At 33.8% G+C, this 103,022-nt stretch overlaps 6 protein-coding genes, 1 long non-coding RNA gene, 1 other non-coding gene and 2 pseudogenes across 19 annotated transcripts; 4 read left to right on the plus strand and 6 right to left on the minus strand.

Annotated features, from left to right (window-relative positions):
• Positions 1 to 1,380: 1,380 nt before the first annotated feature.
• LOC112999382 (ammonium transporter 2 member 5) lies at positions 1,381 to 4,114 on the minus strand. 2 transcript variants are annotated; one of them, XM_026125524.2, is made up of 3 exons: positions 3,184 to 4,114; positions 2,533 to 2,833; positions 1,381 to 2,168 (listed from the first exon to the last, which is right to left on the minus strand). In XM_026125524.2, exons 1-3 carry the CDS (start codon positions 3,772 to 3,774, stop codon positions 1,630 to 1,632), a joined length of 1,431 nt encoding a protein of 476 aa, XP_025981309.1. In that variant the 5' UTR covers positions 3,775 to 4,114; the 3' UTR covers positions 1,381 to 1,629. The 2 variants fall into 2 exon arrangements, with proteins under 2 accessions (XP_025981309.1, XP_025981311.1); XM_026125526.2 differs by having other exon boundaries at positions 1,383 to 2,168; positions 2,548 to 2,833; positions 3,184 to 4,110.
• Positions 4,115 to 6,032: 1,918 nt separating this feature from the next.
• Positions 6,033 to 8,830, plus strand: LOC100783986 (37 kDa inner envelope membrane protein, chloroplastic-like). Its single transcript, NM_001253319.2, has 4 exons — positions 6,033 to 6,052; positions 6,196 to 6,775; positions 7,097 to 7,403; positions 8,401 to 8,830. Exons 2-4 carry the CDS (start codon positions 6,210 to 6,212, stop codon positions 8,554 to 8,556), a joined length of 1,029 nt encoding a protein of 342 aa, NP_001240248.1. The 5' UTR covers positions 6,033 to 6,052; positions 6,196 to 6,209; the 3' UTR covers positions 8,557 to 8,830.
• Positions 8,831 to 12,323: 3,493 nt separating this feature from the next.
• On the plus strand, positions 12,324 to 13,649 carry LOC100778454 (calmodulin). 2 transcript variants are annotated; one of them, XM_041006863.1, is made up of 4 exons: positions 12,324 to 12,484; positions 12,620 to 12,780; positions 13,012 to 13,089; positions 13,384 to 13,649. In XM_041006863.1, the coding sequence occupies exons 1-4, from the start codon at positions 12,409 to 12,411 to the stop codon at positions 13,516 to 13,518; spliced, it is 450 nt and encodes a 149-aa protein (XP_040862797.1). In that variant the 5' UTR covers positions 12,324 to 12,408; the 3' UTR covers positions 13,519 to 13,649. The 2 variants fall into 2 exon arrangements, with proteins under 2 accessions (XP_040862797.1, XP_040862798.1); XM_041006864.1 differs by having other exon boundaries at positions 13,021 to 13,089.
• A 3,088-nt stretch (positions 13,650 to 16,737) lies between these two features.
• On the minus strand, positions 16,738 to 18,513 carry LOC121173073 (uncharacterized). Of its 2 annotated transcripts, none has more exons than XR_005887213.1 (2): positions 17,681 to 18,513; positions 16,738 to 17,084 (listed from the first exon to the last, which is right to left on the minus strand). It is a non-coding gene; the product is annotated as an uncharacterized lncRNA (long non-coding RNA). The 2 variants fall into 2 exon arrangements; XR_005887212.1 differs by having other exon boundaries at positions 16,738 to 17,568.
• MIR167B (microRNA MIR167b) lies at positions 17,739 to 17,859 on the minus strand. The gene has a single exon (NR_048588.1). It is a non-coding gene; the product is annotated as a microRNA MIR167b (primary transcript).
• Positions 18,514 to 21,559: 3,046 nt separating the features above from the next.
• LOC100778992 (uncharacterized) lies at positions 21,560 to 30,874 on the minus strand (annotated as a pseudogene). The gene is made up of 5 exons (XR_005889941.1): positions 27,558 to 30,874; positions 22,738 to 25,732; positions 22,281 to 22,537; positions 21,933 to 21,982; positions 21,560 to 21,842 (listed from the first exon to the last, which is right to left on the minus strand). The product of XR_005889941.1 is annotated as an uncharacterized protein (transcript).
• Positions 30,875 to 31,749: 875 nt separating this feature from the next.
• On the minus strand, positions 31,750 to 50,592 carry LOC100784514 (protein SPIRRIG). The gene is made up of 19 exons (XM_003518854.5): positions 49,646 to 50,592; positions 48,394 to 48,463; positions 48,205 to 48,290; positions 47,109 to 47,244; positions 46,964 to 47,020; positions 46,467 to 46,643; positions 45,931 to 46,122; positions 45,732 to 45,797; positions 44,453 to 44,567; positions 43,114 to 44,282; positions 42,211 to 42,910; positions 42,025 to 42,127; positions 40,818 to 41,929; positions 39,065 to 40,715; positions 35,850 to 38,903; positions 35,168 to 35,476; positions 34,471 to 34,777; positions 34,221 to 34,367; positions 31,750 to 33,526 (listed from the first exon to the last, which is right to left on the minus strand). The coding sequence occupies exons 1-19, from the start codon at positions 49,831 to 49,833 to the stop codon at positions 32,348 to 32,350; spliced, it is 10,818 nt and encodes a 3,605-aa protein (XP_003518902.2). The 5' UTR covers positions 49,834 to 50,592; the 3' UTR covers positions 31,750 to 32,347.
• Positions 49,834 to 69,875, plus strand: LOC100779516 (uncharacterized; annotated as a pseudogene).
• A 5,050-nt stretch (positions 69,876 to 74,925) lies between these two features.
• Positions 74,926 to 79,674, minus strand: LOC100780056 (protein indeterminate-domain 12). Its single transcript, XM_003520151.5, has 3 exons — positions 78,727 to 79,674; positions 78,057 to 78,453; positions 74,926 to 76,308 (listed from the first exon to the last, which is right to left on the minus strand). Exons 1-3 carry the CDS (start codon positions 78,884 to 78,886, stop codon positions 75,489 to 75,491), a joined length of 1,377 nt encoding a protein of 458 aa, XP_003520199.1. The 5' UTR covers positions 78,887 to 79,674; the 3' UTR covers positions 74,926 to 75,488.
• An 8,594-nt stretch (positions 79,675 to 88,268) lies between these two features.
• LOC100781476 (uncharacterized) lies at positions 88,269 to 101,880 on the plus strand. 8 transcript variants are annotated; one of them, XR_413125.4, is made up of 21 exons: positions 88,270 to 88,750; positions 88,839 to 89,103; positions 89,563 to 89,668; positions 89,761 to 89,902; positions 90,107 to 90,368; positions 90,826 to 91,193; positions 91,992 to 92,065; positions 93,801 to 93,954; positions 94,098 to 94,290; positions 94,559 to 94,751; positions 94,856 to 95,302; positions 95,892 to 95,949; positions 96,418 to 96,505; positions 97,584 to 97,658; positions 97,734 to 97,817; positions 97,929 to 98,072; positions 99,503 to 99,581; positions 99,710 to 99,792; positions 99,901 to 99,955; positions 100,902 to 101,017; positions 101,517 to 101,880. XR_413125.4 is itself a non-coding variant. In XM_006574992.4 (20 exons), the coding sequence occupies exons 1-20, from the start codon at positions 88,465 to 88,467 to the stop codon at positions 100,965 to 100,967; spliced, it is 3,222 nt and encodes a 1,073-aa protein (XP_006575055.1). In that variant the 5' UTR covers positions 88,271 to 88,464; the 3' UTR covers positions 100,968 to 101,880. The 8 variants fall into 8 exon arrangements, 1 of the variants encoding a protein (XP_006575055.1); XR_413124.4 differs by having other exon boundaries at positions 88,271 to 88,750; positions 101,510 to 101,880; XR_005887214.1 differs by lacking the exon at positions 97,584 to 97,658 and having other exon boundaries at positions 101,510 to 101,880.
• The last annotated feature ends 1,142 nt before the right edge of the window (positions 101,881 to 103,022 follow it).

Consider the following 103,022-nt stretch of genomic DNA (forward strand, 5'->3'; position numbering starts at 1 on the left):
TAAGATTCATCCCTTATTAAAATAGTGTGATTTTTCTAAACTACTCAATGTTCATCGGTAGCTCCTTTTTAGGTTTCAATTTCTTATACTTTTTTTTTTGCATATTATTTTATTTTCTCTCTAATTTTTATATTTTCTATCCTTATACAAATTTTCATCCTTATCGATACCTTTTTTTTTTGTATTCTTTCGGTTTGAAGAAGAGTCCAAAGAAAATTGGAGGCTTGGTGCGGGGTTCTGAGAATGGGTCATAGGTTTCTCAAGAAACTTGGTCCACTTGGAATCCACCACAACTTTTATTGCTAAGTTGTGGGGTGCATTGGATTGCTTGTATTGTATCATCTTGCTTGATCTTAAAGTAGAGTTACTTCTTGACTCTGCTATTTGATTTAAAGCATTTTTGGTGCCAGTGTGGAGGATTGCAAATGCAAGCCTTTATTGGAGAAAATCAGGAGAATGCTTGGGTTGGACTGGGAACTGAAGATTATGCACAATTTCAGAGAAGCGTAATAGCGCATGTTTGACACTCTTGCGGCAATGACTCTACAGCATATTGTTTTGGTACAGTAGGAATTTAAAGACATACTACAACATAATTAACCCTTTTTTTTTTCATTTTATCCATTTTCGTGTTACTTGAAATGCTAAGATAATGTGCTATGAAAATAGCATTATTTTATTTTAAAATGTACTATTTATCTCATTTATAGAGTAAGTAAGTTAGGTTTGTGATTGTCCTAACTAAATTTAGTAAGTTAGGTTTGTGATTGCTGATTAAATGTAATCTCTGCTAACCTTTCAATCTTAAGTAAGTAGGTAGAGAGCATTAAATCCCCACTAAAATATTTCTACACTTGATTTTCATTTTTCTTCAACATAGAGAAAATACTTATGTAAATTGTATGTTGCTCTCCTTTTCATTTTTATTTGTGTCCTAATGTACAAATTAATTAGTTACACAACACAAAAAAAATCATGAACTAAAGAAGGAAGATGGAAAGTGCAGTGATACACACGGAGTCAAGACGTAACAAAATTTATTGTTCTTTACAGGAACTGCGTGAGCGTGGTCTTCTTCTAAAGGCTATTCTTACAATTTAAAAAGTAAATATGAAAAAATTTTAAAAAAATGAATTTTTTTATTATTAATACTTAAAGTTATTTTTAAGTATATAAAAATAATAATTTTTCAATAAAGAATAAAATATTTATTATACTTTTGCATTTTAAATACAATAAATAATTTTTACCATTTGTAGACATTTACAATCAATTCTAAAAACTAACGTTAACAAGAATTGTAAAAATTGATATAGCTACTCTAGTCTAAATAAAGCGTGCAACTTTCTTGTCATTGTTTGTTCAAGGCATACTATAAGTTAACAAAAACAAGCTTACTTAAATAAACATCATTATTTCATTAAGCAAATCTACAACGGGTCATCTTGCAATTGACATCCTGGCATTGCAACAACAATCACAGAGGAACCAAATTCTCTTCTTACTAGTAATACTAGATTACTGATCCTTATTTTAATATCTCCCTCTCAAACAATCACAAAACCAACAAAAGAGCTAGAATATTTTATCCTTCATTGAGTTCATTCCATTAATTGAGCATCACTCGAATTAAGTTCTTAGTTCCACAGTTGGCCATTCAAGATTCTTTTCAGATGTCAAAGGCTCAGTAGCAGTCTCAAGCTTCTCTCCATCACCCCACAATGCATATGCAACTTCGCCATGGACTGCTTCATCCCCAACTTGCAAGTCATCTTCACTCAGCCTAAGTGGAACTATGATCCTAACCAACAAGCACACAATGCTAGTTGTGGTGACATTGAGAAGTATCACAAACACAATGCCAAGAAGCTGAACCATCATTTGCCTGAACCCTGCATTTGGCCTCCCATTGAATATGCCATAAACAAGACCCGTATAATGTAGGGAATCTTCTACTCCATAGAAGAGATAACAAAGCTTAGGGTCAGCAAAAAAACCAGCCAAAATGCCACCTAGGCTACCAGCCACGGCATGGGTGTGGAAAACTGCTAGAGTATCATCAACTTGTTTGAGGAGCTTACTTTCTTTGTGCAGGACCATCATTGTGTACCATGGGATGCTTCCGGACATCATTCCCATTATGATTGCTGCCCAACCTTGCACCACACCTAATCTCAAGTAAATAAATAAACCAAGTTTCAGATTTCCTAAGAAATTCATTTTAGTCACAACACTAGAAGCATATATAATATGATGCTTGGTTAATTGTAGTTTTTATTAGTACTTGGAAAATGGATCATTTTTGTTTGTTTAACTCACCAATTTTCTGAACCTTAAATTTTAGTTCTTGGCACTACTGAAATTCATTTATTTAAAGAGTTGATCTCTCTCAATAAATATTTATCTATATATATATATTAACTTTTAAATCAAATCTCTCACCCATATGTTTAAGAGGGAAAGTTATATGTTAACCATATAAGATACTATTAACGCTGTTAATGCTTGGTAAAATATGTGACATAACGTTACGTGGGCATATGGTACCGGCAGCAGGGGTGATGCAAACAAGGCCAGTGATCATGCCTTGAGTGGCACCAATGACGGAAGGTTTTCCAAAGAAGAGGATGTCAAGGAAAAGCCAAGTCAACAAGCTCATTGCTGTGCACACGTGGGTGTTAAGCACGGCCAGAGATGCATCTATGCTGGCTGCGTATGGATCTCCACCGTTGAATCCAGACCAACCCATCCATAGTAAGCCAGCCCCAGCCAGCATCAGAAGTATGTTGTTTGGAGGGAACCTCTCTCTGTCCTTCACTGCCCTTGGTCCTACCTGCATACAAAATCATATCCCTCACTTCATTCACCATCTGTTATCATCAATAAACTTATTTGTCACAAAATTACTAAAGTAACCTAAAATCAATATTTTGAAGACAAACATCATATAAATTTGGTAGCTACAACTCAGGATATTGATTAACCTCAAATAATTCCGCATCACTTAATAATTTTCAAACAACCCTTCATTAATTATACTCGTATTCCTAAAAATCAAAAGTAAATTATACTATTCCTTTTTATTTACACTATAACTTATTTTTTATAATAAGAAAGGGAAGTAGTAGTTATTTAGGGAGATCATGCATGAAAGATGATGCAAAACAATTAGAAATTATATACCCAACATGCTGCGACGAAACCAGCAACCCCAGAAGAAAGGTGAATAACAAAGCCACCAGAATAATCAATGAGGCCCATCTTGAACAACCATCCATCGGTGCTCCATATACTGAAGGCACAAATGGTGTAAGAGAACGTAACCCATAATGGAACAAACAACATCCATGCATAAAAGTTCATTCTCCCAAGCAACGCCCCCGCTATGAGAATCAACGTGATGGCAGCAAAAACCAGCTGAAAGTACACCATGGTGGCGTTGGGAAATTCCCCAGCAAAAGTTTTGCGAAAAACGAATTCCCGGTCCAAGGCCGTGTTTGGCTGTCCCAGAAATGGAAGGATCCTCTCGCCGAATGACATTTTGTAGCACCACCCAACCCAACAAACAAGAACCGCCGCAAAAGCGTAGAGGGCCATGAAGGCAGAGTTCAAAGCCCATTTCTTCTTCACTATGCTGCCGTAGAGGATGACCAGGCCCGGAACGCTTTGCAGGCCCACCAGAGTAGCTGACGTCAGCTGCCACGTGTTGTCACCCCTGTTCATCCACTCTGGGCTTCCGTCAACGGGCAACAAGTTTGATGGTAGGTGACTCATTTCTGATATATATACTGTTCTATATATGCATGTATTCCCAGAATATATAACCACGTAGCTTCAAGTGGAGGTTTAAGGATCCAGAATAAACAACAGAGAGCGATTATATAGTATTTGGCAAACAATAGTGTATTAATATGTATTTGTGTCGCTAGCTCTATATTCTATATTATATGATTGGAATTTGAGATTGACAAGGTTGGCGTATTTGAGAACGGAGAATCCAAGGCCTAACAAAGCCCGTCGATTCTTGTAATGTGAATTAATCTTTTAACCAAGCCATTGGTTGTAACATTTAAACTATAATAATCTGATCATGAGTTGTACTTGCTTCTTGTATTGTGAATATTTAAATTTAAACAAGGAGTTTCGCCATTGATGCTAACATTATTGTGCTCACTTATATTTATAATCTGATCATGACTTGGGCTTGTCTAATCTAACCAAAAGGCAAGTCTGAGGGGACCATAAAGTAGTGTACATTAACATCAATCACGTATATTTTAAATGCTAAACAAGGAACAAGAGAGTGACACTCCTCACAATATCCAAAAAATGGTCTGTAGTATCCCATATTTTTTTAAAACTTACCTAACGTCGTTAAAAAATGGGATATAACAGATATATTTATTTAATTAGTCTTAAGATATAATTTTGAAATGTGAATATAAAAATAGAGGAAAATCAAAATAGACTTAATTAATTATATATGACGATGCCACCTTTTATGTCAGGTTTTTAACGTTAGATAATGAATTGTAACAATATACGCAAAAGGAAAAGGTATAACCGTATAAGCATTTTTTTAATTGAATATATTTCATAAACTTGTTATATCTGATGTGTTATTAACTTTGTCCCATATGAACACTATCCAACCAACCCAACAAATACACTAATATTTTTTTCTATTGTACGTATGTCACTTTTAAAATTGGTTGATACGATAATTAAATCTGAAATTGGTAGATACCATACAATTCAATTGGGCCTCGACTTTGAAAGAGAAAATCAACTTTAACTGGAACAGAGGAGTTTGGGGTAAAACTTCCTCCACCTCCATTGCATTTGAAAAGCTCAATTCAAAATGTAATTTTACATTTTGTATTAAACTTTTTGAAATACAATGGAGTGCAAGAAGCAATATTGAAGGTGCAGGGAAGCAACAGTCCACTCAAGAATCTGGTTTGCATTTTGTTCTCCATTGGTAAAAGCGGAGGCAGGGGAAGAGATGTAACCCACCCCACATTATCTCTCTCTCTTACTCTATATAGATTTTTTTTTTTGTATTTTCACTTCTTATAATTGTTAAAATACAAATTAACTATTTTAATAATTAAATAATTTAAATTATAACAATAATTAAATAAATAATGAAATTAAATATTTAACTAAAAATATGAGACGAGTTTTACAAGGATTTTTCCAAACCTTTAAAAACTCATAAACATGATTGGGCTTAAGTTATCATTGTCCCACCTACACCAAAACCAACCATGTGTAGAGGATGGGTCATGTGTCCTGTTTTGGCAGCTGGTATTTGTGGGTAGATACAGGAACATTATAATGTTGTTAGGGTAGATTTGGTAGCTAAGGATGGATATGTTTTTGTATTTGGGGTTATTAACTATTTTTATTGTAAGGATGGTAAAAATAACAAATAGCCTCTTGTATATGGGTTTAGGTATCTCTTGTGCCTATATCAATATATTTTCTTTGGCCGACAAAAAAAAAAGTGTTTTGTGGAAATAAGAACGCAGAGAGCCAAAGCTGTCCATGTGTCATGTTGCCATGCCAAGGCTGAATTGTCTATGCTCTCTCTCTCCCTTGCACACACAGAGGAAAACACTTAGAGTTGGTTTTGCTATTTTATGGGACAAGGTGTAATAATATCTTATATGGTAAAAGTATTTAAGATATAAATATATATTGTATAAAAATACACCTAATTTCATTTAAAAAATTTAAAATAAGAAATAATATTTTAAATTATGTTTTGTGAGGAATTTAAATCCAAAAATCCAGTAAAGCATATATTTAAGCCAGTATTTTATTTATTTATTCATAGCTTTTGATAATCCTTCCTGATTTGTGTGTGGTGTAATTTTTGGAGAATTCTGGTTGATTAGAGCAGGAAAAAATGTAAAGACAAACTAATAGTAATAGCAAGTCTCCAACACACTTTCCTAATGATGGAAAATAGGCGTATTGTAGCGAGTGGTGAGAAATAAATTGCAATTTAATATATTTTTGTGAACGACACCAAATTCAATCAAAGGTTGTGGTTCCTTCATCTCTTTCGTTTCGTCCTTGCCTTCACCCCAAAGCCTATTTTCCCATTTTCCCCTTTTCATGATAACAACTCTCCATGTAGGGCAAACTTCACTTCAATTGAACTAACTTGTCTGTGGCTTTTTGTAGATTGATTCAATTCAATGGGTTCAGTAATGCTCAGTGGAACTGAAAAGCTCACTCTCAGAACCCTAACCGGGAACGGCTTAGGTTTCACTGGTTCGGATTTGCACGGTAAGAACTTCCCAAGAGTGAGTTTCGCTGCTACCACTAGTGCTAAAGTTCCCAACTTTAGAAGCATAGTAGTACCCAAGTGTAGTGTCTCGGCTTCCAGGCCAAGCTCGCAGCCAAGGTTCATTCAGCACAAAAAAGAGGCCTTTTGGTTCTATAGGTTTCTCTCAATTGTGTATGACCATGTCATTAACCCTGGCCATTGGACCGAGGACATGAGGGATGATGCCCTTGAACCCGCTGATCTCAATGACAGGAACATGATTGTGGTGGATGTTGGTGGCGGCACGGGTTTCACCACTCTTGGTATTGTCAAGCACGTGGATGCCAAGAATGTCACCATTCTTGACCAGTCACCCCACCAGCTCGCCAAGGCCAAGCAGAAGGAGCCACTCAAGGAATGCAAAATAATCGAAGGGGATGCCGAGGATCTCCCCTTTCGAACTGATTATGCCGATAGATATGTATCCGCAGGAAGGTACAGCTCTATGCTGTTTCATCTGTCCTTACATGATGATGATATTGTGTGATTGTGATGACAAGTTTTCATTGCCGTGCTTTAGTTGCATTGTTGTTATTCAAGTGTTCAATTTATTCAGTGGCATAGATTTGAAGTTACTTTACAATTTTGGCTATTACTTGTATATATATGTATAGCGTGTTTAGTTGCACACCTCAGATGTGATTTCCATGTTTCGGATGTGATTTTAAGAAGCTAATAATTATAGTTTGGACATCACAAATATTTAGTAGTGGTTTGCTTTATAGGAGGTGATTATGATGAGCTTTTGTTTCTCAGTATTGAGTACTGGCCGGATCCACAGCGTGGCATCAAGGAGGCATACAGGGTTTTGAAACTTGGAGGCAAAGCGTGTCTAATTGGTCCGGTCTACCCAACATTTTGGTTGTCACGTTTCTTTGCAGATGTTTGGATGCTTTTCCCCAAGGAGGAAGAGTATATTGAGTGGTTTCAGAAGGCAGGGTTTAAGGACGTCCAACTAAAAAGGATTGGCCCAAAATGGTATCGTGGGGTTCGCCGTCATGGCTTGATTATGGGTTGTTCAGTGACCGGTGTTAAACCTGCATCTGGAGATTCTCCTTTGCAGGTATTTGTCATCTTAGCTTCTCCATCTATATGTTTCTTGTAGCTTTGTCCTTGTTTTATTTGGGCGATTTGTTATTGTTTTATATTAACTTGAATCATAGGCAGGTTGTATGTGGCCGTATCTCTCTCTGTGATGGTGTGTGTCTGTTTTGTAATGATACATCCTACCATTTTATGATTTACAGAACATAAACAAAGTAGACACTTAACTTGGATAGTTAATAGCAGTGTGGACACCTCATACTGACAACTATTACACATTTAACACTAGAATTTGCTTCTTGGGAGATGTGGCAAGTGGAAACTGGTGATATTTAGGAACTTGAGATATTTTGTGATCCCATCTTTTCCTGAATCCTGATTAACATTTGATATTTGCTTAGGCTGTTGTGCACTTGTGCTTGAAGATGACTGGTCATATACTGGTAATAAGGAAAGAATGTTTAACATGAAAACAATTGACTGTTTAGAAGTGTCAATAAACCAAAATGAAAAGTAAAAAGAAAATAACTGTACACTGAGTATGATAAGCAAACTAATGAGGTTGATTTTATTGGTTATCTTCAGTTTTAATTTACTTGCTAGGTCAAGTTTCACTTTTTAATTTCAACTCGTAAAGTTTCTCATTCTTTGAATAAATTGAAGTTCAATAATTCAATACATATTTTGTTTACAAAATTATTATAAATAGGCAGGTAAATGTACTGGGTTTCTTCAACTGAATGTTATCTTTTAGGTTCTGAGTGAATGCTGTGAATACTTTGGTTGAGTCTGGATTTCCAATAAAGCACCAACATTTTTACCATTGCCTATGCCAAACACTTTTCTTGCTTCACTGCAACATGTCTCTATTCATCATAATAATGTCATAAGATTTAAGGTTTTATTGAATGTTTGAATTGTTTTCGAAAAGTAATATATTTCCTTATCATAACTTCACAAGAGGGAGTAACACATAAAATATGCTGATTGACTTCGGTTTCTACAATTTGCTGCAGCTTGGTCCAAAGGAAGAAGATGTTGAAAAGCCCGTTAATCCTTTTGTCTTTGCACTGCGCTTCGTTTTGGGTGCCTTGGCAGCGACATGGTTTGTGTTGGTTCCTATTTACATGTGGCTGAAAGATCAAGTTGTTCCCAAAGGTCAGCCAATCTAAGAGATATTGATAATTAGTAATCCTTTTGATACTTATCAGTGTCTTCTCCAAAGTTTCATCAAATGTACGCGCAATTAAGAGAAATTTGATCAAATGTCAAATAGTTTATTACGTAATTGAGTTTAAATTTTCTGGGTGCTTTAGCAAGCTATGATAATTTGGGCGGGAGGGGCTAATGCAACGTCATTTTGTTCTGTCCATCAGCAGTCTTAGAGGTCAATTATTCCAACATTGTTTTATGCAATGATTATATAAGGACGTTAATGTTTGTTTAGGGTCTAACATTCCTTTCTTTTTATCAACTGATACTAATCCAATATGTCTGTTAATGTTAACCTTTTGAAGGATAATATATTAAGGAATATAATGCTCTAATAAAATCTGAGAGCCTGATAATTTGACATTAGTTATGCTTTTCCAGCTGAGAGATAGAGACCAGCTTTGCAACATGAACAAACCTAACCAAGTAGGTATGGGCCTGGCCTACCCAAGTATTTTATTGGCCCATTTTTTTGCACTCTCTTTTTTAAGGGCGCTCTTTTGTTTTTTGGTCAAATTTTATCTTTACCAATAATAAAGGGAATACTTATATTTTTTGACTGTTTTACCCTTTAACTAATTCTGAAAACTGGCCTCTTATCATATGGTTATTGTAAAAGATAATTCCTTAAATACACTATTTATTTACATCTCTTAATCATTTTTTTACGTTTATTTAAAAATTATAGAAAAATAGTTAAGGGACTGTTTTCAACTAGTTCTAATACCCCCTTTTATACAAAACTTCGATTTTATTGTTTTGGAAGTATATAAAATTTAAACAAATTTAGAATTTAGGTTCTGGAAATTCCTTAGAATAGTGTTGGAAATTACATTTTAGAAGTAATAAAATGTGCACAGTTTCGAAGATTAGATTTCAAAAATTATTGTAACGACAATATAATAAGAGGATATGTAAGAACTAAGAACATCACCTGAGGTAATATTGCAATCCACGTGGATATAAACTTGACAGCACGAAAAGGCAATACATAGATGCCAATTCAAATCCCTCTGCAAGAACAAATCAATGGGCACGTACATTTTCATGTTCATATATGAAAACAACGACGAAAAGGCAATACATAAATGCCAATAAATCCTTCTGCAAGTACAAATCCATGGGCACGTACATTTTGATGTCCATATGAAAATAAGTTTCAGCGTTCACAAGTTTAGAAATTAATTTCCAGAATTATGTAAAAATAAATCATTCTGGAATTCAATTTTAGCACAATGAATCCAGCTATGTATATAAAAATGTTAATAAAATTTGACAAAAAAAAAGGCGTGCAAAAAGTAATGTCCTATTTTATTTAAGGAAAAAACTTCAGTCAAATTATCTCTGTCATCAAGTTTGAAATTTAGATCGTGTCATATGTATACTTTTTACAAATGCCAAAACCCATTCTTAATAAAGATGAACAAAAAAGCAAGCAACCATGTTGTATACAAACTCATTGTAAACCTAGCATGCAGGGCAGATAATGTGAAAGGTTTGAATAAGATATTAGGGTATTTGTACCACCTATATTTAAGAAAAAGACTGTTCCAAAACTTCTGTGGTTGATAATTTTAGTATCCTTACTTGTATTATGGGTATGCGTATATACTAAAGTTTTTAAAATCGAATAAGTTATTGAGTCAATAAAAGCATTGATCTTAAATTAAATAGTTTAATTGTATTGAATTGTAATAATTAAATAATGTTAATTGTAATTTTAATATAATTTATTAACCTACAATTTATTAATATATTCATATTATATAAAGTATAAACAAAGCTAAGAAAAAGCAACCAATTAAGTTTGGACTAGGATAAACAAATTCATTATAAAGCTAGAATGCAGAGAAGATAATGTGGAAGGTGTGAATAGGATATTGGGGGGTTTGTTCATCTATAATTTAAATAAAAGACTCGTATTTATTTTTTGTGCTAAAAAATTTAGGAAGAGGGTCCAAGACAGGGAAAGACTGATATTTGAAGTTACATAATTAACAACTTTAGTATCTGTAGTAAGGTCTTAAAAATCAATTTGATTATTAAATTGGTGAAAGTCATTTTCATTCAACGTTCAACATTAAGCTCCATTAAATAAAAAATATCATAATATTCATAACTTTATAAATTTATAAATTAAATTTCATTTATAAATGTCTATTTAAGGTGAGGATTTTAGTCTTCTAGATAAAATTTATTAACCTAATGTTTGGAAATATCCCAATAATGATAAAAAAAATTAAATAATAGAAAATATTGAACGTATTTGACTAGATTGTCGTCAGCTATGTCTAGTTTACCCAATTTAAATTTAACATGTTTGATTTTATACTGATTTTACGCAAATTTTATAAGGACTAACTAAATTATTTGAGTAGCATATATTTCCTTTTGATTCATATATAAGTAAAAAAAATGATTTTGTATATTATATTTAAATATAAATAAATCTAACTAATTTTATCTTATTTAATGTTATCATTCTCAAAATGCCATTAATTTAATTATAATTTTATTTTTAATAACTCTTTTTTATTTATTATAACAAATCTAATCAAAGACATTTTAGAAATAATTTTATTTTTAATTTAAAATTAAAAAATTAAATAATATCAACTAACTTTTTTAAATAATATAAATTTAATTATTTTTTCTTATATATGAATCAAGAGGAGTACTAACACTCATTTTGTAAGATTGTATAAAACTTCTTATTTATTTCAACCCTACACTAACCACCTTATAATTATTTGAAAAATACTATGATGACACTCCCATTATATATTTCATTAATATCCTTAATTGTTTAAAAAATACTGGCATTGAAACCCGTGAACTATATGGATTTTGAGGGGAAAAAAACTTAAAAAATTATCTAGCCGACACACGTGACATTGATCAGGCAATTTTTATAATATTATTGATTAATATCTTACAAAACTTCAAAAAATATAAGTGTAATTTACTCAAATTACTTTAATGTCCAATTTAAACTAATGATTCAATCATTTTTTTTTGTCTTAATCCTCCTTTTCATTAGGGGAGAGAACTTTGACTAATTTAAAATTCGATCAAAAGATAAATAAAACTTGACTCATAATTATTTCGGTAAAAAATTAAACTCATAATGTCCGAAATAATTAAGTTGTATAACACATATATGCCCTAACTCTTGCATTTAAAATTCCTACCTCTCAATATATAATAAAACAAGAATGTTATTTTAATATTAATTTTAAATATATTGATTCATTTGGAAAGATAGAGAAACTTTTTTTTATTTGTAAAAATTAAAAACAAATATAAAAAATTTATAACACTTATATATCATGTTGAATAAATTAAAATAGACCCTGATGGACAAACGAAATTTTACTTATTGCAGATAAATTTTGTTGATATTCATTAGAAGTTGTTCCAATTGTCACGGACACCAATACTTGCATGCGTGCAACCACATATGATTACTTTTGTAGTTGGGAGTTGGGACAAGAAAGAATTGAAGTTAAGAAAAACTCCATTGACAAATTCATACATTTAATAGTCGAATCCTGTGCACCCTTCTGGAAAAATTCCAGTTTGAATATACTTGGGAATTCTAGCGAACGTGCTTTTGACTATTTCAACTAAAAAGAAAAGTTGTCCCCACAACACATCTATAAAAGCAAAGAGAAACTCAAGGAACATAGCATTATAAGACAAAATTAAAATTGCTCTCCATATTTGCAATAACCAAATTTACACTATTAGAGTTTCGTGTTTAATTTCCACTTCAGTTGAGGCTATAGCTAGCTGCTGCAGCAAAATATATAATGGCAAATGCATGGACAGAAGATCAAATAGCTATATTCCATGAAGCGTTTGACGTTGTTGACAAGGACTCCGACGGTGTGGTCTTTTTCACATTAACCTATATATATAAAAATGTTGATATATTGTTTAATGTCCATCATTTGATGGTTAATTTATTAAGGGCATTTTTAGTTAACTTTGATTGAGAATGTTTGTGATCATATGGTCTAGGTTTCATTTCGGTGGACGAACTCTTATCCATTGTGCGATCATTAGAAGGAAACTCAACAAAAGAAGAAATTCGAGAAATGATTAGTGAAGTTGACATTGATGGAAATGGCCGGAGTGTAAATTTTGAAAACTTCTTGAAAATTATGGGAAGGACAATGAAGGTAACAAATAGAAATCATGTCAAAAAACTTGAAAGAAAGGAAGGGTGGGGAGGGGAGGAGGATAATCTGTCACTATTAATTGTTAATATTTGATAGAAAAGTCGTGATATTAAGTGTCAATTTAATTGTCATTATTAAAAATATGACTGAGGAAAATCTGTCATTATTTATATTAATAATATGACTGCTTAAGTAAAGGTCATGATATATATTAATTGTCAATTTTGTTAGGAAAATCAGACTGAGGAGCTAAAAGACTCGTTCAAAGTATTCGACAGGGATAATGATGGATATATATCAGCAACTGAGGTAAACAAACTTGGCATGCAGCTCAATCTGCATTTCTGCACCTTCATGCATGCATACTAAAATACCGTTGCCTTATATAATGGGTCTTGTTAATAGTGTTCATTAAGACACTGATTAAGAATTATTCATTGTAAAAATCATAAAAAAAATCATGAATAATACAATTTTATTTATCCTAATAATTTTTTTTACCTTTAATTCTTTAATTAACCAGTATCCTTATGGTTAGCATTTGCCTTACAGTATAATATGACTAAAATGATACTTTTTTTTATAATATATATATATATATAGCTGAGACAAGTAATGGTGAAATTGGGAGAGAGGCTAACAGACGAAGAAGTTGAACAAATGATTAGAGAAGCTGATTTGGATGGAGATGGTCGAGTTAGCTATGAAGAATTTGTGAGGTTTATGACGTTAAATTGATCCATCTCATTTTTATTTGGAAGTGTCCGAAGACAAAGTGACTTTTTAATTTCTTTAAACTATTGTCTTCTTTTGTATTATTATGACAATACTGTGGAAATGTTTATTGCCTCCCTCTTTCAGCCTAATTGACTCCGTCATCTAAGCACGTGCCCTTTGTATTTTATTTGTCAAATGTTATAAAATGTGATGCACGTGTAATTTCTTTTTCGTATACAAAACTCACAAGTACTTTAAAGTAAGGTAACTTCTTAACGTAGGTAAAATACGATTATATTGGATATGTGAATTAGGGATTGATTAGTAAAATCACTTATTTCCATACCAAAATGTTTTTCAATTTCCATATGTATTTATCATTTTTCACCAAAAAAATAATGAGAATAAAAGTAAAGTTAATTTATGCCATTGCAATTTCTTTGCTCTTTTGTTAGGGTGTCTTTGTAGGAATTATTATGATCCCAGTTCATTGGGTATCGTCACAACTAAGCGTTCCAACTATTACATTTTGAATCGTATGACGTTTGTTTCTTCAAAGTAGCCTCTCGCTTAAAGAATTAAGTGCATGAAAAGATGGTATAGAACATTCTAAAATCTCATGGAATTTAATCTTTAATCTTGAGATTTTCAATTCAACTTAGAAAATGAAATTAGAAGCTTCCAAAATGTAAACATTAAGCCATGTAAATATTGACGTGCTGATGAGAGATGGAGGTAGAATTTTAATTTAAGCTTAATTATATTTTAAGGCATGTAAATATTGACGTGCTGATTAGAGATGGAGGTAGAATTTTAATTTAGTCTTAATTATATTTTAAATATTTTCAGTTATAGTAATTATGCATTTTTAGTCTCTTAAGTTTCAATTGTACAAATTAAGTTATTTAAACATAATAGTTATGCAAGTTTGGTTCCACAAGCTACGTTAATAATTTTTAATAGATTTTATTGATCTGATATTAGATAATAATGTGCAACTATTGTTGTGTTACCTACATGCTGTAACACATATATTGATATGATCTAATTATATTTCTTTAATTTGGTGATGAAAATGGGTGAATTGCACATTTAAGTATATTTTAGTATCTTATGATTGACATATCATAGGGATCAAAAGTATAAATCACGTCAGCTCGTGTTAGACAATATATTAAGAGTCATAAAAATTGAACTTGAGATTAATCGTTAATGCTAAAATATTCTTGTCCTAATTGGCTCATGCATTTAGTCGTAATATGTTTGTAATTCTTCATAATATGTTAAACTTTTTATTTTATATAATTCCTTAAATTTAAAAGAGTAAATTATAACAATATTTCTTAAGATTTCATGTAATTACATAAATATGTCTTCCTTTTTTAATTATTACATTCACCTCCATTATAAGGATCTCCATTATAAGGATGTTAAGTGTAAGATTTGAATGAAATATCCCTGTAATATTTTTACTCTTCAAACATATGAAGCGGTGTTAATGTAATGTTTTCAAAATTTTCCGCCTAAAACACTAACATATAAACCAGTATTAGGTATGAAACAATTCTAACTCTCATCTCTCACAAACACCAATTTATACGTTGGAGTCCTTACAGGTACTTCACTGTCATTGTGCCATCATCAACACCATGCTTTGCCGTCTGTTTTAGCCTCCAAATTTAGATCTAGACCTTGGAATCGCCTTTGTACCGGATCTAATCAGAATCCACCAAACAACTAATAAATTATTATAAATAGATTCATTACTTTCTTTTGTTGTTAAAAGGATTCATTACCTTCTTTTTTGTCATATGTTTTGATTCAATAACAATATTGAAATGTGTTGTTTCACCTAGATTCTCAATAATAATAATAAAAACATTATTTAACCCAAAGTTTAAAAAAGGATTCATTACTTATAGCAACACTTCTTTGAGATTTTTAAAATTACACATAAACTCTATTTCTTTTATTACAGCAAGTCCTTGTAAAACAATTAAAAAAGATTAATATATACATAGGGTTAATGTAAAAAAATGAGAAATATTCTGCATGACTTCAAGAAACCTGAAGATGAGTTACAGATTCCATAGTAGGTCAAGGCTAGGGTGGAGCACCTCAAATGGTTCATTATGGACAAGAAACAATTGTAGCCATTAGATTAATATATCTTAAAAGGATATACCAAGTATCTTATACACCTGATTATCTCCCCTTAACTCTCTTTCCAGTTCCCAGGCCTAGACAATTGTTTCACCGTTGAGGACCACCGTGCGCCGCTGTCCTGAACCCATCTTGTCCCTCTCCTCAACGCTGCATCACATATCAAAATAGAAGAAAAATCCCAAACCCAAACCATTAAAACCACCGCGACCATTTCATCAAAACGACACCACGACAATGCACAAACTAAAAAGAAAAACAAAACATTGGTCGATTCACCGCTGTCGTTCGCCGTGGTCGCAATTGACGATGATTATAGTGAAGGAAATAAGAGAAAGAAGGAAAACCAAAAACTAAAAAAATTAGCACCCTCCAACGATGGCTTGCGGTAATTTACAGGGTCAGGAGATTAGAAAATAACCTGTTTTTTTTTATAACTCACAAATTCACGTTAATATCAAAAAATTTATTCTTCAGTTGAATTAGTAAATAAATACACATTTAAATTAGTTTATTTTAACAAAATAATTTTTTTTACCAGTTGATTAGGTGTAAATAATTAATATATTAATATTAAGTTTAAATAAAAATTCAGACAAGTAATTAAAGGGTTAAGTAAAAAAAAAAAAAAACACTGCTTTATTTTGGGTCAACGTAATTTTACGGTTTTAAATTTCACTTATGACCGCTAAAGTTGAAAGTTGAATGTATTTCGTCACTGCTAACCTCACGTGAAGGGCGTGTTCTATCACGCGTTCCGAAGAGTTTACTTTTGTTATCATTATGTAACACTGTATTGACTTAAATTTAAATCAAAATACAAATTTGACACCATCAAAATATAATATAATAGTTCAGTATAAATAGAAATATAAAAGAAATATAATTTATATAACAATTTATACAATATTTTTGTTTGTCTATCTCTCCAAGTAGGTCATTTCACATGTCCTAATTAATGATAAAAGAATAATAGAACCGAGTGAATATAGGAGCAAACTGTTTAATTTAAATTCAATGCTTCATATCACGATTTTAATTCAACATTGTGTGAAAATTGTTATAAAATTCTTGATATTTGACTTTAATTCCCATGGATATTAACAAAATATTGTAGTACAAGATGAATAAAATATAAAAGACATTAAGGCCAGACTCATTCTAGTACATTCCGAGAGGAAAATAAAAACTAAGCGTAATTAATGAATACAATCTAGTACTAATATTAATCATAAGATCCTTTTTCGCCCTTGTTGTGTACACTGTTAGAATCACTCAAATACAGAGAAAAAAAATAACGCGAATTCTCCAGTGGAAATTGTACTTCCAAACATGCACCGACAATCACAAACCCCCACCATACAGAAAGAACAAAAAATTAATTGTGCCATGCACGGCTCAAATTCTTGCGCTATACAGAAAATCTGCACAGTTCACATCACATAGTTGCAGCATTAGGATTTCAATGTTATTTATGTACAACAATTCATGTTAATAACATTTCAAAAAAAGAGCTTAAGAAATTAAATAATAACAATGCATTAAAATAAGACTTCAAATAAAAACTATTGACGTAAATCTAAATTGCAAGTTCTATTCTCTATGATATACAAATGAATACTATCTATGCAGTTATATATTACGATGTTCAAAGATGTCATGCAACTGCTAAACGCACTTGACATTGTTTAAAAGCACAACAAAACCGTTACAAAAAGAACATCCCCTAGCGTCAAGTCCCAAGCTAATTAATATATAAAACTTGTGCAGATCTCCAGCTCCATGTTTTGGGGTACTTCAAATGAGCAACACACATTTCGTTTAATTTGTTGGTTGGAACGCTAAATGCAAAGACTTCCCGACACCAATCATGATTGAAACGCAGAAAGAAGAATAGACTATGCGTGCCTGACATAATAGAAACGCAGAAAGAAGAATAGACTATACTTTTTTTTATCATTCAGAAAAATAAAGAATAGACTATACTGAATTACTAAGTGCCTTACACAGATATACTCACCTTTTACTTTTAGGTAGATAGCAAGGTTCGTATCTTTGAGATTGTTAGGAATATATTGGTCTCCAAATAGGAAGGAGTGAGGCTAGCACAGCATGACCTAGTGAGGGTTAGCACTCTCTCGCTCCCACTAACCAAAGCTAGATCATGCTGGCAGCTTCACTTTTTCCTTTGTGACCCTTTATTTCACCTCAACATTGTAATCTCCGAGTTCACCACTTACATCTGGTTGTACAGAAAAGAAACACATGGAACCACAAAAGACAAACGGAGGAATGTAGATCATACACTTTGAATGCTGGAGGTGAATAATGTACTGTAGTACACTGTAAAAGCCATGCAGTTAAAATAAGCTATATGAAGGAGAATTAAGAGGACGGGAAGGAAAACTCTAGGTGGTGAAAGGACAAGATTGGTTTGGTTTCATTCCAAACTTGTGAGGCAGAAGAAAACAACGAGATGAATAGGTGGAAGATTAGATACACAAAGGGATATAAACTAAGGGCCAGAGACGATAAAACTAAAGTCTGTAATGTCAAAACACACAGTGGTGTAGTAGAGTATATATAGAAGAAGTGAAAAATGTAAAAGGAGAGAAGGGGGAAGGTGTTGAGAGACATAACCCATCTTGTGTAACAGTGAATTAAAGAAAGGGTACGAGAGATGCACAGTGAAATGAATTAGAAGAGAGCACAGCACAGCTAAGAAAGTTTTGAAAGGGAACATGCATGATGAGTTGTCTTGGTTAGCTATTGGGGTCAGAAAAAATGATCATAGAGCCATGACTACTTAGCACTAGGGCGGCATGGCAGTGGAGGGATCCTGGCTCTCTCAGCCTTTTCTTCCTCTATTCTATTCTATGTGTGCCACATATTATATAATGCTAGCATATAAGTATTTTTTTTAAAAAAATATTTAATTTAATGTGCAAATAAATAAACAATTTTAAAAATTGCATATTTTCATATATAATTAAAACAACAAAAATGTAATTAGTCATCTCACTATATATCATCATGTTGCAACATGTCACGTGTGCTAACTGCTAAGGTAAGCACCTTGTATTATGAGAAGGAGGTATGCAATGCATGGCATGACGAACAATGCATATATAGATATAGATATTAAATAGGGTCGCATTCATTGAGACTAAATTAATTGACTGTTGATAGTTGTGGCTGGAGACAAAAAGGCAGAGCCCCTACACACTAGACTACTACAATTATTGGGTTGCGGAACAAAAGAAAGAGGGTGGATTTAGAATTTCTATGCAAAAAATTTGGCTGGGTTTGGATGTGGTTGTTCCTTTCTTTCTCTCTCCGGCTGTTTATTGCACAAGTGTAGTGTGATCAACCTCAGTTGTCAATTCATGTTTCGGGTTACTTCAATTCAATCCTTGTTTTTCAGTTTCCACTTCCCAGTAATCGAGAAAAGCAACAAATTAATACACATCCCTTTCCCTTTAGTACGATCATCACACAGCTCACTCCTCACTCCACCCTTTGATTTCAATCCATTGCTCCTGGTCAACCACACATCAACGATCCATATTCACACCACAACACATCTATTGATTTTGTTTAATTATTGTAGTAACTTTGTTCATATTTTGTTATGTTAAAAATATATTAGTAAATCTGATTTTAAATATATATATTAGATTTTTTAATTGTTTATTCACTTTTCACTTTTAACCACTATGTTTATCCCCTTTATTTTATTCAAGCATCAAAGTGATTTTGTCATGCAAAGAGCGCCAAAGCGATTAGAGATTTTTTCTACTTCTCAAATTACACTTTTCAATATACACCTAACTAAATGTTAAACTCACAAAAGATTAGCCTTCAACTGAACCTAATGCTAATTCAAACACGCCTCTACTACTTCAAGATACGGTGAATCACGGTTCAGATATCTGCTAAGAAAGATAAAGATACCCGTGGAAAATTAAAAGGAAAAAAAAAAGTTAACATGATAATGGTAATTCTTGTATTTATTTAATGCTTTTCTATTAGAAGAAAGAGTCTATAACCTTATAGAAATTAAGGTATGAATCCTTGCGCGAATTGGTGAGGGCATACTGAACCATTGCATGCGTGATAAAGGAGTGTGGTTTTTGTGACAGCTAAGTTCTGTGAACTCTGATCAAGCTCTGGGTATAGCTTCATAGACCTGTAACATATGGACAATCCAATTAATTTTCCAGTTGGTTGCGTTCGAGATCCCAATTTTATTTGAGATGTTCACACAAATATGAAAGCTACAGCTAAATAATCCGAATGCCCAATGTTGTCACACCAAAAACAACAAAATAACACAACCAGAGGAAATTCTAATGTATTTTTATAAGTGCAACAAACATTAAATTTGATTTGTTACACAATATATATATATATATATATATATATATATATATATATATATATATATATATATATATATATATATATATATCCATTGCATTGTTTCATATTATCAACGTTAAGCCTTTATAAGGACTACAATTCTTATTTTTAAAAAAAGTAAATTATATTTGCACAGATTTTTTTCAAATTACATATAAAATCAATTTTTTTCTATTTCTACACTAAATTTTTTATATTTTAAAAAATTACATTTACATTCTCTTATGTTATACAAACACTTAAATATTAGACCGAAACTTCCTTATATGTTACACCAATACTCCCTTTGAAAAAATTAGACTGAAATCTCCTTACATATTACACTGACGCTCCATATTAAAAAGGTTACTGTGATGGTTAAAAAATACATAATGTTTGTATAATTTCGTGAAATATTAAGAATTTTTAATGTAATTTACTTTTAAAAAATCACAAACTGGAATGGGATTGTTGTTTCTTGCACTTTCAGTATTATTTTTCGTACTTCCCATTACATTTCAAAAAGTTCATTCAAAAATAGTGAGAGTGCAGTAGTCTTCCTAGTCCGTGATAGTAATGGACCTTCCCCCCAAGATTGCTCTCCACATATTTTGTTTTTTCTTTCTTGGATCTCACCGCATACTTAGATAAAAAAAAAAGAGAGCATAAATACAAGTTTATTATTCTTTTTTGTACTACTTTTTTTGCTATCCGCATTCCATCCCAAGTTTCTTTTTTGTTTGGTAGATAATAAATTGAATGGAGGAGAGAGAAATTATTTGCTTTGTTTGATACAGAAGATTAGAGTGAAAATATTTAAAAATGAAACTCGTATTATTTCTCATTTTCACTAGTTCTCTATCTCTTCATCTTTTCTCTATTTCTTTTTAACCAAATAACTTTCATTTATAATTTACTTCTCACATATTTGAAAGAACTGAATTCTTATCACATTTAGTCAAATTTAATTAAAAAATTGGATATTCTTCAAACACTTTCCAAAGTGTTTCGATCCTCTCCATTTCTTCCATTACTAAACTTCTAAGAAAATAAATGTTACTTCCATAAAGTGTGCGTCATCTCCATTTGATCTGTATTTCTAAAAGCTTATACAAATGAAAGAAATGGAGGAAAAAGGATATGGAGCGGGATCCATTTCCCTTTCCAAAATAGCTTATCGTGACATCAGATTGTGATTTCTTAGTAATTGTTATAAACTTAAAATTATCCAATACAAGTACAAATCAAGACTCTTTTCGAAAAGGAAAAAAAAAAGACAGACCCTTTGTTTTGGCATCCTTTTTATAAACAACATAGAAAAGTCCAAACACTCTCTCGGGTATAAGATTTGATCTCTCCCATCATGCCAAAGTCGGAATACATCCTTTTCATTTTGCTCTAACAAATAATCTTATACCCACCAAGCATTTTAAACGTTAGCTTAGAAAACAAATAATCTAATACCAATCAAGGACATCGGGAACTAGCACTCCAAAGCGATCAAGAAACTCTAAAATTTTTTTTTTTTTTTGTTGGATATCCAGCACAACTAAGCCTTAGTGCCTCAAGTACTCCCTGAAAGGATTGTGATGTGACTGTTGTAGGGAGACTTTCTCAAATTCACTGGATACATTTCAGAATTCAGACACAATATGAAAAATTAAACTTACATCTTAGTTGGTTTAGGACATTGAAGTTCTTAAAGATTCCTGGCTGTAAAACTGTATTTGGTTTCACAGATCTTATGTTCAGTGTCTCTCCATGACAGATAGCAGGTGTTGCTGCATAACAAGATTTAATTCAGAAGCAATTCATGGGTGGAGTGTTTCTAGAAATAGGCAGAGTTAGTCTGTTTGAATTGAACAGTTTACCTAAAACTGTGAACCAATGGAAGAGAATTTTGACTGCTTTCATGTCTCCCCTGGTAAAGGATGGAAAAGATTAGCAACAAAGGGGCACTTGGAAGCACATAAAAGTTAAAGTAGCTCTTGCTCAGAAACACAATTTACAACAGTCACGGCATACTAGAGAATTTTTCAAGATTATCTCTAGCAAATGTGAAGAAAAACCAGCCATATATAGGATTAAAAGTGGAACAATTCGTAATTGCTGACACAACTTAAAGTTTTCTATGTCAGATATATTGCATGCAACTTCATTGTATTAATAGCATTGTCAGATACTCCAGCAGTTACAACATGCATCAGGTACGTAAACACCTTAATGTAAACATTGAATGAAGATTGGTCCAAGTCCCCACCATCACTTTGGAACCCATGAAGTGTTGTAAGCAAAAGAGAAAAACTGGTGGCTTCACATAAAACCTTCTGAGCAGAATTATTAACTCCCAGGATCCACCAATATTCCCATAATCACATTTTGCATCAAGGGAAAGTCGATATTGGGATCCTGAAGCACTGGTAACCATTCCACTTTTCAAAACTTCAACCAACATGCCTAATTCTTCAGGATGAGCCTGGAAAAAGTTACAATTAGATAATCATCATTATGATTTTAACTGAAACAACAGCATTTGTAGGTAGGACGTATCCCAAGAAATTCAGGCCATTAATGAATTATCATTTTCTGATTAATAACACATATTATGAACCAATTAATGTGAAAACTCAGTCAAAAATTAAAAATCAGAAAAATGCTGAGAGAACGTCAACAAACCTGTGAGGTATCTTCAATTATAAGACATGACAAGATCCTGAGGAACACTTAATGATGTACATCAGACACCAGAAAAGGGAATATCATAGTCACCCAACTAGCTGAGCAGAATGAAGCTTGATTAGCCTCAACTTTCTTCAATAAAGATGCCATGCAGTCCAAGGCAATATCAATTGTAGCTTCAACTTCAAAAATAGGGAGCTTCCCAAAACCAGATTCCATAACTAATTTCTTCAATAAAGGAGAGATCAGCAGTTAACTACTTTTTTCAAATCTAGATTGAATACAGAATTCCTTATACGAATCAAAACTATTTTGCCATTTAGACATCTGTCTCTTCAATAGATTGCATGCCTTTAAACCTTGAGGTTCAAGCTTCTTCACAGAAGCATCAAACCTCAACTCAACAGGGCAAAGATCATCAAATATCTCTTGTCCAACAGACTCAGTCTTCTCATTGGACTTCTTCTCTGGAACATGAGAAATGAATGTATCATAAATTGTATTGCTATAAACAAACTTTTCCTGTGCAAGGTCGGTGGCAGATGAGTTGAATGCAACTGGATGGTATAACAAAAAAGATTTTGGTTTCGAAGAACCAACCCAGGTTTCCTCTCCATCCTCGGCAAGGGAGACTACATGATCATCAAGGTGTGCAGGGCCATAAGCTGAATCAGCGATCTCACCAGCCACCTGCATGACTTCTTTGTATTTGAGGCCAAGCTCTGCTTCTACTGAAAATTCATCTCCTTCCAAATTTGAGTACCCATTGCGAAATTCATTAAGCACAAGTAGAACAGGAAAAGGAATAACTGGACCCACAATGTCATCATTGCTGTGGGGTGATGATTTCCTTAAAAAGAATGGAGGCAATTGAGGAAGGTCTGGAACAGCTAAGAATTCCAAAGCTACCTTATTTTGGTGCAGGTCTCCAACAACTTTATGACATTCAACATAACTCAAAAATGCCAACTGTAATAGTTCCATAGGTAAGTCAGCCCACAATCTTCTCAAAGCAACCTCATGTAAGCTTGCTGGTAGCTTGACATCATTAAAAACAGAAGTAACTGCTGGACATGATTTTGATTGGCTAAACCCACAAGCATTTAATTTCTCACACAATAACTCATGCACTTCATCACAAAAGGGCTCCTGGTCCTGAGCATTCATACAGTTCTTCTCTAGTTTTTTAACCAGAAATCGGGAAAGATCACCCCTTGCATATGCATAAAGGTAATTCAATTTTAAGTAGTGAAAATATTTCGGAAATTTGTATTTCTCATCACTCTCAGGGTACAGTAAGTGTCTGTCCAAACAAAACACTTGATCATGGCAATCTTTCATGTTTCTAGCCTTCGTCCAACAGGCATGATATCTCTGCAATTCAAACCTTCCTGATGACATTAGCCTTATAAGTGTAAAACCCCCATTTTCATCTGGTTCACACAGTAACGCAGCAAGGTCATTGCTTAAAACCCCAAATCCCAAAACTATCTCTTTCTTTAGCTGCCAATCAACCCACTCAGGAAGAGCATCCTTTGAGAATTCTTTCCTTAAGAGACAACTCCCACAATGACACTCATGACCAGATAAATTGATTTCAAATGGAAGCTCCCAAGCACAGACGTTTGGGTTAACCTTCGAAGTAATGGATCCTTTACGAAACGGCAATATAGACCCATAGCAGAAGATATTGAACTCACAATTCCAAAATGATCCCAACATAATACAAAACCCAGATTCAGAAGCCAACTTAAAAGCATCATCCCTCGAGTGGGACCTCAAATCAGACAAGCTCAATACAGACACAAAACAAGGTCCTTCAATACCATGCATCCACTGTAACACCGGCACCAAAGGCTTCCTCACATCACAGAGAAGCAACAAACTGGTAGAAGCCACAGCGAAGTAAAGGTCGTCAGGACCAGCCCTTGACAGTGCAAGAAATCGCTCATTTGCACCCGGAGCATACATCCGCAGCATTTCAATCTTCATCAAGCAACTCACACTACACTCCTTCAGCCTCAAATCAACCAAGAAAACAGCGTTGGAATGCGCAACGACGAAAACCCTGGGGTGCCAACTAAACTCACAACTCAACCACACCATGTTGTTTCCCGAAAAACCCAAACCATTCCAAGGTACTTTCAACCTAGTTCCCTTGAAAGCAGTACCTGTGGTGTCATGAGACTCCAAATCAAACAAGAATAACTGTCCATTTTCCAACAAAACGAGACTCTCTTCCATTACATGAGGACTCCAACAAGCATGAGCCACAGGGCAAGTCTTAAACGTTTTACCACCCAAATAAAACACGCTAGGTCGATCCAAAATGGAATTGTGCTTCACTGCAAACCAATGAACGGAATAGAGAGTGGAAGCCAACAAATACCCGATAACATTAGAATCATCTAAGCGATCGAATTCGGCGACGGGATTCACCGAAATGTTCAAGATACGATGCGCGGAGCCGGTGTAAACACAAAAAACGTCGCCGTTGGCTTCGAGCTGAATGTCGAGGCGCGAATCCTTGACGCGGAGAATGAAGAAGCCGAGTTTGTCGTCGTTGGCGCCGGTGGGGAAGAAAACGATGGCGTTTGGACTGTTAGGGTAATGCAGGAGGTGGAGGCGGTTGCAGAGGAGGAGGGAAGCGGCGTCGTTTTGATTGGGGGAAGAGAAGAGGGAGGCGACAGAGGAAGCGGTGGAGGGGGGAATGGAATGAGGGTGGGAAGTGAGGAGGAAGCGGGAGGGTAAGAGATGGGGAGGGAGATGGAGAGAGGGCAAGAGGGAGGGGGAAGAGAAGAGAAGGGAGAGGGAATTAGGGTTGGGGTTAGGGTTAGGGTTGAAGACGAGGGGACCGAGAGGGAGAGAATTACGGGAATGGGATTGAAGAATAGGAGATACGGTGGATGCGCCAGTTGGGAAGAATGGCTTCCATTCTTCTGAGAGTTCCATTTGCCAATCTCTGAATGTTTCACCGCCACGACCACCATGGCTTTATGATCAAGTGAGTGCCGTGTTCCATGCTTGCCACTTTTCTCCTTTTCTCAACCCATTCCTCACTTGTGTTCTCATTATATGAACATAAATCTTGTAACCCCTCAGAGGGTCGGTGATGACAGGTTTATTTTTTGTTCTTGCAAAAACTGTAATAAGGTTCACTTTTTTAAATAATCACATTACTTTTTAGAAAATTTAACTTTTTAACTAATTATATAATATTAAATCTTAATCTTTTATATTTAGTTATACGATTCATACCTAATCATGAGATATCTCACTCTCATATAAAATATATTAATCTTATATGATTTGTTATCTTTCTCTCTTTATATAATATTTTTGTTTATATAAAAAAAACTCTTATTTCTCTTTAAGATGGTTAGATAAAAAATTAGGAAACCAAAAACAACAGCATAGCAGTGCTATAATATCCCATGGAAATATAAAATCATAAAAAGCTTTTACAATTAATTAATTTAAAGTATAAAAATAATTCAAAGATAAGTTTACAAAAATTTAGGTAGAAGTTATTATGTGTGTTTTTCTCTCATGATACGTCAATATGTCTGATCCGATCGTGTGCAATAAAGAATTTCTGAATCAAAGAATATCCACCAAAACATATTTTAAATAGTAGAATTATAAGAAAGAAACTATTTTCTTCTTTTTAAGAAGAGGAAAAAAACTGGATGAGTTTTAATACTTTTTGTGCTCTGTTTCGTGTATATTGTGAGCAAGAAGCTAAATATTTATAGACAACCAAAGACAACGTGGAGCAAGTAAACCACAACTTGCGGCGATTAGTAACGTTAACAAAATAATAAAACTGAACCATAAAATCTTCTTTAAGGTGCAAAAAGCTATAACGTTGAGTAAAATAATTTGACACAGGAAAAAATAGCTTCCTATAAAAGATAGGAATTGAAAGACATAGTGGGATGCTTTTAGTTTTTCATGCAAACCGAATTTAAAAACATATTTTATCCTTAAAAGCATAAATGAAAAAGAAAATATATTTTTAACTTAAATTTTAAATTACAATAAAAATATTTTATTTTTAAAAGCATAACTGATAAAGAAAATGCGGTATCAACAAGTTTTTCAGGAGTAAAAACAAAAGGCATTCTAAAAACAAATTGATTGAAATTGGAGCACGGATATACTTTATATTTCTGGAGACCTACGCAAGAATGTTTTGATCTGCAGAGTCACTTTACTATAACCCAGTTTGGCTTTTTATAATTGCAACTTAGGGAAACTTTTGTTTACAGCCCAATCCTGGATCTTGACAGTTAATTTGAACTTTTTCCTCTTGTACTTCCAACTGAATTTAAGTAGATTGATCATCACTCGTACATGCATTTATTATTAAGAAATACCACCACACATACATAATACATATGTACAATTTAACATAATGAAGACAGAAGTACTTCAGTGCAAACAAAACTTAATTAGAAATTCGTAGAGATAGATTTACATCTTTGTACATTTTTTCTGCGCTCCTATGGCTTATTAGTTATTAGAAGCATGAACAGCCAATTTCTTAGAAATAAAGTGTTATTATTTAACATCTCTGATGATTCTTGCAGACTAGCCTGTAAAACAGGCAGAAGATTAACCATCTTGCATGAGATTTCAAGCCATCTCAAACCTTAAAAGTCGATTATTAACTGCCGACTAATCCCAAGTTCTGTTGATTGAGACATCATAAAGAGACGGTAAAACTTTGAAGGAGAAATTTCAGTGACTGCCAGTAACAGGAAGGAACCAGAGAAGTGTGCTATAATCTATTTTCACATAATCAAGGTATTCACCAGAAATCTCCACATGAACAGAGTCCTCTTTCAAAATGATGGAACCTATTGGCATCCCTTACAACAAGGGGCCGTTGGGAGACTTCTGATGCTATCTTAAAGAATGTATGACAATCGTCACAAATACGAAGGTTCTTTGTGATTCGAATACAAGTACCTTTTGGTGTAACAAGCAGACCATAACCAAGTGCCAACCTTTCACTATGTCCATATAACATCTGTGTTTTCTCTTCTTCGCTAACATTGTGGAATACAAACTTAGTTTGAGCTATATAGCCCCCTTTTTTTTCCAAAAGTTTTGTAAATTGAGCTAATTTTAGATAAATGTCATCAGTCTGTGGATGAGACTTGTCCCTTGCCATGAAGGTGTGAATCTTGTTGTCAACCTCAATCCAACTGCATCCTGGGTTTTTCTTCAACCCATTTCCCTTCATTCTCAACCTCACTTCTTCAACATCATTCCATCTTCCATCTGCTGCAAAGATGTTTGATATCAGTGCATACTTTCCTGAATTCTCTGTATCCGATTGTAAGAGCTCCTTTGCTGCAAGCTCTCCCAATTCTTTATTAGAATGAATGTGGCATGCCCCAAGAAGAGCACACCAGATTTCAGAAGAAGGTTTGATAGGCATGTTTCTCACAAAATGGTAAGCCTCTTCCAGGGAATTAGAACGGCTGAGGAGATCGACCATACAGGCATAGTGCTCTGGCCAGGGTTCCAATTGATATCCATATTTCATAATTTCAAAAAACCTCTTACCTTCAACCATCAACCCTGAATGGCTGCATGCATATAATAAAGCCAAAAAGGTAATGTGATCAGGAATAACATTTTGATCAGTCATTTTCTTGAATAACGCAATGGCCTTATTTCCACATCCATGCATTCCGTTAGCATTAATCATAGAAGTCCATAAAATTAGATCTCTCTGTTTTACAGAATGAAACATCTTTCTTGAGTTCTCCACAGTTCCACAGCAAGCATACATGTCCACCAGAGAGCTAGCAATTGGTCCCTCCAAGAAGAAACCCTTCCTAATCAGAAATCCATGAATCTCCTTCCCTTTCTTCAATGAAGATAAATTAGCAGTGGCAGAGAGTGCACTAATGATCGCTATAGAATCAGGTTGAATATTAGTTTGTTTTAAAGAGTAGAAAAGTTCAAGAGCTTCAACTGGAAGTCCATTATGAACACAACAGGTAATCATACTTGTCCAAGACACAATATCTTTCGATCTAATTGATTCAAATGCACGCCTTGCGTAATCTATGTGCCCAACCTCTCCATATACATTGACAATGGCATTTTGTAGCATTATATCAGCTAAATCTCTTTTAAAAACATAACCATGGATTTCTCTGATGAAGTTTCTAGATTTTAACCCACTGCAAGCCCGCAAAACGCTTCCAATCATCATGGGATCAACATCCATCCCTTTCACCTGAACCTTCCGGAACAAATTTATTGCTTCCAGATGGAATTCATTCTGAGCATAGCCAGCAATGATAGTAGTCCAAGAAATCAAGTCTTTTTCATGCATACATTCAAAAGCATGGCCCATATATTTCACACAACAACACTTGGCATACATATCTACCAACGTGTTCCCAATCTGCATATTAGAATCCAATCCATTTCTTATTGCATAGGCATGAACTTCCTTCCCTTTCAATAAATTTCCCGATCGGCCAGATGCCGCAATCAAGTTTAACACTGACACCTGGTCAGGCTTTTGACCAGAATTCTGCATATCCCGGAAGTAATTTAGAGCATCACTATACAGCTCATTTTGAACCAAACCAGAAAGCAATGTATTCCACGACACATAATCCCTGCAAAGCATACTTTCAAAAACTCTTCCAGCGTCCTCCATTCGACCACATTTTGCATACATAGCAATCAAAGCATTGGCAACATAGACATCAGCAAAATGGTTAGATTTCAATACTGCACCATGTATCCCCATACCCAGTTTAACAAACGAGGGATCCTCAACACCCTGAAGAGCTGCAACAAAAGTATACGTATTACTAGCAACACCAACCTCCTGCATCCTTCTAAAAAGCGACAATGCCTCCAAACAATTCCCTTCCGCTACATGTGCCGAAATAATAGAATTCCAAGACACAGTGTCCTCTTTCTCCATCATAATCCCATCAAACAACACCCTAGCCCCACCAAGATCACCACACTTCCCATACATAGCAATAAGTGCATTGCACACAAACACAAACTCACCATATCCACACTTAACCGCCACACCATGGATTTCAGCCCCCAAGCGGCTTTCACCAAGAGCACCACACGCTTTAAGCACAGAGGGAAAAGTACAAGCATCTATCGCCACCCCAAGAACTCTCATATCTTTATACAGCTCAATAGCTTCGAGGTATTTGCCACTTGACACAAACGCACCCATCAGGGCATTCCAGCTGAAAATAGTTCTTTCACTCATTTCATCGAACACCTTCACTGCATCGCGCAAAGAGCCACACTTTCCGTACATGAGCACGAGCTTGGTGGCCAGAAACGCCGAAAGGTGAGATTTTAGCAAAAGGGCATGCAACTGTTGGCCTTGTGGGAGGGCTTTGGCGGCGACGCAGAGGTCGAGGAGGAGAGAATGCGCGTGTTCGAGACGTGAGGGGGTTGCGAGTGGGTGAGTAGAAAGGAGGGTCAAGGATTGAAAAGCGGGTTTGAGTGTTCCTTTATTGAGGGTGTTGACAGAGATGGGCTTGAGAGGAAGAGGAGTGAGGATTGAAGTGGACATGGTGATGGTGCATGCGTGAAGGTGCACTGTGCCGCACCTAAACAAAGATCTCATGCAAGCCAACAACCTAAGACGAGAAACAGGGAACACCAGAACACCAAATTGAATAGATAAATAAATTAGAGTTTTTTTTCTTTCTTTTTTTGTCTACTCAGTGTAAGCAATGGCATGTTGAAGCGAACAGAGACTCACCAAAAAAATTATTGTACAAGTTAGAACTACAAGCAATTTGATTTACTTGTAACCATTCAACTAGTCCCTATGAAGCAGGAGACCTCTCTCGAACCACCAAGTGGGGAAAATGGTGTCAGGGGGATGCAACCTACACCCATGGTAGAACGAGGAGACACTCCAATATTACCAAGCAAAGCGTCAATGACATGTTGAGATTGTCAACCCTAAAAAATTCACTTGTAGCTATTCAATTAACCAATAAGCACTAGGGAATCTCCTTCGGAAGGATTGCCCACCTAAAAGGAAGTGGCGTTAGGGAGATGCGACCCACACCCAAAAAGCAGATGAAATTTTGTTTTGAATCCTTAAATCACTTGTGTCATTCTCTTAGGTTGTGAGTATATATATTTATTTGGATGATAGCGTTGAAAAGTACATAATTCACATTAAAGAATTATAAGTGTGATTAAAACTAAATTTTATTGAGTTACACTTTGTTCCTATGTATTTTAAACTACTTTATTGTGTAGATAAAGTCTACACAGAAAATCCTCATATTTAATTAAGTGGGTTCATGTCTAAACTTTTATAAATATAGTTAATCCACGCGATGCTAATATAATATATGTTTGAAAAAACAAAATAATTTCGTTAGACTGCTTAAAAAATAAAAGTTTAATATTCTTTGCTCAATAGAAGATCTTCAACATTTCTGTGATTCAATTCCTCTAAAGTGAAAATTTTACTTTATTAGTAAAGTGAGTAATGTTAAGCATTGATAAGAAAATAATAGTTAATATTGTGTGTGTTGAAATATTAACCATTAATTTTTCCACTAATAACTAAGATTATTGACTTTAATCTTACACGATTTAGAGGAGTCAAAACAATATTTTCGAATACCTTTGTAACCTAAGTGTTGTTTGTTAACTTTATTTTCAAAATTAAAAAAGACATGATAATGATTAGATAAGTGATATTGTTATATCTACCATGAATATTGCTGAATGATGAAATATGTTTAACTTGTATATTTTTATGCTTATATTAAATTTATACTATAATTGTATTAGGTCCGTGTATCAGTATAATGTGCGTCCAATGCTTAGAGCAGCAACTGAGAAAGTGTGCAACTCTTGAAATTACGATCACAAACGCATTAGACTACAAACTACGCAGCTGCAAACAGGAAAGGCGAGCCAACAAGTAAATAACTAAATGGGAGGAGTATTCAGAAAAAAATGTACAAATCACAGGCAATGACCTTCTGAATTTCCTTGTTTTCTTTCAGGGGCTCAATAAAAGAAATGCCCCAATGTCAACATGGAAAAAGAATTCCCGATAAAGGATTGCACTCATCCCACGATCATGCCTCGTATTGGGCCTATCATTGCAATCACAATCCATTTCATGACTACCCTTTTACTATACAAATTAATTACACACTAAAATCACATATTTACATCAAAGTAAAACAGTAGACTTCTCTGGCAAAATCAAAATATTCTCCGCCAGTCACCCAAAATACAAGACCGCGGGCAACATTTGCTTTCTCCTCTCCCACCTAAAATCCGTCTTTCTTCACGGATGCTTCACCCACCTAGTGAATACATTGTACTCTTACACGCATATAGTTTCATAGCCCTCTAAACGCCGTTATATCATCTTTTCTTTTACAATCTTGCTTGCTCTGTTTCAATCTGGCCAGCATTCTTTTGCAATTCTCTCGAATTATGAACATGAATCCATCTTTCAACAATTGAGATCCACTCAAGCCAATGTTAGGATTCAACAATTAAAGGCTGGCCAAATGCTTAAGTCAGCATAACGAACCATCATTTACCAATCTCACCCCTGATTTAATGAACCTCGCAGACTCTCTTCAGGCAGTGTCCAGGAAAGCAAATGCCCGCCTGAATCCCCACTCAATAACTGTTTCAGGTCGGTCGTGAGGTGAAGTGCAGTAACTGGATGCTTATGAAACTTTAGCACTTTGCGTAGGACCAGCTTGTATTCTGGTTCTATTCCATCAAGATTTAACCCTCCTGACCCACCAAAACCTGACTTGCTAAGGGAGCTATCTGGGTTGGAGCAGTGAACCATCTGCCACACCTTGACAGCTCCACTCTGATGACCTGTTGCATACCACTTTGTGTCCAACCAATCAGAAAATGTACTGCTTGTCACTGAGAGAATGGAATCAGATGGCAGTTGTGATGCTTTGATCAATGCCAGGCAATCCCCATTTATACTCCAAACAGCCAGAAGAATACCAGCTGCTGTAACAATCTCTCCGGTCAAGTCATTAACATAAATTGCTGAAACTGATGCTGGAAATTCTGGGAGCTGCCGTACAAATGCCATGGAGCTGAGATCCCATATAATAACTGTGCAATCATCTGATCCACTCACAATAAGCATGTAAGGCTGGCTAACTTGAAGGCATGTAATTTTGGCTGTGTGACCACAAAGTGGCTTCTCCAACTTCAAGCGTCGTAAGGCGCGGGGCCCAAACTTGCTAACTCTCCATACATTAACTAGCCCATCATCAGCCCCTGTAACCAGAATGTGACCATCATGGCTAACACTAGCACACTGAATTTGATTACCTCCATGTAAATTTTCATGTGTTGAAAGAAGTTTATCTTGTTCATAGCTAATAAATCTCAAGCTACGATCAGGAAAACCCCAAGCAACATATTTGGTATACGTTCTTGGTTTCAGCAAATTGTTAGTTCCAGCTATGAGAATTTTATCATTAAGAGTGACAATTTGAGTGATAGGTGAAGAGCTTTTGCGAATCTCATGTGCTGCAAGATGACTGGAATGTTTAAGGGGATGGGGAGGAAGTTTCCTGTCAGTTCGTCTTTTCACATGGGGCTTGAGGAACAGTTGTTTAGGTGTCTGCCCAAAATGATTAATTTGTGCTAAAATGGATGCTTTCATTGCTGGATCTGTAACCGAGTCTATGTCTACACTCCCTTCATATGTATAATGATAGAACACATTAACTGATTCCTCAGCAGCCTGTCCATTATACAGGGAAAAAAAATGATATCAGGAACAAAAGAGAGTAAATATTCCTTAATAGAAAATGAAGGTGTATTTTAGAACATTTGTTGAGAACATATTTATTGACATAATCATCAAAAGACATCACAGTTTAATTGTCGTCAACCTATGTCAAAAGGCACATGATGAAATTTCCCCAAGTTTTGGCTAAGGATTTTAATTTATCAACAAGTAATACAATATTGGTGATCACTACAAAATCATGGTTGTTAAATCAAGTGTCAAATGCATAAAATTGCACAAAATTAAATGCCAGAAATTAATGCAACTCACTATTCTAATATTGCATATTTAGACAATCAACAGAAATGGAATGCAAATAGGACTTGGAATTATACAGAAGGTTGTGCAGCGCTAGACCTAAAAGCATTATTTTCCCCTGCATTTCATAATAAAATGAAGCATAAAGACATCTTTCATCGTGGGAGTCCATAATGGCCATGTCCTACAACTAACCAGATCAGACTTTTCCACATAAATAAATGCATGTAAACAATTAAAGAAAGTGACATTAGATTGTAGAGCAAAACCTTCAACAATAGAAATAAAAGAAAAAAAATAAAGATGTAATAACATGATTAAAAAATTACAAGAACAGCCAAATAATCATGGAGAGACAAGTATCTATACAGCAAAACAAGACACCCACCTTCCCTCTTTGCTTATATCCAAAAATGAGGTCTATCCAATGATGCAAATTTTCTGAGACATAATTTGATTCAAGAGCTTCCCTATGCTTACTGATGAACTCTCGAGCACTACCTTTGGCCCATAGAGGTAGGACAACATCCCCAACCTGAAGAAACACCATAATAATTAAACTTACTAGTCACTTGACCTGCATATTTGGCTCTTGGAGAATTTAAAAATAGCAAAGTATATATTTGCAATAGGATAACCTTCTCGCCAGACTGTTTCTCTCCCAAGTCAAGATTGAATCGATTCTCCAAGAACTCGGGCATGTAGAAAAATTCCGGAATCAATTCCTTCACATCAGATGTATTTCCCTTCCCAGCAGCACTTAGCCAAGTATCCCTAATGCTATTGAAAAGGCGATCAGCATGGTCAAACTGGCCACCCTGAAGTTTCTGATTCTCTGTACTGAATGGGGGTAGGCGGAGAAGATAGAATAGGACAATTCCAGCACTAGAATAATGAGATCCATAGTGAAATTTTGGGACCTCCGGATCATCCCAGCTCTCATATCTAAAAAAGAATGATAAAGGTAATGTGTATCAGTCTATCAGAAGGAGAAGAAACTAACTTCTATGATCAGGTTCCATGATCGCAATTCTCTGTTTTTCAATGATTTAATTATTATACTATCTTAGTATAGAGATAAGTGTATACATTATACATAAATTTTTTGCAAATGTAAAGATTGTTCTTATGTTTCCTTCCTGGTTATTACACAATTCTAGCATAGGCCCCATATTTGTAGTTCTTTTTTAATGGATATAAATTTGTCTGTGTGCTTCTTGAAACCCAGCAAAACATTTAGCAAATAATCTCCAGGTAATGCAAACAACACGTAATATATAATCAAAGAAAAATTGCAACATAAGACAAAATCATACAGCACTAAAAGAGACCAACCTTTTTCTAAACTCATCTTCACCTTCGGGTGTTTGGCAACCCATTGGTTTATCAAGCCTGCGAAATGTTTTTGGGTTGGACAAATCAAGATTTTCACTCTCATAATCTGCAAGGACCCATGGAAAGACTGGATATTGGGTGAGATCACTATATCCACGTCCTGCCAAAGTGTTTAGATGCATGAGGTACTGGAAATTGCTTATTTCTCCATTCTGCCATCTTTTTGAAAAGGATTTTGCCATTATCTTGAAAAGACGGCTACCCTCGTTGCTTTCTTGTTTTGATGATCCTGAAATAGTTGTGTCCAACCTGATACAAAGCAGACAGATTACATTCAAAAACATATGAAACAGGGGAAGACATACGCCCACACACCAAAAAAAAGTGGTATGAGAACCAAATTTAGGAAACATAAAAGCAAAGCTCAAATCTATGGTGCAACACTAAACAACTTAAAAGAACAGCACCGGAGTTATTGTACGTATTTCAAGTCCTTTGGTTTTTTATGCTACAACTCATCACCAATATTGCAGCATAAATGCTAAGGTAAAAAACTAGCAACAATATCAAAAGATATGCTACTTGCAATTGCTAGATACGTTAAAAATATGAAAAACACAAAGAAAAGTGACAAAAAATCCAGTACCAAACAAATTAATGAAGCCAAGGAGATAATTCTTACATGCTATTCCGAGGAAGATTTATGGCAACTAGATTTTTAAAAACTTCTTCTCTCTCTTTTTTGTGGAAAACCAATAGATCATTACATCCATCCATGCTAAATATTTCAATAGCAACAGGACGAAGCTGATAATCACGCTTCAAAATCTCATGAACACTATCAAGCTTCCACATGCGCCAAGGATGAGGTAAGTTTCCACTGCTATGTACTTTCTCCTTACCCCATGCACCACCACTATAGGCCCACGCCCTTCCCCCAACCAATGATTTAGCTGGTGTGCTCCATGACAAAGTTGATTTAGACTGAAAATCCACACTGCCAGAAACATCTTTCTTGACACCCAAGGCCTGATCAATAACTGAAAGCTCATCTTCACATTCCTTCTCACAAAAGCAACCAGAATCATCAATATAGAAGTTTTCAATCACATACAAAGAGAATTCACCAATCAGGAATATGCCATCATGTTTGTCAAGACTTATAACCCTTTCACAGTTATATTTAAATCGTATTTTCTCAAATGGTTCCAGAAAAGGTCTGATCAAGTATTCACCATTGTCATGCAGTTCTTTATCAGATTTATCATCGGCAATCTTAACATCATCAATTTTCATTGAAGATTGCCTTGGAGATCCCATATCAGATCTTCCTTGTGTGCTTTCTTCTATTGGGACAGATACTGCACTAGACTTGGCACCAAGCTCAAGTGCAGAATGGAGGCTTGCTTCATTTATGCTACTTGCCTTGTCATCATTCCACTCATTCTTAGCAGAAACAGCATCTTTGACGCTATCCAACTTATCAAAGAAAGGTTCATCAAACGGCTCACCATCAGAACCATTCTGCTTGCCACCATCAGTCAAAAGTTGAAAATAAGGTTTTGACTCTGATGAATCAGGACCATTTTCAAATTTTCCTTTAGACAACTCGGGTTTCTCTAATTCAAACTGTCCATCAAGAATATTCTGTATGGTATCAATTTTAAGTTTGCAGCATTCAAGTTTTTTCCGCATTCGATACGGACCTTCAATGGGACAAAGCTGCCATTCTGGCTCTTCTGAGAAAGAGGATTTACTTAGTGGGAATATCCCTCGTTCATGCACAAGTTGTTGTAGATGGCATTGCCACTCACTCTCTGCATGTAGAATCCATCCATACTTATCTTGCCTAACAACTCTCAACTCAGTGGACATTGTATCACGAACTAAATCCAGTGCATATCTTCGCTCATTTACCTGCTCCCAGTGTCTTAAATCCAATTTTGCAGCTTCTCGAGATTTCCGTCCCATTTCTTTCTTCCGACGACCTTCCATGCCTTTGATTCTTACTCCTGGAAACTTTGCCGATCCTGCAATATACTGCACCCACATAATGCCAGCACACTGCTCCAATACCTTATTCACAACCTGTTCAATATTTTGATACCATTCAAAAAACTCAGATAAACTTCTAGTCAATAATTTATCAAAACCACCATGGAGCACATCAAGTTGCTGCCCTTGATTAGGTCTAGAAACAAGCAAGTCTTCCAATGCGGCTCTCCTATGTACCAGAAGATACTTGAACACATCAATGGTAATATTTTGTACATTTTGTCTTTTATCACAGAGAAGAGATATCAAATTCACACATAGACAGCAATTAAGATCTGTATCGATGTTGCTGGGACAGAATATAATTCTTCTATGAGCAACCAATAATTGCAAGACTGTACTTATATCAATTCCTGAATCATCTTGAGAGGAAATAGAGGACAATTTCTTTTTAGATTCATTAAGCAAACCCAACCGCAAAAGAAGATCATCTTCCCCTATACTGACTAAGAATGATGGGAGGAAGCAATATAATATCATTCGATTAGTGTTTTTAAGAATCGAATGGATATAAGCCTCTAGCTGCTTATTTCCTCTTGAAATTGATAAGAGCCTCTTTCCACCAGGAGCAGCTTCTTCAATTCTACCATCTTTGTTTGCCAATTGCAACATTGATAACAAGAACTCAAGAGTTTTTAGTACCCCTGAAGGCTGAGGAAAAGAACCCATGTATACCCGATCCACTATCATCCAACACAAAGCATCCAAATTTGTGGACCAGCGAATCTTATCCAATTTTTTCTCATCTTCTTCATCATCACGTAGCAGTCGTCTTTCAAGGAAGTTTATAAATCTACTGAGGCATAGACCTTGGAAAACTAACACAGACTCACCATCAACATATAGATGAACACTTTCCAAGATGTTCTCTATGAGCTGTGATGCCTTAACCTGCTCCGTCACAAAATCAGAAAGGACTTCAGCAATGAAATCTAACACGGCAGTAGCTCCAGCAGAACATGGACCACCACCATATCCAGAATCATCTACGTCCAAAAGCAGCTTTGAGGTTACAGCGAAGTAAGCATTTGTAGAAGATGGCCCTTGAGAACTAGACTTTAGATTTGAAGATGTATCAAACTCTGCAGCAGACATGGAAGAATCAAAAGAAGGAGTGGCAGTTAAGGAAGACTTTGCTTCATTATGGTTTGCACTTCCCAGCCAAGAAGTTAATGCAACAACAGGTGACAAAGAAGGCGTAAGGGGAACTCTAGAACTGGACTTTTCTGAAAATACAGGAGAATCCAGCGCAGCAAAAGATGCTGAACTCTGGGAATCCGTTGGTGGGAGAAGGTCCAAATTGCCTTTGATACTTTGAAAGCTGAATTCGTGTGCACAGGAAGCAACAGAACCTTGATCAGCATTATCACCATCCAAGCTCTGAACAGTTTGCATATCTTCACGGACAGATTTATTTGACTCCAGCTCAGATACAGTAAGATTATTCTGTGGTCTCTCACCAGCCATAGAGTTCGGTGCTGCAGCCATATCATCAGAACTTGTACTTACCTGCCCTTGAGGAAAGCTTCCAACACTGATGGAGGTTTTGACAGACTGATCCTGATCCAGAGGCAAGCTAGAAAATGTATTTTGTGAACTGCATGTATCATCACAATCATTCAAGGTTTTCTCTTCCGGAACTGCAGAGAGATCTTTAGCCGTTTTAACAGCATGTGCAGCCCTGCAAGCACAAAAGGTTAAGTTCAATAAAAAGGACTCATTTCAGTTGGACTGATGATCAGGTAAGTAGTCAACCTATGATTATTGGTAGGAAAAACAATTAGAAAATACTAAGTGAGGCAATAAGAATAAAAGATACAGAGAGGTTATCTCATAACAAACCTCACACAAGAAAAATATAGGTCAATGCAGCTTTCAAGAAATTCTGCACGTCTACAAACAGCAGTAAAAGGGGGGCACATCTTAGCCATATCAACCATAAATCTTAGAACTGAAGTTGCAGCAGCAGGGGCTGATGCCTCTCCACCCATAAGGCGAGCAGCATATGTCTTGTGCATTAGAGCTTCCCCTTGAAGCTCACCAGCCATGTCTGAATTTCCCTCTACAAGCTCAGCCACGAGGCTTGCACCAACCTGGGAAAGATTACCAGTTTGGTGGGCAAGCATTGCCTGCATGCTTACTCTATCAAAAGTAGTTTTTGCCATAGCAATTACAGAATCCAACAACTCTACAAACTTCAGTTCTGTATAACTCCCATCACTTGGCATAAGGGCATGAAAGTCCAACATGCGGACCTCTGGCAACCTTGGGTAAACTGGCTTGCCAAATATCAAACAAAATAAAATATAATAGATGTCTGGGGAATCATAGAAACTGGGTAGCACCCGAACTAAGCCTAGATAACCTCCACCAGTGCGAAATTTAAATGCAAATGTTGGAGAGGAAGTAAGACACACACCAAGTAGAGTCATGACCCATCTCATACTTGTCGGATGAACTGCTTCATCAAGAAAATATGTAATTAACTTAGAGGAGACAATTTTGTGCCACAGCTCAAGTAACTCTTCTGATTTAATAGTGACTTGTAGATCAATAAACATCTCTAGTAACATATTTCTGACAATTACATGTTTACCCATTGATTCTCTCATAATTGGACGCTGTGGAACCAACCCCGGGGGATCAAATGTCATAATCACAAATGTAACCACATTTTCAAGCTCAGAAGGTAGAAACCCATCTTCCAAGATGACCCCAAGCAGTACAACCAACTTTTCTAGAACAGGAACTTCAACATCACCCCTTTTCAAGGTCACTAGTAAATGTTGAACAAGGTTAATTCGCCGCAAAATTGTAAGATTATGATTTCTGTACCAATGCATGGACACTAAATTTTCAAGGAATCCAAGTAATGCAATTTGGATTGAAACTGGGGCAGTTACCCACAATGTCCAATCCAATAAAACATGTTCAACCATGTCTGCATTTGACAAGACAATGCAATTTGAAGTTTCAGCAGCAACATCAGTATTTTCCAGCTCTGAAATGTGACTAAATGAATCTTTTTGTACAGAAAAATCATCCATGTCCCCATGAGATCCAACTGAAGAATTCTCATCATGAAACTTTGACAAAAAGTTATCCTCAAGACTGGTTTCCAGCAGGGATGAAGCAGGAGACAAAGTAGTCTGACTAGTCTCCAACTTCTTTGGTTCAGAAAAAGAAGCTTCACAAGCAGCAATCTGAAAGAAGATCTCAAGAGATTGCATGTCAAATAATGACATTCTACGACGCAGAAAAAGCGCAAGCAGATGGTAGCCCCTATAAATTTGCATGTCCTTAAGATTCTGAGGATTTTGATGAAGCGCACAGGCAAGTAGAGTAAGGGCCATATGCAGCATATCCCTAGTTTCTGCTGCTTCAACAAGAGCAAGAACAAGTTCCATCCCACCAATAGGGCGGATAGTCTCTCCAATCACGCCTTGCTTACAGATATAAATATCTCCACAGAGACGTCCTAAACGTGGAATACCTGCAACCCCCGAAATGAAAATAAAACTGAGATTTAACACAACTCCAATAAGAGAAAGGAACAAAACATGTAATTTTATAATTTATAAATTTAGTTACACACCTCCGATAGGAGAGGCAGCAGCCGACATAGGATCAACCAGATTAAGCATTGAAAAGCTACCTGACGATCGAATGAATTCTGTAGAAGTTCCATCAAATGCAAAAATAAGTTTCTTTCCTGAAAGCTGTAAAGAAAGGTTTCCAAGTCTCTCCAAATCCCAGACAATTCCACTCCCATCAGCTTTTAGATCTCCCTGCTTGCTGGCAGCATCCAGTCTCTGACCATTAGCAGCCAAAGTCACATCAGCATCTAAAGAATCTAATATGGCCATACTACCACCACCACAGGCCTGGTTAGGTACAAATTGCAGAAGATCTGTGTCCTGGAAGAGCCCCCTGTATCCTCTACCAAGTATGTACATAAAACAAATACAGCCTGGTGAAAGCACTTCCTCAAAAAGATAGCAAGAGCGTAGTTTCCACGTCAAGTCACTAACTCTAGCATTTCCAACTGATGTACCAATAGTGACCTGCAATTGTTTACCAGGTGGGCATGGTGAATATCCCAATTTCCCAGTGTGTCTTAGCTTTCCATTTAGATAAACATACGCAAAACTAGCTTGGAACAGCCCAGCAAGAGCATTTGGTTTGCTGTGAATGACTGCAAGGTGATGCCACCTTCCTTCTTCAAGTTCTAAACCAGAAAATGATAAGAAGGAAGAGTTGCTGGTTGCAAGGGTTAGAACACCATCCTCCTGGAGATAAAGTTCTGCATAGGTTGCATTATCATTGTTAGTAGCACCAACGGAAAAAATTCTTAAGATATGTCGCTCATGCAATCCACTTGAACCAGAGCGTTTCTTGGAAGAGGCAAATTTCGAAACGTCTGTGTCTTTTGATTGTGATTTTAAAAAATTACGGAACTGGAACCAACAAACAAATGAATAACCAGCCGCGGGAGGCCATGATCTTTCACCCAAGGAAACCTGAATGGCAGCATGCCCAATCTTGCTCATATCCATCTCCACAAATGGTGCCAGAGAAATATTTTCTGAGGCTACATCTCCCATCAGAATTAATTTTTCCATCATTTCAACAATTATATGACCTGAATTTTTCATCCTCATTTGCAGGACATATCTAATGAGCATACGAAGTTCAGATGCAGATAGCCTAATCAACAGAAACATATTGTTGTTCAAATATAAATAAAAAAAGTAGATTAAAATGCAACTTTAGCACAACGGCAGTAAGAATATACACCATACCTGTAAGAACCAAGGACTTCCACAATTTTCAATGCATAAGAGAGTAAAGAAGATGAACCCAGAAGGAAAGGATGGATTGTTTCCAGCAAAAGTTCCACACAACCTATATATAGCAAAAAAAAAAATTAAAAAAAATCAGGTGAGCATTAAAGAGTAGCAAATAATAACAAACAATGTAGTACATACCTACAGACGTGAGGCTTTCCTGATTGAAAGGACCAGCACGGGCCAACTTTTCAATCAAGTCTAAAAGTTTTAACTGCACCATAGGAGTAAAAAGCAATAATGAACGGATCAGAACTCTAACAGCACCAGCATTGTATACCCGCTCTTTATCAGGATTAATTGGACCTGATGGAGTCAATAAAAGATTATGAGATGACTCATTCTCAATAGCATTTGATTTTGTCAAACCCTCTGATGCTAAGAAAGGCGGAATCACTATTTCAAGGGCAAGTTCCAACATCAACTGGATGACTTGGTTTTCATGATCCACACACAATAAGCCAGACTCGCTAAGAAGATCAAGGAAAGTTTGTGATGATATAATTGCATGCAACTTCATTCTATTAACAGCATTGTCAGAAACTCCAGCAGTTACAACACGCAACAAGTACGTAAACACCTTAATATAAGCATTCAATGAAGATTGATCCAAGTCCCCACTATCACTTTGGAAGCCATGGAGTGTTGTAAGTAAAAGAGAAAAACCAGTGGCTTCACCAAAAACCTTCTGAGCAGAATTATTAACTCCCAGGATCCGCCACATTGCTCCCATAGTGTCACATTTTGCATCAAGGGTGAGCCGGTATTGGGATCCTGAAGCACTGGTAACCATTCCACTTTTCAAAATTTCAACCAACACACCTAATTCTTCAGGATGAGCCTGGTAAAAGTTACAATCAGATAGTCATCATGATGATTTCAAGTGAAACAACAGCATGAGTAATTTTGTAGGAAGGATTCATCCCCAGACATTCAAGAATTATTGTTTTCTGATTAATAACACGCTTATTATGAGCAAATAAATACACAACCCCAGTCAAAAATTAAAAAACAGAAAAAAAAATTGAGAGAATATCAACAAACCTGTGAGGTATCTTCAATTATAAGACATGATAATATCCTGAGGACCCCTGAGCGATGTACATCAGACACCAGAAAAGGCAACATCACAGTCACACCACTAGCTGAGCGGAATGAAGCTTGATTAACCTCAGCTTTCTTCAATAAAGATACCATGCAGTCCCAGGCAATAGCAATTGTAGCTTCAACATCAAAAATAGGGAACTTCCCTGAACCAGATTCCATAAGCTTGGGTGAAGTAATAATAACATCCTTGTTGTCCAGGTGTTTCTTGAAATTGTTTGAGCTATTTTTCCTCTCCAACTGGTCCGAGTTAACAGTCTGTTGATCTGGACCCAAAATCCTGTGTTGCTTCAGATCATCTAACATAACTTCCAAAACACCAACTTCTCGCAGAACTTTCTTGTACTGTTGGTCAAAGGACAAAAGTTTTACAAAGAAAGAAAGAATTGTCTGCTTCAATGCTGATGTTATTGGTTGCTGCAACAAACAGCAAAGTGAAAGTAGTTCTTGCTCAGGAACACAATTTACAACAGTCACGGCATACTCAAGAATTTTCAAGATTATCTCTTGCAAATGAGAAGGAAAACCAGCCATATTTAGGATTAAAAGTGGAACAGTTCGTAATTGCTGACACAGACTATAATTCTCTATGTGGCCTGAAAAAATTTTAAACAGTCTATTTAATACTTCAGCCTGCAACTTCCAGCTATCAGCTTTGATGAGAATATCTTGTAACATCTGGACTGCTTCAAGGTCTTTAATTTTATCATTTTCCTTCTCCCATAATTCATCACCGAGCCAATCGGAAGATGAGGTACGACTTTTGCTATGACCACCACCCTTGTTCTGAGTAGATTTAGAACCCTTACCTCCATAATTACGTGGAGACTCGTTTGGTCCAGTTTGAGCTAGACTAACAAGAACATCTAGCAACCTAGATAATGTGGGTGAAAGATACTGAATGGAGGAATGTTCTTGTTCATTGGAATTTTGTCCTCTGCTATTTTTGGATCCATCAGAAGCAATCTCTTGTTCATCAAACGTATCATAATGAGTAGATTGAAAGCCCTGATTTTTTGTCATATTGGACAGAGTTAGTGCAAATTGAACTAGGAATTGATATCCATGGGCATTATGTATATCCTCTCTAAGTCTGACACTGGCAGCCTCTGCAGAATCAATATAAGAAATCAGAACTATCCAACACTAGCAACCTTTAAAAAATAACTAGCAGCATCCATGGTAAAAGAAATATATTCAACCAGATTTTAGACAATGATACTGTTACATTTATGGGAACCCCATTCATTCCTTTTCTGATAAAACATTAGAAAATTACCAGCTCTATATGACAATTCTACACACTTGAGTAACAAGTCAACAATGCCTACGGTAAAGGCAGCATCTCCACAATCAGGATCAAAATCTTTCACAGACAATAGAAGAACTTTTATCTGCATGGAGGAAAAATAATCACAGGATTAAGTTCTAAAACATAAACTGAATACTATGAACAATAAGGATTACCATTAGTGCAATATTGTACAAAACTGATACTTCACCAAAGCTGCATACACTAATTTCATAATTGGTAAGTAACCTCAAGCATCCTCCAACACAATCAGGGGACATAGATACTTTCAAATTTAAAACAATAATACATGATTGTTTAATAAATTTCTATTTTATTAAGACGTGACTTGAGCACACCAGAGTTATGGGTTTGTTTACAACAATTTCATGAACTAAATGACAACTTTCAGAACAGTCTTTTGTTAAACAAAAGAAAATTTTAGTTATGTTTTATGACTTTATGATGATTATGTAAAGATTGCTAGATTTATGTTAAAAATATAGGGTTGGACAGTTGATTGGTAAAGAAATGTTTCTACAAGTTCTAAACTGGTTAGTTTCATATTTCACAGCAAATGCAGAACTAATTCAATGTAAATAGGTGAATTGCCTTGTTTTCTTTTTATGAATATTCAAACTGATCAAGAAAACCAAATCAACCATTCAAGAACAGTATGGACTGTTCCTATAAATCCAAGTACTCTATATTTTTTTATAGTTTCTTCCCCAAGCTAAATGGTTAACACCTCTGCCTAATGTTTGTAAGATTTTTTTTCCCTGGCACTTCCCAAAAGCTTTGCAAGGAAGAGGCTGAAGTGACCTTATAAATATTTTGCCATTGAATAACAGATTTGCATTTCTATTACAGAACACTTTTTTTTCTCGTAAAGAGCAGAACATCTGATACCATAGCAAACTAGTTTTCTCTTCATTTTACATGAGATTGAAAGAGAAGAAACCCAAAGGAGATCCTTTTGTCACAATAAATCCTAAAACCACACCAACCTACCCCTTGAGCCAAAGCCTAAAAGCAAAATAATATTATTTAAGCTTCTTTCTAGGAAACATAAGTTACATAATATAATAATGTATCATTTCAAACTAGCCCACAGATGCTGTTGAACATTGACATATGCTATCAAAGTGGTAAAGATGAACATAAACTGCTTTATAATACAATATAAACAAGAAATACAACACCAGTTCTGTGAGACAACTTATTTGACATACAAAAAGTATTTAGATTTGAAAGTTAAATGACATACCAAATGATGCTTGCGGATGTATTTGGCTGTGCTTCCATTGTCATTTACCAAAAGAAGACCAAGTATCTAGAATTATAAGCAGCAAAATATAAATATTCAACCATCAGAAGAACAATATCAGCTCAAGCTAATTACCACATGCAATAGTTGCATCATTTTCAACACTAATTTTACTGCAGACAAATGTGTCACACTTTACCTGCATAGCATGTCTGTGAAGTTGTATGCTGTGCAATGGAACAAGTCCTTCCTTATAACGGGAGAAGACAATCAAAGATCCCTTGGCAACCATTTGAAAAAGCAACTGAAGTGAATCATCCTCTATCAAACTCTGTGCTGCTGATGGATGGCTTGCTAGAGCTTTCATGATATGCACAACACTTCCCTCTACCTGCATAAGGAAAATAGTTTAAACTTTAAAATGCAAATTAAGAAAGTGCACAAAGTTATCCTAGATTATTCCAATTATTTACTCATAACCATGTAATTTTTTTTATGGCTTATGCTCTATAGAAAGGGTTTTGAATAAGGAAATATAAAGCTTACAAAAACAACAATTAGAATTAAAGTCTACAATTAAATACTAATATATTCAATTTATCAAAAACCTGCCTGCTAAGCTTTAGGTTGTCATAAACAGGGAGGGGCGAACTCTCTAAAACAAAATTGTTTGTCAAACATGTTAAAACATAAAAATAGACAATGAAGGCATGTATATCATGCAGAGAACAGAACCTCAAGCCGGCGGTTTGGCCCAACTTCATCATAAACTTTTTGTAATACGAGATTATCTTCATGATCAGTAGTACTATTTGGCCTTTGAATGGTTACATCAGGATCGAGAAGGGCATTGAGAACTTGAATGAGACAGCAAAATATCCCAGAGTCAAGTAGAGATTGCTTGTCAATAGGCTACAAAAAAATATACACATAAAAACTACTACTTAAAGCTCATGAGAGAATTTAGGAATATTCAATTATACAAATACAACGGGTTTCAAAGTAACACCAACCAGCTTACCACACTAAACAACAAACCTAACACAATTAAACACTAATGACTAATAGCATGACAGACCAAGATCACCAATATTAATTACACTAATATTTCCATCAACACAAAGAATATATGTTAGATGGGAACACAATTGCGTATTTTTCTGTAAATAAAGTAAAATGTATTCTATAGCTCCTAATAGTGACTTGGCACAAAAAAAATTTAAGAAGCATACCCCAGAGACAAGGATTTCCACTGAAGTTAATAAATTTGCTCCAGGACTGATTCCATCCTGCATAGAAGGAAATATCTGGAAACATTAAAAACAAATAGAAAAGCAGGGGAAAAAAAAAGGTCATAAAGAAATGACTAAGACAAACCTTTGTGACTTCCGAGAAAAACTTTAAAACTGGAGCAACATCCAAAGATCTTGTTTTGCTGCTGATTTTTAACTTTTCTATATCTGTTACAAATGCTCTTCCCACAACAAAAGAGAATATATGGGTTTCAACTAACCTGTTCCCCACCAACATTACCGAAAGTCAATTAATAAACTCCAATCACTAAGATGAATAACATATTTTAGCATTTTTAAGAATAAAATATATATCTAAGCAGGAAATATGCAATCTATATTTTTCAAAATCTTCAGAAAGTAAATGGGAAGACACGAACCAGCTCTCAACTCTCAAGTTAATTTTATGATAATAGTATCTATAAATCTACTCAGGGCAGAATGAGACAATTTTTCACTTTCAACCAAAAAAAACATCCATATTTTTATAAAATGTTTTTAGTCTTTTAACCCATAAAGTGCATCAACCAGATATTGAAAGTTCACTTGATCCCCAAGAGCACTTCACCTTTACTTTAAGCCCAATTAAGTGACAAAAATCTTACATATCATCATTTTCACCTACATCAATGCTTATTTATACCAAAGCACTAGAACATAACAGGTAAGCATGAGCAGCATTACTGCACCATAGACAACCAAAGCAAATACAGACAAAAAAGCATGTTGCAACTTCTAACTGACGGTGTGATGTAGGTTAGGGTTATCATTCTACAACAACAACAACAACAAAGCCTTATCCCACAAGGTGAGGTCGGCTAGGGTTATCATTCTACAAAACCAATAATTCTATTATTTGAGGACAAAAAATTTCCCCCTACCACTCAAACACAACAATAATGTTCATCTAATCTCAAGGAGGGGTTTAGTAGTTAGGAGGGAATGGGTGAAGATGTATCCTGTAACTTTTTATTGTGCTCTCAGCTAGGTTCAGTTACAAACTGGAATCCTGCTAGACACATATTTATTAACGTGTAACTACAGTACCACTGGTACTCTTTCAAATATATAATACATAATTACTTTTGCTGAGCAAAAAAAAAAAAACACAACAATAATGTTCATATAAATTAAGTTATGGGGAGCAGTGCAATGAAGCTAAGGAGAAAGTGTTTCTTTACATGGTAACTAACTGAGCTACATTAGCATGCTGCTTCACTAATCTACAAAAGGCGTCTATACTAAAATTCAAGGCCGCTTCTTTTTCCTGCAAGGAAATGAGAAATCATAAGCAACTCCTGATTTACCATCATCAACCACAAAATGTCAAATTTCAATTCCATCAAAAGAAACTAAGCAATGACAAGAACCTTCTCAGAGCTGGATGACCGAAACTCTTCCCAGAATCTCTTGAAGTCCAATTCCAGTTCATATTTGTCCCTGATTTAAAGATATAAATGGTCATAATCCCGCCTAACATCATAACGAGGGCACGTCATAATAAAAAACAATCCATGAAAATCAGTTATCACTAATTATGAAACACGTTAGAACTTGAAATTAGATGCATTAAATAAAAGGATTTTAACATGCAGTATAATTAATATTAGACCAAACAGTAATCCAATGCAAGAAATGTTCATAAATCTGTCAATGCTGCCATGAGGCAACAGAATCATGCCTCAGCTTACATGTTCACCTATGAATGAATGTTTGAAATTAAGAACCGATGTGTTTTAATCATTTTAAACAAATTGCAAGTCTTAAATCTTCCAATCAATAAATATGACCATTTTGGAAGCTGCAAATAAATAAGCAGAAAAGCCAACATGCCAAAAATTCAAACCCTCTTTCCGTAACTGAGCTACCCATGATGCAAAGATGACCCCTCATGCAGTTACGCTTCGATAACTAGCAAAAAAAGCACTCTTTTTGCACAATGCACCAGTATAAAAGTGGAATGTTAGTAGTATAATATATAAAGTATTTAGATGAAGCTAGTTGCACACTCCCACATAGGAATATAAATTATGTAACCGTGTGGACAAGTTAAAACTCATCATCATAGAAATAATGGCAATCTCATGCACAACCAAAACACGACTATCCCGGGTGGATTTACCGCAAATTCTACATTGTGATTGATAAGATACGAAAAACACACACAGATTGAGCAACGCACTGAAGAACCAAGCTTTTTTCTGCTCAGCACTATCCCTTTCATATAAAAAAATAAAATAAAATAAAAAACTGATCTCAGAACAACCCTTAGCTCCTTACAACTTATCCTTGACAAGTCACATAAACATCGCCTCAAAAAAGAGAAAGGAATAGCAGCAAACAGAAACTAATAGGATCTTGCAACTCCACCTAACTCTACACTTTGCATTAACCAAAATCTATTTCATCCTTCCACAGTTGAAAAGACAGAAACTACAACCACATCTCTCTATCTTCTATTTTTTTTATACAAGCAAATCAAAGCCAATGCAACACAACACAACACTGAAATCATCCCACTGGACCATTAATTTTTCATTTTGCTCAAACTTAACCGCAGAACTAAGTGTTGCATAAACCCAAAAAGTAAAATAAAAAATAGAAATATATAAGGGAGCCTACCTGGTAGGGGAAGAAGAAGAGGATTGCGAAGCTGAAAAGGCATTGTTGTTGTTGTTGTCGCGGGAAGAAGAGGAAGGAGGAGGAGGAGGAGGAGCAGAGGGTGGCGATTGAGTGAGGCCAACCTTCTCTTTGAAGTCCTTAAGCAATGTAACCCATTTCATCGTTTTCCCTTTCGATCTTTGAACCATATGAACACCTCTCTCTCATCCGATGAACATTCACCAGATCCACCACCAACTACCTCCTACCGATTTACCTCCGAAAAGGGAAAAACCAAAACACCATTCAAACCAACGATACGAAACGAGAGAAGAAACAATCTGCAATTGCACCAGCTGCAGCAAGCAAATGCGATAAAAATGGCACCAAGATCTACCGGATTTGCGATTCGTAGGTTTTGGATTTGTCAATTCAGTTCTTCTTCTCCGCGTTTCAGAACTTTTCCTAATTTTTTTTTTTATTTGAATTTGGTTCGATCAATCTAGTTTTGTCTAATTTTTCGGAAAATGTTCGCAGCCCTAGAAAGCGGAGGGAGCTAACGAAACAACAAGAACAAAACGGTGAGTGTTGGTGGTGCTGTTTTGGAGACAAGAAATAAAAAAAGAAAAATAAATGCAGCTTTAAAATTTAAATTAAAAAAAAAAAAAGAAAATTAATTTGGAAATCCGAAATCGCGTTTCGCTATTTCTGTCTCTCTTTCTGCGTTTGCGTGCCTCTTTGGGACGGCCACTCGCACCGCGTTGTTCGATCGATCAACAAACAAGTCTTTCTTCTCTCTCTCTCTCTTGCTCTGTGTGTTGGTAATATATAGTCTAATCTGTGAGTTTTTTTTTTCCAGTTTTGGCGCACACACCTCGACCACGTCAGCGTGGGGTCCACGAATGGGAAGGGTCCACGTGGAACTCCGTGATTGAAGGTCAATACGTGAAAACCTCATCGCTCCCACTCACCGTTTTCTCCATCGTTTTGGTCTGCTTAATGGGGTTGATTTGAATTTTGATCAAACCCCCTTTTAGATATGCCTCTTCTTTTGACATTTGGTTGAGACATGGGACATGTTGATAATTAATTAATTCATTAATCTATTGGTTAATCTTTTGTATTTTATTTCATCTCGGTGTTTTCTATTTTTGGTTCGTTTTCTTCCTCCCATATCTTATCGTATAATATAATCAAGTGGATCTTCGGCAAAAAATGTTGATAAATATTTGTGTTTTAATTTAAAATTTATAAATATATATTAATTCTATTTTATAAAATAAAATATTTATTTTAGATTTTTTTTTAAGATTTTGTTTTAATGAGTCAAACTAGTTTGTTAGATTTGTTTTGACAACTGTAGGTTGGTTTTCCAACGGTCATATTTCTAACGGTCATATTTTGTTGTTGCAAAATGCCTATATATATATATATATCTCTTTCCTCTTTTCTAGAGATATAGACTGAGAGCTCTGGTTTCTTTCTGCCAACAATTTATCTCTTTCTTTTCCTATACAAAACTTAATTTTTTTGAGAGCAAGAGCATTGGTGTTCATAAGGTTCGGGGATCCTTTCGCTGCACACGATCGGAACCAACGGGTTGTCGTATCTTGGGAGAGGAGTGCAATCAGAATTTCTTACCCGTGCAGTGGGGGCGTTTTCTCTCTAAGGATAGCGTTTACGCGCTTCAACCCAGGCTATATCTTTCTTCCCTTAATTTTTCTTTCTTGTGCTTATTGTATGTTATAATGAATTATTCGTGCGTTGTCAATTAAATTTAATTTGCTACTGCTATTTCGTTATTTAATTCAAGACTGTGCATCTTCTTCATATTAATTTTTTTTTCATTTTTTGTTTTATTTTCCAACAGTCTTAGAGAGAAAAAGGTTTTATTTTTTCACTTTCTTCTTGCATAGTCTTTTTGCAGTAGCATCCTATTTTATCAAAATGTCCGCCATGGATATGATTAAGTCCCTTTCCAGTAAGCCTGAAAAATTTACGGGTGAAAATTTTTTTTGTTGGCAACAACAAATGAAATTCTAGCTTACTGAATTGGATTTATACTCTGTGATTTCTAAAAGAGAAATAAAAACTTCAACTTCCTCTACTGATATAGTTCAAACTGATGCAACCATTAAGCATGATGTTTCTGATAAAGATATTTTATGTCATGGACGCATTTTAAGTGCTTTGGCTGATAACATATATAAGATTTTTTGTCATACCAAAACTTCTGTTGAGTTATGGGAAGCACTTGAATTGAAATATGGATCTGCTGAAAAAGGTTTAAGTCATTACTCTTGTGAAAAAATGATTGAGTTTCAAATGATTGATGGAAAATCTATTTCAGATCAGATCCACGAATTTGAAAACATTGTTTATGACATGAAATTGAAAGGAATTGTTTTGCCTGACATTATGCTTGTGGCTTTCATGATATCAAAATTGCCTCCTTCGTGGACTGATTTTGCTCTTTTTTGCTTGAAGATGATCCTAAAACTTATGGTGAGGCCATGAGGTCTATTGATGCACCTTTTTGGAAAGAAGCTATTATTGATGAAATGAGTTCTCTTAAAAATAATAAAACTTGGTTTCTTACTGATCTTCCCCCTGGTTGTAAAAGTATAGGTTGTAAGTGGGTTTTTCGAAAGAAATTAAGAACTGATGGATCTATAGAAAAATTTAAGGCAAGGCTTGTTGTGATTGGGTGTAAACAAATAGAAGGTGTAGATTTTTTTGATACATATTCTCCTGTTTCTAAAGTTACTACCATTAGGGTCTTAATTGCACTTGCTTGTGTTTTTAATTTAGAAATTCATCAAATGGATGTAAAAATTGCCTTTTTAAATGGTGAATTAGAAGAAGAAATTTATATGAACCAACCTGAAGGCTTTGTAGAACAGGGGAAGGAAAAGAAAGTTTGCAAACTTGTTAAATCTTTATATGGTTTGAAACAAGCTCCAAAACAATGGCACGAAAAATTTGATCAAGTTGTTCTTTCGTATGGTTTTCAAATCAATAATACTGATAAATGTGTGTATGTGAAACAATTTGATGATAATGGATGTGTCATTTTATGTTTGTATGTGGATGACATATTGATATTTGGTAGTAATATGCAATTCATAAATGATGTGAAGTCTTTCTTGTCTAGAAATTTTGATATGAAGAACCTTGGTCCTGTAGATGTGATTTTGGGTATTAAGCTTATAAAGAAAAATGATGGCATGATTTTAACCCAATCACACTATGTTGAAAAGCTGTTGAAGAAGTTTAATTATTTTGATGTGAAACCTGTTTCTACTCCTTATGACTCATCCATCAAGCTAAAGAAAAATTTGGGTAAAGGAATTTCTTCACATAAATATTCTCAAATTATCGGTTCTTTGTTGCATTTGACAAACTTCTCTAGGCCTGACATTGCATATGCAGTTGGTAGATTAGGAAGGTATACTAATAATCCTGATCATTCTCATTGGATTGCATTAGAAAGAGTTTTTAGATACTTAAAAGGAACCATCAATTATGGCATTCATTATACATGTTTTCCTGCAGTAATTGAGGGGTTTAGTGATGCAAATTGGATTTCTGATTCTGATGAAACAAAATCAACAAGTGGTTATGTTTTTACTTTAGCTGGTGGTGCAGTATCATGGAAATCTGCTAAACAAACTATTATTTCACGTTCTACTATGGAAGCAGAAATTATTGCTTTAGATACTGCTACTAGTGAGGCTGAGTTTCTTAAAAATTTGTTATGTGATCTACCATTGTTGAATAAGCCTATACCTCCAATTCCAATGCATTGTGATAGTCAAGTTCCTATATCTAAAGTTACTAGCAAAAATTTTAATGAAAAAAGAAGACACTTAAGAGTGAGACATAAGTCTATCAGAAATTTGATTTCTCATGGTGTCATTTCTCTTGACTTTGTCAGGTCAGAAAATAATATTGCGGATCCGCTTACAAAAGGGTTGACGCGTCAACAAGTACTTGAGTCGTCGAGGGGAATGGGATTAAAGCCCATTATTTAGTTACAACAATGGACACCCGTCTCCGTGTGATTGGTGATCCCATGAATGGAGTTCAACGGGTAACAACGAAATTGTTTGTTGACTAAAGTACACCAAAATGAAATTTGACGGAGCTGTTCCGTTTCTCATTCCTATGACGAGGTGTATTATAAATTGTGGCAATATTAAGGTTGAGGTATTTATATATGTGTATTTTTGATGGAAAAAAAAAATACCTCTTAATGAATCCGATGACAATTATTGTAGGGGTGAGGGTCACAACTCACTCTTTGAGGATTCACCTAGTGAGTGTGGTGGTGGGGCCGCCACTGTGAGATATGGGCTAATCTCTAAGTGACACTCACGAAACAAGATACAAGCGCAAGGCCGTGTAACGCGCTACCACTGATTAGAACCTAATTGAACACCAATATTGTAGGAGTTATGTACTAAAGTCCGGTTAAAGAATATGTAGTTCAAGACAATCAAGTCACTACATTTTTCTCGGATGGAAGTTCATAAACACTAGGTATAAGGCTCAAACCCGGAAGGTTCCTTATACCGAAATACAATATCACATGCTCTTTCTCTTATATTTTTATCTTTCAGAAAATATATTTTAAAATTTTAAATTATGTGGGGGAATGTTGATAAATATTTGTGTTTTAATTTAAAATTTATAAATATATATTAATTCTATTTTATAAAATAAAATATTTATTTTAGATTTTTTTTTAAGATTTTGTTTTAATGAGTCAAACTAGTTTGTTAGATTTGTTTTGACAACTGTAGGTTGGTTTTCCAACGGTCATATTTCTAACGGTCATATTTTGTTGTTGCAAAATGCCTATATATATATATATCTCTTTCCTCTTTTCTAGAGATATAGACTGAGAGCTCTGGTTTCTTTCTGCCAACAATTTATCTCTTTCTTTTCCTATACAAAACTTAATTTTTTTGAGAGCAAGAGCATTGGTGTTCATAAGGTTCGGGGATCCTTTCGCTGCACACGATCGGAACCAACGGGTTGTCGTATCTTGGGAGAGGAGTGCAATCAGAATTTCTTACCCGTGCAGTGGGGGCGTTTTCTCTCTAAGGATAGCGTTTACGCGCTTCAACCCAGGCTATATCTTTCTTCCCTTAATTTTTCTTTCTTGTGCTTATTGTATGTTATAATGAATTATTCGTGCGTTGTCAATTAAATTTAATTTGCTACTGCTATTTCGTTATTTAATTCAAGACTGTGCATCTTCTTCATATTAATTTTTTTTTCATTTTTTGTTTTATTTTCCAACAAAAAATATATATATATATTTTTTATAATGAAAATGGATTTTAAGAGTATTTGAGAGGCATTTCACGTTGAGGTATTGCATTTACATTTCTTAATGACAAAGACAAATATATATCACGTAGCCTAGGTTCCTTAGCGTTGGAGAAATGCCAATTTACAATGAAAAATCATAGAGTTGCTGCCCGAATGTATTTTTATTGTTTTTGTTTTTCCCTTTAGTTGTCATTTATTGTAACTCAGCCATGTATAAAAATAAAAAAACTTGTAACTCAGCCAAGTAAAATAAAAATTGTAAAAAAAGAGTATGTATGTTTTGTTTTCTTCTTTTGTATTTATCAAAATGGAAGTTCTGTCTTCTATCAAACTTGAATTAATTGTGGTTGGAGCAACAATTAGCTATAAGTCCTTATTCTGTATTTCTATTTAAATTTTGTATACACGATCAAAAGTTGTTTGTTTTTTTTTCTCTCATAAAAAATCCCCATGCCATTTGGATGTACAAGCGGAAGTTGACATGAATAAGACATTATAGTTTTTCTTTTTATACATCAGAAAACAGAAAGAAAACTAGCTCCTAAGATGAATAACTCTCATTACATGCGTCACATATTTAGCAAGTCAATCTTCACAGAAATTAGCTTCCCTTAGAGTATGCTGCAAACAGACGTTTTAGTCCAAGACTAGCAGGTCTTGAATCTTCTTGATCAGTGGTAAAAAAGGATGAAAAGCTTTCAGATTGTTGTTGACCAACTTCAAGGGTATCTTTGAATCAATTTCACAAACAATAATTATGTAGTTGTCGTTCCATGCCTTTTAAAGATCATGAAGCATGGCAAAAAACTTAGCATTAAGACTAGTAGAAATTTTACAGGCACCTATGAATCCTGATATCCAATTTCATAAATGATCCCAAAAAATGCCACCATATAACTATCTTTCTTCGGGTTCTCAAAAGAGCTGCCATAAATATTCAATTTAATAACAGGAAAGATTAGAGGTTCTTAGCTAACAAATCGAACATTCTTTTAATAAACTTTTTCTCTAAGCACAATATGAAAAATAAAATGAATTGAAGTTTTCTTGTATGATAAAATAATCTTATGCACTTTGAAATTTTCTGACAGTTTTATGTATAAAAAAAAGTATCCAATCACTATTGGTACCGACAAGTAGTTACCATAAAACAAAATTAATCTGAATTTCTACTTAACTGCTATGATCTCATTCCCTCTTCCCTCAAGTCTGGCTCTATCGAGGCTAGCTGTTGTTGAATAATCATGCATCAATCTCATTTTAAATTGCAACCAAACAATTAGAACACGAGAAGGAAAACCCATAAATCCGATGAAGATGGAGCTAAAACTACCAAATAACCAAAAAAGAATAAAAAGAGGAAACACCATATTAATTACTATGATTCTCGAATTTTTTTCCCTAAAGAACTGTAGTTTTCGCTATAACATATTTTAAAAAATAAAAACTTTAACTACAGAATACAGAACCGAGGTTGGTTAGAGGCTGACCTCAGACCTAATGTAAGAAAGAATGTAACAGTCTTAAGATACATGTCCGTATGGCTGCAAGTTAAAAATAGAAAATTAATTAACGGGTTTTGTCACTTTCATCCACCTCTTTTGATTTTTCTTTGAATTAAAGTTACTATGAAAATTAAACGTTAGGTAAGAACGAGTCACAACAGTTCACTTGCTACACATGGAGACCATAAAATACAGTTATTTTGATTTTGATTCCATGAAGAGTTAACGTGAATTTTGATTTCACCAAGGATCCGTTGATATTAATTATTAGGCATACAGTATTAAGCAAAATAAAAGGACACGTCAATTTACCAGTCACGCTTTAAAAATAAAAGAATTACTTGCAGTTACTTTACTTTGGTTGTAACAAAAAAAAAAAAAAATACTTTACCTGAAATCCGTCCCCCCCTAAAAAAAAAATACTTTATAGATAAATTTATAATAGTAATGCTTAAATATGAGTTTCTTAAAGTACTACTTTTAAAATTAATCTCTGTTATAATTTTTTGTTTATTTAAAAATTGTTAAAGAAACATGTTTTCCCCCCTCTAATAATCGACTATAAAGGTAATTTTCAATATATAAAAATTATAAACAAATAAAAATTAATGCATTTTTAAGAATTAAAAGTATATTTAAGTTTTTTTTCATCTCAAGATGGAGAAATTTTTAATATTTTTTTTTAACATTGGTGTAGTGTATATACAAGAAATGGATTTTTTTATATATTGGCATATATGATTAAATACATTATTGCTTTTTTTATTTGAACATTGATATGAAGTATTTAATGACTTCATTATCAATAATCAGTTACAATATATGATTTTTATCTCGAATGATGATATTTTTATGCAAAAGACATGAATCCGAAAGACCGGAATATTGGTTAAGATGGGATTATACAAAGTATTTAATTTTATATAATTAATTAGAAATATCACATATATATGAATTTTAAAATAATTATTATAAAAATTAATCACTTTAATATATAGATATATAAAATTTCTATTATTTTTATTAAGATTATAATTTGAATTGTGAAATGCATTTAAATGACAACATTAATAATTTTTCTCCAATAATGACCTAAATAACACTGGTTATTAATTATAAAATAGAATATTTTTTATTTTAGTCTTTTAAAGCATTTATTTGTTTTAGTTCTTGTAAAGTTTAATTTATTTATTTTAATCTTTGTTGTGAAGTAATGCCCTTAACTGAGAACATAATAAAAACATTGATAATTTATTAATATGTTATCTCATCAAAGAGTCTAATAGTATAGTAATATTTTTTTTTTAGAAAATTGTGTTCTGAAATGGGACACTCAACAAAGCCTATTATTAATGTGGGAAGGAAAACCTACTTCATATTATCCTTATTGTACACTTATAAGTTATAACTGACTAATTAAGTAACCTTGGTTGAGTTAGACAAAGGATAGTCAGTGAGGATGGACAATATTAATAGCAACGATCAATTGTATTTAGATTTGCCATCAAGGATTTTCATTGAGGAAAACCTTGCTTTGTTTTTAGTTTGTGTTTTTAGTGTAATGAGAAAGATAACAAGTTTACTAAGGCATATTTCTTTTATTGCATTTTATAAATTGGTGATAAGTCATTATCAGTTAATCTTGTTATTTCATAATAAGAATTAAAGTTAATTTTTTTTATAGAAACTAAAATATAAAAAAATATTTAAAGCATTAAAATTAAAAATCCTTAATTTTATAAGGATAAAAAGTTATTTAAATCTATAAAAAAAAAGGTTATAATTTTTTGGGAGAAAAATCCGCTCCAAACACGCTCCTTTTCACGTCAAAATGTATTTTCAGTTTGGCTTTAAGCTGCTTGGATAATCGATTAGTGGAGGCGCGTGGGAGAAGATGAGAATGTGAATTGATAGGAAATGAGAGGGGAAAATTGAGGCATTTGAAAATAATCAAAATGGTGGGCTCCACATAACATGACTAAGCGCGTGAACGTGGGCCCGTTCATCTTTCCAACTTCAAAAGGAGAAACCGCGCGACTTCCGGGCTGGGTGCCTCATTCTCATAGCTTTTTCTTTACCCATCACTTATCTATATTTTAATTTGTATAGTAAAATTAATACATTTTTTTTATTTCTATTCAATTTAATTATTATTTTATATTTTTACTCTTCCCACTGTAGAGGTGACAAAATGAACTTATTTTATAAAATAAATTACTTTTTTTTTGCAGGAATAAAATAAAGAGCTTGAGTTTTAAATTTTGTAAGTTTTAAGAAAAATGTATTTTTTTTTTAAAATCTGATTCAATAAGGATCGTTCCAGGTTTAGCCTGTAAAAAACTCAAAATTATTTTTTTTTCTTATTGAATTTGATCTTTATTTTTTTTTACGGCAACTTTATCTTTATTTATAAAAAAGTTAAAATTAAATTTGCATGATCCAATCGGCATTAGCCAACACCCACGTTTTTTTTTCTTGCATAGAAATAAAAAATAGCATAAAAAAATTTACAACCACGTACATTTACTCAATTAATTGCTTAACTAATAAAGTTATAACTCCTTGAATATATTTTTTTTCTTCACTTTTAGGTATATATTTCGTACTTATCTCTACAACTAGCATGTTTTTTTCTTTCGATCATTTCAAACTATTCTTCTTCTATGTCTAATAATTTTACAAGCACTAATATATAAGTTAAGTATATTTCAATAACGAAAAATACATTTAAATTTTATAATTATTATGTTTATATTTAGATATTTTATATTTTACCTTTTAATGAATTGATCCATGAGTTATCTTATAAATTTTTAAAATTAAGATTTCCAACTCAGGTATTTGAAAAATAAAATTGTAAATTGGGTTCCTTAAATGGTAAACCAAGCAGTTTCTTTTAATTAATACGATCTAGTAATAAAATAATTGAATTCATAATCTTTTAACATTATAATAAAAAATATATAAGGCGAAGCTTGGGGGCTGGTTGAAGCCTTCAAGTTTGCAGCTTCAATGGGTTTCAAAGAGGTTATGCTTGAAGTTGATTGCAAACTGTTGGTGAATAAAATCTTTAGCTCGAGTGAGAGTATCTTCATTGTATCCTAGTTTTTCTACTTTGAATCATGTAGTTCCTTATGTTGTAAATCAAATTATTAATGAAATGAGATAGGTACTATTTAATATAAAAAACTTTTAATAGTATAATAAAAAATATAAGTCAGCAAAAATAAATATAAAAATTTTCATGGCAAAGTGTATTAAACAACATTCACAGAAAAAAGAAATCACATGCTAACAGAAAATATATTACATTTTTATTTTTGGTTATGTTTTGTTAGTGTAGATGTATATCTATATTAATTAATACTATTTTTATTATACTAACAATATGATGTGAATGTACGTATAATATTAATGAAATTATATATCCATACAATACATCATATTGTTGTTTAAATTTGTAATATTTTTCGCTAGTATATAATATCTTTTATTGATTATTTGAAATATCTAACAAATAAAATATTGTCTTTTTAGATAAGGAACACATTGAAGTTGAATACAGTCAATAAGTCGAATGTCAGAAGCGAATTTAAATGTAGACAACTCCTTTATTAATGTACAATTCTGTTTTTCAGACAAAAAAAAAAGCAAAAAGAGAATAATACTCATTTTAACGTTGGAATAAAATAAATAAATTACCATCCTTAAAAAAAAAAAACCTTACAGTAAAATTGCATCTCTTCTGCCAATGTACTTGAGAAGAATTCCAACTCAAACATAACATATACTTTGGGACTTCAATTATAAATCGAATAAAACTTCTCCTGACATTTTATCAAGCATGCCATTGTTGATCACTTCCACAAAACTTCACTTAATAATATCTACAATTAACAAATATAAAACAAAATACGCACTTGATGTTGAATTTTTAATGTTTCAGTTCACATTTGTATATTGAATAGTTCAGGTTTCGATTTTAAAGTGGATCATTTTGTAAGCTTTCTCCTACTGATAAAAAAAACGTGACATCTACATACCATCCACTTGTTCAAGAGAGGAAGTTGAAAAAAAAAAGAGAAAAAACTACAATATGGGTTAACTTGTCCAAATAGAATTGCAATCATGTAATATGCTGATTTGTTTCGAGACGAGACTTTTGAAAAGTTATTGAGCTACTCAAATTGCAAATAGATTGTGAGTGTGAGAAAATTGCCAATGCAAAGTGCAAACAATTTGAGAAGAACCGAGGAAGACTTCGTAAATGTCCCAAACATACACGAAAGAAAGTTCAATGTTTGAACTTAATTTGAAGTCTGCTGTTTGGTTTTATAGTCTAGTATTTTATTTTCGAACCTCCGACGAGGCTCCTACCCGGTCACACTGTAGTGAGATAAATCACTTGCCTAATTTCACAGATTTGAATTCATTAACATTGACTCCATTATAACCATTTTGAGTACCATTTATGTTGTGAATTTGAGGATCTACACATCCCAGAAATCTAAAGTAACAAGAATTCACATCATATTTTAATTTAAAACCTTAAGATTTAAATTTATAAGTCTTATTTTTATTTATATAATATTTAATCTTTTCATTTTTACCAAAAATTTTATTTCACATTTATTCTCCAATAATTTCATATTTTGGAGTATTTTATGATTTTTTCATAAGTGGTGTTTCTAAAAATTTTAGCAATTTATTATCTCTTATCCATTGTTTCTAACCAAATGTTTTTTAATAGAAGAAATTTAGGAAAACAGGATGATATCGTAATACAAGACATGAAAAACCTTCAAAATCAAAAAATATTTATAAACATACTTATATTTATTTCACCTAAGAAAATAATTAAAGATTTAAACTTATGATGTGTTAGAAAACTTTATCTTTAAGAAAAATGTTATTCATAAAAAATATAATAGGAGATAAAAAAAAATTACCCATAGGAAGATGAATTAACAGTAACAATGAATATTAAAAGACAAGGATTCAAAATGAATTTAGATACTGTATTTTTTATATTATTATATCTAAATATTTCTAAGTGGCTCATAATATATTAAAATTAAGCTCCTTTTTCAACATATTTAACACAAACTCTCCGGTGGATTTGACATAGAGGACTGAGTCATAAAGTTTGGTTGACATTCTAAGCATAAACTAGATCAATGATTTAATGAAGTAGCAGTTAGAATAAACTTGTCTAGTAGAATACATCAAGATATGAACATTGTAAGTTTCGTAAGCCTGGAAATGGACATTTGAGTAACACAAATTTAAATATAGTTTCAAACGGACAAGTTGGAGCGGTCAAACAACTTTAAAAGAGTAGTGTTCGATTTTATTGGGAAAAGGTTGGACCAGAACAATATTATTGCTTATTGACACAAGAACTTTAATAAAGTAAATTTTTTTATAACTGATCAATGAGTAAATATTTTTTTTTCTTTCTGAAATCAGATTAGCGGTTGGTAGTTGGAACTTGGAACGAGGATTGTTAGCAGTAAGTAAACAGAAAACAAAGAAGTACTAAGGAGAGTGTTGCTTCCTGCACCTACCTAACACTCCATTACATTACCGAATGTTAAATCCATAACGTAAAATTATATTACGGATATGGAAGGGGGTGCCTCAAGCAAAATTTGGAGGTGCAGCCACTCAACTAATGATCTATAGAGATTTTCTTCCTGCACCCAGCATATTTCTTGTTGCACCCAATATTTTTGGAAACCGAAAATACCCTTATGTATGATCCATACAAATTATTAAAAATGTTTTATAAAATAATTTAAAATTAATGACCAATGTATATCTTTAACTTGTGACTTTAATATTATTAACACCACACTTTAATCAATTAAGCTAATAAGCCAATAATGTTAAAAATAATTAATGTTGTTATATATAACAATAAATTTTATAAATTATATTTAATACACATATAAGTTTACATTATAAATTTTATAATAATTAATTTTGATCTAATAATGTATTTTTTTACATATATAAAATTTTATTAAACCTATGATTTTTATTTTAAGTATATATTTAAAAAAACATTATTAGATCAAAATTAATTATTTTACAAAATTTATTATGAAAACTTATATGTGGATTAAATATACATTATAAATTTTAGTGTTACATATAATGACATTAATTATTTTTTAACATAATTGATTTGTTAGCTTAGTTGGTTAGAACTTTGTGCTAATAGTGTGAAAGTCATAGGTTCGAGACTTACATAGACCATTAATTTTAAATTATTTCATAAAATATATTTTTAATAATCCATATCGCCTAAAATATATGTATTTTCGGTTTTTCCAAAATATGCAGGGTGCACCAAGTAGATCTCTTGATCTATATAAGTTTTAGATAAATCTAGCCACTAGCCAGCCCAAGATTCTAAACAAACTTGGGCTTTGTTATTGGATTAAGCATATATGCTCAGCCCATTGGAGCGTAAGTCTTCTGGACCAGAGGAGCCTGCGCGCTTCTGAAAGCATCCATGGACCGAAAAAAAAAATAACAGCACCTACCTGGTGGCACAATCACGACTATTGCTACGTGCACCTATCAATATTTTTCCATTTTGCCCTTTCCTACTAGGCTTACGGATATGTAAGTGTTTTTTTTTTTTTATATAAAATATATTTTACAATTAATTTAAAATTAGATGGTTCAAGTAGAGTTGAAGAGGTGACTTTCATGTTATTAAGCTAATAAATCAACCATGTTATAAAATAAATAATATTATTATATGACATTAAAATTTTTAATATATATTTAATATGCATGTAAATTTAAATAATAAATTTTATAACAATTAATTTTAATATAACTTATTTAGATTGACTAATCCTGAAAAAAAAATTAATATTAAAAGAAAATTATTAATAAATTAAAAAAAACATACGAATTAGTTAATTAAGTTATATCAAAATTTATTATTTAAATTTATATACATATTAAATATATATTAGATATTTTAGTGTCATATATAACAATATTATTTATTTTACAGGTCTATTAGTTAAATTGTTTAGAGTTATAAAGTAACCGTTCACGTGCTTTATTTCCTGTTTGGCCGTTAATTCTAAATTGATTTTAATTCAATCCTACCTAGTTTATCTAAGCAGTGTATACTCGAAGAAACAAATAAACCTTGGAAGTTAGAAGAAGAAGAAGAGGTTTTGAATTCAAGCGATGGAGTCTTGGTCCATTCGAATCCGAAGATACGAAACGCTTCCAACAACGGCTAAAGACTTCGAGTCTCGTTGGAAGGCCTTCTCCCACTGAATCCATCCAACGGTGGCCTCGACTACTTGCAGGTTTGTCTTCTCTGCATTGTTCATTTCGTTGTGTCTTATATCAATGATATTTGATTGAGATAAGTTAACTATTTGTTGAACATTTTTCATTTGCTGTTACGTGTTTGAAACCTAGGCACGTGTGGACTCTTGCACGGTGGAGGCTATGCTATCTTGGAAGCCACCAATTTATTTATTTTGGTTTCTCTATGCTTTTTTTATATGATATGTAATTAATCTTTGTTTTTCTTTCCTTGTAGGTTCCTCTTCCATTTTCTACCTTCCTTGATCTTTGTAAGAAGCGGATGCAGATGTAAAGTAAGCACCAACAATGCCTTGATCATTGTCCTGCCTCACATACACAAACTCATGATGATACACAACATGCTTATTTGGCCTTGGAGGATGTTCCCGAACAAATTTATTTAGCACAGGTTCAAAATCCAACATCTGTGAGATAATCGGTATCTTTGTCAGTTGGTTTATGAAAGGATTTTTTTTTTAAATGAAAATACTATGCTTTGTGAATTTTTCGTTCAAGTATTGTTACTGTCATCTCTATGTTGGCCCTGCCCCTAAATTTCTTTTGTTTGCTTAATTCATAGTGTAATGGTGTTATGTTTTCAAAACGAATTTTGGTGACATGTACTTTAGGTGTCAATTATGAACAGTGATAGTCAGGCAAATGTTCAATTAGAAACCCTGAGGGAAGACATTCAGATGGTTAGTGCATTTATCTCTGCTATTAGTTTTGTAGTCTTTAGCTCTGGATATTAAATTCTTCTTCGTAATAGGAATTTTCATTCGAAAATTCCTGATTTAAGATTCTTGTTTTCTGCAGCCTCAGATTTTGGCATCAAAAGAATTATCCTCAATAAATTTGTGGATGAACAATGCCCAAGCTAGATCAAGTACTCGCTATGATCCACAGTCCACACCACAATCTTCTGTGCATAGTTTCTGGCTGCAAACAAGGTATATGTCTTCTTCTTCTTAATGTATCATATTGTTCCATCTGAAGTGATGGAGATGCTACTCTTCAGGATATGCTATCAGTTACATAGGAAATTTCAGTATATTGTTATGGCTTACTGATGTTTTGGTGTCTGAAGTAATGTGACAATAAATAATGTATAGTTCTCAATAAAGTTTTGGAACGTTATTTGCTTCTCTTTCTGAGTGTTCTTTTATGATTTTGGTGAAAATCCTTTCCAGGTTTTTCAATTACTTTCTGTAAAGAGCCTTCCCTATCTTCTCCTTTCACTCATTTCAATCGCCTTTACAGCCTTCTCTAACATAGCTAAATTCTTTGCAGTTGTTTTGTGACCTCCTTCTGCTAGTCCCTCACTCTATCCAATGCCTATATATGGGGAGGCTTCTAATCACAGGTATTCTTAAAAACAAACATTGAGAGAAAAGAGAGCATAGATAGAGAACTACTGTGATGCACTCAGTGTGATTGTTAGGTTCCCTATGTCTGTATTGATTTGTTAAATAGATTGTTGTACACTTGTACTAGTATGAGACTAATATAACTTTTACAAGTCCGGTCCATAATACCCAACTCACTAATGCATCATTATATTCTAACAGTTCTTTTGGTTGTTTTCCCCCAATAAAATCCATGTCGCAGTTCTGTTACTTTAGAAAATCCTGATCACTCAATTTATCCAAGGGCAGAATGCTCAATGGAGGTTGCGCAAAAGGTTATTTTTCAGGCAGGCGATGCACTTTTCATTCCTGAAGGCTGGTAATGTCTTAAGTTCAACAATCTCTTTATGATAAGCCTTTCAGTATCTGGGTAGATTATTCCTCAGCTGAATTAGGGAAAAATGTGTCAGGCTGGTTGGTTTGGACAGAGAAACTTGGGTGTTGCATGACAATACTATAACTTGTACTTTCATTAATTTCATTAATGTTTTTTTGCTGTAGGTTCCATCAGGCCGATAGTGATGGTTTGACCATTGCAATTAATTTTTGGTGGAGATCCAACATCATGTCTTGCATGTTGGAACACATGGATGCTTATTATTTGCGCAGAATATTGAGAAGGTATTGGTGATGATGTAGCTCATTGTTCAAAATTTGTCACTGAATAAATGCCTATTTGATATACTGACTTTTGAATGTTATTATTGTCTTGTCAAATATAATTCACCTGTTGATCGGATGGATGCATGTGAAGATTGATTGACAAAGAAATGGTATGTGCCTGCTTAAATTGTATGCCATTTACTGGAGAAAATTCTAATAAAGTCTACACTCTACATTATTTTCTTTTTCATTTATTGGGCAGTTGGGATTGGAGAATGTATAAAGCTAAAAATTGATACTTTCGTTTTACTATTTTTTTAACTTTTTGACCACACCTACATATGTATATATATGTAAATTATTCCCCTTTTCAAAATTCCTCAGATTTCTTGCTTCTTGAAGTGTTATTCTTTGCCTTCCTTTTGCTATGCAGAGAATCACTCGCTGGCTTAAAATTTTCAGATTGGTCCTGATATGGCCTTTGCCCAATGTTGAAGTGGATCATATTTTGGGTATGAGCCCATATAAGCCATCCACTTAGAAAGTATAAAAACTTCGTACCCCATTGCCCAGAGGCTCTTCGCTATGCGAAGGTATGGGGGAGGGATGTTGTACGCAGCCTTACCCTTGCATATGCAAAGAGGCTGTTTCCGGATTCGAACCCATGACCAACAAGTCACCAAGGCACAACTTTACCGCTGCACCAGGGTTCGCCCTCAATCCACTTAGAAAGTATATTCTAGAAAAAAGAAAAAGGCTGAGCAGGATAGATGCGAGTTAGTGATGTAGCAAGTGTGAGGAGAGAGGGATTGGTTGGTGAGTAACGGTTTATAGGGAGCATACATGGATAGTGGTGGGGGACGGGGAGGAGATAAGTAGTTATTTTTCTGTTGGAGTGAGGAGGTTATCTTCCTGTAGGAGCTTATGCTCTGGGTATTTCTGAGGCTTCTTGATTGTAAGAGCTCTAGTTTCTTAATTGTAAGAGCTCTAGAAGTTAATTTCCTTATTAATCAATAATAATCAATAATATTCTGGCCCTTTCATTCTATCAGGTCTATGATTAAATAGTTATTTGTTGTTGAATTACAATTTATGGAAAAATTTTAAAGCTAAGATTGAGGAGTAACAATTGTTGGAGCAGTGAGCACAAATCTCATGAGCATCCGTCATTTTATCTCTTAATTTTGTTTTCAAGTTTGGAGAAAGGAATGGTTTGCTATCTGTCTTTCTCTAACCTGACAAAGTTCATTATAAAGTTAAATCATCTGGTTATTAATGATTTTTTCCTTTCTCTTCATTAGTTCAAAGTTATTGTAGTGGACTTGTGACATTTATTTTTCAATATAGGACAGGACCAACTACTGCTTAAGTTGGGGATGGGGAAAACTAAGCTGCCTAATAATGGACAAGCAGGTAAGTAAATTATAAGATGGCTCTGATGAAGTTTGTTTGATGATTCTGTCCTTACAAGAAGAATAAATTTCCAGCTTATCTTTCTTGATAATCTGATATTCAGATCACGCTGATGAAAATTATGGTCAGATGTTGAAAGGGATGGATTTAAGAGAGAAAAAGCTTAAAGAAAGGAACACATTGCTAGAATTAGAACCTGCTGCATCCCAGGTGCTTCATGAACTCGTGTCTCTGGTTCACAAGTGTTAGTTCCAACCAGGATGGGCAATCACCATCTACTTCTATAACTGATTATGAGCTTGCAGGGAATGATAAATGTGAGAAAATAGTGACTGCTGACTTGAAAGATGATCCACTTGCTAAAATTCTCTGGGACGTTGAACCACAAACACTCCAATGTGTTTTTCTTGCTATGGCGGTGAGTTTTTATTCACCTACCAAGCTTGCAGATGTCAAAGAAGTTTGATATTCTTTATGCACTTGGTACTTTGAACTGTCGCTTCATTATGGTTAGACAAAGTTTACTATTTTCAGCATAACCTCCCAAGAACTTTAGAGGCTCTTGTACTGCATGTGCTTTCGCCAGTTGGGGTCGAAGTCCTCACTCGGAAATTCGATGAGATGGAGCAACAAACTCTCGAGGAAGATCGGTACATAATCTTGTGCAATATCTTCACAAGTATTTCATGTAATTGTTTGTAAAGAAGATAACATCCAGTTTTCTTGACCACCTCTGTAATTATAGGAATAGATTCTACGAGGTTTTCTACGGTGCATTTGATGACCAATCTGCAGCAATGAATTCAATTCTAAAAGGGAAAGAGTTGTTCACTGAACAGGTAATTGCTGAGCGTTGCTCTAACTTTATCTTGTGGAATTTAATGTTCTGTATTTATCTTAGTATCTTTTTATTTTGCAAAATTTAGTTCTATATTTAGCTACTGTTGCTTGTTGCTAGTTTCAACATTTCTAAGATGATTTTTCATTCATTAGAACTTTTGCCAGTAAGCAAGTCAAACAATTGTATTTCCATGCCCTCTCAGTCTCTTGAAATCATGAACCAGCTAAAAGCTTACTGAGGAATTGCATCTGTTTCTTTTGTCCCCATGGTTCATCTAATATTTGCTGACTTGGGTGAAAGAAAGTGAACAATTGTTGATTACTTATCTCTTTTAATTTCATCACTTAGTTCAATGTTACTCCATATTGTTTCCATTGTTACTGCTTTAAATGCCTGGCAAATAACAATGCTGATATATGGCATATGATCAAAATTTTCACATGCCTTGGATATTTGATCATCCCCTCCCATTTATGATGTCCTCTTGATAATTTTAAATGTAGACTGGAGTTTGGACACATGTTGTGTATAAGCACTATTTTATATTTAACGTTTTCTTTGGTTGTTCATTATTTGACAAAGCTATTTGATTGTCCGGGGCTACTTATTATGACTTATCTTGATGGAGTAGTGCTAGGATCACTTTGAGGTTATTCTCATTCAGTTACAATTGCTGCTTATCTAACCTTGAAAATAATTGGACATGACAGAGGTTGCAATCATACCTGTTTGCCATAACTATTTGGCAGTAATTGCATTATTTCTAGCTCAATAATCAACATGCATTTCATGTCATATTTTTGCTATTCTAACTTTGTTTCCTGCATTTGATGCTTTATTATATCCCTTAATATTTTTATATGCTTTGCCTTAACATCTATAACATTCTTTATATTCTGTACATGACGTATTCAATTTGGATAATTGATGATTTTTTGACCAAAGAAACTGTTTTTTATTTCTTAGAATAAATTGATTTTGACAATTTTGACTGTCTTGTTCTGTATTTTTTTTGCCCTGAGAGTGACAGATTTCCTAAATATACTTTGATGGTGGCATCTTTCTCTTTTCAATAGTCTCTATCCTCATCATTATTCCCGTGCATGAGTCTCTAGCATTGGTTGCACTGCATGTGCATTGAGACTTTAGTTTCACTTTCATACATGAGAGAGAATATGTAATTGGGTTAAGAGATTTTTGCTGCTCAGACAAATACATAGTCATTTAAACGTGGAGTGTTTTAATCAAACTAATCAAAACAAATTTTATTAAATGTTGAACAACTGAAGGAAACAAATATATGCACAATTTTGAAGCCCATGGAATTAAAATATTCATTTTGTTTCATTTCTTAACTTGTATGGTGCAGGCATTTAAAAATGTATTGGATAAATTTGTGGGAGTGAATCTGGAAAGCTGAAAGCCGGGTGTTAGAAGAGATGCTAAAAAAGGAGTAAACTTAATGGACAAATTGACCCCACCGTACCTCCAAAGAGTAAATTGATGCATATTTGAAACTGGAGCTTTTCTTTGTCTGGGTCTGTAGATGCCAAATGGAGTGAAACCTTATGGATGAATTGACCCCACAGGTACCTCCAAAGATTTAAACTGATGCATATTGGAGACTGAAGCTGTTCTTCGTCTGGGCATGGACTTTTATTTGTCAGTTTACAGTTCAGAATTCGATTTTCACTAATTTGAACTGAATGCAGGGCTGTATATATAAGTAACATCAGTTGTATACATGCTATCTGATTAACACGTTGAATTAACATGCCAAAATTTTATTGGGTTGATTCTTTGACCCCACCATTCATGTTTCTCCATAAATTAAAAACTTCCACTAGCCAAACCAGTTTACACTACCTAAATGATGTTCCTTATTCGTGTTTCTACCTGAAAGTTTTTATGTTTCACCTGGCGTTAGGGACGATTATATGGGTGAAAAAAGACGCAATCTTGATTTGAAACAAGTACAGAGCTGCTTTAGAAGCCCAAGTTGAAGAAATTATTATTCATAATACTCTGCAGCATTGTTCTTTTCACATTGCTTAGATTAATTTACAAGAGAAATGTTAGTAAAATATTTCTTTAAGAGTTTAATACACTTTTTTTATTAGTTTATTATCTAAAGGAAAATGTTAATCAATACGAAATTTTTTCATAAAATCTGTATTCGTAAAGAACTTATTATTTCAGAACATTTTTAATTAATCTCTGTACTGATCTGGTAATTCGTGTAATTCAAATACAAAGAAGATTATAAAAATATAGCATTGTTATCTAAATTACCAATTTAAAGATGACTTTATTAGGTAACTTGATTGACTTCTTAAATAGTAACTAGCATTCTTTATATGAAAAATATGGAATAGATATTAATAACATATGTACTCTGTATAATCGAGTTAGAAATTTAATTATGGAGCTGTGGTGAAAGTAATATTCGAAGTAGGCAGACAAAGAATGTCACCGTCCAAGCTAGTGTTATGTTATCTAAGAATAGCTCGAAAAAGAAAGTTGAGGTAATTATTAGTACTGTGGGGAAGAAAAAGATGAAAAAAAGAAGGGCTGTTGAGATGAGATTCCGTGGTGGAAGATGACATATGCAAGTATGTAAAATGTTGAGAGATAAAAAAAGAGGAGGGAATAGAAGAGGCTTTTAGTTTTTCTTCTTTTACCGTAGAGGGACATGTAAAGATGGAGTCTCTTTTAGTAAGCAAATGGAATGAATTGTACCTTAACCCTGCAACTAGTGAATATACTTTCTAAAAGCTTGGAATACCATAACACCCAAAACTAAAATAAACCATAAAATCCGACACCACCTCCTTTTGTTAATCCCCATGTTCTTTTTCCTTCCGTGCTCTTGCAGTGAAATTTATTGAGTTTTAGTGAGTAGGAACTTTCTTCATTCCTTTTGTTACCTTGTATGCTCACCATGAAACGTGTGTCAAATAATATCATAATATTTAACTATACAGTACTTAAGATATAGATAGCCAAAAAGAATAACTACTTAGCACGCAACGGGAATCCTTTAAAGTTTAACACTTAGAGCAAGTGAAATGCAATGTTATATGTTTCTTCTTTTTAAAGTCAAGTAACTTGAAAATACTATTAAAGCCAATGAGTTATAGTTCCTATAGAAGAATTGTTGCTTATATAAACAATTATATATATACAAGTAAGGTTGTCATTAAAAAAAAATATTATTCTGAGTCAAAATGAGGATTTTTATGCGAGTGAAGAGATAAAATATCCTCACTGAGAACTCGGTTAGATTTTGTCATTGGAATGGAAATTAATGAATGTTTTTAAATTTAATGTGACGATAAAATTAAGTACCTATATTAAAAAGAAAATTAAGAATCCAAATGAAGTTCTTTCATTAGAGATATTCTTAGAATACAAAATGCAAAATTGTAAAGTGTGTGCATCAAACAAATTACAAGAATTATAATTTATACTTTACTTTTTAAAATACATTTTTCATTTTAAAAGAGTGAAATCCTTTTTGAAAAACTATGAACAACCAATTATTGAAACTTTTTTTTCTTTGAATACGCGGGGATTTATCAGTTATCATGTTTGGTCGTGTTTAGAATCATAGTTAAACTAAATTAAAGTTGACAAATTGGTGGTTCATGCAAAAGCATGATAAATATCTAGACTAAATATTTCTTACACTGTTGAATTGCACTTGTGGATATAGCCAACCAAAGCCAAGAATTGAAATTCAAACTTTCAAAGGTGCATCAAGCATTTTTTTCATAACCGTTGACATTATTTTTTTCCCCTTTTACCTTTTCCTTTATTTTCTGTATGCTCTTCTTTTCTCTTTTCCTTTTAATTGATTACTACCTACGTGTTCCGGACCACCATAACACTCCGCACAAATATACATACACCGTAAGTTTATTTTGCCTTTTCACTCACGCTTATAAGCTTAGATTGCATGTTTTGGAGCGTCTCTTTAGAAAAGGCTCCATTTCTTCAAAACCATATCCATTTTTCGCCCTTCATCCCTCAAAAAAGAAAAAGTGTCGAGAAAAAAGAATTTCTTGGAATTTGGTTAATGCTCTAGTCAATAAATGTGGCAAGCCCCAACATTCCCAAAGTTGCCCAAACCGTAGCTGGTTTAGGAATTTGCAATCTTAGTCCGAAAAGGAATGAAATAAATAAATAAATTTTGCAATGAATGCATACATGCATGTTTGTGTAAATGCTTTATTTCTTGACTTGTCTGTTCAGAATTGTTAGCTCGAAGGTTTTAACTCTAGGTCTCGCTAACTGGTGTGTATTTTAATTTTTAGGATATTGGTTAAAGAATTAAAATAAATAAGTATTTATTAAAATAAGTATTTATTGTTAAAAACATAATAATATTTTTTAAAAATTATAAATAATATAATTTTATGTCTTCCAATAATTTTTTTCTTCTTTTAATTTTTTAAACAATGCTTTAAAAACCACAAGTTAACATTTACTTCTAACTTTAATATCTTTCCACCTTTTTTACCTAAGTAAATTAATTAGTTCATGGGACCCACATAGATCTTATGATTGTAATTACAATTACCTAGTGACCTCATTGACTCACGGGCAACGATTTGGAATTCACAAAAAAGCAGAGATGAGCTGTTTTAGTCTAAATATTATTCACGAAAATTCCTTAGTTAAATTTAACATAAAATAATAATGGCCAACTTGACCCTTATGAAGCCAAGTCTTGCATGGCACAAATAGAGACAAAAGCTAGCGACAATGAGGACTTTGGCATTTAGCTGCTAAATCCAAAAAATGGCGTCACTTCCTTATGCACGAGCTTCACAATCTACATCATTCGCTATCCGGACAGAGACTTAAACTAAATTATTATACAAATAATGTTCAAAATGCATGACAAGTTCCACTATCACAAAGATTTTTTTTGCACTAATTTAGTTTATATATAGTAATTAATTTGACCAATTATAGAGGGGACCTTATATCTTCCAACGAGGTGGATTTTTCTACAGAATTACTTAACATGTTTACTATATGTTGGGTGTATGACTAATGCTAGTAATTTCTAACCCTAAAGCATCTCTCTCTCTCTCTTCAACATCAACGAGGGTTGCAGCAAGGACATTTCAGTCATTTTAAAACTTGCATGGTTGTGACAGCTAAAACCCTTTGCCGACATGTGATAACCTCATTTACGTGATATAACCTACGCGTATACTTCATCTTAAAAATTTGGAATATATTAATCCCATTCACACAAAAATTGAAAATCATGCGTCTACAAGTTTTTCTTAGAGGTTGTTCATGGTACACTTTCTGATATAGTTAATTTTCATTCACTAAATTATTTTAAATTCATAGAAGATCGTATCATTTCTTTATTTATCTGTAATCTAGTCAGAAACATATATACATACAGAATTATACACATTTAGCTATATTATTTCTCTTAATATTACCAGCATGAGGTGCATCTCCACTCATGCATACAACTATGAGTCTATGACTATATAACTACCGTGGCTTTCATGAGAAATTCAAGAAATTAGACAGCAATGTCTTCAGTTTATATATGATATGATATCTAAAGCCTTCAGTGCATGATTGGTAAATTAATTAGATATCTAACTACAATCAAATTTTAATGTAAAGTCCCACACAGTTCATGGGTCTTGCCCTCAAGGGTTATCTCATTTGATTTTTGTAGATGCTATTGGTACAACCTCCAGTCGTGCCTGTTAGTTTTTTCGTTTTCGTCTGTTTGATTTTATAAAAAAAAATGTAAAGTCCCACTCTTTCTGTCTTAATTCACCGTACGTGGTCGACCGGTGTGCGTATGAAAACAAATAGGGTAACATAAGTTGAGTACATTAATAGTATATCAAAATTTAACTCTTTAATATGAAAAAGTGTTTAAACTTGTGGTTTACATTAAATTAATAGAGAGGATCACATTTTAACTAAAAATCATTCAGTATAGCACATATATAGTAACATCTATGTGAATGTTCATATAAGTAATAACTAATTTGTACTATATCATTGCCGACGTTATACGTCACCTGTAAGTTCTTTTCCTTTTCGTTTTTAACAATTGCTAATGAATCCTAAAAATATTAAGAAACATGGAATATATCTTACTAAATATTTTCAATTAATTATTGAAATTAATCTTAAATTATTTTTATATATTAAATTGTTTTTTTAAAAATGTTTTACTTTTGTTTCTTTAAATATCAAATTAACTGGTAAATTTATCATCAAATCAGATTACGTACACTTATATATGTACCAAAAAAGATTACACGTACTCATATTTATACCTTTCACTCTCAGTCAATATTGAAACGATAATTAAATGGATTTTACTCCCAACATTATCTTCTTTTGTATAAAGCTATTAACTAGACCACCGTGCACTGAAAATTTTACTAAATAAACATTTCGATAGTAGCAAGAGGTGTAGCACCAGATCAAAAGCTGTCAAGACAAAGATAGGACATGGGTAGTGGTAAAAACAAAAGGACCAATCATTATAATCTTGCATGTGACATTTTCTCTGTTTGCACACTGACAAGAAAGGCCTCCGTCGTCGCTCTTCTCAACTCCATTGTGTAATACACATGGAGTCACAATCTTCCTCTCAGATATTCAAGAAACAAATTCTATACTTACACATATCAATGCTCACTTGTACAAATAGAAATTCATAACGTACCTAGCTAATTAATTAGCATTTAATGTATACTTGTATAACGGAAACTAAAAAGAAACAAGAACTGTACGTTATTAAGACAACAACGACACAAGGTCGTACGCAGAGGAAAAAGAAAATCGTGACAAAACTAAAACACGTTTTAATGATTAATTCATCAACGAGCTAGGCTCAAACAAAATATTGTAGTAATCTAAAGGGGTAAATAAAAATACAAGTTCGTGCAAGGGTACGAGATAAGGCAAATTGAGTTACCCATATTCTACTCTCTTAGTTTTGGAACCACTTTCTTCTTTGTGCTAACAATTTTCTAGTACACCCACCCAACATATTGGTCCTTCAAAATGCAAGTATCAATCACTTTAGTAACTTACATTACAATTTTGTTTATTTTTACTTTAATCCTTAATTTTTTCAAGGTCATTCAATCCTTTTCAACACAAACATATCTCGTTAATTTTTTTAATATTAGAAATATACTCTTTAACGTACTTTTTTTAAGTACACGTGTTTCTAATAAATTATAACTAATGCATCTAAAAAAAGTGTGTTAAAGAGTATGGTTCTAACATTTCATGTTGTTAAAAATGAATAACTCTTGCAAAATTAAGGATTATAGTAAATATTTTGTAAAATTTAATTTGGAGTGATCGAAGCTTACAAATTGATAGACAAAAAAGGGTATTTACTCACAATTTCCCCAGTATTCGGGGCCAGTGGTTGTCCCAAGGAATCCAAAACCTTGTTGTGGCTTGAAAAGCGAGTTATTATGGTGGTGCTGGTAGGGTTGTTGTTGGTGGTGGTGATGGTTGTACTCTACGCTCCCCGCGGTGAACGTCAGCATATCCTTGACGTCGATGCTAACGTCAACCGCGCCGCCGTTGGTGAGGCCGAGAAAGTCCCTCGTGAGGCCGTCATTGTTACTATTGATGCCTCTCATGCTCATGTAGCGTTGATCGGGCGGCAATGGCACTGAGTCCAGATGAGTCGTCTCGGTTCCTAGCTCGGCCATGCTGAGCTGAGTCACGTGAGTGGGTCCCGTGATGGCGGCGGCACCCACGGTCGCGGCCTTCTGGAGCAACGCAGTGGCTGAGAGGTGTGCTGACGTGGCAGCGTTGGAGGGGGGTTGCGTGCGCTCGTGGAGGTCACGGAAGGGTGAGGTTATCATGCTCTTATTGGGGTGTTGATGATGATGAAGGAATGAAGAAGAAATGTTGTTGTTGGCAGTGGAGGTGGTGGTGGTGTTGGGGATGTGGAAGTTGTGAGATTCAGGTTTGATGTTGTTGTGGAGAGTGGTAAGGTTGCTAGGGTTAGGGTTAGGGTTAGGGTTAGGGTTAGGGTCCCATGGATTGATGAAATTGTTGTTGTGTTGTTGGGTTGGGAAAAGGAAGAGGGATTGAACTAATGGATTTGTGGTGTTGGTGGCTAGTTGGTTTGCTGAGAGTCTTGCACTTTCTTCAGCCAATGCATCGCAGAATGCTCTGTGAGTTATGAAGTTGTCCTTCCTGCAGTTTCCACACAAATAAAATACAAATTTACCAGCACTGCACAATACAAGGCTACAATTATTGCTACATGTATATGCCTATATGGACTTATATGAATTAACAAGTGAAAAATGCTTAGTCACCTTCTGATAAAAAAAACTAATAATATTTTTTTTATCAACAAGAATTCAAAATAATATCAAACAAATTATAATATTAATAACTTACATATTTTTTTAATCAAGTGAGTTATTAATAATAAATATAAGCTAAATATAATAAAAAAATAAGCTAGTAATATTAATTTAACCTTTAAAACAAGTATGAAGGGAAGTAAGGCTTTATTTATTTATTTACTTCTTTTTGAGGTGTTGTGGAGTTTGAGGATGAACTATGAAGTGAATCATGCATGTGAATGCAAAGTTTACAAAACCGAAGGAGGACTTATTACGTCGTCTTTGTAGAATGAGCCCCGTTTGCAAAAAGGTGGGGGAAATCATGCATGGGAGAGGGGGTAATAGTCCATACACGGATTGAAGTGTAAAAGGCATAGACCTAATGGGACATGAATTATGTCACAGGGTCAAATTTAAAGTAGGAGAGAGAAGAAATGAACAACAATCGATGGATATGCCCTTATGCTTTATGCATGCAGATAAAAAATTATTGAAAAAGACTTAAATTATGTTAGTAGTATTTTAAATTAAAATTGAAATATTCTTTTGGTAAGTTCTGTCAATTTTAATTATTAAAGCAAAAAATGTAGTACATTTTAATTGGAAAATATCTTTGTCCAAAATTTAATACTATTGACTCAAAATGTGAAAGGATTATTGGCAATGTTGTCATGATGGCGGAAGTCTTGGGAAACTAGAGCTCATGCACGTCTCAAAGACGACACGAAATGGAAATGAACCCCATGTATCCACTGATGATGCTATAGGAAAGCAACTTAGCAGATCAGATTTTTTTACAGATTTATCAGATTTCACAATGATGAAAGTTCAGAGAAAAATGGCTAAATGAAATAAAATTTAAGAAAAAAAGTAAGAAATCATCACAAATTTTAGAACAATATTAATTATACTTCTTTTACTTTTCAGGAGACAAAAATAGATCTCCATCATTTTCTTAGAGACTGCAGCCACTCCATATACGCACATCAGTGCATATATAATAGAGAGAGTAGAAGTCTAGAGAACAATTGAGCATTCTCTGACACCCTTGAAATTTTTGTGTAGCCTAAACCCTATGAATTGACCACTAAATTTTTTTGGAAATAATGTAAATATGGTACATATCATGCCCTTCATGCTGACATGCATGTGCATGCATCATGAGGTTCAAAAAAAATTAACACCAACAAAAATTCTATTGAGTCACAGATAAAACAGTAGATAAAAACAAAAGATGTGTGGATTGTGTCCTTTGTTTTTGTTATTAATTGCCGCCCATTCATTAGGCAGTTTTAGGATTCAGAAACAGGTAAAGTTTCAGTCACTCTTGCAAATTGACACTTGTATATTAGCTAGCTGTGTCCACTTTTCATGCAACCTGCCATAACACTTGAACATTTAAAGCACAAGGTAAATTCCAGGGCGAAATCAAGCTTACCATTCTTATGTAAGAACAAAGATCCACTGAGAAAAAAAATCAAGAGAAACCCTTTTGATCATATATAAACTAGAATTGATTTAAATCATGTAATAATATATGAGCACACACTTAAAAATTGGTAAATAATATATATGTAAGAGTATATATACCTGGAAAAAAGGGTTCCACAACCACATCTATATTCTCTAGTACCACAGGTTTTAGAGTGAGCTTTCCAATCTGACTGAACAGCATAGATCTTTGAGCACTTTTCACATTTCCACTTCTTCTCCCCATGTTTTCTGCAGTAGTGTTTCTTAATTCCAGTGAGGTCCCCCAAAGCCCTTGAAGGGTTGTGGTGAACGCATGAAGGCTCAGGGCAAACGTAGGCCTTCTTTTTCACCTCTTTGTTGCTCCTTTGCTTCAGCTTCCACGGGAGGTTATGTCCTCTCCTATGAAGCTGAAGGTTCTGATCTCTCTGGAAACCCTTGTTGCAGATCTCACACACAAATCTATTGGTAGCCAGAAGAGTCTTCGGTGATAAAGCTATCACTTCAGCATCTGGGTCTGAAACGCGTCACAAATTAAATTAGAAAATTAACCTAATTAAGTAGCACACATGAATAGCTCATAACTCATCAACTGAAGGGATATAATATATACGTTACATATATACACATATTTATAATTTTTTTATCCATAAAAATTAAAAACAATATTAAAAGATTTACGATAATTCACTTGCTCAACCAACTGAGCTGAGCTAGAATCTCTTGAGCTATACATATTTATAATCGAAAGTCCAAAGAGTTTATGAATGATGATAAGTTAATTAATTACCAGGGTTTCCAGGGAGGTTTCTCTTTTTCTTGATCTTTAGAGGTTGTTCTGGAGAAATGGTTGTTGTGATAACGTGATTGAGTCCAGCGATTCTTGTACCACAGGAGACAGTGGCCTCTTCGGACAAGGAATTGGAATTGGACATAACTGCAGGGAACATTGCCTTTGAAGAAAAATTCCAAGTTGGAGGAAAAAAGAGAAAGAGAAGGAAAAGCAAAGATACGATATTCTGATGTCTCGGTTTGTTTGTTTGTTAACAAAACCTTAGCTATATATGTATTAGCTTGGTTTCGTGATGGCTACTTTTTGCACCTTGGAGAGCCAAGAAATGCAAAAGTCCTAGCTCGGGACACGACTAATAATTATATGCAGAACCTTGCTAGTGAACAGGTGGCACAGACACAGAGACGGTGAAAGGCATCATTTGCTTTGTGGTAAAAAAAAAATAGAAAAAGCAAAAATAATTATTAATTAGTTAATCTCTCGTGAAGAGAGGAGATGATGATGGTAGCTAGGTTATTTTTCATGTCACTGTCTAAGCTATGGATCATTGTTTGTCTGAGCTAACTCTGAACAACTATTTTAGATATGCACATCTCTTTCCAATCTCTATGTGTGTGTATCTATGTAGAATTATGTTCATCAATAGAATCCACTATGCAATCAACAACCATTGAAAAAACAGAAGATATTTCCTCAACAGAATAAGTACTCAATAACCTGATGACTTTGTTTTCTTAATATATATCTATTTAATTTGAGTGTGCAAAGAAAAATTAATAATAACTGGGTATTTGTAGAGAGGAGAAGGTGATGATGAAAGTAATAGTGGCAAATTGTAAAACACATTAATAGAAAAATTAACGAAAAAAAGAATTTGGTTTGAAAAAAAAGGCAAGGGGACTAAAAAAGGCTAAGAAGTCTGCAGAGAGAAAAAGATTGATGTGTGGATGACGGTAGTGACCGGGCAAAGACTAGGAAGTATCCTAACCCACTTGACTGGTAAAAATTCCCCTTTTACTTTTATATTTTATTTTTTAATAAATTAAATAAATAAATCTTTATTTTAGCAGGGTTATAATATTTCCTATAATTATTTTTTAAACACATTTTTTTAATCTTTTTTTAGGTATAAAAAAGAGTTGTTTTCTTTTAGCTAGCGAGGGTCTAATGGCACGCACTTTCTGCCTTATCTTTTTGTTAAGTAATAAACACCCCAAATCTCAAAAGGTCCTCGGAATGATATTAAAAGAGAGGCATTGCTCATCAACTGGTTTAAGATAATTAAAAAAATAATAGAAGAAGGAGAAGCTAGAAAAGCTTGTGAAAGGCATGCATGTTGGGAGGCATATATAACCCCACAACTAACATGATTGATTCACTGATTGACGTTACAGTGCATGTAATAATCTGGCCATTATTATATGTATCATAGTTTGCACAAGTTAATAATAATACAGACATTCGTTTCCTTTAATTATTTTGTTTACGTGAAATTAAATAACAAAGGACAATTGAGGCCTGTTTAATTATATAGTGAAATCCAAATTAATTAGATTATATAACGTAGTTTTTCTGCCAATTTTATGCATTTGTAAAATTAATAATAGAAATTGATTTAGCATATTTAAAAACACCGTATATATATAATGTATGACAATGAAAAAAAAGTGCAAGTGTTCGGATATACTTTTGAAGTTCTCATAGTCATACACCTTTTTTATGATATATACAATAATTCATAACTCATCAAAGTAGCATGTTCTCTCGATATGATAATTCATATATATATATATACACTTTCCTCAAGCTTATTATTTGGTTCGTGGAATGTAATATCAAATAATTGTTCTACTCCCATTATAATTTTGAGGATTTTCTGCCACTCTATCTTTCAGTGTTATTCTCTTACATCCTAGTTTGTAGAGAAAGTGCTCAAACAAACCCCACTAAGGAGATAGAATTTGCAAAGGTTTCTTCTTTTTCTTCTTTCCTCGCTCTTTATTCCAAACCCAAATCTAAAGCTACGGAGGGGTAGCACATGTTGTCCATTTTAGCCATGTCATTAATTAAATTCAGCTAAAGTTTGGTGTTTAAACTTGCATTGGCTTAAAGGTCAAAATAGTCTTTGTGGGCATATAAACATTGGCATTCACTAACTTTAGGGGCCATGCGTGGGCTACTTCCGTAGAAGCAGCCATGCAAAACAATTCCATAAACCTTAGGCGTGTATGAAATAGGGACCCCTCACAAATTAGATCTTTGTGACTACAACCGTCCAGTTTCAGATTTTCTCTTCGTGTATACATATATAACTAATTTGGAATCCAATGCAGGTTTCTTTATATATATTGATCCAAGCTTTTGGAATCAACGGGAATATTAGGATTAGATTCATATTTAGCCTTGATTAATATTAATTAGTCTCTCTGAGGAAGATATGAAGCACTTACAAATATGCTGAAGTAATTCACTTTGAATTAGCAGCTCAAAAGCTATAGTTTGTAGATCCATGCCTTTTGATCTTAGAAATGCAACCTATGTTCTAAAAAATAAAAGTTTATCTTTAGATAATCGCGACGATCTAATTTATAGAGGCATCACAAGAATTTCATTTGTCACGTCGATTTTTCAAAATTACAGTTTGATAATGATCGAGTTCCCTCAAAATTCTTGCAGGAAATTGATAAATCAATTTGGAAAGTTGGTTAATTAAATTTATTAAAAACTCTTATATTTTATTGAAGATTAAGATCAATGTGGCTAGTGGATGGCTTTTTAATATTGACTGATTAATTAAGATATTTGTTTGAGATGTGGGCGCCTAACTTTTTATCGTTTTATATGTAGAAAATTCAATATTTAACACTAACAAGACTCTCCATTAATAAAACAAAAAGAAAAAAACATATGTTTTTCCTTAAATGCAATATGGTTAATTAATTGTGTGCAATATATACCAAACACATCAAAACATTAATCCCAAGAATACCCACGTTTACTATATATATAGTGTAAGTTTTAATTTTCCTTGCAAATTAGTAAAAGAAAGTAGGAAAAGGTCAGTTGAAAAAAAAAGAGTGAAAAGTAAAACCACACGCATTCCTAGATCCGCGCACTCTCAATCATGTATGGACATGCATGCCATGGATATAATATATTGAAGAGTAACTGAGAATTACTTTATGAATGGAGCACGATTCCAAATAATATGACGTTTTTAGATGATGATGATGAGAGCATCGCATGTATGAATTGAATCTTCCTAAGTCGACCGGTTAATAATAGATGGAAAATGCTAATTAGAAGATTTTGATTAACAAATTTAAAGTAAAGATATTTTTATTAACAATAGAAAACTATGTTATTTATAATCTTTTTATGTTTTTTTTATAATTTAAATAACAAATATATTTTTAATTCTTTAATTAATGTTTTAAAGACATTAATGGATCAGACCGTAATAGATATATATTCTGTTTCTTTTCTAAGTGATTGATGCACACATTTGAGGGTTATGATAACAATCTCATAATAGTGTTTCAGTGTTCTTGGTTTTCTAATTTGATCTAATTCTCTTACAATATATTCCTTTTATAATGTGTGGTTCTGCAATATTCTGCATGCAGAGACAGAGAGAGAGGCATCATATTATTATTGATTATGAGTGGAAAAGAATACCTCATCTCCATGCGGGCCAGACATTATTCACGGGTTCTTCTATTACTAGATTCTCGCATCATCGCATATGAAAACTTCTACATCCTTACGCTCCCACCAAGGGCTCCATAAAAGAAAAAAAAAAAAAAGGAGAGAGAGGGAATATAGTTAGATAAAATGAAACCATAGAAGCACTGATTAGAAGTATAATATCAATGCTATATTCACTAAATTACAGTTTTTATTCCGATGATATTAGTCTTATTAATTTATTTCAAACGATCTTATTTAAGCATTATCTGTAGTTTCTTAATTATTCAAATCAAGTTTGTCACTCCCAAATTAAATTTCGTCTATTAATTACTGGGAATATAATAAAAGGTAAGTTGCAGTAAAAAAATTAAATAAAAGCGTAAGTGTGACATGACATTGGATTTTATAGTTTTTTAAATGAAAATGTATAAATTATACTAGAAAACAAAATGTATAAAGCATCATAAAAATGGTTTTTTTAAATATTTTATATATTTTTATGTTGTCAATCTATATAAATATGTACTACTACAATATACTTCTATTACATGTCCATTATATTAATTATTGTTAAAATTTAGAGTAAGATATTTAATTTTAACAATGTTAATTAATTGTGAACAATTAAAGTTTAGATTGACATTTTTCACCTTATACATACACATAGACACATGAATGAATTTGATATTCATTATTTCTAAATTTTTGAATAACTTAATTTCATAGAAGACATTGAACAATTTCCTATTCCAAGGCAAATACATCAGACTGGCCGTTGTTGCCTTCATTATTTCTTTCTTTCCCTTTCTTTAAAATGGTTTATCTTTTTTTTTTTCCTTCTTCTAAATATGTTTTGGGTTGCCCTTTCTACGGGTTATCTTCGTTGCTTCACAGTCTTTATAGTGCCTAGGTTAGGAGATTTACAAGGCCCAAATAATCAATTGAAGGCCTCGTTTGTGTAAATGATTGACTATTCGGGTTATGGGTCCCAAGATGGCTGGCTTTTTTCAATGTCTTGTGAAATGTGGGCAAAATGGGAAATCAGAGAAGGAAATTTGAAGTTAACCCCCCAAAAAAAAGAGAAGGAAATTTGAAAGTTTAAAGGAAATGAAGGTCATATACTAACTTGGTTTTGCTAGCCTTTTCAACTTCATGCTGGTTCTCATTGATTGAATTTAAATTCGGGGGGGGGGGGTAGAATAATTTAATGAATGAAATAATCCCATGTTTTTTACCTGAACTGTGCTCCATACGAATTTTCACATACCATCCAATTCAGTCGTTACTAGTTAGCATGACATCCTTGACTATTTAACATACTCAGAGAATTAATAATATTTGGCAGGTGAATAACTTCTATAATATACTTCTAGATACTTTAAGGCCCAAACAAAGTATCTACCAAACAAAATTACAACACATGCACTGGCTAGTTGACTGAAAATTGATCAAGTCACCAATTCAAAAAAAATAAAATCACACAAGGTTATTCTAATTTCATAACATTTTTTATTCGACAGCTAGTTCAGATCTGTTATATGATTGTATCACTAGTTCTTAATTCAACCAACTAGAGCCAATTTTATAATACTAATATAAAATACATGCTATTTCATATTTTATAGTGCATGTTGGAATTAAAGTTTGTAAGTTAAGTTTGAATGAACTTTATTTTGGAAACTGAATTTGCAAGGACTATATCAGATAGAAGTTCTATAACTTTCTGGAATGTACTAGATTTTGTATTTTGTATTTGTATGATATGACATCTTATTTTTAATTTGGTACACAAAATTATTGTCGGTGCTCCTTTTCTTGGTAACGATAATTAATTTCCTGTTTTCTTTTGCCTTTGCAACGGCGATGTAGTTTTCGTCTTTGGGCCCTGCTGTCCTCAACGTGTGACAAAACATTTGCACGTCAATTTGCACCATATATCATGTCTTAATTACTACAATTGAACCTCGTTTGTTCATTAATGATGATCATGAAGTGGATGAGAAGAAAGGTTAATCAATGGATACATGTGACACGCGAATGTACCTATAAATAATACTCTTATAGTATTAATTAAAGAATTTAACCATCAAATAAGACTGTTAGGCTTTACTAATGGTAATTAAGATACTTTTTTGTACGTATAATCTTTTGTTTTTTAGTATGTTTTTTACGTCTTGTTTTTTTAGTCCTGGAAACTAAAATTTCCATGATGATTAGTCCGTGTAACTTCTGTTGCCTAATTTGCTGGATTATACTTATACACATTTCTATTCTAAAAAAGAGGGTATATATATGTACGTATTGTGTTAACTTATTTGAATCGTGTTAGCAATTCTTTTGACATAATATATATATATAAAATTCAACTCACCTAAACTTCTTAATAAAAAAATCCTTTTTACATAAAAGTCTCTTTCTAAATCCTGTATGTTTAGGAAAATATTAATATTAATCATGGATTTGATCACATAATTTTTCATATTTTTTAGGATATGAAAGTTTTTCATGATATATTGTAATGGAGGCCGAAATGTTTTATTTTATCATTTAAAAATATAATAAAAATAGTATATAAACATTTTTGACTGGTGAACATGAATCAATTCAAATCTCGATGCTTTGCCAAAAATGAAAAAAGAAAGAAAGAAAGAAAAATCAACTATGAGATGAACCCACTTCAGAAAATGCTTATTCATCTTTGTGTTGGTTGTTTGACTCACTCAAGCTGTAAAGATAGGAACATTTGTGCTTCAACGATGGCTACCACTATCCGATGCAGGTATTGACCCTCTCTCTACATGTTTGTACTTTGCAGCATTGCTGCCCAACAAGGTTCAGTTTTTATATGCACATTTGTCATCTATCTTTTTAGATGACAAGTTGTTCTTAATTGAATGTATCGAAATAGGCCAATATGAGAGAAAAACCCATCACGCCAAGAAAAGGTTACTAATACAACAGAAAAATATATAGAAGAAATAACAGGAAACTAAACCTTTCAAAAAATCACTCAACAACTACAAAAAAATAAAAAAAGAGTTAGAGCACCGAAAAAAAGAATTAAGACAAAGAGAAGTAGCAACACAATTGAAGTTCCAACACAAGCAAAAAAAGAAAAAAAAAAGAAAATTAAGTCACTGGGAATAGAATAATTTGACCACACAAAGAAACAATTGTGAGAAAAATAAGGACATCACAAAAGAAAGTAGCCACAAAGTAAGGATGACAATGAAAAGAAGTAACAATAGAAGCAAGGAGTGTAAAAAAAAAAAAACAAAGTAGAAGCAAGAATCAAGAATAACAATTGAAGAAGCAATGGAGGAAATGTGCGGATGTTAATGTCCACATTATTTTAAGTGTCGAAACAATGTTTTATTTTGATAAAACTGTTGGAAATGTGAAGATTTGAAGCATAAAACCAGAAAGTCATCCACTATAGAAATTGAAGACAAAAGTCATTTAATGTAAAGATTTGTTAAAAGCTTATAATGGTTATTGGTAGTCAGGATTTCTACTTAATAAATATCATATTTGTACCCTATAAAAAGAGTTAGAGCCTACAAATATTCTATATATCCTAAGTCTTTGACGCTCATGAATAAACAAATTAGTTACTGCATTATTTTTAACCATCATTTTTATTTCAGTCTTTGATTTTTTTTTTGCATATTTATATTAATACATTTTATTTTTTATTGCATTTTTTTACTATCGTTTTGTTGTCAATTAGAATATATTTATTGATTTGGTCTACTTTCTCGCACTTTTCATTTACATCTCTTTCTGGTATTGATAACTAATAATAATTCTTTCTATAACTTTTTCTTTTTCTATAACTACTTCATTTTGCTTAAAAATTAACGATAAAGGAGGGTAAAAAACATCTAAAGAAAGTAAATGTCCTATTTGAATATTTATGGAATTATTTTTGTTGACAAGAATATGTAGAAAATTTTACTATCAAACGTGAAAAAGGAAAAGAATTACATTATAAGAGGAGAAAAAGGTGAGGTGACTGAGATAAGTGAAATATGGAATTGGGAAAAAAAATGGAATTATGCATTTAGTGGGTATTTGGAATTGATTTTGAAACGTAGATTTACCTTTTCTCTTTGCACCCAATAGTTGAAAAACATGAAAGCTAAGGTGGCTTCTCGGAAGGTTGTGAGTTTCTGATTTTTTTTTTAAATATAATTTTTAAAACAAAATGTTTGACAAAAATAATTTTGAATTGATTTTTAACTTAATTTTAAAATAGTTTTACATCCATCATTAAATTTTTAAAAATGTGAATTTGATTTTTTAGTTTTCAAAAACACATTTTAACCACTATTGTCATTTCATCATCATCATTGTCACCACTTCCATTGTTACCATTCCACCACACTATATCACAACCACACAACCGTCACTACTATTGTCATTCCACCACTGTCACTATTGCCTTCACTATTCCACTACCACGACACCTCGTTTCTGTCGCCTCCACCATCATTATATTGTTGTCACTACTATCATTACTATTGTCGTTGTCACCATTATGTTGCCTCCATCATCGTTGTTGTTGGTGTCGTTATCACTATTCTATCCCATCATGATTGTCGCCGCCACCATTATTCCATCACTATTATCACCATCGTTCTGTCCCTCCATCGTCATTGTCATCACAGTTGTCACTATTTCACCCCATCACCATTCATAATTTAAAAAATTGAACCGGTCATTGACCTGGTCAAAGCATTGGATCACTAGGTTAATGATCAAATCAATAGGTCACTAATTAACTTGCATGACCCAATCTTTATTAAACAAAATTAAAATTTTATAACCAACCTTAATTGAACCGCATGACCTAGCGTGTTTCCTCCCTTAGGCATGACTTGCCCTGGGTCAGTTGCTGGTTTAACTACAAATTCGATTGGGTCGTACTTGGTTGCAACAGGTTCAATGCATGGTCAATCCTATATACAACTTGACCTGGCCAAACCTCTCGGTCATAGTTAAATTGATCCAACCAATCAGGGTCAATCCAGGTTTTAAAGCACTGTCATCAGCATTCCACCACTACTACCATCATTATCATCATTCTGTCACCATTGTTGTTGACATTCTTCCACTCCCACCACTGTCGTCATTGTCACCATCACCATTCCATTGACTCCACCATTATTTTCATTATTGTCATCATCGCGACTCTCACCTGCTACCTCTATCAGTGTGGTTACTTCAAAGTAGAACAAGATAAGTTTAAACAATTGATTCATTTTATTTATCTTTAATTTGTAACACCTTTTCAAAAATTAAAAACAAAAAATAAATTGAAACTCAAAATTGATTTTAATTTTTAAATATTCTAAAACTAAAAATGAGAAATCATCTAAAATGGAACCTAATATATGTAACTTCACGATAGATTTTATTTTTCATATCTCTACATTTGTTTCCAAATACACAATAAAGGAATGAGTTCATTTATGAACATACATGATTAAATTAGAGATTTTAAAACCTAAATGGCCAAATTGAAAAAAATGCAAAATATAATGAATTGAAATAATATTTTAATCAAATTACAATAATAATTTTTTTAGTTTTTAATAATTATTTTGAAAGTTATATTAATGATAATTTTTGATTGGTTGATGTGTATAAATCTGTATAAAAATTTAATGAAAATTAAAATCACGTATTTTTAATAAATATAGAGACTAAAATATATTAAATTTTTATGGAAATTAAACTAAATTCCAAAACATTTTAAAGAATAGAACATACTTTATTTTTTTTATAAAAAAAATTAGATGCTGAAGTGTCAAGTAAATGAAGTAATAGACAAAATACTTCCAGTTTCATATTCTGCCCGTGACCTGTTCATGAAGATATTTGGCGCAAAATACTGTCCGCATTGGCGGTTTCGGACAATCTGACCGTATCAGAATTAAAATCGGCAAGGCAAACGCGGCACTAGACTTCACGTTGAGAGTGTGTTCTCTGCACTGCAATGGTCGTTCTTCGCCTTTCAATTTCTCACCTCAATATTTTGACATGATTCCGAAAACTCCGTCACGGCACCTGTTACTCGCGCTAGGGTTTCTGCTTTGCGCCACAATCCCCTTCGTTCACGGCGAGTCGTCTACGTGCCTGACTGTCTACAAGAACGGCGGTGCTCCGGCGGTGTTCCAATCCCCAAAATGCCCCCGCTGGAAGCTCTCCGATTACGATTCCCCTCCCCAAACCACCGCGCGTTGCCAAACCGCCATGCTCCAAGGCCGCAGAAACTCGCAAGAGGATCGCGCTCTCTGCGTCCTCGATGTTCGCATTCCCTTCCCCGGTACCAAACTCTCTCTCCCCCTGGTTTGTGTTCTAGAAGTTTCGTCTGAAGCATTCGTTGTAATTTATTGCGTTCGACGCTGGAACAGGTCCGAACGGGATCAAGGAGGTTGCGGTCGGGATTGTGGCAGTTTTCGATGGTCATAACGGTGCGGAAGCTAGTGAGATGGCGTCGAAGCTTTTGGTGGAGTATTTCGTTCTGCACACTTATTTTCTTCTCGATGCCGCCTTTTCTGTTATTTCAAAGACGTCGACAGAGACTTTGCTTCACAAGAGAGATCGTGATCATGTAAACCTACTGCATAGATGGAAGGAGATTCTAGGGTTGGAATGGCATGAACTGCATTTTGAAAGGTGCGTTATATTTCTAGTTTTACTTATCGCTTATATGATTATATCAACCGTTTGTAAGTAATTAGTAACTGGAAGGTGCCTTTGTATCTCTAGTATTATTGATTTAACGTCAAGTATGGTTTATTAGGCCTTGCACATTATTATTTTGATAATAAAGGGTTGTTACTATGCAGAGCAGTGAATGTTGAAGTGACATGTTAATGCATTCTTGTTATGAACTTATGAGGAACTTATGTCAATTAGAATGCATATTTTATTTAGGTACATAGCAGTATTCTTGCGTTGTGGATAATTCTGAATGTCTAATTTAGTCAGTAGTCACTACTAACTTTGGTTTGGCTTTAGAGTTGTTTCCTTGGTTTACTAGTGGACTAAGATTGCCTTAATAGCATTTAAAATTTTATATACCTTTTGTTTCTCTCGTTTGTATGTCTATCTCAACTAGAAAGAATTTTCCAGGTTTCAGAATACATTTTCTCCAAATTTTGATGATTCTTTTCACTTGGAAATTTTGAAGGAAGCATTGTTGAGAGCAGTCCATGACATCGATGCAAAGTTTTCTGAGGTAAGTTTGACTTTCTGTTCACTTTACAAATCTTTACACAATACTTTTTTGTTCTTGTTCTTGTATTGACATCTTGTAATTGAATTATGAAGGAAGCCTCTAGAAATAATCTTCACTCAGGATCTACAGCAACCGTTGTTTTGGTAGCAGATGATAAAATTTTGGTTGCCAATATTGGAGACTCTAAGGCCATCTTGTGCTCTGAAAATTTTCAGTCTCCCAGAGAGGCTAAAGGTGAGAAAGATTATGAATTGTAATTAAACTTTCAATTTTTAAGATACAAGTTATAATGGCATAATTAGAATATTATATATTATTTTATTGCACATTTCTTTTGTCTAAATATGATGTTTGATTATGACAGGGCAATGAGCTTACTTTTCATTTTGATGAAACATGACTAAAAGGTTTTTAATGTTAGTTCCTTGTGATTTGTAGACTTGTTATTAAAGCTATACAGGCAGAAAGAGCATGATGGTTCTGTTTCCGTGTGGGATCGTGAAAAGTACAGATTGGTTTCCTCCCATGGTCTCACTCATTTTGCAGTAAAGGAATTGACCAGTGATCATCATCCAGACAGAGATGATGAAAGAATTCGGGTGGAAACAGCTGGTGGTCAAGTTCAAAATTGGGGTGGTGTGCCTCGCATAAATGGTCAGCTGGCTATTACACGGGCTATTGGTGATGTACTCTTTAAAAGGTAAGTTCAGAGCAAATTCTTTTCACAAAGCCCAAGCTTATAGCTAAAGTACGTGCATATTTAAAACAGAAGCATTGTATCATGTGCAAATGATTTTAGGTTGATGGTTCATACCATATTGTGGATATAACTCTGCCTATGGTTTCATAGCCAGTCCCAAGCTTAGGTGAAGGAGGAGGTCCATGTTAGTAGGCCATCGAAAGCCAACATAAAACTTGTTGAAACTGCAAATGTAGTTCATATTGTGGATATAAATTTAAACCGGCTCTTTTTCTTGTATTAAAATTGAATTTCTGTAAAGTAGGGGTGGGCCCGTGCTTTTTATAGTCTTCAAGCCCAAAGTTCTTCTATGAGGGCTAACTACTTAAGATTTTAGGATGACTGGTTTCTTCATAAACTATTTTTTTTTTTTTTTATGTTTAAATACTAATGCATTTCTTATATGAATTGTCAACAGTTATGGTGTTATATCTGCACCAGAAGTGACTGATTGGCAGCCTCTGACTGCTAATGATAGCTTTTTGGTGGTAGCATCAGATGGTGTATTTGAGAAGATGAGCGTGCAGGATGTCTGTGATTTGTTGTGGGAAGTACACCGTTTCAGTAACATGAGATCTGAGTGTACCCCTGCATCTTCCTATTCTTTGGCAGATTTAATTGTTAATACTGCCTTCAAAAAGGGCAGTATGGACAATGTGGCAGCAGTTGTCATTCCTCTTGAGTCTGCCAAATCTTCTGCAAACTCGCTTAGGGGAAGCTATAGTGGAAAGAGGGATGCAGATTTTCCATTGTTTGGTCAGCAGGAAACTGCTTCCAAAAGCTCAGGTATATTTTGTGGGTTTAACGGTTAATGTATTGTTTGGGCGAGAGAAGTAGGAAGGAAAACTACATTTTCAACCATTTTGTTGAGGAGAAAAATTGGAAATTAAAGGAAATAAAACACATGGGGCTAAAAAAAATAAATTTTTGCTAAATTGAAAAGTTTACCCATATACCTACTTACTATTACAATAAAAGGATATGAAAGTATTTAACATAGTTACAGTTTCTTTACTTTCCTTCACTTTTCTTCCCTACTAAACAAGAAAAAAGAAAGTTTGAGTTCACTTTTGTTACGCTATTCTTTTGTGGCAGTTTTTGAAACCTATGCTTCCTTCCCCTGATGTTCCAAATATTACAGTGGCCTCTCCTATCTTGACTTTTTATCTAGAAAAAGCTTCCCATGTTTTTAATTTTTCCATATGCCTTCTCCCGTCCTCACAAACTTCTGTACAACTTTTCTTGGATGAATTTTTAAATTTCTCAAACTGCCGGAGAAATTTATTGACAGAGAAATTACAAAAAGCACAGAGGATAAGGAATCCTCCATAAAGTAAAAAACAGAAAAACAACTAAGGAAGGAGTGAAAATAAAACGAAGTGCATTTGTATATAACAATTGCTTGTTTCATATTTAATTTCAGTGAACAAAATCAAATTTGCAATTTCATGGTATGTTTTCTGCTGATAACTTAAATGATTTTGCTGAAGTTATTTAATTTGGTTATTCCTGTATGTAGCATGTGTTCTTGACTTCTTGTTACTGATGCTTATCAGCTAATTTATTATTTTGGAACTTGCTCAGTTAATGACATCGGGTCTGATCTTATACACTTGGAGCACCCTCATCTGGTAGATACCAAGTTTAAGCGAATATTGGTATGGCCAGAAGCTGTCGAAATTTATTGTTGTCAATTTCTTCCATATTTTGTTTGTTTTTCTCATAAATTGCACGTCCTAATGGAATTAAGGAGCTAATTGATTCTTCTGAAAAGGCTGATAGAATTTTGTCAATCTATTAGATAATTGTGATGTGTGTCAAAGTCAGAAGATTCTTATGTTTTGTTTCTTCAGAAATGTGATTGAGTCAGTTGTGGAGCTGTGATTTTCTGATATTGTTGTTGGAGGAAACAATTATAGAAGATGTCTTGGGAACATTTTGTATGTTTTGAATTGAATGAAGAGGACTTACATGCTTTAGGTGATTTCTTGGAATTTCAGCCATATTTTTTTCTGAGGGAGTCAAATCGTCTATCCTCGTGCCAAGTCACCAATCTGATCTCCCAATGCAATAGTGCAAACTGGTAGGAAAAATTGCGACTAAAAAGGAGGGGTAATACTTTTCTGGTTAATTGACAGTATTTTGCTTGGGGGTGAGGAGGATATAAGATTTGTGTCCTTCTATGAGACTAGAGAGTTAAGTAATTTTATGAACATAAATTGATTTATCAATTTCTCACTCTATTGATGGTGAGATGTATTTTTTGTATTATCTCACACAGTCACACAAGGCTGATTTATAAGCAATTGTGGCTGATACTAGTTAAATACATTACCAAAAAAATTGTTTTGCTTTTTAAGTTCCACCACTAGTCTTAGAATGTGGGTTTGGACCTAACTCAACCCCAAAAGCTAGCCCATAGGGTGAGGGTTGCCCCCCACATATATACTCTATCTTGGTCTTATCTCTAGCCAATGTAGGACTTGTTTTTTCCAATACACCTCCTCATGCCCAACACTTTTGGACTTGGTGCGTGGATAACATAGTGGGTGGTCCTTTGAATAGATCCTGGATAGGTTCTGATATCATCTTAGAATGTGGGTTTGAGCCTAATTCAATCCCAAAACCTAGCTCGTAGGGTGAGGGTTGCCCTCCACATATATACTCTATCTTGGCCTTATCTTTGGCCTCTAGCCAATGTGAGACTTGGGTTTTTCCCAATACTTAGCATTGAAATGCATGGGTAAATTTTCTTTTTTGGGGATTTTGCTTCTTCTTTATATGTGTGCCCTCAAGAGTAGGTTTCCATCCTTTTTAATAAACTTCTAGAATTTGGGCTTATGGCTTAACTTTATGAAATAAGCTTGTTATCTGAGAATGCTCTATTTAAGTCATATCTCTAGTCGGTGTAGGACTAAACACCAACCTTGAGAGACTACAACTAAGACAACCCCCAAAGAGCCACAACTAAGGCAAGCTGGGGGTGACTACAATTAAGGCGACTTTCCAACACTCTCCCTCACACCCAAGGCTACTAGCCTAGAGCATGGCAATGTAGGTTGTCCAACAATGGATTTGGGATAGGTTTTGATACCATTTTAAAATTTGGGCTTAGGGCCTCTAACTGAACCCCACAAAATCAGTTTGTTTGTAAGGTGAGCGTTGCTGAAGCATTATAAGGTCTATCTCTAGTCAATGTGGGACTAAACACTACCCTTGAGACTTCAATTAAGGCAGCCCCTAAATAGGGGCAACTAAAGCAAGCTAAGGTCCAAGGTTGGCCATAACTAAGGCGACTTTCCAACATAAATCATTACTTCACTTTAAAACAGATATCCATCTGGTCAAAATCAATCTGAATGACTGAATGCCTTTCAATTTATTTTATGATAGGTTGAAGTAAAAGATGGTGATTTTGGATGTTTTTATTTATCTGAAAATCTCGATGAACCAGAGGACTCTAAGCAGATTGCCAAAAAAACTGACTGGGAAGACTATTTGTATGAACTACCTCAGCCTCTACCAGATGCCCTTCATCAACATGCCAGTAAGCAAAGATGTCTATTATCTAATTACATAATCTTGGTGAATTTAGTGGTCTTAATTTATTGTTGTTATGTTGCATTTGTTTATAGTTGAATTTTAGTTTATCTGTTGACAATCAAATACTCTGGTTGGTTCAATTTTCAGCTCCTGGTGGTCCTGTAAATTTATACAATAGCCAAAACTTTTGCTTTCACCTTGGTCCAACTATTAGTGAAGCCGAAGACCAATGCATAAATCCTGAAGGCTTTGCCAGTTTCATTGGTCTTCTTGAATCAATTCCTTTACATGATACTGGTTCCAGTAATGGGTCTGCTGATTATTCAATGCCCGATTTAAGGTAAATTTATCTGCTTTGAATTCCTATACGTTCATTAGTGTATAGGTCAATATAGTTCCTAGTAAAATATAGGAGGGTTAATATCTTGTGGAAAAGTCACTTTTTAATTCGTACATTTTTTAGATTCCCTTGGCTTTGATATTATATGGATGGTCAGTACTATCATGAATGCCATCATGTTTCATTGTATTGTGTTTTTGTGAATTTGATGCTTGAAAATGTTTTTCTTTAGCCCAACAATTAAGCCAATATGCATTTTGGTGTATAGGTATGTATTGAAGAAGAGTTTTGGACGTGGATCATATGGTGAAGTATGGTTGGCTTTTCATTGGAATTGTAATCAAGATAGTAATTCTGCAAAAATGAGCAAGGATGACAAAAATACAACCAGCAGCTCAACTGCTTCTGATTGTCAGGATGGTTCTACTAACTACACCCTGTACATTTTGAAGCGTATAATGGTAATATATTTGAGTGATTTAGAACTGCTTTTAATGGTTTCAGTGGATTACCATTATGCATATGTAAGCATGTAGCAGAAATAACTCTTAAATGCACTACACAGGTGGAGAGGGGGTCTGCTGTTTACTTAAGTGGGCTGAGGGAGAAGTATTTTGGAGAAATTTTCTTAAATGCCTCTACATGCTTTGAAGATCCTCTATCAGCTGGCAAATCAAACTGTGTCTTAGAAACATCACAGTTTGGTCCTGAGAAATCATTTCCAAACAAATTTCGGCTACAACGAACCACATATGAAGAAGGTTTGAATCATATTGCAAGATATGTGGAGTCTTTTGAGTCTCAAGCCAATGAAATATGGCTTGTATTTAGTTATGAAGGTTTGTCATTGTCAAAACTTTTATATGCCGTGGAAGATGCGTATGGTACTGCTGAGAAAGAAAGACTTGAGCAAGCTAAACATGTTCAGATACTACGTCCATCAAAGTGGTGGCATTGGTTAAAAACAGCAGAAGAAGGGCAAGCAGAAATGCGCAACCTTATCTGGCAGCTGGTATGTCTTACATGTAGGTTCTGTGGCTATGGCCCTGATAGCCTTTATGGTCCCTGGTATTTAAAATATACTTTGCAATCTATGCAGATACTAAGTACCGCATTTTTCCCTGGCAAAAGTAAAAATAAATCACATTTCCCTGGGTATACAGCTTTTTCTTATCCTGAGATATCCGTCATTTTTCTTTCTTTGTGTTTGTGGTGCATTATAAATCTCTGCATAAGTTCTTGGGTGAACAGTTTGCCGTTAATATTAGAAATGGGTTAGCATGCAGCTAGGTTTTATTAAGAAATATACACTCCTCAATTTGTCCCTTTTTTTAAAAATAATTTCTCAGTCTCAAACCCTGATCACAGGGAAAACATTCATTATTAAAGTATATTAAATTTTAAGAGAGTTTTGGAGGTTCAGTATTTGAATATCTTCCTTTTCACTTATGTTAAATAAATTTCATTGTTGTAAAAAATAAAGGGGAAAAAGTTGTTTCTTGGATGTGATCATATTATATTTCCCAGAATTTATTCTTGATTTTACCTTGTACTATATGTTCTTGAAAAATCATCTTTTTTTTTTTTCCTTATCTACTCAGTTATTAGCTCTCAAGTCCTGTCATGATCGCAACATCACACACAGAGATATTAAACCTGGTAAGACATGGGTAATTTGTTGTGCCTGAGTGATGTATGCCTATGCAGATTCCTAGATGAACATAATTTTTTCAAAATCAATAGGATACCAATTAGTTGGTGCTTTTGAATTTCAAGCCATTAATTTTCTGGAAATCATTGTAAATTATTGTTCAATTTTTACCTTTTTTTAAGCAAACTCACTGTTACTTTTCTGTCTAATAAATTTACTTAATCAATTTCTCTGCATTTTGGGTCCTATATTTGCTCCAAAAAATTAATCTGTCTTGTGTTTAATGCCTACTTATGTAATTGTTAAAACACTATACTTATGTTGTCCCTTTATCTACAGTTCATAACAAGATTGCCATCTGTGATTCTTTGATGCATGTGTGATTGATTTTTCATTTTTTTTATAATGCAATGCTCAATTGAAAGAATTTGGTTATTTGTAAAAATTAACTGACTTGGTGTATTTTATTTTTGAAGAGAATATGGTGATATGCTTTGAAGATCAGGAAACAGGGAGATGCTTGAAAGAGATTCCCACTAAAGTTAATAATTTTTCCACCAAAATGTACAGTGAAGTATCTTAGTTGTATTTTAGTACCATGCTTTTGTTTTAAATTGTTCTTTTAGAATAAAAAATTGATTGGAAGCACTTTTACCTTCTATAATTTATATTTAAACCATAGATGTGATATGCCTAATTACTTCTATTTATGATGTGATTAGGTCAATTGTGATTTAATCCAATTTTAAATCAAATCATATTTTTGAAAACTCAGTTCTACATCTCTGTTAAGATATTTAGAAAATTACTTGAATATATATATTTACAAATCCAGTAATTAATTGTAATGATCCTGTCAGTATGGTTGCATACTGCATGCCCTTTGAAAGATTGATCTTTAGCATCCATTTCCAAGTTCCTATCTCCCTGTGTTAGAAACAACTAAATATTTTTCCATTTCTTTCCAACCATTGTTCTGCTCAATTAAATTTTCTGCAATTTCAATGCACATTTACTGTTTCTGTTCCAAAAAGTAAGCTATATATGGTGACTGACTTTTCAGCAAAGATAAATGGGCGATTTTGATATGCAAGAGAATTCATTCACTGTGAAATTTGTTATTCACTTCTTTAGAAAATAATTCCATACATGTTCTTGCTTGCTTACTATTTATTTATTCGGAAATGGTCTACTATCAGTTATGTATCAGTGGATTCTGTGCCTTTTAGTTATGATGACTCTCAGCACAGATAGAATTGCAAAACTTGTTTTATGTTGAACATGTTGAGATTTTCTTTGAAGCCATTAATATTGTATTTTAAATTTAGCCATGTGATATGATGCATGAAAAATTCTGAATTAATTCTTCAATTCATTACCATCTAGGATCTATAAACAGGTATAAGAGGTATCCATGTATGGCTATATTCTGCTTGCATTGGGAACAATCTCTCTCAAATCTATTATTTAACTGATAATCATTGTTGAGTCTTTGGCAATGATAGCAATAAAACTGGGTTATTGGCTTATTGCTTACCTTTAAAACTTGAGTTATCTATCCGACTATTTGTGTGTCTCTATTTGTGTGAATAATTTATTGGTGTTGTGTAGTGAATTTGGTGCTTTTTGCTCTTTCTTTTAGGCGTATTATTGACTTTGGAAGTGGAATTGATGAATTTACATTAAAGCATTTATATGGTTCCACTGGGCCTTCTAGGTATCTTGCTGCTCTTTATACACACTGATTATTTACTTATGATTATTGTGGTAAAAATATGCTATGCTTCTTCAGAGCTGAACAAACCTATGAGTATACTCCTCCTGAAGCTTTGCTGAATGCTACATGGTATCAAGGGCCAACAAGCTCAACTTTGAAGTATGTGATGTCTTACATGAAGTCGGCGTTTGTATTCATTTTTTTCCTTTTCAAGATGTTGCTTGATCTTTTGGTTCTGCAATTCTTGAAGCAATCTTTTTGCTTTCACAGATATGACATGTGGAGCGTTGGTGTTGTGATGTTAGAGTTGGTCTTAGGGACACCAAATGTCTTCCAGATAAATGCTTTAACACGTGCTCTTTTAGACAGACAACTAGAAGGTTGGAATGAGGGTGTGAAGGAGCTGGCATACAAGTAAGCAAGTTTTTTAGCAGGTGTAATCCTAATCTTGTTTAATGCCACGAAATTTAGATGACCAGCTGATAGTATCTCTCTCTCTCTCTCTCTCTCTAAGCAAGAAGGGCAACCGAAGTTTGTTTATGAATTGTTTGTGACAATCCAAAAGGAATGCACCCTTTAGGTGCTTTTCTGTTTTTGAAGATGTCTTCTTCTGTCATTCACTAAATTGGTTGCTGGTTGTTTGGTGGGAACTAAGATCCAAGTTAGTTCCACCAATGGATTGGAGGTAGTTCAATATTAGGAGTTTATGTGATAGAAAATAATTGGTTCTGTTATAGCAAATCTATTAGAAAGCAATACCGCCTTAAAAATTGTAGCATGGCAGTTATGCGTAGAAAACAACTGCTGGCAGTTATGTATTAGGATTTAGGTGTATATATCTGATAGAAATCTATTAGAAAACAGATTTGTATTAGAAACTGCATGATTTCAGTTATGCATAGAAAATAGCTGCTGGTAGCCATGTATTAGGAGTATATATATCTGATAGTAGGTTGTGTAATTAGGAACTGTGAAGCTATTTCCAGTCTGGGGACAGAGAATCCTCTGTTAGACAGGAAGTGTATTGCAGTATTGTGTGTGATTTCAGTGTTCAATATTATATTTTATTACCTTTTCATTTGGTGTCTTATCATTGTTTTTATTTGTACACTTGAAATTGAATTAGTAGCTCAATGCTAGAATGTCCTGTTTTATTGTTTTCTAACATCTGGCTGGAGTTTTTTGACACAAGTACAAGTCCTTTATTGAATTGGAATTGCTTTGAGTTGATTAGAATGGGTGACAGTCTTGCCATTATTCAAAGATCATTATTCAAAGATGTGTATTCCTTTGTGGATTGTCTTGGGACACCAAATCTCAAGATTCAGTTTTCTGCTTTAGTTTGAAGTCAAGAAATTTCCTTTCATTTCAAAATTTAGGCTTTGCTTGCTCTTTAGCATTTCCTATGTTCATTTAATAAATATCAAGGAAGCATGAGAGAATAGATGTGTTGAAAATTCAAAACTCTGGGCATCTGGGATGGTGATTGTCATTCTCTCAGTTGTAAGATTGCATTTTCATTAGTTTACTTATATTGGGTATTTATTATTGGAAACCTCTCAGTCATTTTCTCTGCCACAATCCAATACATTTTTATAGGTTTGACTTTGGACAACTATAAAGTTTACTGTCTTCTTCAAGAGTATTATGTGCAAGCAGTCAGGCACCTAAACATTTGAATCTTGCTCATGCATCCCAGTTCCAAATATAGTTACTGGTTTAACCCTAGAACTTCTGTTTTTGTTCTGAAGACTTGATTGTGATGGGGGTACTAAATATTTGTTAATTCTTTTGGACTTCTGTACTCTATAATTGTAACTTTTATTTTATTAATGTGGTGACAGACTTAGATCATTCATGGAATTGTGCATTTTAATCCCTGGAATTTCCAGGTCCAGCAGTTCCTCAAAAAAGTATCAAAAGGTGAACCAAGTTTACCATCTTAGCAGTTTTAATCTTTGGTTCTTAACCTGTCAAATGCTGATTATGTTCCAACTTTCTATATTTGAATATACATTGACCTGATGAAGTATTCATCTTTGTCAATTTAGGTTGGAGTTTCACCTGCATCTTGGAAATGCTCCGAAGAATTCTTCTCTCGTCAAATTAGGAATCGAGATCCCCTAAAAATAGGGTTAGATATCTGATGCTTTCATTTTTATCATATTATGATATATATATATCTATTCTTTTCCCATTGTGCAATTGCTTTCTTGTCATAATATATTCCTTTGACTTGCAGTTTTTCAAACATCTGGGCGTTACGGTTAGTGCGCCATCTGTTACATTGGGATCCAGTAAGTTGCCAGATTAAAACTGATTTCTTGTTATGTTTACCCTCAAAACATGTTTGATTGATGAAACTGTCTAAATTGTTTACCATCATTATTCATAGCACTGAAGTTTGATTGCCTAATTTATGTGAAGTTTGATGCATTATGCAAGGCCGCATAATTATCCCAAATAAATATCATCTATGTAACCTCCCTAAATTCCAGTTCTCTAAGCAACTATTTGAGCCAAACAAGTTAACAAGTGGCTAAAGTCATGGCTCGATACTCTGCTTTTGCACCAGATCTTGTAACCACTCTCAATTTCATGCTTTTCTAAGAAATTAGATTACCAACAACAGAGAGCAGTAATCAAAAGTGGACCTCCTGTGAATGGGAGAGCTTGCCTAATCTACATCTGAATATCCCACAACTCAAGTTCATATAGGACACCTTTTTGTAGGACTCCTTTAATATACTTCAACATGCGAATTACTGCATCCAATGTCCTTCACAGGGAGAGTTCAAAAACTGACACACCACAGTGACTGTAAAAGATGTGTGGATAAGTAATAGTCATCTAGTTTAGTTTCCTGACTAGTTTTCAATACCTTTCTGGATCTGAAGGTGGCTTCCCCTAGAACATATGCACCTTGTTCAACAGTAACATATTTTTCTTTTGTTGTTTGTTTCACTTAATAAGTTGCCATTGGAGCCGACTGAAAAACTAAGACCTGTTGTCTTGGATGCGGGATTTTTGAAATTACACAGTCCACCACCTTGTTAACAGTATCAAAGCACATTTAATAATCCTCGTAGATAAGTTCGTTGATAGAGAAATGAGTACGAGGAAGGGTCATTTTTTCTTTTTGTACACAAACACAAAAAAGGGGGGTGACTGATTTGGCTAACAGTAGTCCCTATTTTAGTTGGGTACTGCTGTATCTAATCAAGGCTTCTTTCAAAACTGTAGGAGGATCGGCCAAGTATTGATGAGGCTCTGCAACATCCTTATTTCCAACATCCCCCAAGAGAATGATTTTATAGTAAACATGTCAATGCCTTACCCATCGAGTTATTCATTCACAGGTAAATAATCTGTGCCACCAACCAACTGATAGCTGATGTTATAAATTCGATTATAAAACTTACAATAGTCTTATATCACATGATAGCTTATAGAACTTATTGAAAGAGCTTATAGGAGTCAAAGTCATTTTCATAAGGTTGAATAAATTGTGTAGAAACTCTTCCAAATGCCTCCTGAATGGATTGCTATTGTTAAAAGTCGAGTAAACCTTTATTTTAGACCTTAAAAGTGTAAGTGACTATCACCTTAGTCTTTTAACTTTATAAAATCCTCACTTTAGTCTCATTTTGCAAAATGTCATTCACTTTTTTTTGTTCATACATTCAAAAATGTGGACATGGACTACAGTGAATAATTTTTGTTGCAAAGTCAGGGACTAAAATGAGGATTTTAGAATGTTAAGGACTAAAGTGTCTGACACCTACAATCTTAGGGATTTGATTGAGGGTTTTACTCTGATTCTGTGTCTTCTGTTACTGAACTTGTCCTAGTGAACAGAAGCAGATGTTGGAGTGAAAGGGCACAAAAAATTACTGTGTTATTGTGTATATACATTGACATTCGTGTATCAAGCCTGACAAGATGAGGCCAAAATAACTGATTGTGCCAAAAATACAGAAACTGACTACTAACAGGTGCCAAAATCCTATGAACCATGACCCTGAGGACCCGATAAGCATCGGTTGCTTGATTTTCTATATTGAAATATAGAAAAGTTGGTATTCCTTTGTCTTTTTTTTTTTTATTTATTAAATTGAATGTAATACTACAGCAGATGAGACAGCGGAAACAATATCAATGACCAGTTCTGCAAATATTTATTCTTTTTTTTCTCCCTCTGGAAATGGAAAGAAGTTTTAAATGAACTTTGCTTATTTTACCCGTATCATGATAAACTACAGTACACAAAAAGAACATTTTTTCCGTGTTTTTCTTTTGGCTTGAAATATTGAATAATGTATCATTATCCTTTAGTTTAGTTGGCTGACTTGTTCTTAATGACTATTAGTTCATCTCATTCCATTTCCTTCAGTTGTGCTGTAAGTGTCACGACATTATGAAAGTATTGCCTCTTGAAGGACATAAAAAAAAAATTGAATTTAGTGGTAGCATCAATATCATCTGTAATTTGCATGGAAGCTGGACTAAAATGAAAGACTTGAATTTCATAAAAGATTCATGACAAGGAAATTATTACAGATTGATCGATACTGCCTCCGCTTAGAACAGTGTTTATGGCACATTCAGCCAAAAATGACGAGGATGATGCCAAATGGGGATGCCATATCTGGCACATATGTCCCCAGTTGTCAAGCTTTAAAAAATTCCATGGGATTGAAGAACCAAAATCTAAAGCATTTTATGTAGAGAGAATCGGGTTGTTGAAAAATCTAATAATATCAATCACATGTTGGAAGGACGTGTTTGGTTTTAAGTATCCAATAGGTGTTCGCGGCTTTGATTCGATTTTTCATCAAAAAAATCATCTGAATCAAACTTATAAAACATGTGGTTTAGTTTGGTTTTGGTTGGTTCGGCTAAATGAAAATCGAATCAAACCAAATCATTATTCTGAGGGTTGGTTTGATTTTGTGATTTTTATAAAAATATTATTTTATCTTTTAAATTAAATTTAAAAATTGATAATAACAATCTATAAAAAATTTATATGTTAAATATTCTATAATAAAAATATAAGTTTTCATTTATTTTAAATCAAATATATCTTAAAAAATTTGTTTGAAAAAAAAATATCTTGTATAAGTTTGATATATATAACATTATAAAATACTATAAAATTTAAGTGATATACACATAAAACTTATAACACTAACACTATTGTAATATAAGTGTTTGATTTGGTTTTAAAATTACAAACTGCAAACCGATGGGTTTAAGGGAAAAAATCATCTAAATAAATTCAAAAAAATTGATTTTTGATTTGTTTGAGTGGTTTTCAATTTTTATTTTGAATCCATTTAGATTTCAACACTCCTAGACTAA

Source organism: Glycine max, chromosome 2, assembly GCF_000004515.6.
Source record: "Glycine max cultivar Williams 82 chromosome 2, Glycine_max_v4.0, whole genome shotgun sequence".
Lineage (NCBI taxonomy): Eukaryota > Viridiplantae > Streptophyta > Magnoliopsida > Fabales > Fabaceae > Glycine > Glycine max.

What these genes read in the sequence shown, in the direction of transcription:
- LOC100778454 (XM_041006863.1), top strand. Translation starts at nt 12,409, where the DNA reads ATGGCAAATGCATGGACAGAAGATCAAATAGCTATATTCCATGAAGCG. An exon ending in TGTTGACAAGGACTCCGACG is followed by an intron (nt 12,485 to 12,619) that starts GTGTGGTCTTTT and finishes CATATGGTCTAG; the next exon opens with GTTTCATTTCGGTGGACGAA. An exon ending in TTATGGGAAGGACAATGAAG is followed by an intron (nt 12,781 to 13,011) that starts GTAACAAATAGA and finishes CAATTTTGTTAG; the next exon opens with GAAAATCAGACTGAGGAGCT.
- LOC100783986 (NM_001253319.2), top strand. Translation starts at nt 6,210, where the DNA reads ATGGGTTCAGTAATGCTCAGTGGAACTGAAAAGCTCACTCTCAGAACC. An exon ending in AGATATGTATCCGCAGGAAG is followed by an intron (nt 6,776 to 7,096) that starts GTACAGCTCTAT and finishes TTTGTTTCTCAG; the next exon opens with TATTGAGTACTGGCCGGATC. An exon ending in CTGGAGATTCTCCTTTGCAG is followed by an intron (nt 7,404 to 8,400) that starts GTATTTGTCATC and finishes AATTTGCTGCAG; the next exon opens with CTTGGTCCAAAGGAAGAAGA.
- LOC100784514 (XM_003518854.5), bottom strand. Translation starts at nt 49,833, where the DNA reads ATGGTTCAAAGATCGAAAGGGAAAACGATGAAATGGGTTACATTGCTT. An exon ending in TTTTCTCGGAAGTCACAAAG is followed by an intron (nt 47,021 to 47,108) that starts GTTTGTCTTAGT and finishes CCTTCTATGCAG; the next exon opens with GATGGAATCAGTCCTGGAGC. An exon ending in GGAAAGCCTCACGTCTGTAG is followed by an intron (nt 42,128 to 42,210) that starts GTATGTACTACA and finishes TGCTATATATAG; the next exon opens with GTTGTGTGGAACTTTTGCTG.
- LOC112999382 (XM_026125524.2), bottom strand. Translation starts at nt 3,774, where the DNA reads ATGAGTCACCTACCATCAAACTTGTTGCCCGTTGACGGAAGCCCAGAG. An exon ending in GTTTCGTCGCAGCATGTTGG is followed by an intron (nt 2,834 to 3,183) that starts GTATATAATTTC and finishes TTTTGTATGCAG; the next exon opens with GTAGGACCAAGGGCAGTGAA. An exon ending in TGCCGGTACCATATGCCCAC is followed by an intron (nt 2,169 to 2,532) that starts GTAACGTTATGT and finishes ACTTGAGATTAG; the next exon opens with GTGTGGTGCAAGGTTGGGCA.
- LOC100781476 (XM_006574992.4), top strand. Translation starts at nt 88,465, where the DNA reads ATGATTCCGAAAACTCCGTCACGGCACCTGTTACTCGCGCTAGGGTTT. An exon ending in AACTGCTTCCAAAAGCTCAG is followed by an intron (nt 91,194 to 91,991) that starts GTATATTTTGTG and finishes GAACTTGCTCAG; the next exon opens with TTAATGACATCGGGTCTGAT. An exon ending in AATAATTTTTCCACCAAAAT is followed by an intron (nt 96,506 to 97,583) that starts GTACAGTGAAGT and finishes TCTTTCTTTTAG; the next exon opens with GCGTATTATTGACTTTGGAA.
- LOC100780056 (XM_003520151.5), bottom strand. Translation starts at nt 78,886, where the DNA reads ATGTTCCCTGCAGTTATGTCCAATTCCAATTCCTTGTCCGAAGAGGCC. An exon ending in AAACCTCCCTGGAAACCCTG is followed by an intron (nt 78,454 to 78,726) that starts GTAATTAATTAA and finishes GACGCGTTTCAG; the next exon opens with ACCCAGATGCTGAAGTGATA. An exon ending in TGTGGAACCCTTTTTTCCAG is followed by an intron (nt 76,309 to 78,056) that starts GTATATATACTC and finishes TGGAAACTGCAG; the next exon opens with GAAGGACAACTTCATAACTC.